Source organism: Vipera ursinii (assembly GCF_947247035.1).
Source record: "Vipera ursinii genome assembly, chromosome: 4".
Classification (NCBI taxonomy): domain Eukaryota; kingdom Metazoa; phylum Chordata; class Lepidosauria; order Squamata; family Viperidae; genus Vipera; species Vipera ursinii.
This window is the reverse complement of record NC_139514.1, coordinates 525,667-664,877: the sequence shown is the minus strand read 5'-3', so window position 1 is coordinate 664,877 and position 139,211 is coordinate 525,667. Positions and strand designations below refer to the sequence as shown.

Below are 139,211 nucleotides of genomic sequence, written 5' to 3'. Positions count from 1 at the left end.
GTTGGATGAGGAAGCTGGCGGAAAATGGCTCTGGCTCCTTGATGTGATTTTGAGTGGCTGCTAAGGAACCAGTCATAACTTGAGGACTACCTGTATTCAGGAAGAGGTGAATTCGTCTGAGTGCTGATTGGCTCTGGCTAAGTAGAATGCTGACCCTCTGCCTCTGGACCGCCCTATAGGTGGCCATTACTTCTGCCATGGCTCATGTGGCCCCGCTGTGATCCGTTGTGCCTTTGTTGCTTTCCAGATGTGATGGAAGACCTCTACAACTACGTGAATCCACACAACGGCAAGCATTCGCCCATGATCTCCAAAGAAACCCTGGACATTGTGCAAGCCAACAAAGATGTGTGTACTGACGGAATAAAGCGTATTTTGGGCAGGTGGAGAAAAAGGGGGGTCCTCGGTGGTCTCTGAGCTGGGTGGTTTTCCTGCAGACATTTCGTGACCCAACGAGGTAACATCATCACTGCTAGAAGGGAGGGAGCTGGGGGGAGGGGAGGGGGAGGACTGTGGGTGCCCTCTGAGCTGGGTGGTTTTCTTGCAGATGTTTCACGACCCAACTAGGGAACATCGTCAGTGCTAGAAGGGAGGGGGGGGCTTCCCTGTCAGGGTGGCTGGGAATGTTCTTGGTGGTTCTTGATTAGGCTGTGGAGAGACCAACCCCGGTTCCCCCCCTTCTAGCACCGATGATGTTCCCTAGTTGGGTCCTGGAAATATCTGTAAGAAAACAGCCAAGCTCAGAGAGCGCCGAGGAGCCCTCAATTCAAGAAATATTTGCTTCCGTTGGAGAAAGAGATTCTAGCGCTGGGGACGGCCTGAACCTTAGCAGGGCCGTCGGAGTTGGCACAAGGCTGACCCCCTCCCCGGGGTCGTGAGCACAGCGTGGTGCTCTTCTCACAAGGACCGGTGTCCAGGCTGGCGTAGACTTGGCCCTCACTCCTGTCTGGTGCCCCGAGAGAGCCAGCAGGCATTCTGTCGTTCAGAGACGATCAAAAGCTCTTGGCCACTCGGAAATCTCCCAGGAGTCAGACTAGATTTCCCCAACGCGGCTGTTTTGAGTTTTAGCGTATTTATGAATAAAGATTGCTGCGTATTTGAGCTCAGGCTGGCTGAGGGCCGAACAGCCTGGATGCTGAATCTGATGTCCTTCCTTTTTTCCCCCTCCCCCCAGCGACTGAACTCGGTGATAATCTACGATCGGGATTTTTCCTACAACTACTTTGGCTTTAAGGTAAAGCGGAAGTTCATCCGTTTATTTACTTGTATGCTGCCTTCTGTTACGTTTGCAAATAACTCGAGGGGGCGAACACACACAATACCCCTCCCTCCTCCACGTCTCACCCCGCCAAAACAACAGCCCTGTGAGGTGGATTGGGCTGAGAGAGAGGAGGACTGGCCTAAATTGACCCAGCTGGCTTTCAGGTGGGACTCAAACTCATGCCCCCCCCCCTTTCTAGCCTGGAAAAAGGGTGCTTGGAAGAATCACAGAGTTGTGGAGGGCAACTTGAGGACCATCTAGTGCAGGGCTGGGCAACCTTGGCTCTTTTATGACCCAGAATTCCTGAGCCAGCCATGCTGACTCAGGAATTCTGGGAGTTGAAGTCCACAGGTTTCCTGCCTGAGCAGGGGGTTGGACTAGGTGACCTCCGAGGTCCCTTACAACTTTACTAATGTTATGATTAAGTCATAAAAGAGCCAAGGTTGCCTACTCCTGGACTAGTCCAACTCTGTGCAACGTGCAGGAAAACTATTTAAACCCTTCATAACAAGCGATTAGCCTCTTCTCCACAGCCTCCAAAGCTGGAGAACCTAAAACAGGGGTCTTCAAACTTGGCCCTTTTATGACTTGTGGACTTCAACTCCTAGAATTCCTCAGCCAGCTTTGGCTGAGGAATTCTGGGAATTGAAGTCCACAAGTCATAAAAGGGCCAAGTTTGAAGACCCCTGACTTAAAACATCTCTAGGGAGACTGGTCTTTTTTCTCAGACTTTACTATCAGGAAGCTTTTCCTTGTATTTAAAGCCTTCCTTCCTTCCTTCCTTCCTTCCTTCCTTCCTTCCTTCCTTCCTTCCTTCCTTCCTTCCTTCCTTCCTATCTTTCTTCTTTGCACAGCCAAAGGGCTGATCATTCTTGACAGCTTAAGTACAGTAGAATTGAGGTTGATGATCCCAGTTACTCACTTGTCACAACTGTTGGCATAGCAGCTAACAGGGCAGTTCACATAACTACATGTGCAGCTGTCCATCCTTGCCAGAGAACAAGGATTTATGCGCTTGGTTTTACCTCTGGGATGGCTTTTTGGGGGACAGTTGAGGTAATGCACCTGGCAAGGGCTTCTTGAGGCAGAGGAGGGGGCCGGGGGGGAGAGTAAAGCTTAGGAGCCTCGTCCTGTTGTGCTTTGCTGGTTCCAGGCCATGTTGGGGAGCGGCGGGGGAGCTGGAGGATGTGGGGCAATTATAGCAAGCACATTTGGGGGCTGACAATAGATCTAAAGTGTGTTGTTGGTGATAAAAGATTGTATTATTTTATTGTCCCTTGGTGGCACTGATTTTTTTGTTTTAAATCTTCCAGACTCTGGAGCGCTCCTATCTTCTGAAAATCAATTCTAAAGGTTTGTACTGTGGGCTCAATTCTTTGTACAATGGTTCCTTTTTGAATTTTTGATAAAAAACCTGGCCCCGAAAACCCCCCCACAAAAACCAGGAGTGGGGCCGCACCTTTGGAACTGCCAGACATCAAAGTGACTCTTCCAGAAAACCATCAGGCGAGAAAGGGTTGATCTGGCGTTCCTCAGAAGGTTTCTGGCCATTCCAGAAGGTCTTAACAGGATGGGCTTTCAACAAACCAGGAATTGTTGTTTGATTAGGTCGTGGTGAACGACCTCCCGTGGGACCCTCGTAGGCCTTCCCCACTTACCCCCCCAGTTTAAATCCTGCACGAATTAACCGCAATTCATCAAACTTTCTGCCTTTTAATAACATTTGAAAAAGGGGCTCTGGAGGATCTGAAATTTTCTGAAAAAGGGGACTAACCCAGCTCTCCTCCCAGCCTGGTGGATGAATCCCTCAGGAAGGTGGTCCTTGACTTACGGCAACCGGGGCCAGGATTTCTGTTGCTAAGCAAGGCCTCGTTAAGTGAGCCACACACGAGTTCAGGACCCCTTTTTGCCCACATTTCAATCACGTGACTTGGGGGGGGAAATGCTACAGTGGTCATAAGGGTGAGGATCGGTCGTAAGTCAGTTTTGTCTGTGCTGCTGTAACTTTGAACAGTTGGTAAACAAATCCAGGACTACAAATATGGACAGTACCAGAAAGCCCAGCCTCTTCTACCGCTCCTCTGAGCAGCTCAAAAGTGCCCTTGAACTCCTGGCCACACCAGAGGCTCAGGCGACACCGTCTTTACTGATGGGGTGTGTGTGTGTTGTGTCCTTGTAGCAGTTTCGCCACTGGTTTTCTTCTCTGCGGCCTCAAAGGCACCCAAATCAGGAGATATGTAGCTAGTCCTCACCTTCCTGCCATAATGGGGCCTGCCCATCTGGGTTGTAAAGCGGGTGGGCACGTGACCAACCCGATTTCATGATCTTTTTGTGCGCAGTGGTTGCTAAACAACTCGCCGCGGTCATTAAGTGAACGCCACAGTCGTTAAGCGAGCCCCTCGTTCCCTACAGGGCATTTTTGCCCCAATCCGGGAGGGAGCTTAGCGGCTGGCAGCAGAAACCTCCTCAACGCTGGCCGGGGGATTCCGCAAAGAGCTGCCCGTTGGCTCTGGTTGTACAAGGGCCCCAAAGGTGGCATCGTTTTTTTGGGGGGGAGAGTCCTTTGGAGGCTGCGACTTTGGTCACTAAACAAGCAGTCGTGAATCGAGGACTACCCGTAAGCGTGGGGAGGGGTCTCTCCCGCTCAGCCCAAAGCGCAACTGTCCCCCAGCCGCAGCGTCTCTGTTTCCCCCATGGACGTGGCGGCTTTCTCTGCCTCCTCTGCCTCCAGTGGTCGAGCGCCCGCAGCACATGCTGATGAGGGTCTCGGTGGGCATCCACAAGGGCGACATCGAGGCGGCCATTGAGACCTACAACCTCCTGTCCGAGAGGTGGTTCACCCACGCCTCCCCCACCCTCTTCAACGCCGGCACCAACCGCCCTCAGCTCTCCAGGTAAAAAGGGGGGGGGCTGGCATTGGGGGAGGAACTGCCAGCAGGGCCTGTAAGATTATCTGGGACACCACACCCCCCCTCTTCACGACCCGTTTTCCTTGTTCCCTTCCGGGAGGAGGGGGCTCCGTGGGACCCGCAGCAGAACATCCAGAGTCAGCCACAGTTTCATTCCACACAGCGTTAGCCTTGCGAACTCGCAGGCTTCCTCTTTCCGTTATATATTCAGGATGGGACAGTATTTAATATTTTTTTCTTATGTATATGTAGGGGCGTGGGTCTATACATACGTTGTATATAGTATGGTTTAGGCGTGTGTCGTGTTTGTGTTCCACTTTGAGAGCGGGCAACTAAATTTCCTTTTTGATGGGTGTCGTGCTCACAGTAAAAAAAAAAAAAGTTATCTTATCTTACTTGGAAGGTCTTTAAGATGGAGGCCCCCAACCTTTCGGGCACCAGGGATCACCAGTTCCGTGGAGAGGGGTTTTTCCACGGACCGGAGAGCGCGTGGTTTTGTGTGCTGCCTGCATCCCACGGATGGGGCTTTGCTTCTTTGCGTGGACCGGTTGCTGGCATGCCGCTGCCCGGTACTGGTCCACAGACCAGGGGTTGGGGACCCCTGGTATAAGAAAGTGGGGGATTTATTTTATTTTATTTATTTATTTTAATCCCATTTATATCCCGCCCTTCTCCGAATTCTCAGGGCGGCTTACAAGCTTAGCAGTAGCCTTCATTCTATGGATATGCCTGCTTATTAGGGCTTTCACACACACCCCAAGCGGCATTATTACAAAGTCAGCTTAATTGCCCCCAACAATCTGGGTCCTCATTTTACCTACCTCGGAAGGATGGGAGGCTGAGTCAACCTTGGGATGCTTGCGCATAGAGTCTCCCCCCCCCCAAGCTGCTCTTCAGGTGGGTGGGGCAGTGGTGCCCTTCTTTCTGCAGCTCGGGGGGGGCGTAGCCGGGTTTGGGGACCGGTGTCTGATTCCAGCATCTTGAGGGTGGCAGCGAAGGGAGATTGAAGGACTTTTCCAGTGATTGCCTCGGATCCTCTCTGCGGTCGCCCTTAGACCTATATCCCGCTTCACAGGACTTTACAGCCCTCTCGGAGGTTTGCAGAGTCGGCCTCTTGCGCACCAAAACAATCTGGGTCCTCGTTTTACTGAGGGATGGAAGGCCGAGTCAGCCTTGAGCCAGTCAGGATAGAACTGCTGGCAGCGGGAGTGCAGAGTTAGCTTGCAATTCTGCATTGCAACCCCTGCGTCACCAGGGCTCTTGTAATCTGCAACCCCTTGTAGAGGGCAAGATAAGTTGCAATTGTGGCCTTGGGAAGTTTATCAAAGTGAGTTTAATTAGGAAAGGCCTCGACTGCCGAAATAAACATAGTGCTTTTATTGGGCCAACTGTGGTGAGATGTGCGAGGAATTGTTGGTCTCTGGTAGAGAAGCTCTCGGTGTACTTGAGAACAACAGAATAGAGTGATGATAATAGTGAAGTGCGCAGCCAATAAAGGGGGGAAGCAAAAAAATTAAGAAAAGGGATAAAAATGGTGCAGCCATGCCCAGTGGGTTAATATACCTATTAAAGCAAAAACATACAAGTCTCTGTTTTATCAGCTGTGAGATAAGGGGGTTTGGCAGAGTAAAGGCCCGAGGGAAGGCCCTGCCCCTGTGTCTGGGGGTCAGATTGGCATATAAACAAGCCAACAAACTCTGCCTAGATGACCTAAGCCAGGGGTAGGCAACCTTGGCTCTTCATGACTCGTGGACTTCAACTCCCAGAATTCCTGAGCCAGCGTGGCTCAGCTTGGAAACCTCCCCCTTTCCCCTCAGCGTGGCTGGCTCAGGAATTCTGGGAGTTGAAGTCCACCAGTCCTAAAAGAGCCAAGGTTGCCTACCCCCGAGTCCTAAGCAGTCAGATTTGGGTTTGGCAGCCAAGCCCCCTTGCTGGAAGAAAAAAAATAAATAAATCCAGGCTTGGGGCTGACCTCCACAGGGGTCTGGAGGTGACCTGGCTGTAGTGGAGGCTGCCATTCTCGCTTTTCTTCCCCTCCAGCTGCTTTCTCCTCTGCATGAAGGACGACAGCATCGAAGGCATCTATGACACGCTGAAGGACTGCGCCCTCATCTCCAAGTCTGCGGGGGGGATCGGGGTGGCCGTGAGCTGCATCCGGGCCACCGGCAGCTACATCGCCGGGGTGCGTCTGGGGCGGGCAGCCCACGTGAATCCCTGCAGGCCGCCGGTGGATTCTTGGCACTGCCCCTGGCTCTGCCTTTGAGAGGGCCCTGTCGCCCTCGACTCTGCCTCGATGGGTCCGGTTCACCGTCTCCAATCTTTTAATTTTTCAGACCAACGGCAACTCCAACGGGCTGGTCCCCATGTTGAGGGTCTACAACAACACGGCTCGCTACGTCGACCAAGGGGGAAATAAGGTAGGCGGTCTTCTGCCAAGGTTGCTGGTGGAGACTTGTGCGGTCAAGGACAAACCCGGGGCTGATTCGCCCTTTTGTGACTTGTGGACTTCAACTCCCAGAATTCCTGAGCCAGCCATGCTGAGGGGAAAGAGGTTTCCAAGCTGAACCAATTCTGGGAGTTGAAGTCCACAAGTCATGAAGGGGCCATAGTTCCCCCGTGCTGGCTCAGGAATTCTGGGAGTTGAAGTCCACCAGTCATAGTTCCCCCATGCTGGCTCAGGAATTCTGGGAGTTGAAGTCCACCAGTCATAGTTCCCCCATGCTGGCTCAGGAATTCTGGGAGTTGAAGTCCAGGAGTCATGAAGGGGCCAAAGTTTCCCCATCCTGGCTCAGGAATTCTGGGAGTTGAAGTCCACGAGTCATGGAGGGGTCATAGTTCCCCCATGCTGGCTCAGGAATTCTGGGAGTTGAAGTCCATGAGTCATGGAGGGGTCATAGTTCCCCCATGCTGGCTCAGGAATTCTGGAAGTCCACCAGTCATAAAAGAGCCCAGGTTGCCTACCCCTGGGCTTGCCTTTAGAAGTGGGTGCTCCATCCCTGGAAGTTTTTAAGAGGAGACTGGACAACCACTTGTCTCGAAGGGTAGAGGGTCTCCTGCTTGAGCAGGGGGTTGGACTAGAAGACCTCCAAGGCCCCTTCCAGCTCTATGCTGAACTGAGGGTCAGAAGGCTGGAGGGCTTGGAAAGGGCGCCCTGGAGGGGTTTTGGTGCTGGTCTCCACCGCGGCGGTGTCTTTCCGGCAGAGACCCGGGGCCTTCGCCATCTACCTGGAGCCCTGGCACTTCGACATCTTTGAGTTTCTCGACCTGAAGAAGAACACCGGGAAGGAGGAGCAGAGGGCCCGGGACCTCTTCTACGCGCTCTGGATCCCGGACCTCTTCATGAAACGGGTGGAGAGCAACCAGGTACAGGGGTGGCGGCTGAGTCTTCCCACCCTCGACGGGACCAGCTGGGGGGGGGGCTGGGGGGCTGGGCGAAGGGTGGCCCCTCCATGGCCACAGAGCAAAACCGAATCCTGGTATTTGAGGCCTGGAACGGCTCACGCTTATTCTTCTGGGCTCGTCTGGAATTGTTCGGACGCTCTGCCTTTCCCGGACTTCTGTTTAAGGTTGTAATTAACACACGAAGGCTGATTTGCAGAAGGAAAACGTACGGGCAGTCCTCGGCGTGCGACCGGTTGATTAGCGACCGTCCGAAGTTGGTCCCGCCCCAAAGCGCTCACAGTCCCGTTCTGAGGTCCTGATGGCTCCTCCCTCCTGGCCACATGACTGCGTGTCAGGTGCTGGGCAACTGCCCACGTTTGCAGTGTCCTGCGGTCACCGGACTTCGTTTTTGCACACTTGCAGCAAAAACATCCCACAGTGAACAATGGGTTCGCTTTACGACCTTGGTGTTCACAACTGCAGGACAAAAGGTGGTAAAACCGGCTGACTGCAGTCCTGCCTGGGTGACCCTGGGCTGGTCTTTTGCTCTCAGCCGACAGACAGAGAGAGAGAGACAGACAGACACACACACACACACACACACACAAACACACACACCAGGAGCAGCGGGTGGAAGCTGGAAATGAGGAATTTCCCCGACAGGGAGACAGTCAATCAGTCAGTGGAACGGACGTTGCCTCCTGGAGTTGTGGGTGTGCTCCATCAAGAAGAGACAGGACAGCAATTCGTCTCTAATTGTGTAGGGTCTCCTACTTGTGCAGGGGGTTGGACTAGAAGACCTCCAAGGTCCCTTCCGGCTCTGTGATTCTGTACCCTTTGGGGGGGGGGAAGTCAGGCCGAAGGCTCTGGGCCCCCCTCTGCGCTTCCCATCCGGTGATGCTTCTGGAGACCCAAGGCCGGAGGTGGATGCTTCGCCCTTCCTCCTTCCTGGTGGCTGCAGCAGGAAGCCCTCGCAGAGCCAGTCTCTTTCTTCTGGGTGGGGCCTCGTGACAGCCCCCCCACCCCCCCCCAGAGCTGACCCTTCCCCCTCCTTCAACAGGACTGGTCCCTGATGTGCCCAAGCGAAAGCCCGGGTCTGGACGAGGTCTGGGGAGAAGAGTTTGAGCGGCTTTACGAAAGGTAGGGGTGACCGGCAGAACTTCTGCAGGAGGTTTTGGGGTGCCTCTGCGTCAGGAGACTGACAGATTGATCGAGCGCAGCACCGGGGATTTCCTGAGGAAGCCGTGACGGCGTTGTGATGAAACGGAGCGTCAGAACCTTCCTAAAGTCCTCCGCGCTGAGAAGCCACCCAGAGGCGCTTCAGCATTTCGACGAAGGCAGCAATGAGACGCTAAGCAGCCCCTTCGGTCAGACCCCCGGTGCTGGAGGACGTGAATAGTGCTTTCTCCCTTGTGCCTGGTGGATGGGGCCCTCTCCCAGGGGGTCTCCCAGGGGCTCCGTCCAGCAGAGGGGAGGGGGCGCAGAGGGGAGCCCAGGCTGCAGGACCACCAGGAGCGAGAAGGGTTTCCTCTGCTGGGTTGGGTGGGCTTGGGAGTTGTCCACGTGCCGAAGGGTCCTGGGTGGGCTTGGGGGGCAGGTGGGTGCTTTGTGTTGGGAGCTGCTCCCCTCCACCCCGGATGGAGGAGGGTGGGGCAGGTGTGACCCCAGGGAGGGCCGTTTAGCTCTCCTGGGTTACGAATGAGCAGAAGTCGGGTAACAAGAGCCTAAAGCCAGCTAAGTCTGTCGGTAGCCAGAGCCCCGATTGGGCTGCTCTAGGCTTTCAGCTGTTCCTGCTAGAGCAGGGGGTGGACTAGAAGACCTCCAAGGTCCCTTCCAGCTGTGTTGTCCTGTATTTCTGCTTGGTTTGTGCCTGGAAGAGAGCGGTGGAGGTGACTCCCCAACTCATCGCATCTGGCCTGGGGTGTGTGTGTGTGTCAGTGTGCCCTTTCCAGTGTCCCCGCGCGGGCGACCCCTTCTGCGCCCGGTCTGTGGGCTGAGGGGGGGAGGTGCTCTAGAAGCCCCCTGCTTCCCCCCCCAGCTACGAGAAGCGAGGCCGGGTGCGCAAAGTGGTGAAGGCCCAGCAGCTGTGGTACGCCATCATCGAGTCTCAGACGGAGACGGGGACGCCCTACATGCTCTACAAGGACGCCTGCAACCGCAAGAGCAACCAGCAGAACCTGGGCACCATCAAGTGCAGCAACCTCTGCACCGAGATTGTGGAGTACACCAGCCAGGAGGAGGTGGGCCTCCCCCTCCCTTCCCCTCCCCTCCAGTTCCATGCCCTTCCCCTCTTCCTTCCCTTCCCTTCCCCATCCTTTCCTTTCCTTTCCCTCCCTCCTCTTCCTCCCTCCCTCCCTCCCTTACCCCTTCCCCCTCCTCCTTCCCCCTTCCTTCCCCTCCCCTCCAGTTCCATGCCCTTCCCCTCTCCCTTCCCTCCCCTCCCCTCCCCTTCCCCGTCCCTTCCAGCCCAACCCGGAAGGGTGTCGGAAAGGGATCTGAGGGCCCTCTAAGCTTTCCCTTGGGGCCAGGAGCCAGGAGTGGGGCAAGCCTGGCTTTGAGAAACGGAGAAGGCACCGTAGGGGGGCAAGGTGGAACCCCCCCTTCTCTCCCCACAGCCCTTTCAATTCCTTGCGTTGCTGGGCCAAGAGGAAAGGGACGGTGGGACCCCCTGCCCTGCCCGGGCCAAAGCTCGGAATCGGGGCGCTGGGCGGTCCAGGGGCTCAGCTCGCATCGGGGTGGGGGTCTCCAGGGGGGAGGGGGGCCTTCCAGAGGAAGCCCACAAGAGCACCCCCCCCCTCCGCTTGCGCCCCCAGGTGGCCGTCTGCAACCTGGCCTCCATAGCCCTGAACATGTACGTGACGCCGGAGCACAGCTACGACTTCCAGAGCCTGGCCAAGGTCACCAAGGTCATCGTCCGGAACCTGAACAAGATCATCGACATCAACCACTACCCGGTGCCGGAGGTACCTGGGGGGCTGGGAGGTGGCCGCACCCGGAAGGGAAGGGGGGCAGGAGGGCAGCTGGGGGGGCACGGAGGGAGGCTGCTCATGAGGTTCCGACTGAGCAAGCAAAACGCCTTCGAGATAGTCCGATCTCTTAATCCAAACTAATAATAGTAATAGTAATAACAACAATAATAATGACATCACAGTCGTAGATAACCGAAGCGTACAGCTGATTGATATCACTGTACCAGGAGATGCCAGAGTCGAAGAAAAAGAACAGGAAAAAATTACGAAATATTGCAACCTGGCCATCGAAACATCGATTATGGATGAGACGTGTAACAGTGACACCCATTGTCATCAGGGCTCTGGGAACTAGGTCCAAAAACTTTGCAAAATACATCAAGAAATTGCAGCTTCCTGCAATAACTCCAGCAAAGCTACAAAAAACTCCGCTACTCGGAACATCTTACATTTTAAGGAGATACCTGGTTGATACCTAGGATGCTGGCAGCAACCCGTGCCAACCATCAGCGCCAGTCAGTTTGAGTGTTCAGTTGACTGAGGTTCATGTTTAATGAATAAAAGATAATAATATAATAATAATAGTAGTAGTAGTAGTAGTAGTAGTTGGAAGGGACCTTGGAGGTCATCTAGTCCAACCCCCTGCTCTGGCAGGAAACTTCATTGAGGTCACCAGCCCCAGCCAGACCCCTCCCCCCTCCAGCCAAGGCCTTGCATTCCCCCCCCCACACGTCAAGGAGAGAGAGAGGCGGTTGTGGGGAGGCCTGCCTAGGCCCAGACAGAGCCCGGGGTGGGGAATGACCTGAGTCTCGCCGTCTGGCTCCTGGGTCTCCGGGCTCTGCATCCTAGACCTCTTTGCTCCCCCCCCGAAGGCCGTGGGCAAGCTGAGAAGCCAGCGTTGTCCCCCCCAGCGGAGGCAGCTTCCAAACGTGGCCGCTGCCTTCGGAGCCCGGCGATGCCCTGTGAGCTGCCCAGAGTCACGGGTGGCCAATAAGTTTGATAGATGAAATATAAAAAAATAACAAAATAAAATGCGAAATGAAACAGTGGAATGAAATAATAATGAGATGAGGCGTAATGAAACAAAACGAAATTAAAACGAAACGAAACAAAAATAAAATGTGGAATGAGATAATGGAATGAAATAATGAAAAGAAACAGCGAAAATAAAATATGAAGTGAAATAATGGAATGAAATAATGCAAGGAAACAAAATGAAAGAAAACAAAAATAAAATATGAAATAAAATGAAACGGAACAATGAAATGAAACAAAATGAAATGAAATAATGGAACGAAACAATAATGAAATGCGCGTCTGCCACTCCTGGCCGGGCCCCGGGAGAAGAAGCCGTCTGCCCTTCCTTCCCACGGTTGTTAAGTGAGTCACAGACAGTTGTTAAGTGAATGTGGCTTCCCCGTCGTCTGTTTCTCAGGAGGGGGTCGCAAAAGGGGGATCGCGGGACGCAGCCACCGCCAGGAATACATGCCAATTGGATCACGTGACCCTGGGAATGCTATGACGGTCGTAAGGGCGAAACACGGCCCGGTCCCCATTTTTTTTCAGTGCTGTTGCGATCTTGACCTGCCTGCACAGGTGAGTCCTGGAGTTCCTGTACCGCAATGGAGCCCTCCCATTATGGTTGCAAGTCACGACGGTCGTTAAGCGAGGCGCTCTGGGTTTAGGAGCGGGGAAGGCGGGGGCCGGTCTGCTGCCAGTTGGGGGGACACTCGCCCCAACCCCCCGCAGGCTTATTTGTCAGAAGCCTTTAGACGGCGGCCTCTCTTACCTGCGCAGGTAGGTCTCGACTTGCGTCCATTCAGAATCGCATAACAGCACTGGAAAAGGGCACATGGCCGTGTTTCGCCCTTACGGCCGTCGTAGCATTCCCAGGGTCACGTGATCAGAAATAATGTGGAATCGTTTTAAAGCTGTAAAAGGCAGCCCTGCGAAGGGGGTAAAGCCCGGGGGCCAATCCGGAGAAGCCCCCCATCCTCTCCCAGTGCTGGGGGGGAGGGGGGAGGGCTGGCCTTTGAGGCCTTACGGGAGGCCCCAGGACTGCCAGGCCTCGGGGGGGGGCAGAGGGGTCCCGGGGGGTGGCGGTCACGGAGAAGACCAGCGTCCCAGCTTCCATCAGGGGAAGGGGCTGGGGGTGGGGGGGTGAACTGGAGACCCGCCCCAGCTCTGGGAGGCCAGGCTGGCTAAGCTCCCCCCTCCCCCCTCCGTCCCCAGGCGGAGACCTCCAACCAGCGCCACCGCCCCATCGGCATCGGGGTGCAGGGCCTGGCCGACGCCTTCATCCTCATGCGCTTCCCCTTCGAGAGCGCCCAGGCGCAGCTGCTCAACCAGCAGATCTTCGAGACCATCTACTACGCGGCCCTGGAGGCCAGCTGCCAGCTGGCTGAGGAGCAGGGGCCCTACCAGACCTACCACGGCAGCCCCGTCAGCAAAGGCGTGAGTGGACGGGGGGGGGCTCGGGCTGAGGGGAGGCCTGGATCGGCCCCGGGAGGCTGCTCAGGGCTGGCGGGCTTCACCCTGCGAAGAGCCCTGCGCTTTGCACGTGGAATTCGGGTTTCTGCTTTATGGTGACTCAGTGGGGTGGTTTCCTTGCAGACCCTCGGTGGTTTCCTTGCAGACCCTTCGTGACCCGACTAGGGAACGTTCTCAGGGCTGCCACGTTTCCCCAAAATAAGCCCCAGCTTGATATTTACTTGTGACGCCGCTGCCCGAGCTCTGTGGCTGCTCACGGCTAAATGCCATGTGGCGCGTCGCTCCGGTGCCACCCCTCGTGGCTGGACGCTGTGTGGCATGTGCCATGGCACATGTGAGCGGTGGTACCGGTGCGATGCGCCACGTGGTCTGCCACAAGTGGCAGCAGAGCAACGAGCCGTGTGGCTTGCCGTGAGTGGCAGTACCAGTGCGATGCGCTGAGTGGCTGCAAGCGGCCACGGACCAACTCAGCCAGCAGTGTGGCAGGTGCCGGGGTGTGGCAGCCCTGGCTTCAGTGGTCTTAAGGCAAGTGGGTAAGGCGGCCCCCCAAAGTAAAACCCTGGGGGGGTTTGCTGGCTTCTTCTGGAATGAAGGGGGCTCCTCCCTCCCGCAGATCCTTCAGTACGACATGTGGAACGTGACCCCCACCGACCTCTGGGACTGGAGCGCCCTGAAGGCAAAGATCGCTCAGTGAGTAGGAGACCCTCGTCTCTCCCCCCCCACACCCTCCCCCCCTGCTGTGGGGGTGGGGGACACGTGCCCCTGCCCTTTTCCTGGGGTGCCACTGGAGCCTCCTGGGCCCCTGCCAGCCCCCCCTTTCTCTTTCCCATGTGTGTGTGTGTGTGTGTGTTCCAGGCACGGGGTCAGGAACAGCCTCCTGGTGGCCCCCATGCCCACGGCCTCCACGGCTCAGATCCTGGGGAACAACGAATCGGTGGAGCCCTACACCAGCAACATCTACACCCGCCGGGTGCTGTCGGGGGAGTTCCAGGTGAGGGGGGCCGTCCCTGGGAGCCCCGGGAGGAAGGGGGGGTCACGTGATGGGGGCCACCGGGAGCTTCGGGCCTCTGGACTCCTTTCCATTGCTAAGCAGTTGATACGTGCCCCCCCTGATTTCCCAACCTTTCTTGCCACGGTTGTTAAAGGAGTCGCTGCAGTCTTTAAGTGAGTCAGGTGGTTGTAAAGCGAATCTGTCTTCCCCCTCTGACTCTTTGCCTGTCGGAAGCCAGCTGGGAAGGTCGCAAAGGGGGATCGCGTGACCCCGGCAACCATCATAAATACAGGTAGTCCTCGGCCTATGGCCACAGTTGAGCCCAACATTTCCATTGCTAGGGGAGACATGGTCCCATTTTATGACCTTTCCTGCCACAGCTGCTAGGTCAGACATGTCAAACACAAGGCCCGGGGGCCAGATCCGACCCGCAAAGTGGTTTCATGTGGCCCGCGAAGTCATCCTGGAAACAGCGAGGGAACGGCCCCCTCTGCCTTGGCCCTGGCCCAGAGACCCTCCTCCTGCCAGAGACCCCCAGATCTGTCCCACTCCTGCCCAGGGCCCCCCATGGGCACCCTTGATGCGAACGATGTAGAGCTGGCCACGCCCACCCAGTAGGCCATACCGCACTCTAGCCACGCCCACCCAGTAGGCCACACCCACCCGGCCCCCTGAGGGCAACCTCAATGCTGATGCGGCCCTCAATGAAATTGAGTTTGACACCCCTGTGCTAGGTGAATCGCTACAATTAAGTTACATGGTCGTTAAGTGAATCTGGCTTTCCCCATTGACTTCGCTTGTCTGGAAGGTTGCAAAAGGGGGGTCACGTGACCCACGGGACACAGCGACCGTCGTAAATATGAAACCAGTTGCCGACTGAATTTGATCAGGTGACCCCCGGGGAGGGTGGGATGCTGCAATAGTCGTGCAATAAGTGGGAGGACCGGTTCTAAGTCGGTTTGGCGCTGTTGTAACTTTGGACGCTAAGCGAATGGCTGTATCTCGAGGACTAGTCTGGGGGAAGCTCACCGTCTCCGCCAGACGGAGGGGGGGCGGCGCTTGGAGGCAGGCAGGGGAGCGGAGGGGGGTGATTTGGGGGGGGGAAATGAGAGCTTGGGGCCTGACGTGGCCGCTGGTGTTTTGGGGTCGCAGATCGTGAACCCCCACTTGCTGAAGGACCTGACCGAGAGGGGCCTGTGGAGCGAGGAGATGAAGAACCAGATCATTGCCTTCAGCGGCTCCATCCAGGTATGTCCGGCCCATGGTGCTGGGCCCGGCCAGAGGCCCCGCCCCAGAGGCTCCGTGTGTCACGGAGGGCCCTGTGTACCTCGGGCCTAACCTGGCCTTCCTCCGTTGTGGAACAGTCCTTCTCTTAGCCTCCAGGGATGTTGCGTAGGTCCCACAACGCAGGGCTGTTGTCCAATAGACAAAAAAATGCAGACTGCCCGAGGAGTTTGTTTCCATTGTGTGGGAGAAGAATGCCGCTTTCTCCTTTTGGGAAAACCACTCGGGAGAAGTTGCCGAAACGGCAGCCAGGTAGATAAGCCGGCAAAAACGGATCTTTAGTTGGCCGCTTCAGCCTGGAAAGAGGCGGGGGAAGCGGGCAGAGGAGAGAGGGGAGCGCTAGGAAAACACGCAGGATAAGGTCTCTTCTGTGAGGTTTCCTTTCCCTCCGACGGGAACTCGGCCTCATCGCTTGAAATAATGCAGATTCAGGGGCCACACAAGGCGGCAGCGTCCACACACGCTGGAGTTAACGGGGGAATTTCCCACCGGTGGTCCTGCTGACGGCCGATTGGGGGGGTGTCTTGCGGGGTGTGTGTCTGGAGGGGGTCTTGGGGGGATCCGCCAATGTTTAGGACTGTTTTCCAGCTCCTGATTCCCAGCAGTAGTAGCAGCTCCTGGTCGCTCCTGCCTAGGTTTGTGAGTTCCCTAAACAGCTGGGTAAAGTCCGGTCTAATTGTGCTAAAGGCCTGCTCTGGCATCAGGGCTCCTCTGAGCTTCTATGCGGTGGCCCTTTAATGCAGGGCTTATATTTTTAATTTATTTCTATGTATGCTTGTAGGTTTTGACCTCTTCTGTTCTTAATCTGTGTTTTATTCACTTTATGTGATACTGTAAACTGCCCAGAGACACTTAGCCGAGATGGGCGGTGTAGAAGTTTAATCAAGAAATAAAATTTTATAAAGAAGATTAATTCTTCCTTGAAAAGGCCTTTTGCACCAGCATCCCTGCAGAGAGGATGCTGCTGGCTCTTTCGGCTCGGAGCCGAGCTTTCCGCCAGCTCTTAGCCGCCCAGAGATCCACCCGGCCGCTCTTTTGCCCCCCAGAACATCCCGGAGATTCCCGAGGACTTGAAGCAGCTCTACAAGACGGTGTGGGAGATCTCGCAGAAGACCATCCTGAAGATGGCGGCTGACCGGGGGGCCTTCATCGACCAGAGCCAGTCTCTGAACATCCACATTGCGGAGCCCAACTACGGGAAGCTGACCAGCATGCACTTCTACGGCTGGAAACAGGTCAGTGGGCGGGGGGGGGGGGTGGGAGCAGAGGAAGTGGGCAGACTTTTATTGCTGGGGAGGCCCAGGAAGCTGATTGGCTCACCCTGAAGGGACGTCTCCATTAACTGCCAAACTGAGCACTGATGATGTTGCCTAGTTGGGTTGCAAAACATCTGGAAGAAAACAACCAAGCTCAGAGGGCGGTCTCTCCTGGTGATTGGCCAGAGTCACCCAGCCAGCTTCCGTGACTAAGGTGGGACTAGAACTAGAACTCCCAGCCAATTTTTGTGCCTAAGGCGGGACTAGCACTTCTTGTCACCTAGTGATTGGCCAGAGTCACCCAGCCAGCTTCTGTGCCTAAGGCGGGACTAGAACCCGTTGCCTCCTAGCGATCGGTGAAAGGTCACCCATTTGGCGTTCAGGCCTGAGGCGGGACTGGAACTCCCAGTCTCCTGCTCTCCAGCCGTGCTGCCTGCAGCCCTGGGCCAGCCCGGCAGGGGTTGCCTTGGGGGCTTCTGAGCTGACGTGAGCGCGCCTCCTGCAGGGCCTGAAGACGGGGATGTACTACCTGCGGACCAAGCCGGCAGCCAACCCCATCCAGTTCACCCTCAACAAGGAGAAGCTGAAGGAGAAGAGCTCCAGGCAGGAGGAGGAGAAGGAGAGGAACACGGCGGCCATGCTGTGCTCCCTGGAGAACCGGGAGGAGTGCCTGATGTGCGGGTCTTAAGGGGCCCCCGGCCTCCTCGGCGCCCTTCCGCAGCCCCCAGCTAGCTTAGGTAGCTCTCGGCCCCTGTGCAGCGCAGCCAGGCGTGGGGCTGAGCCTGCAGGAGAGGAGGCCGCGTCTGCACAGGGCAGCCGTCCTGCACTTACGTGTCCTCCCTTGAGAACAGCCGGGGCAGGATTGGGGGGTTGGGTCAGGGGGGGGAAGCAGACAGAAACGGGGGGGGGGGGTAGCCAGACTGCAAGTGCCTTCGAAGAGCTGTGAGAGTCTGCTCCCGCATGGCCCCCCAGGGAGAGGGCTGAGCTCCTTCGCGGGACGCCTCTCGTGCCTGACCTTCCTTCCTTCCTTCCCGGGACCCCTTCGGGTGTTCTGCTGCCCCTTCCCCGTGTCCCCCCCCCCGGCCCGTCTTTGGGAAAAGGATTCTCGGAAGGACTTCGCCCTCTCTCCCTCCTCACGAACCCTTGAAAAACGTCGCTCCGTTAAGATCCCGACTGGACTTGGTTGCCCAGGGCTGCCGGGCCCGGTTCTTTGGACGGAACCCAAGGATGTTCCTTGACTCCACCGAAGTCCGTGGCTTCCGTTTCGACAATTTGTTGTCTTTGGCTACTCTGCAGGTAGACCTGGATGAAGCCTTGAGGCTTCTCAATAAAGGCTGAGGATACAGTTGGATGATGGAAGGACCTCTGCGTACGTCTGTTAGTAGATCCCTTTGAGTTCACTTTTGGGGCACGTCCTAAACGAACCAGCTGCCTTTCAGTATTTGAGGGGCTGCCACAAAGAAGGGGGGGGGTGTCTCCCTATTCTCCCAAGTAGGCAGGACGAGAAGCAACCGATGGAAACTTAACAAGGAGAGGAGCAACCTAGAATTCAAGAGGAATTTCCTGACAGTGAGAACAATTGATGGAACGGCTTGCCTTGTCCAGGGTGGTATAGGACACGGCCGTCCAACCTTGGCCATTCCCCGGCCAGCCATGCTGAACTCCACAAGTCTTAAAAGTTCCTGAGGATGAACAGTCTAGATCAAGGGTAGGCAACCTGGGCCCCTCCATGACTCATGGACTTCAAGTCCCAGAATTCCTGAGCCAGCATGGCTCAGCTTGGAAACCTCTCCCTTTCCCTCGCTTTAATCATCCCATCAGTGTTTTAATATTTCTGCATACCAGGGAAAATGCTAGGAGGCTTTAGTGGCCTATACCAGGAGTAGGCAACCCTGGCTCTTTTATGACTTGTGGACTTCAACTCCCAGAATTCCTGAGCTAGCCATGCTAGCCCAGGAATTCTGGAAGTTGAAGTCCACAACTCATGAAGGGGCCAAAGTTTTCCCCATGCTGGCTCAGGAATTTTGGGAGTTGAAGTCCATGAGTCATGAAGGGGCCAAAGGTTCCCCATGCTGGCTCAGGTATTCTGGGAATTGAAGTCCACGAGTCATGAAGGGGCCACAGTTCCCCCATGCTGGCTGAGGAATTCTGGGAGTTGAAGTTGGCAAATCACGAAGGGGCCATAGTTCCCCCATGCTGGCTCAGGAATCCTGGGAGTTGAAGTCCACGAGTCATAAAAGAGCCCAGGCTGCCTACCCCTGGTCTAGACTAGGGACTCCTACTTGGGCAGGGGGTTGGACTAGATGACTCCAAGGTCCCTCCCAATTCTGGTATTCTGTACTTTTGTAACTGATGCATGGGACTGAGTGGCACTTAAAAGAGTCCAATCTTGAGTTTGCTTTCAGGGGTTCAAATTCTCCGTATGACAAACCAGGTTTTAGGGCCTGATAGTAAGTAACCACAGATGTCGGAAGATTCACCCTGAAAAGCAAAGAACAGGCCAGCCCTGGGGGAAGAGGGAAACGTCTGGGAAAGGACTGCCATCCCTGGAATCCTATTTGTCCGATACAAGAGGAAACGTTCCTGAAAGAATATTCCTGAGCAGGAGAACAGACAACAAAAAGCGAGACGCTACAGAGTAGAAAAGGGCATTTGGCCAGTCAGGACAAAACGCAGGCAAAGGTGTGTCTGCGATGGGATCTAACCACCTTCCAAAGCCTGGCTGTCAAACCTTTTCACCTAGATTTTCTCTCTTGCTCATATCTTGACAATGGAATGCAAAGTTGTGTGTGTGTGTGAGAGAGAGAGAGAGAAAGAGAGAGAGAAATGTCTACTGAGAGGCAAGGCCACGGAGGAGTGGACTGTTTCCATAACAAGAAGAAATATAACTACCGTATTTTCCGGCGTATAAGACGACTGGGCGTATAAGACGACCCCCCAACTTTTGAGATGATTTTCAAGATTTTTCGTCTTATATGCCGGAAAATCAGCGAGCCCGGGAAGGCACCCCCTCCCCTCTCACTGTGGAGGAAGCAGGGCAGGCTGGCGTCTGGCGGGAGCCGACAGGGCAGTCCTGCGCACGCACGCGCTCCCCAGCTGTTAAGGAGCACTCCTTAGCAGCTGGGGAGTGCGCGCATGTGCAGGACTGTCCTGCCGGCTCCCGCCCGACGCTCTTCCCTCTTGAGGCAGCATCCCCGAGGACTCCTTAGGAGCCGGGGAGCGATGCTGCCTCAAGAGGGAAGAGCGTCGGGCGGGAGCCGGCAGGGCAGTCCTGCACACGTGCGTGCTCCCCAGCTGTTAACGAGCACTCCTTAGGACTAATTTATAATCTCTCATGTAAGAAAATGTTGGGGGGGGGGAAAGAGAATTCATAATATGGTTTGCCCTGAAAAGGGATTTTGATGGTTATCATGTGTGTTTGCAAAGGATTCACGGGTCGGGGAAAGGGAGGCATGTGGAGGAATGCTAATGACCAAACCCTCATATCAATGGTACACTGATTTTGTCGTGTCAGTGGTACAATCATTTTGACGTCATCTTGGCTTGTTAAAGTTACCGGTGCGTGCAGCATGTAGGTGTATTCAAACACAGAACCAGAGAGGTAAGAGCGTAGAAAGGCGAGGTGCCAATACGTGGAGAAAAGAAAGGATGCGACCTATTAAAAATGCCTAGCACTTACTTAAGTAACTACAAAGATTCAGCAAACGGAGTAAGCCCGGTGGAAGAAGAACTGCCGGGGCTGCCTCTTCAGAGGGAAGGAAGAATGCGCGCCTCGCCTCCCCTATCCCAACGCCGCCTGCTGCCACGGTCTAGGGTTGGGTTACCTATAGCCCACACGTACGTCGGGCGCTTTCTCCCCTTCCAATTTTTTTTTCCACGACAAATGAAACCCTCTTTTGGAGGGGGGGATGCACATTGAAGGGCGGCGGCGGTACCCGCAAGACAGCGCGAAAGAGACGAAGCCGCACTAGAAAGGCGGGCGGCGCGCAGCAGCATCCGGAGCTTGCGCGAGGGGCATCTGGGAGGCCGGCGCGCGAGCGTGGGAGAAATTCCGGCGTGGCGCGAAAGCAGGTGCTGCTCGCCCGCCTGCCTGCGTGCTCGCTCGCTGGCTGGCTCTCCCGCTCGCTCGCTCCCCGGCTCCTAAGGAATCCTCGGGGATGCTGCCTCAAGAGGGAAGAGCGTCGAGTGGGAGCCGGCAGGACAGTCCTGCACACGCGCGCACTCCCCGGCTGCTAAGGAGTGCTCCTTAACAGCTGGGGAGCGTGTGCGTGCGCAGGGCAGTCCTGCCGGCTCCCGCCCGATCGCTGATTTTTTTCCGGCGTATAAGACGACTGGGCGTATAAGACAACCCCCCCAACTTTTGAGTGATTTTCATGGGTTAAAAAGTCATCTTATACGCCGGAAAATACGGTATTGGGCAACGTCAACACCTGGTGGGTGCGGGTGAGGGAGTGTCGTTCAACTAAGCAAACCTCCAAGCGGGGAAAACGACCTGGTTTTGCTTTCTTCTGTGCCAATGTAAAATTTCAGTAAAGTGTTAAATCATGTCCTAGGACAGGGCTAGGCAACCTTGGCTCTTTTATGACTTGTGGACTTCAACTCCCAGAATTCCTGAGCTAGCTATGCTGAGGGGAAAGGGAGAGGTTTCCATGCTTAGCCATGCTGGCTCAGGAATTCTGGGAGTTGAAGTTCTCGAGTCACGAAAGGGCCATAGTTCCCTTATGCTGGCTGAGGAATTCTGGGAAGTCCACGAGTCAAAAGAGCCAAGGTTGCCTACCCGTTTCTTTTTCTGGAAATGCCAACTGGACATTTGACACTGGGGAGAGAACCGGATCTTGAAGGCTTGTCAGCAGGCCACCAATATGGAGCCATCTCGGGGCACCTAAGACGAGAGGGAAGGTGCCATGGCATGGTCTGCTTCCAATATTTGGCATTGTTTCTTTTGAGGGAAGCTGGAGTGCATCAACCTGTTCAACCAGCCAAATAAGAGCCATGGATGCTCCCTCAAAGAACCTGGGCATTGCATTGTTCCACCCCCGGCCCCTTTGTGAGATCTGGAGAGTCCCGAAACCTGCCAGGGCTTTTCTCCTGAGTGAGGGCTGGACAAGGAACCCCGGAAGGAGGTCCACCCTGGAACTAATTTCCAGGGTGGACCAGATAGTATGATTTCCAGATAGTAAGAACTACCAGTCAGTGGAACAGCTGGCCTCTTGGACTTGTGAGTGCTCCATCACCGGAGGCTTTCAGAAATAGACAGCCATTTGACTGGGAGGGCATAAGGTCTCCTGTCTGGGGCAGGAGGATCTACTAGAAGACCTCCAAGGTCCTTTTCAGCCCTAAGATTCTGTAAGATAGATATGACAGATAAGATTGATGATAGATAGACAATATATATATAGATAGATGATGGATGAATTGATAGATGATAGATAGATAGATAGATAGATAGATAGATAGATAGATAGATAGATAGATAGATAGATAGATGATGGATGGATAGATAGATGATAGATTGATCGATCAATTGATAGATCAATGGATGGATGGATAGGTAGATAGATGATAGATCACTAGGTGATAGATAATGAATGGAAGGATGGATAAATAGATAGATAGATAGATAGATGATGGAAGGAAGGATGATAATAGATGGATAGATAAATGGATGGATAGATAGATAGATAGATAGATAGATAGATAGATAGATAGATAGATAGATAGATAGATAGATGATAGGGATGATAGAGAGATAGCTAGAGCAGTTTGCTTCCCAGATTCCTCGGTTCTCCATCGTTGGAAGTTTTTAAGAAAAATGGGGTCAACCCCTTGAACAGGAGGGCAGAAGTTCTCCTGCTTAATTAAGGTGGGGCTTGGACTCGGCCTCTGGAGGATCAGCCCCAAGGTTTCCTCCATGGGATGCAGGTCAGACCTCCTCCTGCTCCTCAAGCCACACCCTGGGGGGCTTCCTCCAACAGAGAGTGGCAGGAACAGACCGGAAGCGGCAGGGAGGGAGGGGCTGGGGAATTCTGGGAGCTGAAGTCCGCAAGTCGTAAAGCTGCGGAGGTTGGACACCCTGGTGCAACGAGTCAATATCAACCAGGTTGCCTCAAGGACTTTTGCAGAATGCGAACACAGAACGCGCGTTCAGTTGTGGTTCTTGCTGAAGAGCCGCGCCTGGCAAGGAAACTCAGCCCTCTGGATTCACGGATGCTCCTTAGATGTGGTTTGTTTTCTTTAGTTTCACGACCCTTTTTCTTCATTGACCAAAATCACTTATCAGGAAATCGTGTCAAATTTCAGGGATCATAAGTCCCTCCCTCCAGCACCATGGCAACTTTGAACGGCCACTGAATGGATGGTCATAAGTCAAGGACTGAAAGAAATTTTTAAATTTATTTTCCCCTTTCATTTTGGAGGAGAAATGGACATGTTATTATAGTTTTAAACTAAGAGTTGAAAGCCAGCATTCATTATATCCTTGGAAAAAGAAGTCTAAAGTTATTTTTTGTATATTTTTGTGTTCTCCTTTCTTTTTCTTTTTACTCTTTAACGCTTCTTCTCTTTTCACTCTTTATATTCCTTTCTCCTGTTTATGTGGTTGTTTTCTCTGTACGCTCTGCAAAATGTAAAATTATTTGAGAAGGATAAGTTGAGGACTACGTGTATTACGAAAACAATGTCATTAAATGATCTTTATATCGTTTCAGAAAATTACCACTTTATTGATTTTTATGTTAATACAAATACTTTGGGAGATTTTTGAATATATTTTATATTTTATAGATGATCAATTATAAAGTCTATTGTGCTTCTTGTGATGGGTGATCACAAGTAGATTTATTTTTGTTTTTTAAACTATTTTTATTTCATTCAAAAAAAGTTAAAATACAAAACTCCAAATTTAAAAAACAAAGCAAAAAACAATGCAAATGAGACATTGAAAAAAGTTCATTAAAGATACCAACACATATACCATATTATTCTCCCTAGTTGAATATTGATCGATACTTTACTACAGTATTAGTTGCCCATCCCTTGTGAAAGAGGCCCATTTTTTTAATTACTAAATCTATTTTCCAAATTATTGACCTCACATCTATACACCATATAAATGACAAAACAATTACAGGAAGAACAATAATAATAGGGGGTTGGACTAGATGACCTCCAAGGTCCCTTCCAACTTTATTATTATTATTATTATTATTATTATTATTATTATTATTATTATTATTATTAATAATAATAATAATAATAAGAAGAAGAAGAAGAAGAAGAAGAAGAAGAAAAGAAGAAGAAGAAGAAGAAGAAAGGCAAGGCTAAAGTTTCAAAGCTCTCTGTTCACAAACTATTACTGAAATCTATTCTATTCTATTCTATTCTATTCTATTCTATTCTATTCTATTCTATTCTATTCTATTCTATTCTATTCTATTCTATTCTATTCTATTCTATTGAAGGTGGTTTCCAATTAAGTGTGATGAATCCATTCCCCAATTTCCTTCGATCCTCCTAGAGCAGGGGTGTCAAACTCGCCGTATCACGTGACGTGCTGCAATGTATCGTGGCCTTTTCCCCCCTTGTCGGGACGTGGCTTCCACGTGACGCATCCGGCCCAGGGGCCAGCAGCATGACAGCCCTGTCATAGAGAAAGCCAGATCAGCACTTCTCCATTCAATAAGGCTTCTGCTGCTAAAGAATGCAGGCTTGAATTTCGGAGAGGTGCATGCGATCAACTCAATTCGAAGTTGGTACAATCCATAGCTCTTTCCAACAGGTCTGCAATCTTCAAATCACAATCCTTTTGTGGATGTAATTTATCCAGAGCTCCATGCATCTGAATATTTTTCACAGCCATTATCGTTTCACCAAATTGTTTAAAAAAGCTTCCAACAAAAGAATTCATGCTACCAAACAGTCTCTTTCCAGATACCAGCCACTTGTCTGACTACAGATCAGCTTGTCTGTAATCTGACACGTTATTGCTTTGTGTAACTTAACCAGGAAATAAAGAATGCTGAGGCAAAGTGAAGAAATAAATAAAAGAAACCAGTGAAGATATTTTTTGAATATTTCGATCCAAAATTAACAGAAAAATTAAAAAATAAACTCCAAATGTTTTGCAAATTGATAAACTGGAAGAACCTTGTGATGAGAGCTCAATATTAATATAAATCAAGTGAAAACATTGTTACCATCCAAGGACACACTGTGTTTTCTTATATAAAAGTGAAAGTTATTCAGAACAACAACATAAATCAATAGGAAAAAGAAAAATTAAAGAACAGCTAGAGTCTAGCAGGAAATTAAAATAGATGAACATTCAACCTACCGGTCAACTTTGAAAAATAAAAAGCAGAGTAAAACAAAAGATTCAAAAAGTGAACTTAAATCCCAGGCATGCTTAAGAAAATGAACTGCCAAGAGAAAGATGGATGACCAGTGACTTCCCAATCTTTCTCACAGGGACCTGGAATATTGAAGATTGCCCTTTCCAGACGGCTCCACGGCCTTCCAAAAGTTGTCTTGGGTCATTCCTAAATGGTCCCATTTAAATCCGGGCAGCATCGCTGCCAGAGCGCCAGCTTTGGCAGCAAAAACAGCAACAGTGATCGTTCAGCAGCCATCTTGGGGAGGAATCCCAAAGAAAAACCAGTTTTACCCAATTTTGGGCAACTCACCGAGGTTTGGGAAGCTCAGGGAAAAATAGTAAATATACCCTCTCACTGGCATTGCCCCATCTCATATCAGGAGAGAAGTAACAGCAGATACTGAGAGAATTAAGCCAGGGAAATGACCCTCAACATCCTTTGAATGAACATTTGCCCCATGCATGCTGGCTGACTCAGATCTCAAAACAGCTTTACGGCAAACATTCCTGAGGGCACACGAGAACAAAATCAAACTGAAAGATGGAGGAGGGAGACTTATCGGGCAAGGATTAACAATAAAGGATGTTAGAAACGTGATTAAAACACCAACAAAATTGGATTGGCAAGAAAAGAGTTTATTCTGCAGAAAATAGAAAAAGCAGTTTGCAAAGTGCGGTGGATCTCTGAGAGAAACTTCAACAGGAAGAGTTCTAAATCACATTCAAATTCATAGCATTATATACACTTCTATCGCGATGCCCCCCCCTCCCCTCCCCTTCGGTCCCGTTTGAAAGGACTTCAGAGGGCACAATCTTGTCCAAGAAGCCTAACCAGAATACATCACCCCCTCCCCCTGGTTACATTTGTTTTAAAACTTCCCCTGGCTACCCTTTTGCCTTGTTAAGTCCATAAGAGCAGCCCGTCTCTAGCTCACATTGTAGCGGGCAGCGGACACAGAGGCAATCAACAAAGCAAAAGGTTATATGGGGCAAAAAACAAAGCAAATTGAGGAAGCAATTACCCCAAAGGCACAGCCCCTCCCTCGGGAGAGATAGAATAGGAATGGGTTCTGACAACCGTTTTATTTTTAAACTTCTGTGTTGCTCACAAGGAGGATCTGGCTTAAGAATCTGATGCTCCTTGTACTACTTGGAGGACCTGAAGAGTTGAGAGTTGGAGTGGCTACTATAAAACCAATATGCTCAAGTGGAGGCCTCTAGCAGATAATAACAAGCTGCGTGAATGTGGAGAAACACAGAGTCTGGCCCATCTGCTGATGTGTTGGCCACTAGCAGAAACGTGTATCAATAAGGACTTATTTTTGGCCAACGATAAAGCCAAGAAGGTGGCTTCTAGACCCAGAAGAAGAAGGAAGATCAGAAAGTCTTTTTTTCTGGAAAGAGTTTCAGAAGGCTTCTTCTGATCTCTTTGGTTCTCACGCCGTAGATCAAAGGGTGGACAGTACAGGGGAAGAGCAAGTAGGTTGCGCTGATGAGGTTGTGGATGTCTTGGGAGGACGATTTGACGAGTCGGAAGACGACAGACGAAGAAAGGCGAGAGGAGTAGCTGATGGCAATCACAATCCAGTGGGTGCCACAAGTGTGGAAGACTTTCTGACGGACGTTGCCAGAGCGGACCTTCAGAGCAGTGTGGACAATCTGGCTGTAGGAAGCCAGGAGGAGGCTGAGGTCAAGGATGAATTCAAAGGACCTCAAGGCCATTCCTACCCTCTTGTTCACGGAGATATCACTGCAGGACAACCTCATGAGGGCCATGTGTTCACAGGCAAAATGGCTGATTACGTTTGAACGGCAGAACCGCACCCGGGAGGCCAAGGCCACCACCGGTCCAACCATGCAAAGACCTCTCAGCAAGGAGAGGAGCATCAGGAAGGCCAGCAGCTTGGTGGTCATGACAGCTGCATAGCGCAGTGGGTGGCAAATGGCCAGGAAGCGGTCTAGAGCCATCATCAGCAGAACGTTGCAGTCTAAGAGTGTCGTGAAGTAAAGGAAGAACATTTGCACCAGACATTCGGTCAGGGAGATGTGGCTGGCAGGGAGCAGCAGGCTGAGGAGCATTCTGGGAAGGATGACAAAGGTCCCAAAGAGGTTGACCGTCAAGAGCAGGGCGATGAGCAGGCACATGGGGGAATGGAGGCTATCCTCTGTCTTCACTGTGTAGATCAGGACGGAGTTGGTGGTCACAATGAGGAGAAACAGGCAGAAGAAAGGTACGGCGAGGAAGGACCTGAACTGCTGGAGACCCGGGAATGGAACGAGGGCAAATTCCATGTAGGACACATTGGCCGTGATGTTCTGGATCTCTGCTCTCATAGCTGGCAGGTGGAAGGACTTCAGACTGCTGATGTGTCTTGACTCTGAAAAGAACAGTTGCCTTTTGGTCAATCCCAAGTTGGGTGAAGCCTTGCAGAAGAAGTTGAGGTGATCCAAAATTCCTTCTCCTCCTCTCAATATTTTTTCCTCCTCCTCCTCCTCCTCCTCATCCCCACAAACCTAACTTTCTTCTACCACTGATGATGTTTCCTAGTTGGGTCTTGACCAAAGACCCTAATAAGGATTTGATTAGTATTCCAAGATTGAATATATTTTGGAAAATATCTCCTGATTGTGAGGCTGAGTACCACTTTTCTTAAAGTTTCTATATGGGTTCGTGCTCTGAGCAGAAATTTGGACTTGGCCTGAATGACCTCATCAAACAGTTTAATATCTGGATTGGTAAGTGAGGAAGACTCCAGTAGTATGTGGATCGAGAACTACCAGAAGTACAGGCAGGATTTCGAAGAGGCAGAGGAACTAGAGATCAAATTGCCAACATACGCTGAATCATGGAGAAAGCTAGGGAGTTCCAGAAAAACATCTACTTCTGCTTCATTGACTATGCTAAAGCCTTTGATTGTCTGGATCACAACAAACTGTAGCAAGTCCTTAAAGAGATGGGCGTACCGGACCATCTTATTTGTCTCTTGAGAAACCTGTGAGAACTGGACACAGAACCACTGATTGGTTCAAAATTGGGAAAGGAGTCCAGCAGGGCTGTATACTGTCACCCTGCCTATTTAACTTATATGCAGAGCACATCATGAGAAAGGCAGGGCTAGATGAATCAAAAGTTGGAATTAAGATTGCCGGGAGAAATATCAACAACCTAAGATATGCAGATGATACCACTCTAATGGCAGAAAGTGAAGAGGAACTAAAGAGCCTCTTGTTGCGGGTGAAGAAGGAGAGTGCAAAACTTGGGTTGAAACTAAACATTAAGAAAACCAAGATCATGGCATCTGGCCCTCTCAATTCCTGGCAAAGAGATGGGGAAGAAATGGAGGTAGTGACAGATTTTATTTTCCTGGGCTCCAAGATCACCGCAGGCAGGGACTGTAGCCAAGAAATTAAAAGACGCTTGCTCCTGGGGAGGAAAGCCATGGCAAATCTAGACAGCACACTAAAAAGCAGAGACATCACCCTGTCAACAAAAGTGCGTATAGTCAAGGCTATGGTCTTCCCAGTTGCAATGTATGGCAGTGAAAGTTGGACCATAAGAAAGGCTGAGCACCAAAGAATTGAGGCCTTTCAACTCTGGTGCTGGAGAAGACTCCTGCGAGTCCCTTGGACTGCAAGGCGATCAAACCGGTCGGTCCTAGAGGAGATCAATCCTGACTGCCCTTTAGAAGGCCAGATCCTGAAGCTGAAACTCAAATACTTTGGCCACCTAATAAGAAGGAAGGACTCACTGGAGAAGAGCCTAATGCTGGGAAAGGTGGAGGGCAAGAGAAGAAGGGGACGACAGAGAAGGAGGTGGCTGGATGGAGTCACTGAAGCAGGAGGCGTGAGCTTAAATGGACTCCAGAAGATGGTAGAGACAGGAAGGCCTGGAGGAACGTTGTCCATGGGGTCGCAAGGGGTCGGACACGACTTCACAGCTAACAACTACAAAAACAACAAAGTGAGGAAGTCCATGATCTGTTAAGAAAAAAAAGGATAGCTGCGAAAGTATAATGGGGAAATGGAAGCAGATGAATATATGAATGAATGTGTCAGGGAAAATAAATTAATACTTCCCTATCAGAGGGCGATGAACCGTGGTTCATTCGACGCATGGTAAACATCAGGTAAAAATAAACAAAACCGAGGCATATTCTACTGTATATAAAACTTTAATTGGAAAGCAGAAGAAAACTCCTAACTTACTACATCCTCTCATCGGACAGAATACAAAGAGAAGAAAAAAAGTAAAGTGAGAAAACTTTTATAGATATGCGCACTTAACAGCAGTGCTAGGCATGAAACCATAACATGGCTGGACATGTGACAATCACCTTGGTTAGATTGATAAGATTACTATGCAGCTGGCAGAGAAACAAAGTGAGACGTGCGGAGCTGACAAACACCTAAAAAAAACCTGGCAGTGACAGAATGCAGGATGGAAACTGCATTGAGTCAAACTCGGTTGGGACTTCAGATGGAGAGAGAGAAACGTTGCTGAGATCCCAGAAGGCGTGCAGAGACGAGCCACAGAGATGATCAGGGATCTGGAGACTAAACTGTACAATAAACCATTGAGCAAACGGGGAATGTCTGTCCTAATGAAGAGAAAGACGTGACAGCTGTCTTTCAGTACTTGAGGGGCGGTCGCAGAGAAGAGGGGGGCAGCCTGTCCTCCAAAGCACCTGAAGGCAGGACAAAAAGCAACGGGTGGAAGCTTGTCAAGGAGAGATCCAGCCTGGAGCTAAGGAGAAACTTCCTGACATTGATAAAAATTAACCAGTGGAACAACCTGCCTCCAGAAGCTGTGAATGCTCCAACACTGGAAGTTTTTAAGAAGAGACGGGGCAGCCATTCGTCCGCAGTGGTCTAGGGTCTCCTGCTTAAACAGGGGGGGGGGGCTGGACTAGGAAACTTCAAAGGTCCCTTCCAACTCTGCTATTCTGTTACCTCTTTAGTCGCTTCATCCCAGGTTTCTTAAAAATAAAAGGCTTGGTCTGTGTGGGGAGAGGTTCATTTTAGTCTCCTGGAATTGCAGATATTCAGCATTTGCTCAGGTAACCCTGGGTCAGTTCTGGCTCAAGAAATGGACACAGGGAACACAGCTAGATAGAGAGGAACTGCTCCTCAAAGAATAAGTCTTAGAGAACCGGAGGCCTGCCAGAATGCCAGTTCAGGATTCTGGCTACGTGGCTGTCCAGTCCCTTCCTGACAGCCTCCAGGGATGGAGCACCCACAACGTCTGGAGGGGAGCCGTTCCACTGGTTAACGGTTCCCACTGTCGGGATCTGGATCCAGGGAAGGGAGCTAGATAGAGAGGATCTGCTCCTCAAAGAATGGGTCTTAGAGAACCGGAGGCCTGCCAGAATGCCAGTTCAGGATTCTGGCTACGTGGCTGTCCAGCCCCTTCCTGACAGCCTCCAGGGATGGAGCACCCACAACGTCTGGAGGGGGAGCCGTTCCACTGGTTAACGGTTCCCACTGTCGGGATCTGGATCCAGGGAAGGCAGCTAGATAGAGAGGATCTGCTCCTCAAAGAATGGGTCTTAGAGAACCGGATGCCTGCCAGAATGATCCTTCAGCAGCCAGCCTCCCCCCCTTCCCAGTTTCCCCCATTAAAAGTCCTGGAATCTCCCAGCGAACACTCAGCATCTACTCACCGAGCTCCGAGGAAGGGCGGCCGTGTCAGCTGCCCACCTTCTGCCTGAGCCCCAATGGCTGAAATCTTCTCTAAGCGATCCTTTTGGAGGACCAGCCCAAAGGCAGCTCAGACCTCTTCCTCCCCCCCAGGATCAAGGCAGCCCTGGGAGGGGCTCTTCCTCCAGCAGAGGGTGGCTGGGCAGAAGCCAAGATGGCCCCAGGGGGCGGATCTGGCTCAGCATGTGCAGGATGTGCAGCGTGCAACAGGGAGTTGCCCCCCAGGCCTGGGGGGTGCTGGGCCTGGGGAGGCCACCCTCCCAGCCCACCCGTTGCTCCTAGCACAGGTTCATGAACTAAGGAGGAATTGCCTGAGAGCGTGAAGCACTGGTCAGTGGAACAACTTGCTTCCAGAAGTTGTGGGTGCTCCATCACTGGCGCCTTTCAAAAATGGAGTGAACATCCATTTTACTGGGATTATATAGAGACTTCTGCCTTGAGCAGAGGGTTGGACTAGAAGACCTCCAAGGTCCCTTCCAGTCTTAGGGTTCTATGAAATAGACAAAAGATGCATATGATAGAGAGATAAGATAGATGATAGATAATATAGGTATGGTAGATAGATAAGGTAGAGATAGATAAATGATTGAGATAGAGAGAAATGATAGATAAGAGAGAGATGATTGATAAAGATGGTAGACAGATAGCTAGATAGCTAGACAGATAGATGGAATAGCTTGCCTCAAGAAATTATGGGTGCTCCATTATTGGAGGTCCAGAATTGTATAAGGACTCCTGCTTTGAGTAGCGGGTTGGTCTCCAGCAATGATCTTCTCAATGTTTCCAAAGGTATGAAAGCCAGACCAGGTACTTTCAACATATCCTCATTTTTGTAAGCAAATGTATAAGTTATATCAAAAGTTAGGTCACAGCATGTTTTATTAATATTAATAAATTATATTATATAATTATATAATATATTTATTATATAATTATATGAAAATTAATATTTTTTCAGAGAAAACGTGACTGGATTGAGGAGTATTCAAAGCACCCACAACTCCGGGAGAGGCAAGTTGTACTGTCTGTCTGTCTGTCTGTATACCTACCTACCTACCTACCTATCTATGTATGGGAAGATGGGCAGCCAATAAATTGGATAGATAGATAGATAGATAGATAGATAGATAGATAGATAGATAGATAGATGAGATAGATTAATGATAGATGATAGATAGATAGATAATCTATCTATCTATCTATCATTAATCTATCTCATCTATCTATCTATCTATCTATCTATCTATCATTCATCTATCTATCTATCTATCTATCTATCTATCTATCTATCTATCTATCTATCTATCTATCCAATTTATTGGCTGCCCATCTTCCCATACAGTAACTCAGGGTGGCTTACAATATTAAAATAATAAAACTATATAAATAAAATACTACAAAAGTATAAAAATACTTTTTTTATAATACTAGAAGGATTTCTACAAAAAATACTTGTAGAAATCCTTCTTACATGGTGGGATTCCAATTCCCGGAAGCTTTCCACTCCTGCCCTTGTGTCATATAGTCAAGGCATCCACACAAACGTTGCTAGGTCCACTCCTGGGGCTGGTCCAAAATGTCCTCTAGCCAGACAATTCCCCACAGTAGGGCGACCTTGATTCTTAGTGGGCTTCCAGGCTCTCTTTTAAGGGCTGGTATTATCACCTAGAAAGCCCAAAGCGGCCCCAGGATAGATCAGGAGCGGCCTTGTCAAGCGTGAGGGCCTGTCCAGTCTGAACTTCCAGACCTTTGGAGGCTTCCCCCTGGATGAGAGGTCCATGGGATGGGATGGCCAGGAGGAAGATGGTAGTCCCCATGATTCAGAGCACCCTTCCCCTAAATCAGGGGTAGGTCACCTTGGCTCTTTTATGACTCATGGACTTCAACTCCCAGAATTCCTGAGCCAGCATGGGGGAATTATGGCCCCCTTTATGACTCATGGACTTCAACTCCCAGAATTCCTGAGCCAGCATGGGGGAAACTTTGGCCCTGTCAGGACCCACCTCAATCCACATCTTAGGAAATAAGAACTCTTGGATGCAAGTTTAGTCCAAAAGGAAAATGTTTACTAGGATGGAATCGATTGTGGCAATACAAGATGGAATCTAACAAAGTTACATTTCAATCCTACATAAAGCATTCCCATTTCAGCCCCTCCCCTCATCCATTTGGTCAGGCTCTCATCATTTGCTTAGGTGTCAGGCCCTTCTGTGGGAAAGGGAACTCTCCTTGTTTTTATTGTTATTGCTTCTTCCTTTTTCAGTTGTAAATGAAGATGCGATCCAGATCTGTGTCTCCCCCTCCCTCCCCCAGTTCAACCATTTCCCTGTTGTTTGAAGATCGCCTTAAGTAACTATCCTCTCCCCCCCCCTCGGAGAGATGGCAGAACCCCCAGAATAAGCACATTGTTCTACCTATACATTTATGAAATGTGATATAAATGGATTCTGACAGGCCCCTTCATGACTGGTGGACTTCAACTCCCAGAATTCCTCAGCCGGCATGGCTCAGCTTGGAAACCTCTCCCTTTCCCCTCAGCATGGCTGGCTCAGGAATGCTGGGAGTTGAAGTCCACGAGTCATCAAAGAGCCAAGGTTGCCTACCCCTGCCCTAAATGTACATGTGGATCTGACCCCTCTTTGCCTCTTACAACCGTCAAAGAGGCCTTCCATCTGAGGTAACTGTGTGTGAATAACATGAGTTGCACGTAGAGCCATTCAAAGGAAGTGTCGCCCCGTGGGTTTCCGTCTTGCTGTGGACGTGATTTCCTGGCTGCCAAGAGCAGCTCTGGTCCAAGGAGAGTTTCCTTAAGGGTCAAAGGACGCCCTCCCTGCCTGGTCAGCCCCGGCACGCAGGATCTGGAGCGCTCTCCCTCCCGCAGGCAAAGTTTCTGAGCAGGCAACTAACTTTGTTTCCCCCCGTGGCTCTCCTCCTTTAAACTCCGATCAGTGGACAAAGCAAACAGTCTTCCTCCTCCCGGGCTGCCTTCCCAGGAGAGCCGCGCTGAGCCCAGAGGCCAATTAGCTGTAACGAGCTGGACAATCCCGCAGAGTCGCCCAGGACTGGCTGGCACCAGGATACCTGGGCTGGTGCAACAGTTGCCACCATCCCCCCTGCGGCCGGCGGGTCCAGCCTCTCCGTTGGGCCCTAATTTGGTGGAGAAAACTTTTCTGGATGTTTTTCAGGCAACGCGACTGTCTCCCTGGTGCCGGCCCTGCCAGCCTCCCGGAGGTGGCCGTTGCCCCCTCGGACTTTTGCCCGGAGTCTGCGGTAATGAGGGCTCCCTTGGCAGGACCGGTGTGGAAAGCAGGCCTTTGGAGCAGGGAGGCCTATCCTTTCTGTGTGGGTGTGGGCATGTGTGGAAAACAGAGTAGCCGAGAGTTGGCAGGGACCTTGGAGGTCTTCTAGTCTGACCCCCTGCTCAAGCAGGAGTCCCTACACCATTTCTGACAGATGGCACTCCAGTCTCTTCTTGAAAGCCTCCAGTGATGGAGCAGCCACAGCTTCTGAAGGAAACTTCTGTTCCACTGGTTTAATTGTTCTCCCTGTCAGGAAATTTTTCCTTAATTCCAGGTTGCTTCTCTCCTTGATCGGTTTCCAACCGTTGTTTTTCCTGCCTTCTTCAGGTGCTTTGGAGAATAGGTTGACACTACCCCCCCACCACTCTTCTTTGGGGCGTCCCCTTAAAAAAGCAAAGACAAAAGCAAAGACAACCTAGAATTAAGCAGAAATTTCCTGACCGTGAGAAGAACAAAAGCTGCCTTCAGATGTTGTGGGTGCTCCATCGCTGGAGGTTAACAACTGCCGGAAAAATATGTTGTAAGGTCGGGTTTGGTCCTGCTTAATGACCACAACGGCTTAGAACTGAAATTCTGGGCTCAGTCAGGTCATAGGATCCTTGGCAAATCTTGTCTGCTAACAACCCCTGATGTGGTCGGCTTTCTTGCACTTAATCCAGTCATTCATTTTCTGGGCTGTTGTTCCACATAAAATTAATCTAGGTTAAGAGTAAGACCACACATTGTGTTGGAGGAACATAGCTAATACATCTGTTTGAAAATGCTCATGTAAATATTCTACAGGTAGTCCTCGACGTACGACCACAATTGAGTCCAAAATTTTTGTTGTTAAGTGAAACATTTGTTAAGTGAGTTTTGCCCTGTTTAACGACCTTTCTTGCTGCAGTTGTTAAGTGAATCACTGCAGTTGTTAAGTTAGTTACACAATTGTTAAGTGAATCTGGCTTCCCCCATTGACGTTGCTTGCCGGAAGGTCGTAAAAGGGGACCACGTGAGCCCGGGGGATGCTGCGACCGTCATAAAAGTGAACCAAGTTGCCAAGCGTCTGAATGTAAATCAGGTGACCGTGGGGTTGCTGCAACAGTTGTGTGAAAAATGGTCACAAGTCCCTTTTTTCAGCGCCGTTGTAACTTTGAATGGTCACTAAGCGAACTGTTGTAAGTCGAGGACTACCTGTACAGGCAGGTAAATCACACAGGTATAAAATGAGAATCTCATCTGGCAAGATTTTATCCGTGGTTAAGAAACGATTTAAACAAAATCCACTAGGGGGCAGCGTGGCTTCATTTATTGAGCTTCCAGAGCAAAAGCTTTTTCCGACTTTAAACAATTGCAGGTTGGGCGCTTAATGCGCGCGGCTTTAATGCCGCCGTTGCCCACCAGATATTGACTCCCTCCCGCATTTTTTCATGACGGCTCGCAAGTCTTCATAATACATCTTAGGGATACTGCCTTCATTTAATAGTTTTTAAAAAGGAAATCTGAAAAATTCTGATTGTTATCCTGATTAATCCTGATTGTTATCAGGATTTAAATAAATTTCTCTCTTTCTGAAGTTAAAGATGGGTAGGAAATCACTCAGAGGCAGGCAGGTATATTACTACTATCATCACCAGAACTTATTTTCTCTGGCTTTCCAGCAATACAAAATGCTGGACCTTTCCCACAAGACCCGTGACACCTGTGCCAGAACTGAAGGGTGGGAGTGGGGGGGGGGGCTGGAGGATGTGGGGTGCTCCTTCCCTGAGGCAACTGCCCCATCTCTCGGCTGCACCTGCGCCCTCACCTGGCCCCCTGGCCACCTCCTCCGCCAGCTGGGTCTGGTGCATGATTGATGCCTTCCTGGCAGGCTGCCAAGGGAGTCACAGGCCAGGAGTTAGCCCCAGTTGAAGCTGGTTGGCCCTGAGGGTGGAGGAATAGCTGGGATGCTCATTGAGCAGAATAATAGAGTTGGAAGGGACCTTGGAGGTCTTCTAGTCCAGCCCCCTGCACTAACAACAACAACAATAACAGTAGTAATAGTAATTGTAATAATAGTAATAGAACTGGAAGGGACCTTGGAGGTCTTCTAGTCCAACCCCCTGCTCAGGCAGGAGACCCCCTAGAACATTTCAGCCAGGTGGCTGTCCAGTCTCTTCTCTTCCTCCAGTGATGGAGCGCCCACAACTCCTGGAGGCAACTTCCCTTCCTCTGGTTAATTGTCCTCACTGTCAGGACGTTTCTCCTTGATTCCAGGCTGGGCCCCTCTTTGATAAACTTCCACCTGTTCCTACTTCCCTTCCCTCTTTTTCAGGCCTCGCAAGGTGCAGCTCCTGTGCACGAGCCAGAGGGACAAGGCTTGCCTTATTAGTTGACTGAGTTCATATATCCTGATGTTCATGCACCTGGAATGGTCTGGGTCCCCCTGCCTGACCAGGAGGTTGGACTAGAAGACCTCCAAGGTCCCTTCCAGCTCTGGTATTCTGTATTCTGAGCCATGGCGTCCCAGGGGTTAGAACGCAGCACTGCAGGCTAATTCTGCCCACTGCCAGCAGTTTGATCCTGGCTGGCTCAGGGTGGACTCTGCCGTCCATCCTTCGGAGGACCCAGACGGTTGGGGGGCAACGTGCTGATTCTGTAGCCGCTTAGAGAGGGCTGAAAAGCAGTGTGGAGCGGTATAGAGGTCTGAGAGCTAGTGCTATTCTATATTCTGTATTCTGCTAAACCATAGTTATTTTAGCTTTCGCTCACACTGTGCTCAAGCCTGAGAGGTCACCATGGGGCTTGATAAGATAACCTTTCAGCCATTCCCGGCAGCTTCATTTCCATCGCAATACATACAAAACGAACAAACAAATGAAATTCCCTATCCAGGCAGCGGTGAGGCCAGCCGCTCATTCAGCTCTGCTATTTTGCTACCTGAGTGGGCGTGGTCTGGAGAGGTCAAAGGTGGAGCCGAGGATCAAGAGTTGTGGGAATGGCAGCCAAGTGGGGATGGCTGGTGGGCTGGGGTGGTTGATGGAGGATCAGGCCCTCAAGAGTGCCATACCGAGGCTTTTCCCCAGCTGCAGCTCCACATAGCAGCAGTTGCTGGGGAGAGATGGGGGGAGGCTCCCCACACTGTGTCAGGACTGCCCCAGTCCGACCCCTTAGGAAAGAAAGACCCCCGACCCCATTCGGTTGAAGTGGTGGCTTCTTTGACTAAAGGATGTGGGTTGCAGTAGAGTCAGGCTAGAACTGAATTTCCCGCGCTCAGAAGTTTCTCCACATGCCAGCCCCCCCTCCATGATCAGTCCGTCTTCCGCCAATGAGCCCCCCCCCGGTGCTTTGAGAAGGCTGGGATGTTCAGGGTAATCCCTGTTCTTTCTCGGGGGGGGGGGGGGCTGGCCTTCGGTGCTGGCACAAACTGGTTCCAAGCCTTCCTATTCTTCATCAAGCTGCCGTTCCCCCCCTCCTAACTTCCCATCTCGTACACAAGCAGGTCGATTTCCCTTTGTTCCCCACATGCCCCCCTCCCCCTCCTCCCTCTTAGCCTTTGGTGGCAGGATGCCGAAGACGGCAGCAGACCCGACACGTTGACCCACTGGGCTTGGGGGACCCATAAGGCTGAGCCAGATGATGGGCTGAGGGCCTGATCCAGCCTCACGGCTCTCCTAGAAGTAAACTGGTAAGGAGAGCGGTTCTTCCTTCCAGGAAAATGTTGCACGAATTTATTCACAGATCACGAATTTGTTCACAAGTCCAGCACCGTGTCCTTGGATGGACTCTGGTCCAGGTCAGACAAGGCCAGGTGGAGCCTTTGGGGATGCGGAAACAGGGACACTAGCAAAGTCCAGGCGATGCGTTGGCATTTGCAGTTGCCTCTGTGTCCCCCCCCACTTTCAAATTAGCAGGAGGAGGTGGGGGAGGGAATGGCCGCTTTGGGGGCCAATTACTCATGTCTCCTTTGGACCTGGAGAAGTTCTTCCATCGTCAGGCTAAGCGACACCGGCTGTTTTCGCACTCTGAGCCCAGGAGACCCGTTAAAAGTGTCCAAAGCTTCCTTGGTGTCTAAGGAGAGGAACCGTCCGGGGCTTAATTACTGGGCTCTCTCGCGCCACGGTCTGGCGGGGGCCCTCGGTCCAGCGGGCACTCAGGAAGGACGGGCAATTAACTGGTGCAGGAAAGCAACAAGCCCAGCGCCTCTCCTGGGGGGGCACTTCAGGGGGGGCAGGAGAACCTGCTGGCCTCAAGGGGGTCCCTCTGCCGCCAAGGCAGGTCCCTGGACACGGCCGTCCAGGAGACCAGGAGGAGAACGTAGGAAATGACCTCGTTTTCTGCGCCCGTCCAAAGGAGATGAACAACAACTAAATTAACACAGGGTCCCTCTTAGGGACAGGGGCTTCTGTCTCCCACTCCCCACCTCAGCTCTTTGCAGCCCTTTGAAGGCTCTGGACAGCTTCTCTCCAGCCAGGCCCAGCCCCCCCCCCCCCCAGGGAGCCGTTTCCACCGACAAAGCCGGCTCGGTTTTCCTTTCCTGTTGCTGCCAGGCTGAAAGCAGGGGTTTTGCCAAGGCCCCCAGTGGCTGTGCCTGGCTCCAAGGCTGTCTGTCAAGTGAGAAGGTGCAAAGACACAGCAGCAGATTGTGTTACGGATTTAAATAAGCAGATTTAGAGAATAGCATTTGGATAGGTGTGTGTTTAAATGGGCAATGCAGGGCATTTGTATACCCTTCCACACCCTATTTTATCTATGAGTCCATCTATCTCTCCACCCACCTTCCTTCCTTCCTTCCTTCCTTCCTTCCTTCCTTCCTTCCTTCCTTCCTTCCTTCCTTCCTTCCTTCCTTCCTTCCTCCCTCCCTCCCTCCCTCCCTCCCTCCCTCCCTCCCTCCCTATGTGGTTATCAGCACGTTGGATGCCATACCAAAAGCTCTTGGCTGGCACTTAGAAAACTGTCAAAAATGTCCATCTGTCACCTGCAAAAGAATTCCCCTGCTTGGATCTGCACACAGATTATGCCGCTGCATTATAACTTTCCAGTGCAAATGAAGGCCAACACAAGCTAATTTATTTAAATAAGACCAACAACAATAAAAATAAAAATAATAACCCAGGGAAAGAAAAATATATCAAAACCTACAAAAAATACACAGCTATCTATATTTTAACAAGGAACAAAACATTACAGCAGAAAAATGGAAATGGAAAAAAGGAAAACATGTCACAAATTACTGAAAAGTCAGGCAAATTGATATAAATAAAAGAATCAGACATTTATCTTTCTGTAGCGTCACAATGTATGGACTCTACGACATGAAAACAGTGCTGGACTTAAGATACAAACTAAACAAGCTAGACGAGCTTCAGGCTTTGCAGAATTTCAGATTTTCTTTTCCCAGTTTTTAGAATTTTACGTGGCTTTTTATGTGTAATCCGAGAGAGCTCCAGCAGCGAAAGGGTAAATAGGCAATCAGGAAATCATTTGAAAATAAGGTGTCATTCTACTTAATGTCTACTTTTGCTTTTAAATGTACATTTAATAATTTTTTTCCAAAAAATAAAATAAAAATAAAATACCACCTTCTTCCAAAAAAGAAAAAGAAAATAGGGAGAAAGCAGAACTATTTAACTCGTTTTTTGCATCTGTCTTTACACAAAGGGAAAAAACAGTCCAACCTACCCAAACCAGTGCCATAAAAAACAGAATAGAAACGCAAGTTAAGATAGGCAAGAAAATGGTAAGTGAGCACCTGTCCAGCCTAGACGAGTTCAAATCACCAGGACCAGATGGATTACACCCCAAGGTTCTCAAGGAACTGGCAGACGTGATCTCAGAACCACTGAACTATATTTTTCAAAGATCCTGGAGCACTGGGGAACTACCAGAGGACTGGAAGAGAGCTGATGTAGTTCCCATCTTCAAAAAAGGGAAAAAAACAGATCCAGGAAACTACAGGCCTATCAGCCTGACCTCAATACCTGGGAAGATTCTGGAAAAGATAATCAAACAACAAATCAGCGAACACCTTGATGCAAACAAAGTCATCACTAAAAGCCAACATGGGTTTGTCAAAAACAGATCATGCCAGACAAACCTTATTGCATTCTTTGACCAAGTGACAAAATTAGTAGACCAGAGGAGTGCTGTAGATATAATTTACTTGGACTTCAGTAAGGCATTTGATAAAGTAGATCACAACCTACTACTTGATAAGATAGAAAAATGTGGGTTAGATAGCATCACCACCAGATGGATTTGTAGCTGGCTGACAGGCCGTACTCAGCGTGGGGTCCTCAATGGAACTGCATCTACATGGAAGGAAGTGTGTAGTGGGGTGCCCCAGGGCTCTGTTCTGGGCCCAGTGCTCTTCAGCATCTTCATCAACGATTTGGATGAGGGGATAGATGGGGAACTCATCAAATTTGCAGACGACACCAAGCTGGCAGGAATAGCCAATACTGCAGAAAATAGGCTTAAGATACAGGAGGATCTGGACAGACTCGAACACTGGGCACTATCTAACAAAATGAAATTCAATGGTGAAAAAAGTAAGGTTCTACACTTAGGCAGGAAAAATCAAATGCACAGGTATAGTATAGGTCAGGGGTAGGCAACCTCGGCTCTTTTATGACTTTTTATTGGTAGCAGTACCAAAGCAAAACAAAACAAAAGGGGTTACCTGTACCCCCTTATATACGGTCAGGTGCACTGGCAGCCAATCCTTTATTTGGGTTCCACCCTCAGCTAGGTGGTCTTTGCGCAAAAAAAGCCCACCAAGAAAGATCTCGAAATGAGGCAAGTCTTCAGTGGATCTTACGACAGATCGGCACGCAACCACACCCGCCTGGAGCCCCTTGTTTTCTTCCTGTCTGGGATTCCTGGCCTGGAACGTGCTCACCGCTGGATCTCCATCCCCTTCTGCTCCGTGTTTGTCATCTCCCTTCTGGGCAACTGCAGCCTGCTCTACGTGATCAAGACAGACCCGAGTCTCCACAAGCCCATGTTCTTCTTTCTCTCCATGCTGTCCTCCGTTGACCTGGTGTTGTCCCTCACCACCACACCCAAAACCCTGGGCATCTTCTGGTTCAAGGCCGGGGAGATTGGGTTGGCTGGCTGCCTGGTGCAGATGTTTTTCCTGCACTCGTTTTCCATCATGGAGTCTGCAGTGCTCTTGGCCATGTCCTTCGACCGATACGTGGCCATTTGCCACCCTCTGAGGTACCACAGCATCCTGACCCATTCCCTGGTGGCCAAAGCCGGGCTGGTGGCCTTGATGAGAGCAGTTGCCCTGATGCTGCCCCTCCCCTTCCTGCTCAGGAGACTGTCCTACTGCCACTCCTTCACCATTGCCCACTGCTACTGCGAGCACATGGCCCTGGTGAGGCTGGCTTGCTCCAACACCCGCTTCAATAACCTCTACGGGATCTTGGTGGCTCTCCTGATTGTTGGCCTTGACTTGGGCTTCATCCTACTGTCCTACGCCAAGATCCTCAGAGCCGTCTTGAGCTTGGCCACCAAGGAGGAGCAGCAGAAAGCCTTCGGCACCTGCCTCTCCCACGTGTGCGCCATCTTGGTCTTCTACGTCCCTGTGGTTCTCTCCTCCGTCATACACAGGTTTGGCCACCATGTTCCCGCCTACATCCACATTCTCTTGGCTAACTTCTACCTGCTCTTCCCACCAATGATGAACCCCATTATTTATGGGGTGCAGACAAAGCAGATCCGAGAGAGAGCTCTCCATCTCTTCCATCGCCAGCAGCTCTTATGAAAGGCAACCTTGTAAAGGAACTGCCTATTCTCAAGCTGCATATATATCCAACATATAAATTAGGATGCTTTCTACTCCGCATCTTCACATTCGTGAGGAAGAGCCCCTGGCAGGCAGCCTCCAGCTTGCCTCTCTGGCAGGAGCTTTGAGAACCTCAGTCCTCGCTCCGGCCACCATCACAGCTGGCCAAAGTAAGAAAAAAGTCTCCTCTACTGAGGCATTTTTGTTTGGTTTTTTGGGGGGATGCCCCATTGACGTCCCCTCTGAGCTTGACCCCAGGGCCAATAGGAGGCAGAAAGGAAGTGAAGGGGAAAGACTTCACACAGTGCCTGGATCTGTTGCCCACTGGACCTGGGATTATTAGATGGGTCTTGTTAGGCAGGAGTCTCAGTTCTGGCCCAACACAGACAGAGAGGCAGTGTCCAGTTCTCTCCGAGTCCATGTTTATTCAGATCTGGTCAAAGGTGGGTCCTCTTGGTAAGGCTGGAAGAATGGAACTCCCAAGGATTTATTCAGCATCCTAGATACTATATTTCAGACATGTCAAACACAAGGCCTGGGGGCCGGATCCGGCCCACGAAGTGGTTTCATGCGGCTCGCGAAGCCATCCTGGAAACAGTGAGCGAATGGCCCCCACTGCCTTGGCCCTGGCCCAGAGACCCTCCTCCTGCCAGAGACCCTCAGATCTGTCCCACTCCTGTCCAGGCCCCCATAGGCACCCTTAATGCAAACAATGTAGAGCTGGCCATGCCCACCCAGTAGGCCATATGCACTCTAGCCACGCCCACCCAGTAGGCCATGCCCACCCTGGCCATACCCACCCAGCCCCTTGAGGGCAACCGCAATGCTGATGCGGCCATCAATGAAATTGAGTTTGACACCCCTGCTATATTTGTTTACATAAGCAGGAAATACAGCCGTTTTTACAGCCAAAAGTAGATAAGAAGCAAAATGTCATGGTTCCGACAGATGAAACTCTTCAAAGAACTTCGAGGCATTGTTTACCTTAAAGAATCTTTATTTGAGTAGCACAGCATCAGCACTAACACAGTCGAAGCCAAAAACTGAGTTCCTGTCGCCTGAGCATGTAGTGTCAAAGCACAATTCCCTCCTCCAATTCACAGTCATAAATCACATTCCCCAATTAGTTTGAAATGCAGGCTTCCCCTCCAGTTCTCCAGTCCGCCAATTCTTATCATCTCTTATTTCAATAACCTTAGTTCTCACACTTGGTTCAGTACTGTTATGTCTAGCTAGACTCTCATGCATATTCCTACCCCCAGCATCATATAACTCTAACTCTAAGAGTAAAACATAAGAAGAAAATGGTTGCATCTCCATCTGTTGTCAAAGCAAAAACATTCAACATTAGCAGCGTTGACACAGAAGTTGTTACAATGTCGTTGCTCATCAAGTATATTTAGAAGCATATTTGGAAAGAAGCCTATTTAGCAAACCCATTGCAACCTATTTCTGGTTTCCTGTGACACCTCTCCTGAAATGTGGACAGTGACATTACAACTCATTCTCTTTCAGTGCAGGAATCTTGACCAGGGGTCTTTAAACTTGGCCCTTTTATGACTTGTGGACTTCAACCCCCAGAATTCCTCAGCCAGCATTGCTGAGCATTGCTGGCTGAGGAATTCTGAAAGTTGAAGTCCACAAGTCATAAAAGGGCCAAGTTTGAAGACCCCTGATCTTGACCATCCTAATCCTGATCAACAGTTTCTGTGGCCTGTGTAAATGGAAGGGAAGCTTTTCTATCTCTGTGTAATTCCAATATAAATTTGATTTTTCACTTTCAATAATGTCTGCTAACGTTCCTTGATCGCTATTCAATTCCACCCCATTTTATCTTTTTAGTGGGATGAATGGATACTTAAGTAAGGGCTCGAAGGCCTCTCTGGGCATGGAAGGGATTTGATTTTGAGTTAGCTTGATCCATGTTCCCCATTCCAGATGGAGGGTAAAATTTGTTTTCTTTTTTACTGGATTGCTTTTAATCTGTTTTAAAGTTTAACAAGATGCCTGGAGGATGATTCAAAGCGAGTCTGACTGGGCATAATTAAGACCTTGTGGCATTGTGGGTGATGAAACACAAATGCTTCTCTGCCCTTATTGTGTCTGCTGATAGCTGTCAAGTGCAACCGCAGGCACTTCTGAACAGCACAACTCAGCAACTGTGATGCCTGTATTACAACGATCTACATAGGCTGCTTGCCTTCCGCTGGGAATGACCACATCCATAATTCATGGATCTTGAGGGAAGTCAAGCTTCTGCCTCTTATGTTCGTGCAAGGACTCCAGGCTAGGCCCTCACTTGATCCCTCCTTCCAGCCTAGCTGGTGGTTTCCTGACGTCCTGTTTAGAGGTCCCTTATTGTAGAGGCCCCCAACCTTTTGGGCACCAGGGACCAGTTTTGTGGAGAGAGGTTTTTTTCACAGACCAGAGAGTGTGTGGTTTTGTGTGCTGCCTGCTTCCCACAGATGGGACTTTGCTTGTTTGTGTGGACTGGTTGCTGACATGCTGCCACCCGGTACCACTCCACAGACCGGGGGTTGGGGACCCCTGCCTTATTGGGTAGGAAGTTCTCCCGGAATATCTGCTGGGGTATTGTGAAGATTATCTGGTGGATACCTTTGCTCGTATCCACTCTACCTTTGTTGTGTTGTGTGTTCATGGCCGCATGGTCAGACAACAGACAATGGACTCAGCATGGCAGCTTTTTATTGGTAGCAGTACCGAAGCAAAACAAAAGGGGTTACCTGTACCCCCTTATATACTTGGTCAGGTGCACCGGCAGCCAATCCCTTGGGTTTTCCCGCCGAGTTTTCCCGCCGAGCGCTAACCTGCCAATTCAAATGCAGTACAGCACCACCTGGTGGTCACAATGAGCTGCTGCTATATTTTATTATCCCCATACATAACAACCTTGGGGTCTGATACAACAGAGCAGACCGAGGTTCTTGGGGCTACAGTCTGGTGGTGTGATCTGGGATGAGTTGTCCAGCCTTGTTATGCAGGATCAGAGGTGTGGCTTGGTAAAACAAATGCAAGAAAATCGAAGTTGCCTTTTAGCTCTACGTGCTTATTCAGCTGAACAAAAATGGGCCCCTCTAAAAAAGAGGAATCCCCGAATGACAAGAAATCCTTGCATTTATACTTTTCGATTTCATAAGCAATCCTCCCAGCAAAGCTGGCACACATAAGATGAAGAATTCACCCAGAAAGGCTGGCACAGTATAGATAAAGGTAAAGGTAAAGGTTCCCCCGCACATGCGTGCTAGTCGTTTCCGACTCTAGGGGCCGGTGCTCGTCTCCGTTTCAAAGCCGAAGAGCCAGCGCTTGTCCGAGGACGTCTCCGTGGTCATGTGGCCGGCATGACTAGACGCCAAAGGTGCATGGGACGCTGTTACCTTCCCACCGGAGTGGTCCCTATTTTTCTACTTGCATTTTTACGTGCTTTCGAACTGCTAGGTTGGCAGAAGCTGGGACGAGTAACAGGCGCTCACTGCTACGCGGTATAGATAAGACAAGAGGAAACAGAAATAGCGAAAGATGTTCTTTTGGGGTGTTTCCCTAAGGACACTGGGTGTTCCCAGGTGTCTCAGGAGATTGGGTGTGCCTCTGGGTGACCTTCTATGACTCTGCAAGTACCCAGAGATAGTGGGGCCATCCGCACGTATTCGCAATCCATGCTTTCTCCTGATTCCTGGTCAAAATCTCTAGTGATGGAGCACCCATAACTTCTGGAGGCAACCTGTTCCACTGATTAATTGTCCTACCCTGTCAGCTGTGCCTTGGCCTACAATTTGTTATTTCTCAAGCCATCAGCACCATGGACCTCTCGGGGTTGGGCATGGGAGGGACCAGCAACTAAACCTTGGCGAGGAAGATATGGACACACAAACGGGAAGGGGCAGCCCACTTCCCTTCTGCTTGGGGACAGGCTGAGTTGGACCAACATGAGAGGGGATGGAGGCCTGGCCTGGGAGGGGAGATTGGAGCAAATCAGAGGGAGGGTCTTCCCAGCCTACAGGAGAAATGTTGACCCCTTGTTTACCCCTGGTCAAGCTATCACTGCTGCCAGAGAAGGAGCTGTTGGTGGCTCCCGAGGGGAAAAGAGGAACCTCTCAACAAGGAGACTTCTTGAAAGGTCAAGGAGAACATCCAAGCAAACCCTACATCATGACGTTTGGTTTCACACGGAAACGGTTCATGTGGTGAAGGGGATCTGGTGAAACCTCAAGGCATTTCTGGAGCCCAGGAAGTGCTGCTGACAGAACAGGAAGTGAAGTAGCTATTTTGCTATCTGGTAAAGTGTTGGTACGAGGAACAGAGGCTCCATGACTGTCTGGCGCAAGAAATCAGGAACCAAATGAGGACAAGTTTAATCCATGCTGCCTCGCTACAGGAATCTGAACTGCTGGTGGTTAAAGCAAATACTCAGTAGACAAGAATCAACAAAATTCAAGGTGGGCTGGAATTAGATTTCTTGCGAGTGCAAGGGGATTCATGGCCGATGACATGTCTGATCCCTCCGTCCCTCAGGCTTATCCTGGCCATCTCCTATAATGGGCTAATTAAACTACTATCCATTAAGGGATGTTCTGAACATAGAACAACAGAACATTCCACCCACAACAATTCCTTCAAAACATTTTGGGAGAAAAGAATTTATTTGCATCCACATTGAACAGAAAGATCAAAATACACAATATTTGTTAATTTCACACAGCACTATAATAGGTTGGCCAGTCTGCCTTGGACCTACAATTTCCTGCTTTGCATGCCCATAGCCATCAGCACCCGCACACGGATCTCCTTGGTCTTGGCCCCATAAACCATGGGGTTGAGCATGGAAGGGACCAGCAAGTAGAAGTTGGCCAGGAAGATGTGGACACTGTGGGGGATGCTGTGCCCAAAGCGGTGAGAAAGGAAGGAGAAAAGTGCAGGGGTATACAGAATGAAGATGACTCCCACATGGGCCCCACAAGTGCCCAGGGCTTTGTGGCGGGCCTCCAGTGAGGGCAGGCGGAACACGGTCCACAGGATCCGTCCGTAGGAGATGAAGATGAAGGTCAGGTCTCCACCGGTAATGAGGAGGGACACAACCAACCCGTAGAGGTTGTTGGGAGTGGTGTTCCCACAAGCTAGTTTTACTAGAGCCATATGCTCACAGTAAGTATGAGAGATATTTCGGGAGTGACAAAATATCAGCCTCAGCAAAAGTAAAGGAATGGGTAAGATGACTACCAAGGCCCGGATAGCAATGGCTGCTCCGAGTTTGACCACTGTCCTTGGGGTCAACAGGGTTGTGTAGCTGAGTGGGTAGCAGATGGCCACATACCGGTCATAGGCCATGGCGGTGAGCGTCCCAGATTCCACAACACAGAGGGCGTGGACCGTGAACATCTGCACCAGGCAGGCAGCGAAGGTGATCTCTTGGGCCTTGGTCCAGAAGATGCCCAGCATCTTGGGCAGGATAGAGGTGGGCATGGCCATGTCAGTGAGGGCCAGGATGGAGAGGAAGAGGTACATGGGCTGGTGCAGGCTGGCTTCTGTCCAGATGAGCCAGAGCAGGGTGGCGTTGCCCAAGAGGGACACGGCGTAGATGAAGCAGAAGGGAATGGAGAGCCAGGCCTGGACACTCTCCAGTCCCAGGAGACCCAGGAGGAAGAAGGAGGTGGACGGAGCGTGGCCAGTGAGGTTGGTAGCTCCTGCCATAGTATTAAATGAATCAGATGCCTATCTCTCCAAGCTGCCCGGTCTTCTTACTTCTGAAACGTTTTGATACAATCTGCTGAATCTAAAAGTTGGCTTGCTTACCCCCATCAGCTGATCTGCAATTCCTTTGGACAATGCCTTCTCCTAAGCCACGGGACCTTCTGCTGCCAGTTGGAGAGTCAGTTTCCTGCCTCTGGATGACGAAGTGGGTGTTCCTCTCAGAGAAATGAAGAACGTGAGAAACCCCACTCCAGGCTTTGTGGCGCAGAACCTAAGAATAGCCCCCAACACAATTTCCAGAGCCCAGTTCCTCCTTAGGAACAATGAGGGGATTTCCTTGCTGCATCCAGCTGAGGCTCCAATTTTAGAATACGGGTTTTCCCAAGCCTCGCTATTCCCTTCTCACAATGAAGAATTTGAGAGCAGCGAAAGAGTCACCCTGGCGAGAGAAGATCTGCGGAGAAAGGAAACAGGGACGGAGCAGAGCTCAGCTGCTATAGTTGGAGTCAAGTGACCCCAGCTATCGGTGCTCCCACCGTCGGATGCTCCTATCTGCGCTTCCAGTCAGCCACTGTGCAATTTCTATTCCAGAGCCTTCCGTATTTTTAAAGGTTTTTAGGAAGAGATTGGAAGCCATTTGTCTGAAATTGTACATGCTCTCTTCCTTAGGGGGTGGGGTGGAGGGTTGGACTTGAGGACCCCCAGGGTCCCTTCCCACTCTATTATTCTGCAGTGTTATTCAGCTGTTCTTTCTATGATCCCATGTATCCATCCCATCAAGCCCAAAGAAAGTCTGGAATGATGTAGGGGGTTGGGCTAGAAGACCTCCAAGGTCCCTTCCAACGGTGTTCTTCTACGTTGTACATTAGCTCTCTCCCCTCATTTCATCCCTTTTCATCCTGTTGGTTTGTAAAAATCAGAAGCCTGCATGTTATGGAGTTACTTCAAGGTTAACTATGTGGGGTCCTTTGTGCCCTCTGAGTTTGGTAATTTTTTTGCAGACGTTTAACCACCCAAACTAGGTAACATCGCTAGTCAAGTGCTAGTCCAGCTATGGTTAACTACGGTTTCCCAGTCCGGTTTGCACTCACTGGATTCATCTGGCATCCTTTGCTAAAGAGCTACACACCAGGCATTTTAAGGTGGTCATTTGCACACCTTGGTTAAGCAAGCGGTTTAGCTTATAATCATAGACAAAGAGGGCCTCAAACTTAAAGTTACTTGCCCCCACCCTGGGTATGCATTGGTTGCTTTTATCCATTTTAACATGGATTTTAATCTTAATATTTCACATTTGATGCTTTAATGTTCTAATCCTGCAATTGTTTTGTTCTGTTATTTATAGTGTTGCAAGGCAGCCAGAGACACTTAGTAGAGAGATATGGGCAAATTTAAAAAAATAAACATCCGCATACTTTTTGCCGTGCTTAAAGAGGCAACACTGAGACTTCACATTCATGCACACATAGACACGCTCACACTGAACCTTTCCAAGCCACAACATGGACCCACCTGTGAGACTGCTAAGGTCCGGGTGACCTGGCCAGCAATGGGCCCCTCCATCTCCTCTGAAGAAGCAGCATACCAGGCGCAGAAACTTCCAGGGATATATAGCTCAGGTGCTGTCAGGTAGCAAAGGGACTGGATGAAGATGCCGGCCAGGCAAGGCCCCTCGGGGGCATTCTGGCTGCACCTGAGGCCCGGGGGTACAACGGCGTCACTGAAGTCCCACTGCTACTTGTGCCCCCCCCGCCCGAGGGGGTGAGGTCAGCTCTCCTCCTCCTTCCCTTCTGCAAGGGGTGGAAGACCTGGCTCTGCCAGCTGGCTTGGGGGGTTTCTGAATGGAGGGCTTTCCCGTGGGGGGTGGCTGATAGATTAACAACAGATCCCATCTCCCCGCTTCTCACCATGCTCCCCACTCCCCATCTTTTTTTAGCTAGCTTGATATTTTTATAGTATTCCGTTTATATGACTAGGTTTGGGGCAATTTTATCTTTGACTTTGTAAGTTGCCCAGAGTTACCGCACGGTAAGGTGGGTGGCTAATATGTTTTACAAATAAATAAAATAAATAAAACGGGGTGGGTGGGTGGGTGTAAGAACTTCTCCAGGGTTTGGTGCCTCTGGGACAGAGGGTAGGAGACCCATGTGTGCTCGAGAGGTCTTCATGGGAGTCACGTGCTCATGGACCCCCTAATTCTCCCCCTCGAAAGAGCCCAGAGCCCTGGCGGTGCAGGGGTTAGAATGCGGCGTTGCAGCTGACTGCCCACTGCCAGCAGTTCAGTGCTGACCAGCTCAAGGCGGACGCAGCCTTCCACCCTTCCCAGGTTGGTAAAATGAGGACCCAGATGGTTGGCAGTCAATATGCTGACTCTGTGAACCACTCAGAGAGGGCTGAAGCGGTATATACGTCTAAGTGCTGTTGCTATTGCTTGCATTTCCCTCTCACGACCGTGATCCTCTTGGGTCATCTGAACCTATTTCCCCCTTGGAGCGAAGGCCAAGGCAAATAGGACTTGAGCCGTGCTGCCTTCTCTCCAGCCGCCCAGCAGTGGGTGTCCACTTCCTTTCTCTACTGATGGAGTAGCATCACTTAAAGATGTGATTTTGCCCTTCGTTAAGTGCATAATCCGCACAGTTGGTACATTGTGAAGAAGCAACAGATGGAAAATGACCAAGGAGAGATCCAATCTAGAATTAAGGAGGAATTTCCTGACAATGAGAACAATTAACCAGTGGAACGGAAGTTGCCTCCAGAAGTTGTGGGTGCTCCATCACTAGAGGCTTTCAAGAAGAGACTGGACAGTCATTGGTCCAGAAAGGTACAGGATTTCCTGCTCGAGCAAGGGGTTAGACTAGAAGACCTCCAAGGTCCCTTTGAACTATGTTATCCTGTTATGTCTTGTGATTTACATTCAGATGCTTGGCAACTGATCCATATTTATGACGGTCACAGTGTCCCAGGGTCATGTGAAGTGACCAAAACCTGCTGCAACCACCCAGCAGACGGGGGGAATAAAAACCAAACACCCCCACCCCACCCCCGCTGCAAATCCTCAACAGAAATGCTCACAACAATGAAAACCTCGGACAGGAGGAAGAGTGCCGCCGGGTGGGCAGGCAGGTGTCTTGCTCGGCTGTGGCTTGGGGGTCACTTTTTTCAGTGCCATTGTAACTTCGAACAGTCACTAAGCAAACCGTTGTAAGTCGAGGACTGCCTGTACTTCATCACTTTTTTCCTTTTTTTTTGGTCATCAGGTTTTTGACACCTTGCTAGGCGACTGGTGGTCCTCGGATGTTGCCATATCCTAAAAGTGGTACGATGGGTGAAAAGGTTGAAAAGCCCTGCTTCAGATAACCCAGACTGATTGTGCAAAAGTGCAGAGTTGCAGGCCGTCAGTTATAACAACACAACCCTCTATTGTTTAAATCTCACTTTCATAACTTGAAACAAACCCTTCCAGGGGGGAAGAGTTCCTGGTGTGTCTCTTCATAATGAAGGGCAGAAATCTTGTTTTGTAAGTTTCAGATTCAAAAGAGTGAAGACACCTGATCTAATTGGTCATTAAGATCTGAACTGTCCACACGGGTAATAATCATAAATCCTAGGGCTGGAAGGGACCTCTTCTGGAATAATGGAAGCTGCCTCGTGGTTGGGGTTAGCCCTAGGACATTCTTCCCCAAACTATCAAGTTTACTTTTGAGAGCAGGTCTAGCTCCCATTCTTACATCTGGAGGGTCTTTTTCCAAGAGGCAAAAGTCCACTGCAGCCGGCCATGGATCTCCTTTCAGGGACAGCTATTTTTTATAGTGGTCGATAGCCACTCTAAATGGCTGGAAGTTATTCCAATCACAAGTATGACTACTGCTAGGACCATCCAGGTGCTTAGGAAACTTTTTTGCAACACACGGGCTGCCGGATGTCATATTGTCCGATAACGGGGCCCAGTTCACAGCAGCAGAGTTTCAAGCCTTCTTGAGGATTAACCTCATTAGGTATGCTACATTGGCTCCCTTTCACCCTTCAAGTAATGGGCAGGCCGAATGGATGGTGCACACTACAAAGGAGTCACTGAAGCGCATAGTGACTGGGGATTGGCACCACAGACTGGCTGATTTTTTGCTTTGCCAGCATACTACGCCTTGTACAGCAAGAGGCAAGAGCCCAGCAGAGCTTCGCTGGGGAAGAAGGCTCATCACTAAACTGGACAGGCTGCACCCACACCAGGTGGTAGCAGACGCCTCTCGCCCAAGGCCTCCAAGGGGGTTGCAAGTGGGTGATGGGGTGTGGGCCCGGAACTATGGGGATGGGAACTTGTGGGTGCCAGGCAAAATCGCTAAAATCTTGGGCCTTCTCTCATACGAAGTGACTCTGGATGGCGGGTGAGTCATTCACCCCCATATTGATCAGCTATGGAAGCGGTTCCCAGACCTCGTCACAGGTCTACTCCGAGAGCCAGAAACCGGCAGCCAAGCAGGGCAATTCACATGCTCTGAGGACCCTAGCAGTCAGAGCAATGGGGAGATGATTGTAAATGGGCAAAGCCCGGGAGTGCAACATGGGTCCCCCGATGGGGAAAGTCAACCTGACCAATACAGCCGCTATGCTAACTCTGCTCGAACAATGGACCTTGGCTTGGGCCGACCTGGAATGTCCAGGCAGAGGGACTCGAGTCAGCCTGACTCTCATGGACTAAAGAGTCCTGGTCTACCCAGCTCGGTGGGCAAGCTGGTAGTCCCCTGGGACCCCCAGGTGATCTGCGAGGGTTCGGAAGCCTCCAGCTTATTTACAGGATTTTGTCCTTAAATAATTGTACGTGTAATGTTGTGTGATTACTGTAATTGCTGCCTGCTCAGGAAAAGTCTCTGTATTATTGAATACACTTGTACACTACTGTACTTATGCCTACTGCTATTTTGAACTATTGCAAATTCTGTAATTTGCTGTGTTTTATTTTTCTACTTTTGTTATTATAATGTGTGTACATTCTAGGGAGAGGGGTGTAATGTATTGGGCCCTGTTTAACTGAGTGTGGGTTTTGAATGCTGGAAGGTTGCTTAAGCAAGAAGCTGGCTAACAGCTCCCAACTCCTCAGACAGCCTATCTCCAGGTCTGCCATTGGCTGCCTCTAGGGCAGCAATAGGTTGCTTTAAACCTATTGGCTGCCACCTAGAGGCCAGAGTATAAATAGCTGCATTGCAGCCCTGTTTCCCAGTTCATTTCCTGCACTTCAATAAAAGCGTGTTCCTGCCTGAACTCACTCGCCTCGTCTCTTCCTTCAAGAAAAGAACCCAGTACACAACACTGTTCATCTCCTATAATGGCCTAATTAAACTACTATCCATTAAGGGATTTTCTGAATATAAAACAACAGAACATTCCACCCACAACAATTCCGGGAGAAAAGAATTTATTTGCATCCATGTTGAATAGAAAGATCAAAATACACAATATTTGTTAATTTCACACAGCACTATAATAGGTGAGCCAGTCTACCTTGGACCTACAATTTCCTGCTTTGCATGCCCATAGCCATCAGCACCCGCACACGGATCTCCTTGGTCTTGGCCCCATAAACTATGGGGTTGAGCATGGAAGGGACCAGCAAGTAAAAGTTGGCCAGGAAGATGTGGACACTGTGGGGGATGTTGTGCCCAAAGCGATGAGAAAGGAAGGAGAAAATTCCAGGGGTATACAGAATGAAGATGACTCCCACATGGGCCCCACAAGTGCCCAGGGCTTTGTGGCGGGCCTCCAGTGAGGGCAGGCGGAACACGGTCCACAGGATCCGTCCGTAGGAGATGAAGATGAAGGTCAGGTCTCCACTGGTAATGAGGAGGGACACAACCAACCCGTAGAGGTTGTTGGGAGTGGTGTTCCCACAAGCTAGTTTTACTAGAGCCATATGCTCACAGTAAGTATGAGAGATATTTCGGGAGTGACAAAATATCAGCCTCAGCAAAAGTAAAGGAATGGGTAAGATGACTACCAAGGCCCGGATAGCAATGGCTGCTCCGAGTTTGACCACCGTCCTTGGGGTCAACAGGGTTGTGTAGCTGAGTGGGTAGCAGATGGCCACATACCGGTCATAGGCCATGGCGGTGAGTGTCCCAGATTCCACAACACAGAGGGCGTGGACCGTGAACATCTGCACCAGGCAGGCAGCGAAGGTGATCTCTTGGGCCTTGGTCCAGAAGATGCCCAGCATCTTGGGCAGGATAGAGGTGGGCATGGCCATGTCAGTGAGGGCCAGGATGGAGAGGAAGAGGTACATGGGCTGGTGCAGGCTGGCTTCTGTCCAGATGAGCCAGAGCAGGGTGGCGTTGCCCAAGAGGGACACGGCGTAGATGAAGCAGAAGGGAATGGAGAGCCAGGCCTGGACACTCTCCAGTCCCAGGAGACCCAGGAGGAAGAAGGAGGTGGACGGAGCGTGGCCAGTGAGGTTGGAAGGACCTAAGAGGGGAGGAAGAAAAAGCAATTCTCAGAGAGAGTTTGTCAGCCTCGCTCACAGCCTTTGTCTCTCTCTCAGTTGTGCAGCGAAGAGGGGCGGACGAAGCCACCGGAGAACAAGGGAATGGAAGCAGAGGAGCAGCGACTCTTTTCAGGGCCTGTTTCAGTAACATCTTTGATCAATTCGGCTTCCCCCCCCCCTGGACTTTTCTCCTTGGAAGGTTGCAAAAAAGGGGATCACGTGACACCCCCCCGTGACGCTGCGACCGTCATAACTACGAGTCAGTTGCCCAGTGTCTGAATTTTCATCACGTGACCACGGGGGGGGGGAGGGAAGCTGCAACGGTCCTAAGTGTGAAAAAGGGTCACATGTCACTTTTTTCCAGGGAAAATATGATCCTCACTTTTGGCTCCTTCGCCAAATCGGGGTTCTGCTTATTTAATTGTAAAATTCATTGGCCTGAGCATCTTACCAGAAGGTAACTCTGTGGTCCTCCGTGGTTACTACTCACCCTGCATTTTCCCCCGCTCTTGCACTAGTCTGTGAATAAGAAAGGGGAAAGGCTCAGTGCCTGCGGAGAGAGAAGAGAGAGAAAAAGAACAAGGGGTTTCAGGTGGAAGTTCAGGGACCTCGACTCAGAAATGGGGCTTTCCAAGAGGGCAGCAACCGCTTTCGGGTGACGGACCAAAAAATCTGAGCTGCTCACCAATTCGTCGGAGGAAGAAAAGTTACATAGCTCAGGGATGAAGGGTGGAGTTCCTGGTCCTCTCTCGGCTCTGCTTTTGTGCTTACTATTAGGAGAGTCAGGAATTGGATCCCTACCGTGGGTGTCCGTTGATAACAAACATTGTTTTCTCCTTGATTGTTTGTCTGGTGTTTCATTTGGTCACCACGGTGTAAAAAAGACGTTGAGACTCTAGAAAAAGGGCAGAGAAGATGATCAGGGGACTGGAGGCTAAAACTTACAAGGAACGGCGGCTGGAATTGGGGACGTCTAGTTTAATGAAGAGAAGGACGAGGGGTGACTGGATAGCATCCTTCCAGTATCTCAGGGGCTGCCCCAAAGAAGAGGGAGTCAAGCTCTTCTCCAAAGGACCTGAAGGCAGGAGAAGAAGCAATGGATGGAAACTAATCAAGGAGAGAAGCAACCTGGAACTAAGGAGAAACTTCCTGACAGTTAGAACAATTAACCAGTGGAACCACCTGCCTCCAGAGGTGGTGAATGCTCCAACACTGGAGGTTTATAAGAAGAGACTAGATAGCTATTTGTCTGAAATGACATAGGATTTGGGGGTTGGACTAGATGACCTCCAAGGTACCTCCCAACTATTATTATTATTATTATTATTATTATTATTATTATTATTATTATTATTATCATCATCATCATCATCATCATCATTATCATCATTATTATCATTATTATCATTATTATCATTATTGTTATTATCTGATCAGGTAGCATAATTGGTGCTAATGAGTTTGGGGTTTGCTCCCTGCTTATGTACCATAGTCTGCCCTGCCAGCGATGGGATGGGTGCGGGTTTCACTTTGGCAGTTGCATAATTGGGTATTGTTTCCTGCTTGGTTGTTTGTCTAGTGTTAATCCCTGCTTTTCTGGCTGCTTGTTGCTTTTACTTTTTCCTTGTTAGCTTTTGCTTTGTCTCTTTTAAATGGTGAGCAAATGTGGTTTACGTGTCTATTTATGGTTTTGTTTGAATGCCAACCTCATACCCATGAACACAAAATGGCAGTCAGAAGGCACGATAAAAACTCCCTAATCTCAGAGCATATGGAGACCCTCAAGCATAATTTCAACAGGAAACCCGTAAGCATCCGAGACCAAGCTCAATCCAAAAATGCCAGGGAATTCCTGGAAGGTTGGCATTCAGCCAAATCAGCCATCTACGGGCACAAAGAGATAAACCCACATTTACACACCACTGAAACGAGAATAAAAAGCTAAAAAGCAAACCAAAAGGCAATTTCTTCAGTCAGCAAAACCCAGTGAAGCAGGGATTAACACCGGACAATCATACAAAAAGCATATTTGACATCAATAGACGCTAACAGTATTAATTTAATCCCTAATTCTTCTAATAAGGAGAAAACCACACCCCCACCACCATCCCCACACGGTGTAAGTTGTGATATATATACAAACAGGGAGAAAACCCCACACTCTTTAACCCTGACGATGCTACTTGGTTGGGTAATGAAATGTCTGCAAGAAAACCACCAAGGTCAGAGAGCACCCAGGGCTCCACACTTCATCCCCGAACCCCTGAAATTCCCTTCTGTTGCGTGTCCCTCCTTAGCATCCTCAAGAAGGGGCTGAAAACGTTTCTCCTCTAACTTCTACGTCAGGTTTTTCCAGGGGAAACACACCTGCCCCGCTATCTTTTCTCACAGTCCTTTGCCTCCACATCCATCACTGCTTCTGTGGCCCTCTAGATATCTCCTGGTTTGCCAATATCCTTCGGAAACTGGCAGCTGTGTAAATCAGGGCATCCCTGGTGACACTCTGGTCGGCAAGGGGAGAAATAAAACCTACGTGGTTTCTTCCACAATATATGGCTTTGTCCTCTGGGTCCCTCGTCTAGATCTTCTGACTTACCTTTTGGGGCCTCTTACCTGCCTTGTCTTTTTCTACACCCTTCCCAGCCCCAGTGGGTTGGATGAGGCTGAGTTTGCTAGTTAAAAATAAACCTGGTCAAAAACATGCTCACCTTTTTCTCTTGGAAAGTCCCAAAGTGTATCTCTTTTCAGCATCTGCAAACAAGGCGAATTTAAGGTGAAGAGAGTTTAAGCCCCATGGCGGCTTGGCTGGCTGCAAAAGCCCTTCCCTTCCCTCCCCTCCCCCTTCCAAGCGCAGGGCAGAAGGGAGGTGACCAGGATGGGGGGGGCAGGCCAGACCCACAGACCAGCCTCCTTCTATCCCTGGCCAGGACTGGCTCAGCCGGAGGGCGCTGCCCATTAGTGGGGAGCCAGGTGGGGAGGAGGGGACCCCCTCCTTTGCTCTTATTGCCTCGTCTGAGGAGGGGCTCCCATCAGGGCCAGGCCAAGGGGGAGGTGGGCTCCCCGGAGGCTTCCAGGTGCCCCCTTGCCCGCAGGTGGACGGCGGAGGCACAGGCGGGGCTGCCCAGCCATTTCCCTCCGGCGGACTCAGCGTCCAGCTCCAGCTGGTTCAGCGGAAAGGAGCAATTTTAACTGGGGAAATAAAACATATCTCGATGATACCAGTGGCTCTTCTGAGTTGTCCTGGGCGGTGTTTCCTTTCTATTCTATTCCAGCAGAAGATGAATTTGGAGGGGGCTTTGGGGGGGAGTGGGAGTTGGGGACCCCCTCTTGCCTCTCAGGGTTGGGGACTAACTTCCTCTGAGTGGCCACGGCTGGTCTTTCTCAGCAAGGATGGGAAAAGAGGGCGACACATTTAGTAAAGAAAGAATTTCTCCTCCACCTTGTGGCCTTTGCCAGATTGGTCCGCCAAGTAGCAGTAGACTATGAAATGGGCAGCCTATAACTTTAAAAGAAAGAAAGAAAGAAAGAAAGAAAGAAAGAAAGAAAGAAAGAAAGAAAGAAAGAAAGAAAGAAAGAAAGAAGGAAGGAAGGAAGGAAGGAAGGACAAATAAGAGGGGGTGTCTGAGAGCCCCCCCCCAAAGAAGGCTCCTCTGTTCCAAAGAGCAGCCCACCTGTGGCTTTCTAGAGCTGGGGCACCATCAGGTGGCAGGGCGACCCCCCCTCCCCTGGAGGGTCAGTGTAATGTATTGGGCTTAATTGATACACCAGGTGGTAAGCTGGAGCTAGCTAATGGCTTCCAGCACCTCAGACACCCCGTCTCCAGTGCTGCTATTGGCTGCCCCTAGGCGGCAATGGGTTGCTTTAAACCTATTGCCTGCCGCCTAGGGGCCAGGCTATAAATTGCTGCAAGCTGCAGCCTAGTTCCTCAGTTCAGATCCTGCAAGCAAATAAGCATGTTCATTGCTGAACTCACTCGCCTCGTCTTCCTTCCTGCGCAACGAACTCACTACACAACAGTCAGGGTGAGAGCTGGACTCTCTTCCGGCCTTGCCACCCTCTTCTCTGGGCCCCTGCAAGGTGGGCTGAATTGTAGAGCTGGCCCTGAGGGGTTCCGGGCAGGGTCATCCGGGCGCCTTGATTGGTTCGCCACTGACCATGGGGGGCTCCTTCCTGATTTCAACCCTCTGGATGCAGGACCCTCCCGGCCTGGGGACCATCTCTGCTACGGGGCTGGGTGGCTTTTTCGCAAGCCAGGCCGGGATAGGAGAAGCTCCCGTGGGCCTGGCAGGGCGTAGCAGGCGGCAGCAGTTATGGCCAGCTGGAGTGTGCGTTATCCAGATGAGGGTCTGGCGGAATGTCCCCCCCCATCTTTCCAGAGAGCCCCCAGTATCTAGTGCCCCCTCCAAGCGCTGGGAGAGGGGGAGGTCAGGGGGAGATGAGAAGGGGGTTGCCTTGGGAAGCGTGGGGGGGGGATGGGGGGGAAGAGAAGGAGGCCTCTTTGAGTAATTATTCTCAGTAACAACCTTTGATTAATGTTTTTTATTTGTTTTTATTCATTTTCTAGTCTATAATGTTACTTATGCATAAATAAAGACGAATTATTCTACTTTTCTGGCTCAGATCCTAGTTTGACTGAAGGCACACCAGGCTAAGAACCTGGAATTTTAGGCTCCTTTATTTTTTTTAAAAAAAAGGTGATATGAACACTTCTAACCTGTCAGCCTTGGCCTCTGTTCTCACTTCAGGGGAAAGTGTTAATTTCCTTCTTGGCCAAGCCAATTTCCTTTGACTCTGCCTCCTTAATAAACGCTTTTTGCATTGCCTGAATTACTTGGTGGTTCATATTTTTGCACGGGGAGAGATTGCTATACATTAAACAAATAGCGCTGTTCCAATATTCGAGGGGCGCCTACGTGAGGGGGTCAAACTACTTTGCAAACTACCACCAGGCGAGGCAAGAAAGAATGGGTGGAAACCAACGAAGGACAGAAGCAACCTAGAACTAAGGAGAAATTAACCAGGGGAACTACTTGCCTCCAGAAGTTGTGGGTGCTCCAACGCCAGAGGCCTTTAAGGAGAGACTGGACAGCCTCTTGTCTGAGATGCTACCGGGTCTCCTGCTTGAGAAGCGGGTTGGACTAGAAGACCTCCAAGGTCCCTCCCAACTCTATTATTCTATGCTTCATTGGATGCAAGCCGCCCAGAGTTGGTTTTAAAATAGCCAGTTATACTCTTGCTACGAACTAGAGGTCTCCAAACTTGGCAACTTTTAAGACTTGTGGACTTCAGCTTCTAGTGTCATCCCCTTTGAGGAGACCCCTTTAAGTCCACAAGCCTTAAAAGTTGCCAAGTTTGGAGACCCCTGATACATGCAGGCAGGCGGACAAGTCCGTAAGGAAAATGTGTAGACTTTTCCTCTGGAGGCCTCCCCAGTCCTTCCCTCCATAGGGGTCTTATGGGTCATACGGCTTATGGGTCCCCCTGGGTTGCAGCGCTCCAGACAAGCTGCATCTGCCCCACTCAGCACTGCATGGACGGGGAGAGGGGCTTAGGACAGACCACGGAGCTGCTGCCCAATTGCCTCTCCCCTGTGCCTGGGCAATGCCTGAGGGCGGCAGGGGGAGGAATTCTTTACCTTGGTGGCCCCCAGCCCACTAAAACCCAGTTCTTTCTTTAGCCAGCATCTCCTGCCACAAAAATTGGTCCTGTTTGCTCAGGTTATCCTAATGGACAGATGGGAAGATGGACGGGTCAACTTTATATTATTCACTTCTCAATAATCAGAAATGGGAATTGGAAAGGAGAAAAGCACCCCATTTGAGGAATTGGAGTGCACGGAGGCCGGTGATGCGATGACACCAGCCCTGGGAACCCCACTCTGAGAGGATAGAAGGGTGGGACTGGGACAGAACACCGGCGTTGGAATGGACCTCAGAGCTCATCTAGTCCAGCCCCCTGTTCAAGCAGGACCCTATACCATTTCAGACAAATGGCTGTCCAGTCTCTTCTTAAAAGCCTCCAGTGATGGAGCACCCACCACTTCTGGAGGCAACTTCTGTTCCACTAGTCAATAGTTCTAACCACAGACACACGAGTGTGATCTTCCTGGGAGCTGTGGGGTACCTCCATCCTCCACTGTGCTCGACGGGATAGACACACTTCTAAGCAGAGCCAAAGAGAGGCCAGCTGCAAGGAGCAGGTTTATTCTCAGGTGGACATAAAACGTTTCTGTAGGGCCTTCACTTTGTTAAATGTCATCACAAAAAGGAGCCCTCAGTTTAGGAAGTTCTGGAATTAAGTTCTGGAAATCCTGCAGCCTTCGAGATATTGTCCAGTCCGGGAGGAAGCGATACTTAGAAAAGAGGCAGAGGAGGCTGCTCCCTGCCAGCCCCTCAAGGAGGTCTCTTTTTGGCCAACATCTTTCCCTGACCACCATATCTCAATCCTTCATGGTGCATGGACCTCAAGCGAGAGACAGAAGCTCCAGTAGAGGCCAATGGATCTCTCAGGTTTCATAAGTTCTGAAGCCCTCCTCCTCCTCCTCCTCCTCCTTTTTATCATCATCATCATCATCATCATCATCATCATCATCTCATGATTAATTTTATAGAGAAGCTGGTTGATCCCCTGGAGAGTTTCTTCTGGGGTGGGGACAGGGACATACAGGCATCCCAGAAGAAGCTGTGGATCCAGCTGTGGTGAGCAAAGGTGCAGAAGAAGGCTTAGCAATGTCTATCCTGGGGTTAGTTTGCGCAGTCCAGGGATCGGGCAGGCAGGGGAGTTTCAGCCTCCGCAAGTAGGTCAAAAGTTAGGATTTTGGCCACCGCAACCGGAAGGCTGCAGGGACCGGTGGAAGACGGCAGTTGACTTTGGGGCCCAATGGACTTCAGACGTGGTCTGTCTCCCTCTGCCTCCCCCTGGGAATAAGAAAGCCACTACCCACTTGGTTCTCTACACACCAGCGGCTTCAGTGAGGCTCCCTGTTCCTGCTGAGTCTCATGTACTTCAAGACCCGTTTTCGGATGTCCTTAGTCCTGGCCCCATAGACGATGGGGTTGAGCACGGGTGGAACCAGGAGGTAGATGTTGCTCATGAGGGCCTGGAGCAGGGGAGGCGCATCCTTCCTGTACCGGTGGATGACAGAGAGGCCGATCAGGGGCACGTAGAAGGCCAGCACCATGCAGAGGTGGGCCACGCAGGTGCCGGAGGCTCGGAGGCGCTGCTCCCAGGACCTCAGCCCCAGGACGGCCTTCAGGATCAACAGGTAGGAGACCACGATGAGCAGGAAGTCCAGGCCCATCACCAGGCTGATGGCCACCAGACCGTAGACGTTGTTCAGGGTGTGTTCGTCACAGGCCAGGTTCATCATGTCTTGGTGGAGGCAGTAGGAGTGCCGGAGACCCTGGCTTCTGCAGAAGGACAGCCGGTTGATGAGGAAGGGCAGAGGAAGGAAGAAGACCACCCCTCTCACCAAAGCCACGATGCCCACTTTGACCGTCACAGAGTTGGTGAGGATGGTCGAGTACTGGAGCGGGCGGCAGATGGCCACGTAGCGATCCACGGCCATGGCCAGGAGGATGGTGGACTCCATGCCCGAGAGGGAGTGGATGAAGAACATCTGGAGGAGGCAGGTCCTGTAGGCGATCTCCTTGGCATCGAGCCAGAAGAGAGAAAGGAGCCTGGGCATGGTGCAGGAGGCCAGCGCCAAGTCCACCCCTGCCAGCATGCCCAGGAAGAAGTACATGGGCGTGTGGAGGGCCGGCTCCGCTTTTATCACCAGCACCACCATGGAGTTGCCCACCAGGGCCACCACGTACATGGCACACAGGGGGAACGCCAGCCAGAAGTGGGCAGCTTCCAGGCCGGGCAAGCCCCGCAGGGTGAAGCAGGAGGGGCTGACGAGGCTTTCATTCCTGGAGGGCATTGCCAGGGTGACATCCGGGGCTCCAGGGCTCAAGTCTGCGGAAAGGAAAGAAGGCAGAGTTGGGAAGGATGCCACCTGCTCCTCGCTCACTCCCCCCAGAAAGAGTGCCAGCCCTGGCAGGGGAGCCCAGTGGAGGGCCCCGGGCCCCGTGGCTCGATGGACAGCAGCCAGGAGGGGGCCAGGAAGAGGGAGGCAGGTCCCTGGGCCCATAGAGACGTCTGTGCAACCAATTGACTGGCTAAGCCAGGGATAGGCAACCGTGGCTCTTTTATGACTGGTGGACTTCAACTCCCACAATTCAGGAGCCAGCATGGGGGAACTATGGCCCCCTTTATGACTCGAGGACTTCAACTCCCAGAATTCCTGAGCCAGCCATGCTGAGGGGAAAAGGAGAGGTTTCCAAGCTGAGCCATGCTGGCTGAGGAATTCTGGGAGTTGAAGTCCACGAGTCATAAAAGAGCCCAGGTTGCCTACCCCTGCCTGGGCTAAGCCATGGCTTGAATTGCTAAGCCACCATGGGCTGGAGCCACACGTTACAAGTAGTCCTTGACTTACAACCACAGATTAACCCAAAATCTCTGTTGCTAAGCAAGACAGTTGTTAAGTGAGTTTTGTCCCATTTTACGGCCTTTCTTGCCACAGCTTTTAAATGAATCACTGCAGTTCTTAAGTTAGCATCTGGGTTGTTAAGTGAATCTGGCTACCCCCCCCCCTTGACTTTGCTCATCAGGTGGTCACAAAAGGGGATCACGTAAAAAAAGGAAGGGATCACGTGACCTTTGGACACAGCAACGGTTATAAATAAGAGTCAGTCGCCAAGCACCTGAATTCTGATCACCAGGCTGGGGGGAGGCTGCAGCGGTCATAAATGTGAAAAGCAATCTTAAGTCCCCTTTTTCAGTGCGGTTGTAACTTTGAACGGTCACTGAATGAAGTGTTGCAAGTAGAGGCAGTGTGTGGTGGTGGGGCGGGGGCAGGATCCAAGAGACCACCATTCGGTTCCAGCCTCGGCCCTGGAAACTCTCTGGGTCACACTCACCCACCCCACAGGGCTGTCGGGGAAGGAAAAAGTGGGGAAGGAAGAGGTAGCCGTGAGAGGCGCCTCACTAAGCCACAATCACACCACAACAGCCCTCCCCCTCCCCCACCCGGCACTGAGAGTTGTGCAGTTCCAGCCACCGTTTCCTTTCTGTTATCAATCCGCAGGTGACAAGTTGCGAGTAAACATGAATGACTGCAAAAATGTAAAATAAAGGGAACACTTAAACAACACAATGTACTGTATTTAATAGTAGGATGTCTTATCTTGTGTTCCCTTTATTTTTTTGAGCAGTGTCTGTCTATCTATCTATCTATCTATCTATCTATCTATCTATCTATCTATCTATCTATCTATCTATCTATCTAAAGGGAACTAAGGAGAAACTTCCTGACAGTGAACAGTGGAACACCTTGCCACCAGAAATCGTGGGCGCTCCACTGCTGGAGGTTTTCAAGAAGGGACTAGACAGCCATTTGGAATGGCACAGGGTCTCCTGCCTGAGCAGGGGGTTGGACTAGAAGACCTCCAAGGGACCTTCCATTATTCTGTGATTATGTCTCTCTTTCTCTCTCTCTGTCTCTCTCTCGCACACACATACAGACACCAACCCAGCAAATGTGCAGAACTGAAATTGTTATTAAAAGCTTGCATCTTACCTTGCAGGATCATTTCCCCCGTCTCCAACCGTGCACGGCTGGTAATTTAAATTCCCCAAGTAAATTCTTCCTTCTTTCTTCCTTCCTTCTCGGGTGCCTTTAACACACATCCTCCATGAAGGCCCTCCGAGTCTCCAAGTCCGGCTTCACAAGCCCCTCAGCTCCCAGCTAAGACCCCCGTCCTGGCCCCACCCAGATCTTCTCCCTGAGGAGGACCCTCCCCTGCTCCCCTGCAGGAGGCCCGTTGTGTGGCTGCAGAAGCCGAGGGCTCTGGCGGCTGTGAAGGATGCCTCGATGGAGCCTTCTCAAGGTCAGCTCCCCCCTCCCTGGGGACCAATTTGTCACTGCTGGGAAGGTCCCACCCAAGAAGGGCAGGGTCCAGGGGAGGAGACGAACGTCCAGGGCTACTTTAGGCATCACATCTGGAACTCTGAGTCCACCTCAAGAAGAACAAACCTCTCAGACACAAGCAGCCATTTCCCAGGCAGCCTCGAAAGAGAATTTAGAATAGAATAAGAGTAGAGTAGAACAGAACAGAACAGAACAGAACAGAACAGAACAGAATAGAATAGAATAAAAATTAGAACAGAATGCAGATTTTATTTTCCTGGGCCCCAAGATCACTGCAGATGGGGACTGTAGCCAAGAAATTAAAAGACGCTTGCTCCTGGGGAGGAAAGCCATGGCAAATCTAGACAGCAGACTAAAAAGCAGTGACATCACCCTGCCAACAAAAGTGCGTATAGTCAAGGCTATGGTCTTCCCAGTTGCAATGTATGGCAGTGAAAGTTGGACCATAAGAAAGGCCGAGCGCCAAAGAATTGAGGCCTTTGAACTCTGGTGCTGGAGAAGACTCCTGCGAGTCCCTTGGACTGCAAGGCGATCAAACCGGTCGGTCCTAGAGGAGATCCATCCTGACTGCTCTTTAGAAGGCCAGATCCTGAAGCTAAAACTCAAATACTTTGGCCACCTAATGAGAAAGAAGGACTCACTGGAGAAGAGCCTCATGCTGGGAAAGGTGGAGGGCAAGAGAAGAAGGGGACGACAGAGAATGAGGTGGCTGGATGGAGTCCCTGAAGCAGGAGGCCTGAGCTTAAATGGACTCCAGAAGATGGTAGAGGACAGGAAGGCCTGGAGGAACGTTGTCCATGGGGTCGCGATGGGTCGGACACGACTTCGCAGCTAACAACAACAAGAATAGAATAGAATAGAATAGAATAGAATAGAATAGAATAGAATAGAATAGAATAGAATAGAATAGAATAGAATAGAATAGAATAGAATAGAATAGAATAGAATAGAATAGAATAGAATAGAATAGAATAGAATAGAATAGAATAGAATAGAATAGAGTAGAGTAGAGTAGAGTAGAGTAGAATAGAATAGAATAGAATAGAATAGGAGCTGGAAGGGACCTTGGAGGTCTTCTAGTCCAGCCCCCCTCTCAAGTAGGAGACCCTATAGCATTTCAGACAAGTGACTGTCCAGTCTCTTCTTGAAAACCTCCAGTGATGGAGTGCCCATGATTTCTGGAGGTTCCCCTGGTTAATTGTCCTCACTGATAGGAAATTTCTCCTTAATTCCAGGTTGCTTCTGTCCTTGGTCAGTTTCTAACCCTTGTTTCTCGTCCTTCCCTCTGGATTCTTCCAAGGGCATCTGCTGTTTGGGGGTTCCAGAGCAGAGACTGTCTTGAGGAAGCCTCTGAGGCTTAGTGGTGGCCCCACCGCGGACGTTGGCCTGGTGCAACTGTTCTCCACCTTTTCTCCCATCTCCAACACAGACTTTCCTGGAGACCCTCCGAAGGCCTGGGAGCCCAAGCGCCATTTTTCCAAAGTACAACTCTCTTCTTGCAAGATTGTACTTCCTTGCTCTCTCTCTCCCTCTGCTTCACTGCATCCCACACCTACCAGCACGGAGGTTTGGAAAGGACAAAGCAAGACCTCCGAGGCTGGTTAGGGAGGCCAAAAGCAGATGTTACCAAGAAAACACAGCCAGCTGTGTAAGTTGCAGTTAGAGAAGACCCTGGAAGCTTATTGCCAGAAGACCGGTTGCTGGAAAGTAAAGCAGTGTAATATTTGGTTTGGGCGGTGATGCAAGCAGAGGCCTGGGTGGCGTCGGTCAACACCTCCACAAGGCGACTGCTGCCAATCCAAGCTGAACGGCTTCACTTGTAGGCTAAGAAATGTGTAACCAATCATAATATTACTCCTTAGAACTTCCTGTATCCTGAGGTCCTGGCACTCCGTTGCTGGAGGTTTCTGAGACAAAACTGGGCAGCCCCTGGTCTGAAGTGGTGTAGGGTCTCCTACCTTGAGCAGGCGGTTGGGCTAGATGACCTTCAAGGTCCCTTCCGGCTCTGTTACTCTGTTCTGTTTTCCTCCCCTCTCCCCGAGGACAGAGTAGGCCCTTCTCAGCCTCCCAGCTGGAAGAGGGCGTGGGACCCTCTGGGTGGCTGAGCACACAGACCCCCACCCCCAGTTGGCATTCACAACTTGTGAATGATCAACATGGAAGGGACCCCCGATATCCCTTCCGGGCCTTGGATTCTGTTTCATGCTCATTTGATGCAGCCCCCACCCCTTGTTTTTCTACAGAGATACAAATCCCCAAATCCGCTCCCGAGATAGGCTGGAGGCTGGAAAAGCTGCGAACTGAGGCTTATTCACCCAGGAGGGTTCACGGCTAATGCTTGAACTTCTTGCTCTGGGAATTCCATGAGGACGTTTCTGGGTGTCCTAGAAGAAAAGCCGGGTCAGCCACTGGCCGGCTAGACTTTCTTCCCAGAAGTGACTAAGGTTCCTCCCTAAAGGCAGGAAGGCACTGACTGGGACTTCCCCTGGCTTCCCCTTGGGGCAGGGGGAGGAATCTGGTGGGGAATAGGGGCTGGGGGACAACCCCACTTTGGCCGTGCAGCCCTGAGGGAACCTCTGGGTGAGCCATCCCCGTTCCTGGGAACGTAAAGCGGATCTTGTAGCTTCCTGATCCAGCTAATCCTCCACTGTTTATTTAGCTCCGACATTTGAGTTGGATTTATTGGAAGACAAAACACACCCCCCCCATTGTCTTGGAGGAAATGCTCGGAAATGGCCTGGGATCTGGCAGTTGTCACCCAGCTGCCAACCTCCTCAGCCCCTCCCCCTTAGCAAACGCAGGAGACGACCAGCTCTGTCCCTTGGCCAGGAGCCCCTAGGACAGGGCTAGGCAACCTTGGCTCTTTTATTTTATTTATTTATTTATTTATTTTATTACATTTCTATACCGCCCTTTCCCGAAGGACTCAGGGCGGTTTACAGGGTAATTAAAAACCAAAAATACAAAAGTTAAAAACCAAGTTTAAAAAAGATTAAATTTATCCCTGTATAAATAAAACCCCAATTAAAATTAAAATTAAAATTCTCAGCCTGGGCCAGAGAGCTCAAAGAGCCAGGTCTTCAGGCCCCGGCGGAATGAACGGAAGTCGGGGGCAGTCCTCAGTTCCACCGGCAGCTGGTTCCAAAGGGCAGGCGCCCCCACTGAGAAGGCCCTCCCCCTGGGTGTTACCCGCCGGCAATCTCTTACCGGTGGCACCCTGAGAAGACCCTCCCTGTGGGAGCGCACTGGACGAAGGGAACTTGATGCCGGCAGCAGGTGTTCCCTCAGATATCCCAGACCCAAGCCATGTAGGGCTTTATAGGTCATCACCAGCACCTTGAATTTCACCCGGAGGGCAACCGGAAGCCAATGCAGCTCGCGGAGTAGAGGTGTTACATGGAAGTATTGGGAGATCTCCATCACAACTCGCGTGGCCGCATTCTGCACCAGTTGAAGCCTCCGAGTGGTCCTCAAGGGCAGCCCCATGTAGAGAGCATTGCAGTAGTCCAAACGGGAGGTCACGAGCGCATGAGTGACTGTGCGTAGGGCATCTCGGTCCAGATAGGGTCGCAACTGGCGCACCAGGCGAACCTGGGCAAAAGCCCCCCTGGTCACGGCTCCTATGTGGTCTTCAAAATTGAGTCGTGAATCCAGGAGGACGCCCAAGTTGCGAGCCCTATCAACGGGGGGTAACACCTCACCCCCCATCATTAGAGATGGGATAGTCTGGTTGACCCGAGATGCCGATATGCACAGTCACTCAGTCTTGGCGGGATTGAGATTATGACTGGTGGACTTCAACTCCCAGAATTCCTGAGCCAGCATGGGGGAACTATGGCCCCTTCATGACTTGTGGACTTCAACTCCCAGAATTCCTGAGCCAGCATGGGGGAACTTTGGCCCCTTCATGACTTGTGGACTTCAACTCCCAGAATTGGCTCAGCTTGGAAACCTCTCTTTCCCCTCAGCGTGGCTGGCTCAGGAATTCTGGGAGTTGAAGTCCACCAGTCATAAAAGAGCCAAGGTTGCCTACCCCTGAGCTAGGATGACCTTTCGGCAGCAGGATGTAGTAGGACAACAGGCAGAGCTGGGGGTGGGTGGAGTTAAACAGGTCACCAGCTTAGAGTCCTTAGGTGGCCACAAAGGATCCAAGTCCACTCTCCCACCCTTGAACTCCATTGACCCTCATCTCCCACCAGTTCAGTATTGGACATTAATTGGCCAGATTTTCGTGTATCAGCTTGAATACAGGTAGTCCTTGTCTTATGACCACAATTGAGCCCAAAATTTACATTGTTAAGTGAGACATTTGTTAAGTGAGTTTTGGCCCATTTAACGACATTTCTTGCCACAGTTTTTAAATGAACCACTGCAGTTGTTAAGTTAGTATCACAGTCGTTAAGTGAATCCAGCTTCCCCTTTGCATTGGCTTGTCAGAAGGTCACAAAAGGGGGATCACATGATCCCAGGACACGGCAACGGTCATAAGTATGAACCAGTTGCCAAGCGGCCAAATTCTGATCACGTGACCATGGGAATGCAGCAGTGGTCGTTAAGTGACTCAGAAGTCACTTTTTTCAGTGCAGTCATAATTTTGAACAGTCACTAAATGAAACATTGTACGTTGAGAACTATGGATAAATTTTCTGTACTGCAATTTGACTAGTGGTCCCAATCCTTTGCAGCTGACATAGGACCGCCCCCTGCCCACCAGTTCTAGGGGGTCGGGATCCCCGTCTTCTTCTGCCTTGGTCACCTGCAGCCCCTCTCCTCTGCCTTGAGCAAATCCCTGCAATGGCCTGCGGGGGTCTCTCTCTCTCTCTCTCTCTCTCTCTCTCTCTCTCTCTCTCTCTCACACACACACACACACACACACACACACACACACACACACACACGCACACACACCGTCTCCCACAGTCCCATGGAGGGCAGGAAGCTGACGGGAAGTTACTTGAGGAGGAGAGGAAGGAAGGAAGGAAGGAAAGGCCAGCTGGCCAGCCTGGCCTTTCCCTTCAATTTTGATCTATCTCACAGGTGAAGGGCAGCTGGTGTGTGTGTGTGTGTGTGTGTGTGTGTGTGTGTGTGTGTGTGTATCAGTGTGCTCAGCCACCCGGAGGGTCCCAACTGGGAGGCTCGGCAGAGAAGAGCTTAGTCAGTCCTGAGGGTGGCGGAACCAGAACAGAACAAGAGTTGGAGGGGACCTTGGAGGTCTTCTAGTCCAACCCCCTGCTCAAGCAGGGGACTTGGTACTGTTCTGAAGAAACAGCTGTCCAATCTCTTCTAAAAAACCTCCCGTGATGGAGCACCCACAACTTCTGGAGGCCAGCTGTTCCAGGGGCCAATTATTCTCCCTGTCAGAAAGTTTCTCCTTGGGTCTCGGTTGGAACACAACTGCCCGACTGTCTATGGGGATTCTTAGCCCTCCAGATCATGGTTGCCTCAAAGGTCTTTTTCCAAAAAGCAACTGGAAATGTTTCTCCAAAGAAGCAGCTTTTCAGGGAAAAACACCCCCCCCCATTAAAGTCCAGTTGCCTTTTGAAAAGCCTCTTTGGGACCCCAGGTAGGAAGGCTGTGGCGGCCCAACGCCCCACCGGGCACCCGGAGGCGCTGGGCTTCCCCTGTGCGAAGGGGAGCGTGGAAGACGGGTGTGAAAAAAGTGCGTGTGGGTGGCACAGAGGGTGGCCAGGCCACAACCTCATCAGCACCACGGAAGGCGCAGACATTTCTTGCCCTTCTTCCTCCTTTGGAGACCTCCCTGTCCGAGCGGTCCCGTTGCGATGGCCGTTTTCTCCCATCCCTTGGAGGACTTCCAGGCTGGCTGACGAGGAGGAGGAGCGTTCCCAGGAGAAAGACGCAACGCAACGGAGTAATTTTGTTTGTGGCACAGAAGAGCCACGACTTCCCTGGAAATAGGAGGATAGAGGCACGAGGGAGAGGAGGGGGGGTCCCTTTGACCTCTCAGTCCTGGGGGTGAATGCAGAACTCAGCCTTTCTATCCAAAGTAGGGGTGCTCTGGACAGACCCCCCCATCATGGCCTGCCCTTCCCTGCCCACCGCCACTGCCGGGTGCCTGTGGAGGTGGGAACATTTGTGGCTGCTATCTTGACTCCCCCCCACACTCCTGGGGACCCCCCCCCACCAGCTGCCTTTGGCCCCTGGAGGCTGCTAATGTCCAGCATTAGAGGCCGCCCTGCAGGGTCCCTGCCCTCCCTTCCCGCCCCTGGACGGGTCCTCGGCCGGCAGCTCCGGAGAGAGCCTGTCTTGCAGTCAGCAAAGGCCGGAGTGCTGCTGCTGCTGCTGCTATTTTTAAAGCGGAGGGTGGATCGCCCAAAGTCCTTGTAAGGGAGAAGGAAGAGCAGGGATTTTTCTATAAATAAATGAAAATAATGTGAACCGGAAGGGTGTCTGGGCTCCAGTTGGTAAAGCTCTGCTCCACTTGGGGCTTTCTTGGGAACTAAGCTTGTAAGCCGCCCTGAGTCTTCGGAGAAGGGCGGGATATAAATGGAATTAAAATAAAAAATAAATAAATAACTCAAAAGCTGGTTCAGGGAAAGAGCCTGGGGGTGGGCTGCCGGCTTCCTCCAGCCCCTGAGCCCCCCTGGAGGGGGGAGTTTTGGAGAAGAGAGGGGCAGAAGAGAAGGTGCAGAGGTAGCCGGAAGATCCCTGGGGGTCCCGCTTAGGAGGGGCAGCAGCTCTTGGGAGGGGGGGATGGAGTGTAAGACCTCCTCCACCCCCAGGTACGGAGGGCTCCCTTGCCTGGAGGCTTTAATTTGCCCCCCTCCCCCCAGGAGGGAGTGGGCTCCATGGCTGCCCTTCAGAGCCCCTTCCCAGTCTAGGGTTCATGGCCTCTGCAGCTGAGGAAGTCAAAGTATTCTTCATCACGTTATCATAAAATGAATAAACAGGACAACAAAGTTGGAAGGGACCATAGAGGTCATCTATTCCACCCCCCTGCTCAGGCAGGAAACCCTATACCATTTCAGACAGATGGCTGTCCAGTCTCCTCTTGAGAACCTCCAGTGTTGGAACACCCACAACTTCTGGAGGCAAGGAGTTCCACTGGTTAATTGTTCTCACTGTCAGGAAATTTCTCCTTAGTTCCAGGCTGCTTCTCTCCTTGATGGGTTTCCATCCGCTCCTCCTTGTCTTGCCTTCAGGGGCTTTGGAGAACAGCTTGACCCCCAACTCTTCTTTGGGGCAGCCCCTGAGATACTGGAAGGCTGCTATCCTGTCCCCCCTCGTCCTTCTCTTCATTAAACTAGACGTACCCAATTCCAGCAACTGTTCCTTATATGTTTTAGTCTCCAGGCATTTAATCATCTTAGTTGCTCTTCTCTGCACTTTTTCCAAAGTTATAGCGCGGCGACTGAAACCTTAAGTCAGCCTCAAAGGGGCTACAAGACCCAATTGAATCCCACAGCAAACCAGAGGAATATTTTCAAGGCTAGCCTGGCTCCCCAAAAGCTGGGATGGGGGGACACCGAGTTTCAGGAGGGCCTTCTCAAACGTGGTGGGCTAAGTTCTCCATCAGTCTGTCATGTAGGAAAGTTATGACGGACGAGTTTCTATAGACTTTTCTAGAAACCCTTCGTTTGGTATTCTGTTCTTCCTTAAAGTTTCAGCGTCAGGGCAATCCAGACCCTCAGAATTTCCGACCGTGAAATCCTGCTTTTCTTCCTTGTAAAAATGTTGGACATTCTCTGCCGAATCTGCTGGGTCTTCAGGCCGTAGACGATGGGATTAAGGAGAGGTGGGACCACAATGCAGATATTGGCCGTCGGCAGGTGGACCAGAGAGTGCTGGTGCTTCCCGTACCGATGGAGCAAACTGACGCAGACCATGGGGATGTAAAAAATGAGGATGGCACAAACGTGGGAGACACGGGTGTTCAGGACCTTGAGACGCCCTTGGCGGGATGCCATGCCTAGAACCGTCTTCAAAATCACAACGTACGAGGCAAGGATGATGACCACATCAAACCCCAACGTAAAAATGGTAACAACCAAACCATACAAGATATTGACCTTAATGTCTGCACAGGCCAGCTTCATTACGTCAGGATGGAGACAGTAGGTGTGAGAAAGTCTCCTGGATTTGCAGAAATGTAGACGCTTAATCAGAAAGGGAACCGGGAAGCAGACAGAGATACATCTAACTGCAGCGGCCACTCCTATTTTTGCCACAACGGTGTTCGGGAAGAGAGTTCGGTATCTCAGTGGCTCACGTATTGCAACCACGCGGTCAAAGGCCATGGCCACCAGAATGCCAGACTCCAGCCAGTGAAAGGCATGGATGAAGAACATTTGGGTGATGCAAGCATTAAATGTGATGTCCTTGGAGTCAAACCAGTAAACGCTCAGCGTGGTTGGGAAGGTGGACATGGAGAGTCCCAAATCTGAGCAGGCCAGGATGGAAAGAAAGATGTACATGGGTTCATGAAGGCTTCGGTCGGTCTTGCTGACAAAGAGAATGAGGCTGTTTCCAAGCAGTGTGGAGACGGAGAGCACCAACAGAAGGAAGGCCATCCAAGCATTCTTCTCCACCCCAGGAATTCCAGTCAGGACAAAGCTTGGCCGGTTCAGGCTGCTGTCGTTGAACATTGTGGCAGCTGGCGCGCTTCCTACAGGAACACCTGATACAGCCACGTTAGGAAGCCACAGAGGTGAATAAAGACCGTTATGTACTTTGGAAAATATCTGCAGTCATTTGAAGTAGGTGAATGTTTGAGTTTACTCAGGCAGGCTGGAACACGAGAACTTACAAACCAATTTAAAGAATGGAGCTCAGCCTGATCCTTTGTTCCGTTGTGTCCTCCCATGTCATCAGTGTGTCCTCTTCTTACTCTAAAATGTACTCCCGTTCCTTTTTTTACTTCTCGGCATCATGAGGAACCTCGAGACCTCAACATTTTGGGACTCCTGGTGGCTTTGAGTTTGGACTCAGAGTTTAAAGACTTCCTCTTTTAGCTAGGAATCAATCGGGGGTCTGTAGACTGCCATCCCATAGCTCTCCTCTGTAGAGAAAACATACCAGATCCATTAGCTGCTCCTCATAAGGACTTGGTTTCCAGACCCTCATTTAGGTCAGAACAACCAGGTTGGAAGGCACCTTGGGAGGGTCTTCTAGTCCAACCCGCTGCTCAGCAGGAGACCGTATCAGTTGTCCAATCTTTTATTGAAAACCTCCAGGGATGGAGCACCCACAACTTATGCAGGCAAGGTGTTCCACTGGTGAATTGTTCTCTTCTTGCTGGCTGGCCTGGCTCTAAACGTGATCTGTCCTGGATGCCACCATTCAAAAAGGGCAGCCAAGCAGGACTGCAAGTGTGGTCTGACCCACACAGAGTAGAGAACGACAATTACTTCCTATGGTCTGGTGAAATGGTCTCACGATGTCGATGGATCGTTAAGATGCTTCCAAGTGAAAGGCAGAACGCAGAGATGCTATCATATGAAGCTTTATTCATCGATAGATTAGAGAGAAAGAATTACTTGGCATGGAGGCATCCATGCCTGCGTGAGAGAGAGAACAAAAGAACAGAACTAGAGAGAGAGCAGCCCCTTGAGCAGAGGCATTTATGGGGGGTCTCAGCCCCTCCCCAACCATAAAACTCTCTCGCCAATGGGGCTGCAGGGGCCGGGGACCCCTGACCCATCAGTGGAAGCAAAGAAGCCTCTTTGCTCCCATCAGATGACCTTTTTGGGGAACTGCCAATGGCTGGCACAAAACATCTAACAGGTCTGAACTTTATGTCCTATTAATGTACCCAAAGGCAGCATTAGACTGTTTAGCAGCTGCGTCATGCTGGCGGGTTATGTTTAACTTTGGCTAAACGCACCGAGATCTCTCTCACATGGACCAGTGCCCAGACAGGGACCTTCCCCCCACCCCCAGACTCCTGCTTCCATTTTTCCTATCCAAATGCAAAAGCCCAGGCTCTACACAAGGCTGCCCATTAAGAGAATTTGGAAGTCCCAAAGGTGGGACGTGCTTCATTTTTCTCCTTGAAGACGTTTCGCTTCTCACCCAGGAATCTTCCCGGATAAGAAGGAATATATGTCTTCAAGGAAAAAAATAAAGTCCGGTTGCCTTTTGGAAAAAACTCCTTTGGGACAACCACGACCCGGATGATTGAGAATCTCCGTAGACATATAGCCTTGAGAAGCTTCACCTGGTCCACAACACAGTCTCCTGTACAGTTTTGGGCACACCACGGTATCCCTACGTTAACTCACTGCTCTGTGGCTGCGCTGGCTCCCGGGGGGCTTCTGGATGCAGTTCAAGGTGCTGGTGTCCCTTTTACAGCCCCACAAGGCTCGGGGCCAGGCGGCCTCTGGTCTCTGCCCACCCCACCAGATCTGTAGGCAGGGCAGGCGTGCTCTGGGTTCCTTTGGCGAAGCTGAAGCATCCAGCAGGAGCTTCTTTTCTTTTGTGGCGCCCTCTGAACAGCGGACAGCCCTGACCCTCTTGGCCCTTCATATGTTGGTGGATCCGGAATGCGAGCACTTGCTTTATTTTGCTAAGGAAAGGTTTAAGGGGCTTTTAGAATTGGTCCTATTGTGTTTTTATCATTTTGGTTGCCATCCAGAATTAAATTCATTATGAGGCGTATTTTTTCTTTCCCTTTTTCTTTCTTCTTTCTTTCTTTCTTTCTTTCTTTCTTTCTTTCTTTCTTTCTTTCTTTCTTTCTTTCTTTCTCTCTCTCTTTCTTTCTCTTTCTCTTTCTTTCTTTTTCTCTCTCTTTCTTTCTTTCTTTCTTTCTTTCTTTCTTTCTTTCTTTCTTTCTTTCTTTCTTTCTCTTCCCCCTCTCTCTTTCTCTCTCCTTTTTTTTCTCTCTCTCTCCCTACTACCTATCATAAATGAATTCCACCTTATATATTTCAGCCCACAACCTGAGCTGATCTAGACATTTTCAATTTTCCACTTCTCATCCTGTCCCCTCTAATGTCTAGAGGCCTCTCTGGGTCACCTGCAAATTGGCTTTGTTCATTGGCTGCATTTAATGCAGCCTCCGTTCGCGAGATTGAGATAATGCGTGGCAATAACTCCCACTCCTGGGTGAAAAACAGACATTAAAACCTTAAAAAACTGCTCAGATTTTACCCTCAAACTTTAAGATGTGTGGACCAATTCCCAGATCTGCTCAGTCCGCCAGTAGGTTGAGGAGGGCAGGTCAAAAACTTAAATTAAGTGGATATCACGAAATAATCCATGATTGAGGATATGAATTCTACTGATGATTTGCAGAGATATTCTAATCCAGGGGTCCTCAAACCTGACCCTTTTATGACTTGTGGACTTCAAGAATTCCTGGCTGAGGAATTCTGGGAGTTGAAGTTCACAAGTCATAAAAGGGCCAGGTTTGAACACCCCTCTTCTAATCTATCTTGGCCAACCATGTGACCTGCCACGCGCAGCAGCGCAGTCCTACACATGGGTGTTTCTTTGGTGAAACTTGCTTGGATTCTGCTTGGCGGGCAGGAGAGCAGCAGCCACAACCGGAGGACCTCTGGTGCCCCCTGCTGGCCACAGAAGGGACCCGCTCTCAGGGAGGACTTCTCAGTGAGGGGGGGAGTCATCCTGGACCTGCCCTGGCAAGAGAGATGGAGGGTTTGTTGGGGAGGGGGAGAGACCAGAGGATCCTGACGAGGCCTCCAGGCTGGCCAGCAGGGCTTCTTCTCCTTGGCACACCACCTCCTCCTCCTCCTCCTCCTCCTCCTCCTCCTCCTCCTCCTCCTCCTCCTCCTCCTCCTCCTCCTCCGCTCTTTGGCCCACAAGCAGAGCAAGACTTACCCATGTGGGGGGTGGGGGTGGGCAGGAGATGGGGCCTTCAAACACCTGGAGCGCAGAGGAGTCGGGGCCTTCAGGGGACTGACAGAGAGCAATTCCAGGTTTGTTCTCCCATCCCATGAAAGTGTAGGCCGGGAGGGAGCAGCAGAGGCCACCATCAGAGGCCTATTTGCATGTCAGCAAGAACAGAAGATCCAGGGGGAAAAATAGCTTACAGGAGTCTCCGGAAGAGTAAAGGCGTCAAGCCCAAGGAGTCAAGAATGGCAGAAGGAGCTACTTCTGAGCAGATTCTTAATTGTTGCTCTCCCGGAGACGGACTCTTGCCAGGCTAAAGCACTTATCCGCACAACTACTAGACATGCCCTGTGGACTGGTAGGGAGGCTCCATCTGCGCCCCCTTTCTGCACACCAAAGACCCCAAGCTTCTTGGTCTCTCTGCTCGCTGGGAAAGAACCCCTCCCTCTTGCAACTCTGCCCCCTGCCCACCCCATCGGGGCAGCTTGGGTGGGAAGTCCCGATTCCTGGATCCCATTTTGGAAAGAGAGATTGTGGCCTCTGCCTAAAGGTGCAACGACTCCCAAACTGAATGGGAAGCAGAGGACGGCAAGTCCTTATCCACAGAGTAACTTTGTGGAGACCTGGATTAGTTAACACAGGGGTCCTCAACTCCTCTTTGAGTCCACAAGTCTCAAAGCTGCCAAGGTTGAGGACCCCCGAGTTAACATACGATTCCTATATAATATTATTTACATACATTTATAAATTCTTCCCACAAAAGATTAGCGAGCGGGGGCAGTTTCAGTGTCCCTGAGGTCAGTTGCAAGGACAGGTAGATTGCAAAGCCAATCTGAATTGCGACCACATGACTGTGTGTGTGTGGGGGGGGGGTGCTGCAGGGACCCTAATCTTGAATACAGGTTGTATTTTCTTTCGTTCGGCACTGCTGTAATTTCTGCACTCTTATCTGCCGCCCACTGAAGTCTTCACTCGATGCTATGAACAGAAATCAACAGGAAGAGAGTCCAGGTAACCAAGCAGACACTTTGCTCTGCCTGTCTGAAGAGGGAGGGGGCTGGCAAGGTTGCCAACGCTAGTGCCTTTCTCTGGCACTCGCTTTGGGGCACCCCCACACCCCCTCACCCTGCCAGATTAGTGAGTGGAGGCATGCTTTTCTGCCTCTTTAAGATGCTTTGAGGAAATATATTTTTCTGCCCTTTTAATATTTTCTCCTCTGGGGGCTGGTGGTGACTTCCCACAGCAGCCCTGGAGGACCCAAGGGAGGAGACGGCTCTGACCTCACCCATCCTGACGGGGGAGGGCAAAGTGAGCCCCGTTCCCTGTGGTGCCAGGCTGCCCTTGCCAGGAGACCTGCCTTCCGTGTCTGGGCGGTGAGATCCCGGAGGGCAAGGAGGCCCCAGGGAGCAGGAGAGGCTCATAAAGGCAGCCGAATCCACCCAGCCAGCCTCTCTCCCAGCTAGAACCCAAGGAACCGGGAAAGCTGTCCGGGACACGTCAAGCATCAGCCTGTGAGAAGGAGGATCACTCCCCCAGCTGGCCTGGTGGGGGTCTCGGGGGGGGGAGAATGCCAAGGACTGACGGAGAGCCACCGGGTTCGTTTCACTGAAGGGAAGCTGCATACAAGGAAGGGCCCCGGTGTGGGGCCAGGAGCTGTGGGGGAGTCCGGGCAGCCACTGAGTCTGGGGCTGAGCCAGCAGTGCAAGCAGCCCCCCTGTGAATGGCTGGGGGAGATGCGCAGAGCCCTTTGCTGAGGGCTGAGCCAAGCGTGGGGGGAGCGCTTTCTCTCAGCTTCTGAGGTGCTTGGGAGGAAGGACTGCTGAGCACCCTCAGCCAGCACCAGGGAAGGGGAGCCGCCCTTTCTAAGCCAAGGTCTGTGTGCAGGTCAGCCAAAGCACCCATGCGACACACCCAGCCGGTCGGGGACAACCTGGCTCAGCTCCTTCCTGACTCTGCGTGTTCTCTGCACGGAGCCCTTTGGATCGGCTGAGGATTCTCTCTCTGGAGCTCAGCCAGCACCTGGAGGATCGGTTCAACCTGCTGTTTAACCTCAGATGGGGAAAAATTAAAGAAGGAACCACAAACCCCTCAGCAGATCCTACAGAGAGGGCTGGGCTTTCCCCAGCAGCTGATTTTTAGCTTCTGGGTGAAGTTGGTGCACCGAATCCGCATATTCAGGTCAGACGGAGGGGGCTTTGTTATTTCCAGGGATGCATCCCAACTAACATCCATCTTTCTGGATTTTCTCAGGGTCAAAATCCATCCAGAAATGAAAGGCAGCATGTCAGGAGGAAGCCCAAATGTTTCTGTGGGTCCTTCCCAACCTCAATTGTCCGTGCTCAGAGTCAAAAAGGCGCCATCCATCATCTGAAGGAACATGCCAGGTGCTCCTGAGACAGCCCTCAACTCCTTGGCACTCCTCAACAATTCCAGATCGAATCCATCGGTGGTCTGGCTGACGGGGATTCCTGGTCTGGAATCCAACCTCGCCTGGATCTCCATCCCCTTCTGTGCCATATATCTCATTTCCCTTTTGGGGAACTCCATTATTCTTTTTGTGATCACAACAGACCGAAGCTTCCACAAGCCCATGTACATCTTCCTCTCCATGCTGGCTATCACAGATCTTGGTCTCCACCATGCCAACCATCCTAGGCGTCTTTTGGTTCAACGCCAGAAGGATCAGCTTCATTGCTTGCTTCACCCAACTCTTCTTCATCCACTCCTTCTCTTTGATGGAGTCCTCTGTGCTCTTGGCCATGGCCTTTGATCGCGTTGTGGCCATCCGCAACCCACTCAGGTATGCCGCCATCATGACCATGCCAAGAATAAAAAAGATGGGGCTGGCATTTGTAGCCAGAGGGGTGTTCTTGGTCTTGCCATTTCCCCTCCTTCTCAGAAGACATCGCTACTGTTGTGTCAATCTCCTCTTCCACTCCTACTGCCTTCATCAGGAGGTGATGAAGCTGGCCTGCTCGGACATCACCGTCAACACCATTTATGGCATGTTTGTCATTTTCTCCACAGTGGGGGTGGACTCTGTCCTTATCCTCTTCTCTTACATGGTGATCCTCAAGACTGTGTTGGGCATGGCGTCACGGGCAGACCGCCACAAGACCCTCGGCACTTGTGGCTCGCATATCTCTGCAGTGTTGCTCTTCTACACACCAATGATTGGCTTAACTGTGATACACAGGTTTGGGAAGGATTCCCCGCTCTTTGTCCGTATTTTTATGGGCTACGTGTACCTGCTGGTGCCACCCCTCATGAACCCCATTGTGTACAGTGTAAAAACCAAGCAAATTCGAGACAAGATAATCCAAATTTTCCTCAAGTGGTGCACAAAAACGAGAAGCTTCTGTTCTTAGTACTAAATATGATTGTCTAAAATTCCATGAAAGGCAGGTCAGGTCTTCCAAAAGATTCAGAGAGCCTTTCTCTGTGGATCAGGTCACATTCACACGCGTAGGGAACATAAGCTTCAGGATTGAACTGTGAGGTCCCTGGTGCTCTCTGAACTTGGTTGGTTTCTTGCATAGGTTCACCTCATTTTGCACCTCATCATCTGACTAGATAACATCATCCGTAGTAAGGACACCAACATCTAGCACTGATGATGTTACCTAATTTAGTAATGAAATATCTGCCAGAAAGCAACCAAGCTCAGAGAGCACCAAGGACCCCATAAAAGGTCATGGAGAACTATGGAGTTGGAAGTGATCATGAGAGTCTACCATGTTGTGTGCTAGAAATCCAATTTAACTTCCACAAGAGGTGTCTGTCCAACCTCTTCTCAAAGAGGTCCCACAACGTGGCTAGGTCATATCTGCATGCAATCGTCTTTTTCTTAAGACTCAGCATTGTCTATTATTCCTTCGTTTTGTTCCCACAGGGCATATCTGCGTGATCCTTCTAGTATCTTTGCTGCCCTTCCCTAAACGTCTTCTAATCACTCAACATCCCTCTGGAAACAAGATGCCCAGAACTACACAGGGTACTTCCCTGGTGGTCTCTCCCATACAGAAAAGGGGCTTTGAGGGTCTCTGATCTGAGGCTTCTTCTGACAGACCTCAGAACTACAGTGGCTGACGTGGCCGGCTCAAGTTCAGTTTGTTGTCAACCACCGTATCCATGTCATTCTTTAATGCGAGGTTACCAAGCTATAACACCTCATTTGTTTGTTATCCCTGCTATATCTTTCTTCCCCAAATCTAATGCTTTATTTTCCTCGCTGTTGAAAGACATCTGGTTCCTCTTGGCCACCCTCTGCAGTTTCAACCGTCCAGGTTAAATTCAGTCATCCTCAACCTTTTCCCCAACCTCACTATTTTACATCATCCACAAATCTGACGAGAAGCCCCTCAACCCCATCATCCTGGTCACTAATAAAAATGTTAAATAATGCGGCTTCCAAGAGGCATCACCATGGTATCCCACGAGCTGCTGCCACCGATCACCGTGTACCGTCTCAGGTTTAGTCACCATTTCCACAAAAAAGGCCCGAGGGAGGAAGGCGGGAGGTTTCCCCCTGAGGGGGGAGGAGGGAATGGATGTCTCCCTCCTGATCTGAGTGCAATCTGGGGCTCCTGAAGTCCCTCTTGCTCAAAGCCTTCCATGGACTCAGAAGAGGTGGGGGCATCAACAGATCTCCAGATGCTGGGCCAAGGCCCCTCTCTCTCCTCTGGCTGGGACTCTCCAAAAGACTTTGCCACTTGGGCTTGAGGCTGCCCTACTGGACTCCCCCATCGCTCCTTGTCCTCCCTCAAGGAGTCTCCGCTTTCTTCCTCCTGAAGCAGAACTTCTGGGGAGACCCCCCCCCGCCTGGCCCACCCTCCTCCCTCCCTGGACTCAGCCCCTCCCACTTTTACCCAGCCCTCCATGATTTTTGTAGCACCTCATAAGTTATTGATCCCAAGTGGGATCTGGTGGGTCAAAGGGGATCTTCTCTAAGCTATTGTCCTCCAGGTGTCTTCTCTCCAATAAACATTCTTTGAAAAAATGATTCCCTGAGTTTTGCTTTGGATTGTACTCAGAGCTGTTGGCATCCTTGTTTAATACCATTGAATCTGTGAATCTTGTGAACATTAAAGCAGTGAGACCTTGAAGATCAACCCCATTTTAAGTCGTTTATTATTCATTTAGCGTACGGTGGTGTTACATTAGCCAGGAGACAACCATGCTAATGCAGAGTAATATCTTGACTGCCTGCTATTCAAGCATGTGCATTTCCCAATGTGCACCACAGGGGGCGAGCTAGCTCCACACCAGAGAAAAACTGTCGTCTGGGGTCTTCTCCCTCCACTGAGGTTGCCTTGTCAATGGGCATTTCACCCGGGAACGTCCAGCGCCGGCCAGCTGGGTTCTGACCACCTGCACGGAGGCAGCTGGCTCGTCTTCCCACCGAAGTATTTATTTATTTATTTATTTTATTGCATTTATATACCGCCCTTTCCCTGAGGACTCAGGGCGGTTTACAGGGAGTTAAAAATCAACCATACAAAAGTTAAAACCCAATTTAAAAAATATTAAATCAACCCTGTACTATTAAAACCCCAATTAAAATACACTCCCGTGTATCATGCTTTCGAACTGCTAGGTGGGCAGAAGGGGAGGCAAGGGGTGGCAAACTCATTCCATCATGCGATGTAGGACTCAAACAGCCGGAGCAAAGATCATCTCCAGCTCCATTAAGCCACAGAGTACCAGGCCTCTCATTCTAAAGGGCACCTGCATTTGACACACAGCAGTTACACACCCCTCCCCTAGCAGCTTCTTAGCTTTTCTGCAATAAACTTGCTTATAAAAATCTGTTGGATTCTGTCTGCTGGTTTAAGTGTTTCTAGTCAACTGATAGCCTGATAACTAGTTGGGCTCTCCAGAATTCTAGCTAGCACTGACGTTGTTAGCTGTTTGGGTGATGAAACATCTTCAGGAAAACAACCAAGCTCTGAGAGCACCAAGGACCCCACAGGTCAACTCTGAGCTGCAGAGATTCCCCACAATGGGTCCCCAGGGATCCTTAGAGGCCACGTTGAGGTTGACTTGAGCAACTCTCAGAGGATTTTTCTCTGGTGAAAGCAGCCGGTGCCGTCCTAAGACATATACATCTCTTGTCTGGTGGAAATTGCAGGGTCTTTTCCACCAACTGTGGTGAGGGTGACAAGATAAAAACGAGAGGGCGCACCAGAAAAGATGTGATAAAAGGATCTTCTTGCTAATTTGAGTGCCTTGAAGTCACCAGCTTCTCCAGATGAGGCTCCTTCCTGCAGAATATTTAAGGAACTGGCTGAATAGACGTTGGGAACTTCCAAGAGCCTTGGAGAATGAAGGAGGTACTTTTTCTTCCACTGAATTATGACCAATCTTGAGAAGTCCCTGGAAGTTTTCTTGGCAAGAAGAAAGTGGTTTGCCTCTTTGCTGGGACCGAGAGAGGGGGACTGGCCAAGGCCAGCCAGCTGGTCTCCAAGTACCCAGCCTGGTTCCTCAACCACAACCCCAAACTGCCTCTCCGGATGAGGAAAAACAGGTGATCCCAACCTTGATACCATAATATCTTTTGATCTTAAGATGCAGTTAGCAAAAGTCGTCCACTTTCTATTTATTATGTAAAGCTCAAGGCACTTTTTAATTGTCCCATTTGCATTTTAAATTGCCATCGGATAGTTGTGATGGGCAATACATCCATTCATAAAATGGATTTGAGAGGTTTGAGAAAATGAGTTTGGGGTTTAGCTCTCCCTGCTTTAGAAACCTCTCAGAGCCATTAGGGGACACGTCAGTGTAATAAATCAAGTGATTTTGTGCTATCGTGGCGGTGTCCAAATATTAGTGACCTCCGTAGATTGATACTGTAGAGTCACTATCTATCATAGAATACCTTTTTCTTTTCATATTTTTCCTTGACATCCAAGGCTGCAGGCGACACGTCTTGGGACAGCATTATGACAACTTCTAATAAGACTGCCAGCCTCCCAATTTTCCTCCTGACAGGCTTTCCTGGGCTAGAGAAACTCCACTTCTGGATTTCCCTCCCCATCTGCTCCGCGTACTTGGTGGCCCTCACAGGGAACTGCACCATCCTCTTCATCATCAGGACGGGTCAAAGCTTCCAAGAGCCCATGTACTATTTCCTTTCCATGCTGGCCTTCTCAGACCTGGGCTTGTCCTTGGCCACCTTGCCCACCGTGCTGAGTGTCCTGTGGTTCAACCACCGTGAGATCCACTTCGATGCCTGCTTGGTCCAGATGTTTTTCATCCACACTTTCTCCATTCTTGAGTCGGGTATTCTACTCTCTATGGCCTTCGACCGCTTGGTGGCCATCTGGAACCCTCTGAGGTACGCCAGTGTCTTGACCTATGAGGCGGTCATCAAGATTGGGGCAGGGGTAGCCCTTCGAGCTGCCTTCCTTGTCTTCCCAGCCTCCTTCCTCCTGAAGCGTCTGGCGTACGGGAGGATCAATGTCCTCTCCTATTCCTTCTGTCTGCACCAGGACATTCTGAAGGTGGCCCTCTCAGACCGGAGGATCAGCAGCGTCTACGGCTTGATGGTGGTAGTGTCTTCGATGGTTCTCGACTCTACGTTGCTTGTATTGTCATACATTACGATCCTCAAAACTGTGCCAAGCAAAGCCTCTAAGGCAGAACGTCTCCGAGCCTTGAATACCTGCATCTCCCACATCTGTGCTGTCCTGACCTTCTATACGCCAATGATTGGGCTCTCCATGATCCACCGTTATGGGAAAAATGCCTCTCCCGTGGTTCACATCCTCATGGCCAATGTCTACCTTTTAGTGCCACCCCTTGTGAACCCCATTGTCTACAGTATAAAAACCAAACCGATCCGGACGAAGATCTTTAAGGGCCTCCTGGGAAGGAAAGAGTCTGTCATGGCCACTTAGAATTAGCCCGGAGAACCTGGCAAGGTATCTTCAAGCAGAGAGTTGCCCCGAGAGCAAATTGACTGATGTACCATCCGTTGGGCGACGGCACGAACTGAAGGCAAACCTGGGCTGGCTGGCTGGCAATGCTTCCAATGGGTCAGCAGAGGCAGGAGAAGCAGGCTGGCAGGGGTGGTGGTGGCGGTGCCCCGAAGCGAGTGCCAGAGAAAGGCACTAGCGTTGGCAACCTCGCCAGCCCCCTCCCTCTTCAGACAGGCAGAGCAAAGTGTCTGCTTGGTTACCTGGACTCTCTTCCTGTTGATTTCTGTTCATAGCATCGAGTGAAGACTTCAGTGGGCGGCAGATAAGAGTGCAGAAATTACAGCAGTGCCGCACGAAAGAAAATACAACCTGTATTCAAGATTAGGGTCCCTGCAGCACCCCCACACACACACAGTCATGTGGTCACAATTCAGATTGGCTTTGCAATCTACCCGTCCTTGCAACTGACCTCAGGGACACTGCAACTGCCCCCGCTGGCTAATCTGTTGTGGGAAGAATGTATAAATTTATGTAAATAATATTATATAGGAATCGTATGTTAACTCGGGGGTCCTCAACCTTGGCAGCTTTGAGACTTGTGGACTCCCAGAGGAGTTGAGGACCCCTGTGTTAACTAATCCAGGTCTCCACAAAGTTACTCTGTGGATAAGGACTTGCCGTCCTCTGCTTCCCATTCAGTTTGGGAGTCGTGGCACCTTTAGGCAGAGGCCACAATCTCTCTTTCCAAAATGGGATCCAGGAATCGGGACTTCCCACCCAAGCTGCCCCGATGGGGTGGGCAGGGGGCAGAGTTGCAAGAGGGAGGGGTTCTTTCCCAGCGAGCAGAGAGACCAAGAAGCTTGGGGTCTTTGGTGTGCAGAAAGGGGGCGCAGATGGAGCCACCCTACCAGTCCACAGGGCATGTCTAGTAGTTGTGCGGATAAGTGCTTTAGCCTGGCAAGAGTCCGTCTCCGGGAGAGCAACAATTAAGAATCTGCTCAGAAGTAGCTCCTTCTGCTATTCTTGACTCCTTGGTGCTCCCTCCCGGCCTACACTTTCATGGGATGGGAGAACAAACCTGGAATTGCTCCCTGTCAGTCCCCTGAAGGCCCCGACTCCTCTGCGCTCCAGGTGTTTGAAGGCCCCATCTCCTGCCCACCCCCACCCCCCACATGGGTAAGTCTTGCTCTGCTTGGGGGCCAAATAGCGGAGGAGGAGGAGGAGGAGGAGGAGGAGGAGGAGGAGGAGGAGGAGGAGGAGGAGGAGGTGTGCCAAGGAGAAGAAGCCCTGCTGGCCAGTCTGGAGGCCTCGTCAGGATCCTCTGGTCTCTCCCCCTCCCCAACAAACCCCTCCATCTCTCTTGCCAGGGCAGGTCCAGGATGACTCCCCCCCTCGCTGAGTGGTGCTCCCTGAGAGCGAGTCCCTTCGGTTGCCAGCAGGGGGCACCATGCTGCTGCTCTCCTGCCCGCCAAGCAGAATCCAAGCAAGTTTCACCAAAGAAACACCCATGTGTAGGACTGCGCTGCTGCGCGTGGCAGGTCACATGGTCTCCCTCGCCCCGTAACTTTGGTTCTGCTTTGGTTCTCATCAAGTCACAGCTTGGCCTCAAAATAATCCACTCATTATTTGAGAAGAATGTTTGTTTGTCTGTTTGTCTGTCTGTTTGTCTGTCTGTCTGTCTGTTTGTTTGTCTGTTTAATTGGTTTCCTGACCATCTCGTCTAGAGATGACTCTGGATTCCTGAAAAAGCCCAAACCTTGTAGACCCCCTCCGTATCATTCCCAGCCAATTCACCTTCTCCGGTACAGGGAGGGACCCCCCGACCCACCCACCGTTCACCAGGCAGGTGGCAACTTCAGGGAGAAAAATGGTGTGAAGGTCTTCCTCGTCCTGGATCCCATTTCCTCGCAGGAAGAGTCTGGTGCCAGAGCCAGATTGAGGAGCCGGGATCAAGCCAGGAAGTGGGAAGAGTTGGGGTGGGGGTCTGGTGCCCCTTGCAGCCTTGGGGGCAGGTTCAGAGGGATGCCGTTTCCAGGGTGCTTTTCAACAGCAGCCTCCTTGGAAGGACCACGGCGCAAGTGGGCAGTGGGTGGGTTGCGGGAAACTCAGCTCCCTTCCTGCTGTCAGAGCCGGGTCCTCAGGCAAGGCCAGGAGAAGGCTGAATTCTTCGGGCAGGGCAGACTGGGGGAACTCAGCAAGTGCGTTCTCTTAACCCGAGTCCACTGTGTTGTGTGAACACCAGCCAGGAAGTTGGAAAAAGAGCTGGGAGTTGGGGGGATTCACCCCAGAGCACCTTCTCAGCCATCTCTCCCATCTGCAAGAAACCCACCAAGCTCAGAGAGCACCACAGTGTGCTGCAGACACCACAAAAGCCAACACAATCCTTGGTTGAATAAGCAGAGGCACAGAGTCAAGATCACATGAAGTGTTAGTAGCGCTTTATAAGGCCTTAGTAAGACCACACTTGGAATACTGAATCCAGCTTTGATTGCCACAATATAAAAAAGACATTGAGACTCTAGAAAGAGGGCAGAGAAGAGCAACAAAGATGATCGGGGGGACCGAAGGCTAAAACACACCAGGAACGGCTGCTGGAATTGGGTATGTGTAGTTTAATGAAGAGAAGGACTGGGGGGGGGGGAACATGAGAGCAGTCTTCCAATATCTCAGGGGCTGCCATAAAGAAGGGGGGGTCAAGCTATTCTCCAAAGCACCTGAAGAAGGCAGGACAGGAAGCAACGGATGGAAACTCATCAAGGAGAGAAGCAACCTGGAACTAAGGAGGAACTTCCTGTCAGTGAGAAACATTAACCAGTGGAATGGAAGTTGCCTCCAGAGGTTGTCAGTGCTTCATCACTGCAGGCTTTTAAGAAGATTCTGGACACTCACCTGTCTGAAATGGTATAGAGCAGTGATGACGAAACCTTTAGAGATGGAGTGCCCAAACTGCAACCCAAAACCCACTTACGTATTGTCAGGTGTTGGGTGGGCGTGGTCCCTTGGGTGGGTGTGGCCCATTGGGTGTGCGTGGCTGCGGTGGTAACAGCAGATTGGGTGGGACTAAAAAGTTCAATTAATCAATTCCAACTTTGCAAGATCTTTTTTTCCCCATGAAAGTTGAAACTGATTGATTGAACTTTTTTTTTTTGCACACGGTGGAGGCCTAAAGTAAAAAGGTTTTATAAAACCCAGCTGAAGGCCTAGGACTGGGACGACAACGCACGTGCCCACAGAGAGGGCTCTGCGTGCCAACTGTGGCACATGTGCCATAGGTTTGCCACCCCTTGCCTCCGCTTCTGCCCACCTAGAAGTTCGAAAGCATGATACACGGGAGTAGACAAATAGGTATCACTTCGGTGGGAAGACGAGCCAGCTGCCTCCGTGCAGGTGGTCAGAACCCAGCTGGCTGGCGCTGGACGTTCCTGGGTTAAATGCCCATTGACAAGGCAACTTCAGTGGAGGGAGAAGACCCCAGACGACAGTCTTTTTCTCTGGTGTGGAGCTAGCTCGCCCCCTGTGGTGCAGATTGGGAAATGCACATGCTTGAATAGCAGGCAGTCAAGATATTACTCTGCATTAGCATGGTTGTCTCCTGGCTAATGTAACACCACCGTACGCTAAATGAATAATAAACGACTTAAAATGGGGTTGATCTTCAAGGTCTCACTGCTTTAATGTTCACAAGATTCACAGATTCAATGGTATTAAACAAGGATGCCAACAGCTCTGAGTACAATCCAAAGCAAAACTCAGGGAATCATTTTTTCAAAGAATGTTTATTGGAGAGAAGACACCTGGAGGACAATAGCTTAGAGAAGATCCCCTTTGACCCACCAGATCCCACTTGGGATCAATAACTTATGAGGTGCTACAAAAAGCATGGAGGGCTGGGTAAAAGTGGGAGGGGCTGAGTCCAGGGAGGGAGGAGGGTGGGCCAGGCGGGGGGGGGGTCTCCCCAGAAGTTCTGCTTCAGGAGGAAGAAAGCGGAGACTCCTTGAGGGAGGACAAGGAGCGATGGGGGAGTCCAGTAGGGCAGCCTCAAGCCCAAGTGGCAAAGTCTTTTGGAGAGTCCCAGCCAGAGGAGAGAGAGGGGCCTTGGCCCAGCATCTGGAGATCTGTTGATGCCCCCACCTCTTCTGAGTCCATGGAAGGCTTTGAGCAAGAGGGACTTCAGGAGCCCCAGATTGCACTCAGATCAGGAGGGAGACATCCATTCCCTCCTCCCCCCTCAGGGGGAAACCTCCCGCCTTCCTCCCTCGGGCCTTTTTTGTGGAAATGGTGACTAAACCTGAGACGGTACACGGTGATCGGTGGCAGCAGCTCGTGGGATACCATGGTGATGCCTCTTGGAAGCCGCATTATTTAACATTTTTATTAGTGACCAGGATGATGGGGTTGAGGGGCTTCTCGTCAGATTTGTGGATGATGTAAAATAGTGAGGTTGGGGAAAAGGTTGAGGATGACTGAATTTAACCTGGACGGTTGAAACTGCAGAGGGTGGCCAAGAGGAACCAGATGTCTTTCAACAGCGAGGAAAATAAAGCATTAGATTTGGGGAAGAAAGATATAGCAGGGATAACAAACAAATGAGCTGTTATAGCTTGGTAACCTCGCATTAAAGAATGACATGGATACGGTGGTTGACAACAAACTGAACTTGAGCCGGCCACGTCAGCCACTGTAGTTCTGAGGTCTGTCAGAAGAAGCCTCAGATCAGAGACCCTCAAAGCCCCTTTTCTGTATGGGAGAGACCACCAGGGAAGTACCCTGTGTAGTTCTGGGCATCTTGTTTCCAGAGGGATGTTGAGTGATTAGAAGACGTTTAGGGAAGGGCAGCAAAGATACTAGAAGGATCACGCAGATATGCCCTGTGGGAACAAAACGAAGGAATAATAGACAATGCTGAGTCTTAAGAAAAGACGATTGCAGGCAGATATGACCTAGCCACGTTGTGGGACCTCTTTGAGAAGAGGTTGGACAGACACCTCTTGTGGAAGTTAAATTGGATTTCTAGCACACAACATGGTAGACGATTCTCATGATCACTTCCAACTCCATAGTTCTCCATGACCTTTTATGGGGTCCTTGGTGCTCTCTGAGCTTGGTTGCTTTCTGGCAGATATTTCATTACTAAATTAGGTAACATCATCAGTGCTAGATGTTGGTGTCCTTACTACGGATGATGTTATCTAGTCAGATGATGAGGTGCAAAATGAGGTGAACCTATGCAAGAAACCAACCAAGTTCAGAGAGCACCAGGGACCTCACAGTTCAATCCTGAAGCTTATGTTCCCTACGCGTGTGAATGTGACCTGATCCACAGAGAAAGGCTCTCTGAATCTTTTGGAAGACCTGACCTGCCTTTCATGGAATTTTAGACAATCATGTTTAGTACTAAGAACAGAAGCTTCTTGTTTTCGTGCACCACTTGAGGAAAATTTGGATTATCTTGTCTCGAATTTGCTTGGTTTTTACACTGTACACAATGGGGTTCATGAGGGGTGGCACCAGCAGGTATACGTAGCCCATAAAAATACGGACAAAGAGCGGGGAATCCTTCCCAAACCTGTGTATCACAGTTAAGCCAATCATTGGTGTGTAGAAGAGCAACACTGCAGAGATATGCGAGCCACAAGTGCCGAGGGTCTTGTGGCGGTCTGCCCGTGACGCCATGCCCAACACAGTCTTGAGGATCACCATGTAAGAGAAGAGGATAAGGACAGAGTCCACCCCCACTGTGGAGAAAATGACAAACATGCCATAAATGGTGTTGACGGTGATGTCCGAGCAGGCCAGCTTCATCACCTCCTGATGAAGGCAGTAGGAGTGGAAGAGGAGATTGACACAACAGTAGCGATGTCTTCTGAGAAGGAGGGGAAATGGCAAGACCAAGAACACCCCTCTGGCCACAAATGCCAGCCCCATCTTCCTTATTCTTGGCATGGTCATGATTGCGGCATACCTGAGTGGGTTGCGGATGGCCACAACGCGATCAAAGGCCATGGCCAAGAGCACAGAGGACTCCATCAAAGAGAAGGAGTGGATGAAGAAGAGTTGGGTGAAGCAAGCAGTGAAGCTGATCCTTCTGGCATTGAACCAAAAGACGCCTAGTATGGTTGGCATGGTGGAGATGGATAGACCAAGATCTGTGATAGCCAGCATGGAGAGGAAGATGTACATGGGCTTGTGGAAGCTTCGGTCTGTTTTGATCACAAAAAGAATAATGGAGTTCCCCAAAAGGGAAATGAGATATATGGCACAGAAGGGGATGGAGATCCAGGCGAGGTTGGATTCCAGACCAGGAATCCCCGTCAGCCAGACCACCGATGGATTCGATCTGGAATTGTTGAGGAGTGCCAAGGAGTTGAGGGCTGTCTCAGGAGCACCTGGCATGTTCCTTCAGATGATGGATGGCGCCTTTTTGACTCTGAGCACGGACAGTTGAGGTTGGGAAGGACCCACAGAAACATTTGGGCTTCCTCCTGACATGCTGCCTTTCATTTCTGGTTGGATTTTGACCCTGAGAAAATCCAGAAAGATGGATGTTAGTTGGGATGCATCCCTGGAAATAACAAAGCCCCCTCCGTCTGACCTGAATATGCGGATTCGTTGCACCAACTTCACCCAGAAGCTAAAAATCAGCTGCTGGGGAAAGCCCAGCCCTCTCTGTAGGATCTGCTGAGGGGTTTGTGGTTCCTTCTTTAATTTTTCCCCATCTGAGGTTAAACAGCAGGTTGAACCGATCCTCCAGGTGCTGGCTGAGCTCCAGAGAGAGAATCCTCAGCCGATCCAAAGGGCTCCGTGCAGAGAACACGCAGAGTCAGGAAGGAGCTGAGCCAGGTTGTCCCCGACCGGCTGGGTGTGTCGCATGGGTGCTTTGGCTGACCTGCACACAGACCTTGGCTTAGAAAGGGCGGCTCCCCTTACCTGGTGCTGGCTGAGGGTGCTCAGCAGTCCTTCCTCCCAAGCACCTCAGAAGCTGAGAGAAAGCGCTCCCCCCACGCTTGGCTCAGCCCTCAGCAAAGGGCTCTGCGCATCTCCCCCAGCCATTCACAGGGGGGCTGCTTGCACTGCTGGCTCAGCCCCAGACTCAGTGGCTGCCCGGACTCCCCCACAGCTCCTGGCCCCACACCGGGGCCCTTCCTTGTATGCAGCTTCCCTTCAGTGAAACGAACCCGGTGGCTCTCCGTCAGTCCTTGGCATTCTCCCCCCCAGAGACCCCCACCAGGCCAGCTGCGGGAGTGATCCGAGCCTCCTCCTTCTCACAGGCTGATGCTTGACGTGTCCCGGACAGCTTTCCCGGTTCCTTGGGTTCTAGCTGGGAGAGAGGCTGGCTGGCTGGATTCGGCTGCCTTTATGAGCCTCTCCTGCTGACTGGGGCCTCCTTGCCCTCCGGGATCTCACCGCCCAGACACGGAAGGCAGGTCTCCTGGCAAGGGCAGCCTGGCACCACAGGGAACGGGGCTCACTTTGCCCTCCCCCGTCAGGATGGGTGAGGTCAGAGCCGTCTCCTCCCTTGGGCCCTCCAGGGCTTCCCATGGTTCCCCCAGCACCCCCAGGAGAAGAGAAGGCCCAGGCAGCCTCAGTCCCGGTGGAGCCGGCCTCTCTTCCTCCTGAAGGCGGAAGGACAGACGGGCTGTCTGGCCTGGGCCCTTTTGTCCCTCGCCCCCTCCCTTAGCAGCCTCTGGAGCAGTTTGTGGTTCCTAGACAATAGCACAAACAGATGCAACAACTGGGCCGCGACAATCTCTGTCTCCTGAAAGATATGTAGGTCCTGCTGCTCACCCCAGAGGAGACCGGCCCGGGAGCTGCTCAAGGCAGCGTCCTTTGTCCACGTGGTCAGTCAGGAATTCTGGGGAGCAGGAAAGAGGAATATTTGTGGCTCAGGGTTCAACTACGAGGAGTCCTGGCTGCCCTGGGACTTTCCTGAAGATGTTTCCTGCACGTCAGCTGCCACCTCAGGCTGGCTGTGCTTGGCTCCTCTTCAGTGACAGACTGCCACGGACTAGTGGGAGGGAGAAGGCAGGTCCTGTGTCTCTGCCAGACGCTGCTTCGGGGTCACCCAGGATACCCGCCGCGTGCCATCCTGCGCTTGAAACATCCTGCCTGAACCTGGCTGGCTGCACGGGGTGGGTGGTCAGCGGGAGGCAGCCTGAGGGAGCGGAGAGTTGAACTTGGGGATCTGGGCACGTGATTCTCCGTTCCGGTTATGCAATGTGCTGCAACTTCTATTAAGAAAAACTGGGCATGCTTTTCTGCCTCTCGAAGATCCTTTTAGGAAATATACTTTCCTGGCCTTTTAATATTTCCTTCTCTGGTGGGCTGACTTCTCACAAAGCGTTTCTGTGGGGAGGTTTATGTGGCGGCAGGTCTGACAATGAACCAGCCAGGTAACATCCTCAGTGGCAGCTATAATCCTGGGGAGCCCGGCCGTTGTTGGGCTTCCTGACTGAATAGGAAGCACTGGAACCAGCAGGCAGAACCCAACAGTTTCTGATCAGTAACTTCGTTGCAGAGAAGCAGGGGGTTGGACTAGATGACCTCCAAGGTCCCTTCCAAATTATCATTATCATCATCACCATCACCATCACCATCACCATCACCATCACCATCACCATCACCATCACCATCACCATCATCATCATCATATCATCTTGACACCTGCATTTGCTTTGGATGTCTAGTTCCTCCTCAGGCGTCACGCCTTTGGGTCAGTCCTTCCCTTTCAGCCCAGGAAGGAGGAAATGGCCAACCCCTCCTGAAAGAGTTGCTCAGAAAACTGCAGGGACTCCTCTAGGTGGCCTCCAGAACCAAGAATGATGCAAAGGCATACAAAGACACACACACAGACACACACACACACACACACACACACACACAAACACACTGTCTGGGTCTTGGCACTTTTATCCACCAGGTCTTTGCACATGGTTGTGTTTGTCCATGCTCTCCTGCCACTCTAACTCCATGCACTGACCGGTGGGTTCAGATGGACACCACACACTGGGCATGAATCTTCAAGGTCTGGTTCATTAAACTCCCTCTCCAGGACACCAGAAAGGTGGTTTGCTGGGCAAGACATAAGGAAGTTCCCTTCCATTCAGACCTAGATTCTCTTTTCTGAGTCGTTTGGAGTTCTTGGCTGGAGATATTAGAGACCATGCAGCCAGAAGGAGACCCTGACTGAGCAAGAGTTGGGATCAGAATAGACTGGAGACCCTGTGCCATTTCAGACAGGTCCTGCCGTAATCCCAGATGTTGCTGCCTTCACAAGCGCAAAGGCGAGATAAGCCATGACAGATCATGAGGAATGTCAAAGGAGCAGCTTCAGAGCTCACTTCATGAGACGTGGGAAAGAACCAGAGTTATTTTATTTTATTTTTATTTATTTATTTGGATTTTATTGACTAAACAGATGGGACAGATGCCAAGAGAAGAAAAAACATACTGTCAGCAAAGCTCAGAGAGATACAGGTAGTCCTCGACTTACAACTGGTTCAAAGTTATGACGGACCTCCCTGGGGGGGGGGGTACTTACGACCTGGTCCCAAACCACTGATGACTGGAATGTAGGAAGAAGAGGATCATTTGCCGTGTTTTAAGCAAAGGTGAGAGGTTACCAAAATGGCTTATATTGCTCATATATATTAAAATTGCAACAAAGAAGGAAATCATTTTTCTTTTTTTTAAAGAAATGGTATTCTTTCTTTCATATTTTTATTTCTTTCCTGCACTTTCTATTCTTGGCTTTTATTCTTTTTTTTTAAGTTTGTATCTTTTTAAAGGTAATGTTTAAAAAATTTCAATAAAAATAAGAACCGCAGACGTGCTCCGGTTTTAAGCAAGGCATCCTCTGTACCACAGAGGCCCTGCAGAGAGCTGAGATCAGGGCAGGGGCTGGGGGGGGGAAGGGAGGGGGGCGTTTCATGATTGGCAGCTTTGCCATTTCCAACTTCTTCCTACTTCTCCATGGCCCAGAGCCCAGAGCTCTGCGGTCAGAGGGAGACCCAGAACCCCAGCACAGAGCCCCCAGGACCCCAGAGGCCCCGGGCTGCAGGTTGCCCATCCCAGACTAGGGAGGGAGGGGGCAGACAGCGGCACAGGGAGCCGTGCCCGTCCCTCCTCCCTGCCCAGTCCGGTGCCCGAGGGAAGGAGAGAGGAAACGTTGGCTCAGCGGTTGTTCCAGAGAGGAGCCTCTCGGGAGGCGCCCAGATGCCAGGTGCTCTCAGCGCCCGGCCCAGCAGTGCCAGAGAGGGGGCAACACGGGTGAATAAATGCTCCCATCTCTGCTTCCCGCCCTCCAGCCTTGAGGGGAGGCCAAAGGCGCCACCTCCAGGCAGAGCAAGGGGTCCTTCCGTTCACTGCTTGTGGCAGGGCTTGCTGCCAGGACCGGCCGCTTGGGATCTGGGGTGAGTGAGGTGGAGGGTCTAGTTACATGTCCCTGAGTGCCAGTCTAGCTGGCGCCTCGCTCTGGCGACCACCAGTGTGCTGGGGGCAGAGCAACAGGCGGACCAGGCTTCAGTGAGCTGGTTGGTTAGTTGAAGGAAACAGAGAAGCTGGTGGGCATCTCTGTCGCCTTCCTCCCCCTGAAGCTGGTTGTTCCAAGGCTAGTTGTTCAGACGTCATGATGAGGATGAAGTTGGAAGGGACCTTGGAGGTCATCTAGTCCAACCCCCCTGCTCAGGCAGGAAACCCTACGGTACCATTTCAGACAAATAGCTGTCCAGTCTCTTCTTAAAAACTTCCCGCGTTGGAGCGTTCACCGCTTCTGGAGGCAGGTGGTTCCACTGGTTAATTGTTCTCACTGCCAGGAAGTTTCTCCTTAGTTCTTGCTTCTCTCTTTCTCTCTCTTACTTTCCCCCCTCGAACTGACACCTGTGGATGCTACCAAGCTACACGCTTTAAAGCAGCCCCAGGAAAACTCAGCATTAGCTACTGCCAACCACCTTTTTGATTTATTTTATCCTGTGGCTATTTCATGGGCATTAAATAAGGAATATGTAAAGACTGGAGTTGCTGCTTGCAAAGCAGGGCAGTGGGCAAACATCGGAGGTTCAGCCTCCGCCTATCAATTCTCCTTGACATTCTGCCACTCCCCGACACGTGCCATGGGGGAGGGGGCCTTCTTCATTGCCAGCGGGCTAAAAAGACCCCTCCCACTTTGTGCAGAGCCTCCTGAACCCCAGGTGTGGTGTTCCTCCCCGGGAACCCAAAAAGCCCATTCCGCCCCTTGCGTTTGGGGTCAGCGGATAAAGAAAGACAACTTCAAATATGGGGTGGGGAAACCCTTAGCGAGAAGGGGAACCTCTGATTCTGTAGCCAAAGACGCAGCCTCTTGAGATTGTGGCTTGTTTTGAGGGGTGGGGGACAGTCCAGAATAATATAGGGCAGGGGTCTTCCAACTTGGCCCTTTGATGACTTGTGGACTTCAGCTGCCAGAATTCTGAAACATCCTCCACCCATTGTAAGGCATTATAATCCACGAAAAGGTGTGAATCCCTCTGAAAGGGATTCATGTGGAGATCCAACTATCAAAGGCACGCCTGAGGGATAACCAGCCGTGGGGAGCAACAGTGACGATTAGGGGACTGGAGGCTAACATATTGGATCTTTAAACGGAGTGGTTTTCCTCCTCAAATTGTGGCTGCTCCATCACTGGAGGTTTTCAAGAAGAGACTGGAGAGCCACCTGGACAGTCTAGAATAATATAGGGCAGGGGTCATCCAGCTTGGCCCTTTGATGACTTGTGGACTTCAACTGCCAGAATTCCTCAGCCAGGCACGCCCTCATTGAAGGGCCAAGTTGGAAGACCCCTGATATAGGGTCTCCTGTTCAAGCAGGGGGTTGGACTAGAAGACCTCCAAGGCCCCTTCCAACTCTGTTATTCTCTATTCTGTATTCTGATGTGGCGGGAGGGCAAAATTCACCCCTTTCTTCTCCCTTCCTCCGGCAGAGGGCAGAGGTACTTGTGGATCCTGCGTGCACCATGCCTACAAGGTGCAATGTTTGCGCTTAATGGGAGCCACGACTCTCCCTCTTCCTTCATCCAGTTGGGGATTCCTGGCCTCGAAGCCTTTTACTACTGGATCTCCATCCCGCTCTCATCTATGTACATTGTGACACTGCTGGGGAACAGCACCATGTTGTACGTGATCGCCACGGAGCAGAGGCTCCACAAGCCCATGTACCTCTTCCTCTGCATGCTGGCAAGCATAGACCTGATCCTGTCCACCTCCACCCTACCCAAGATGCTTTGCATCGTCTGGTTCCGAGCTGGAGAAATCAGTTCCCAGGCCTGCCTGGCCCAGATGTTCTTCATCCATGCCTTCTCGGTCATGGAGTCCAGTGTGCTGGTGGCCATGGCCTTTGACCGTTACGTGGCCATTTGCAACCCCCTGAGGTATGACACCATCTTAACCAGCCCTCTGCTGACCAAGATTGGCATCGTGGTGATCCTGAGAGGCACCATCTTCATTGCCCCAATCGCCATCTTAGCGGCACGTCTTTCTTACTGCAAAACCAACATCATTGCTCACACCTATTGTGAGCATATGGCGGTGGTGAAACTGGCTTGCTCAAGCATCCTGACCAACGTGGTCTATGGGCTTCTGGTGGCACTCCTGGTGGTCGGGGCTGATCTGCTGTTTATCACCTTTTCCTACTGCATGATTACCAGGGCGGTCCTGGCCCTGCCCTCGCGAGATGCCCGCTACAAAGCCTTCAGCACCTGCGCAGCTCACGTGGTGGTCATCCTGGTGTCCTACACCCCAGCTCTCTTCACCATCCTGACGCACAGATTTGGCCATCACGTGTTGCCTCATGTGCACATTCTCCTGGCCAACTTCTACCTCCTCTTTCCTCCCATGCTGAACCCCATTGTCTACGGAGTGAAGACCAAGGAGATCCGAGACCAAGTGGTCACCATTGTCCTTAGGAGGAAGGGCCTTTCATGAAGGACTTCACAAAGACGTTCGACACGACTCTTTATACGAGTCACTTGTTGAGATGGGCAGTTATAGAAATCAAATCAAGAAATAGGATGTCGTCTTCTGAAGAGATCTGAGGAGTTGGGTACGAGAATTGATGGAAGGGGGAGGATGATTGTGCTCTTCCAATAACAGAAAGAGGTCACACAGCGGGACAAGACCTCCACTCTACCATTCCAGATTTAAATTAAAGGAAGACAGACTGAGGGGGCAAGAAAGAGAATATACCACTTGATTAAGGTCTAGAATTCAAGGCGCTGGCCTGTAGATGAACACAAAACCTGAGGCTAAGAGAACTTTTGAGATTTGTGGAATGTGCTACTTCGTGTTTGGTTAGCTTTATCCACACTTAGACCATTCCTTGATCAAAGAGACCACCTTGTACTTAAAAGCTTTTAGGATTTGTAGCATGAGAGAAATAAATATTTGTACTTGTCTGTGGACATGGTGCTCTTGGAAGAATGACTACGGGGAAGGGCAGATCGATGCCCAGAACCAGCAGGGATCCTGAGGCCCAAGCATGATGGGATCCAGGGCTATGCTAGGATACACCAAGCTCAGAACATACAGGAATACAAATGCCCTACAAAACATTCTGAGATTTTTTTTTCTGGGCAAATGTTGTAGCAGAAAAAAAAATGGTAAGTCAGGCTTTGGAAAGAACATAAACTTCTCATTTATCTTATCAAATGAGACTTACCAATGGTATTTTCAGAGAAATGACATGGCTTTATTTGCAGGAGATGTATGAGTTTGGGCTGAGGGTGGACCATATTGTAAGGTTAGGACTCCATAAATCATCTAAACGTGTATTTATACATAAAATTTAGAGACCACCCATCTCCCTCCTGCAGCAAATAGACATCAAAAGCCAAGATATGTGTGAATATTATAAAAAAAGTTAAAAACAAGAATATATTTTGTTTGCTTAGCGTGGACTTAACCAACACAGCGAGTGCAACTGATGCATTATTGCTTTTGAAATGAGAGATATCAGAAAAATGACCACTTTGAAGACAGTAGCTTAGCAAAAGATCTCGCCTCCGCCCAGCAGTTTATGCATCAGTCCCTTCTTGCCTAGTTCTTGGGCAGTTTTAACATTTTAAGGCCTGACGTCGGATGCTTTTAAATCTTTTAAAGACCACTACATCCTTACATTGCTGAGAGCCGCTCAAAGGAGCTCCACAGAGAGAGGGGCGCCATATAAATTTTAACAAATAAATAAAATGGCACTCTTTTAAGGCAGGGCTTGTGAGATGGTCTCACGAGGTCGATGGTTCGTTAAGGTGCTTCGAAGTAAAAGGCATCATGAGGAATGCAATCATTCAAAGCTTTATTTAACGATAAAGTAAATAGAATGAGTTCCCTGACGTGGAGGCATCCATGCCTGGGTTGAGAGCTATGGATGAGCAAGCAAGCAAGCAGAAGAGAGAACAAAGAGAGCAGAGAGAGAGCAGCCCCTGATCAGAGGTTTTTATGGGGGGGGGTCTCGGCCCCTCCCTAACCATAAAACTCTCTCTCCAATGGGGCTGCAGGGGCCGGGGACCCCTGACCCACTTTGCTCCCATCTGATGACCTTTTGGGGGAACTGCCATGGCTGGCACAAAAACGTCTAACAGGGCTGTCCACCCTGGTCAACTTTTTCGAAAGACCCGTGGACTTAAAACTCCCAGAATTCCCCAGGGAGAATGGATCGCCTGGGGAATTCTGGGAGTTGAAGTCCAAGGGGCCCGTCTCCTCCTCCTCCTCCTCCTCCCTTGGCGCAGGCGCAGACCAGGGACTCCGGGACTTGCCTCTCCCCTTTCCCTGGTGGGGAAACCCCGCCCTGCGCCTTCCTCTCCCCCCCCCGCCCCCTGCAAAGCTGGCGGAGGAATTCTGGGAGTTGAAGTCCGCGTGCCCTTCCCGGCGAAGGCGGTTCTCCTTTTCCCCCAGGCACGCCTCCCGCTCCCGTCTCCGGGCCAATGGAGGGCCGAACGGGCGGCGGAAGAGGCGGGGCGCACGCGTCACTTCCCCCTCCCAGCCAGGATAAACCTCCCGGCGTGCCGCGCGCGGGCTCCCTTTTCGCTCCGCGCGGCCAAGATGGCGGACACGCAGGTGGGTCCCCCTCGGGCCGGGGCTCGGGCGGCGGGCGGCGGCGGGGCGGCGGCGGCGGTGCCCGGCTGAGCGCGCTGTGCTTCCCCCGCAGACGGAGCGGGCCTACCAGAAGCAGCCGACCATCTTCCAGAACAAGAAGCGGGTCCTGCTGGGCGACGCCGGCAAGGAGAAGCTGCCCCGCTACTACAAGAACATCGGCCTGGGCTTCAAGACCCCCAAGGAGGTGCCCGCGGGCGCCGGGAGGCGGGAGGGGCGGCGCTGGGCGGGGGTCCCGGGGGGGGGGTCGTCACGCCCGTCTCTCTCTCTCTCTCTCCCTCCCCGTTTCTCCCTGCCAGGCCATCGAGGGCAGCTACATCGACAAGAAGTGCCCCTTCACCGGCAACGTCTCCATCCGCGGCCGCATCCTCTCCGGTAGGCAGGGAGGGAGGGAGGGGCCGCCCCCCCACAGCCCTCTCCCCCTTTGGTTCCCTTCTGTGTGGGGGGTGGGGGTGGGCTAAGTGCCTATGGAAACTCTCGTGGTTTCCGACTGGAGTCCCCCCCCCTTGGAAAACGTTTCCCCTCTCCTCCAAGGAGCTTCCTCCGTTCTGACCGACTGGTGGGCGATGGCTGTGGAAAAGCCCCTGTGGGGCAGCCCTGAGAGTTTCCATGGACGTTTACACCCCACCCCACCCACACACACACACACACACAGAGGAGGAGAAAGAGCGATGTGTGTGTGTGTGTGTGTGTCCGGTCTGATTGATGCACTTTAGGTTTTTGAACTGCTATATTGCAGTACTGTTACTATGATTTCTTTTGCCTTGCAGCTCCAGCCTAGCAGCGTCTTTCTTTTTGCTGACAAAGACTTAAAAGAGTTAAATGGGAGACTAGAATAGCAATTTCCAGCATCTTTGGTCTCATCAGCTAGCCGCAAAGCGTATGGCTAGCTGATGAGAGCAAAGAAGCTCGAAATAGCTATTCTAGTCTCCCATTTAACTCTTTGTCAGCAAAAAAAAATTGAATGGGGGGTGGGGGGTCAGTTGTTAGCTCTCTTTAGAGTCCTTGAAGCCACTTGGAGGCTTATCTGTATTTTTAAAATCCCCTGAATTGGGGTGCAAATGAGTGCCAACCCACTCAGCAGCCCATCTGCATCCGAAAGTCAAAGGCCACCCTTTGGAATGTCCACATTCTGGACAGAGAGGACCCTTGGGTTTGAAGGAGGGGGTCAAAGAGGTCATCTGTGTCAAAGTTGAACAGCCCTCTCTCAAGGGGGGGGGGCGGGAAGAGGATGTGTACGACACCACCCATCTCCTGTTTACAACACAGACCTTTCAGCAGTTCCACACCCATTTGCACTTTGGTTCAGGTCACCCTGAGCTTACAAATGACCCCCAGGTGGCGTCAGCTGCTCAGAGTGCTAATGACCAGGTGACTGCAAGGCCCATAGATCCTTCCATTCCCCACCAGTCATGTAGAACCAAAGAAGCTGCTTGAATAAGAAGTGAAGCTTTTTTTTAAAGCTAAGAAAGTCCAATTGTCTTTTGGAAAAAGTATCTGGGATATCCTGGTGGGCCACTGGCCTCTGCTTCTGCCCTGCTCTCTCCCCCCCCCTTTCTGGTGAGGTCGCTGTGGCAAGGGATGTTTTTCTCACGATGGTCTGCGGAGCCCCTGAGAGTGGGTGCTGTCGACGCTGCCCTTTGGCACAACTGATGCCCAGCCTGGCCTCGGGCCCTTCCTGTCTCTCCCTGAAGCCCCAGATGGGCCCCCCAAGGGGTTCTTGGCCTTCATCAGAATTCCCTCCCTCTCCCAGGGGTGGTCACCAAGATGAAGATGCAGCGCACCATCGTCATCCGCAGGGACTACCTGCACTACATCCGCAAGTACAACCGCTTTGAGAAGCGGCACAAGAACATGTCTGTGCACCTCTCTCCCTGCTTCAGGTGAGGAAACGCCGGGAGAGGCTCCCTGAAGGCCTGCGGGGGGAGGGCTGCTGAGCTGGTTGCCTTGGGGGGGGGGGTCCTTGCAAACCTCCCTGTTTTCCATTGCGCAAAGGCCCGGGGGAGAGGTCCTCCTGTGTTGGGTGGTATAATTAACACACACCTTTTGTCCTGCACGCAGGAAGACAGAAATGGTTACGCTTTACATGTGTTAATTATAAAAAAAAATGGACCATTAATCTCTGACAGAACAATTCTGTGCAGTGTAGCCCTCCCCCCACCGGCCTCTTCCCATGAAAGCTGGGGCAATGGCAGCCTGTATTTTTATGGCCTAAGGCAGGAGTGTCCAACCTTGTAACTTGAAGCCTTGTGGACTTCAACTCCCAGAGTTCCCTAGCCAGCTGTGCTGGCTGGGGAATTCTGGCAGTTGGGAGTCTTCGGGTTGCCAAAGATGGACTCCTGTGGCCTACAGCAAGCCTTTTGGTGATGATGTATGATCTCACGATGGTCTGCAGAGCCCTCGTGTGAATGGGGCGTTGCTGAAGGTGCCAGTCTGGCATTCGCTGAACCAAAGAGCTTGCTTTACTTTAGCTTATCTTGGCCCCCAAATCACTGGCAACTGGGCAAGCCTTGGATAAGGCACCATGGGGTTGGCCTGTCCACTGTGGTCCTGGAGTTGCACCCCCACCTTTCAGCTCATCCTTTTTTGTGCCCCTGGTGGGGCTATTGGTGCTGTCAAGGATGCTCGGGGGATCCTCTCGTATCGGCAGCTCCTTTTCTTCCACGCGTGTGTTGGCCTGCAGAGAAGAAGGTGGCTCGTGTTGCGTGATTCCGTACCAGATTCCCTTCTCGCTTCCCAAGCGCCAATAACGAGGAGCATTTGGTTGAATTCAAACCACAGAAGAGTTGTATTATTGCTACCTCTAATACAAGAATCTAATCAACTAAGGATTAGTTGAGCTAAATTGGTGGTAGATAGAGTTCAAATAAAGTTCATTGAGAAAAGCAGTTCGGTTGGGAAGAGTTAGCGGTAAGAGGAAACCCAGCCGCCAAAGGACACTGTGGCTGGGCACCATCAAAGCTGACCCTGGCCAGAGCACAGAAGGGCTCAAGTAGTGCAAGATCGGAAGACGTGGAGAGAGCCCCTGGCCCGGAGAATCGCCAAGAGTCAGACACGACTGAAGGGGTAACATCAAGGGTGAACAGAATTCAAGGGAGGCTGGACTTTTTTGTGACAATGCAATGAGTCTAAACTGCTGACACCTTTAACCCCACCTTCCAGCCCAGCCTCTTCCACACCGTGGTCTGCATTTGACTTGCAGGAAGCTACTTTCAGATTTTTGTTGGCCAGTCTAAAGCTCTTTCCTCCTCTTCTCCCCCCCCCCTTCCAGGGATGTACAGATTGGGGATATTGTGACGGTGGGAGAGTGCCGCCCCCTGAGCAAGACTGTCCGGTTCAACGTCCTCAAGGTGACCAAGGCTGCCGGCACCAAAAAACAGTTCCAGAAGTTTTAAAGGCTATTTGTACTCTGCTTTGTATCAATAAACAAGTGGGTGTGATTTGGATGCTGTCTTTTCGTTAATGGCAGGTGCATTTCTCAACATTGGGAAGGGCTGGGAAATGGGTGCAAAAACACCCCTTGGCAGGCCTGATCTGGCCGCCTCGGGAAGAAGCAGAAGTGGGTGTTGCACATTTCCCTGCGTTTTCTGTGCACGAGAGGTGGTGAAGTTCTTGGGAAGAAGGACTGGAAGGCCTAAGAATAACAACAGAGTGGGAAGGGACCTCGGAGAGGTCTTCTAGTCCAGGGCTTTTCAACCAGTGGTACGGGTACCACCTGTGGTACATTGGCACCTGGCAGGTGGTACGCGACCATCCTAGAGAAGTGTTAGCGGGGGAGGGGAATGAGCTGAACCGGTGGCAGCACCACACAAGCCTGAGCAAGAGAGAGCTGGAACTGCAGGGCTGTCGGCTCAGCGGAAGCACCAGGATCAGTGCCAGGATCCAGATGGAGCTTGGCGCCGATCCTGCCGCTTCTGAGCCCAGAAGAAGCACCAATCAGCTGGAACGTTGCAGCATCTCCAGGGTCTTGTGATTTACATTCAGATGCTTGGCAACTGATTCATATTTATGACGGTCACAGTGTCCCAGGGTCATGTGAAGTGAGCAAAACCTGCAACCACCCAGCAGATAGGGGGGGGAATAAAAACCAAACACCCCACCCCACCCCACCCCCGCTGCCAATCCTCAACAGAAATGCTCACAACCATGAAAACCTCGGACAGGAGGAAGAGCGCTGCCAGGTGGGCAGGCAGGTTTCTTGTTCGGCTGTGGCTCGGGGGGGGCACTTTTTTCAGGGCCATTGTAACCTCGAACAGTCACTAAGCGAACTGTTGTAAGTCGAGGACTACTTGTACTTGATCACTTTTTTTCCTTTTTTTTGGTCATCAAGTTTTTGACACCTTGCTAGGCGACTGGTGGTACTCGGATGTCGCCATATCCTAAAAGTGGTACAGTGGCTGAAGAGGTTGAAAATCCCTCTTTCTAGTCCAACCCCCTGCACAAAAAGGGCATCTTGTACTATTCCAGATAGATGTCTGTCCAATCTCTTAAAAGCCTCCAGCGATGGAGCACCCACCACTTCCGTTCCGTTCCAGTGATGAATTACTCCCACTGTCAGGCTCTTTCTCCTTAATTCCAGTTTTCTTCTCTCTGTTGTTTTTTGCCTTCTGGTGCTTTGGAAAATAAGTGGACCCCCCCTTCTTTGGGGCAGCCCCTCAAATACTGGAATACAGCTGTCATGTCACTCCTGGTCCAGTTCACTCTCGTCTATGGTTAGGAGACTTCCTAGGTATGCTTGAACCAGAGACTGGGGGCCATTGCACTGAAGCACAAGTCATAATTAGGGGAGCCCCATAGGATTAGGGTGAGCTAAAGAGGGCTGAGCCTCTTAGAATAGGCAGGTGGTTAGGACTTAGCAGCCAGACGCTTGTGGATATAATGCATCAGGGAGGCCCTTAGGATGTAACTGCAGAAATGGAGCAGGACTACAAAGACAGTACAGGAAGTCCCCAGGCACAGGGAAATCCATGGTTAAGCGATGCAGACAGACACTTAAGTGGGGTAAACTCCCAATTTACAACATTTCATGAAAGGATACAAACTAATGAGAGCCTCAGCTGTGCTGGCTGGGAAATCCTGGGAATTGAAGTCCACAAATCTTAGAAAATTGCCAAGATTGGACACCCCTGATACACAGTATCTCGCACCCCTCTCGAGGGAAATGCCATAAAACAGGTGTCAAACTTGCAACGTCACGTGACGGGCCGTGACATTGTGACTTTTTTGCCATTGCCGGCAACGGGGTAGGCGCGGTTTTTCTATGATGTATGCGGCCCGTGGGCCGGCAGTTTGACACCCCTGCCAAAAAATGTTTCTGGTGTTTGTGCTGTACAGTTCAGTGTGGGCAGCTTTCAAGGCAGGTGTGGTTCTGGAGATCTCCCTGATTTTTTAAGACCTTTGCCAGCCAAGGCAGCGAAGGCATTAGGAGCTCTGCCATGGTTGAAGACGTGGAGGAAACGGGTAACCTGTTACAAATTCCTCCATTTGGAATCGCACCCTTTCAGTGGAGATGAGAGATTTCAGGATCCGAAGCAAGGATGAGGTGTCCAGGGAACACACGGCGAGTCTCTTGTTAACCTACACAAGCGTTATTATTTACAATTGCTTCAGTACCATGTGAGCAAATGTGCCTAAACAGGCATACTATCCTGTCCCAGTCCACACACAAACACACAGGGTTTCATGTGCTTATTCCATTTCACCAAGCCCCTTTTTTCCATTCCCCAGGGTTCGTCTGCAAGGGCAGCTTTTCAAGGATCTGTTCCCAACAAAGTCAATAACTAGTTCAAGTCACAGGGAAGTCAACATGGCACAACAATGTCCATACGAGTCCAAAGCACGAGGAGGTCCGCGTGGAGTCCAAAGGGGCACAATAGAGCAAAATCAATACAAGTCCATGGGTCAAAAGTGCAAAGAAATCAGCACGAAGTCCAGGAAGCCAAGGCATGAAGAAGTCAATGAGTTCAAGGAAATCCAGAGCACGTATAAGAACGGAATTGTGAACGGTTGTCTCTGAAACCCCTCAGACTACAGAGGCTGAGCTAAATAGCTGCCAACTGATGCGCCTCGTTAGGAGGGGTGAGGCTGCCTCCTTGCGAGTAGCCTCGTCGACCTCTGTTGTGCCTTCATCTGCTTGGTTCTGCACGTCCTAGGATCCGGCAGGGGAGGCAACTCCTGCTGACCATCCGCAGCTGCCTTTCTTCTCTGGCCAGCTGGTCATCCACACTGACTGCAGTTGGACCCCTCCTGCCTGTGCAGCGGGCTTTTCATCGAGGCGCCCCTGATACTCCTGGCATAGCCTCGCCTTGACGGCCCACTCCTGCCATGGAGCTTCCAGGTCCCCCTGATGCTCCTCCACATCCTTCTCAGATGTCGCTGGAGCCAGCTCTTCTCTCTTGCTTTCTCCATCCCAGATGCTGCCGGCAGAGTTGAGGCCTTTGAGCCTGACAAACGTGAAAAGGAAGCAAGACCCTCTCAGATTGTCTTTATTGTTAACAGGATAAGAGAATCTCGAAAGCCTGGCAAATTAATTCTTCAGATCTACTTATACCAAGCATAATAATGGTAAAAGGTAAAGGTAAAGGTAAAGGTTGCCCCGCACATGCGTGCTAGTCGTTTCCGACTCTAGGGGCCGGTGCTCATCTCCGTTTCAAAGCCGAAGAGCCAGCGCTTGTCCGAGGACGTCTCCGTGGTGATGTGGCCGGCATGACTAGACGCCAAAGGCGCACGGAATGCTGTTCCCTTCCCACCAGAGTGGTCCCTGTTTTTCTACTTGCATTTTTACGTGCTTTCGAACTGCTAGGTTGGCAGAAGCTGGGACGAGTAACAGGCGCTCACTCTGTTACGCGGCACTCGGGATTCGACCCGCCAAACTGCCGACCTTCTGATCGACAAGCTCAGCGTCCTAACCCACTGAGCCACCGCATCCCTATAATAATGGTAGTTACTCCAAATCTTTTTCTCACATTTTGTCCATTTTCTGAACTAAGGAATCTTTTTCAGCAATGCTCCTGCTCCTTCCTTCGCTTCTCCAGGAACGGTTACAGGCAGTTATAGGCAGCAGCAACAGCATAAATTCCTAACCTGCCACATTTTAAGAGTTCCCTCATGCTGTCTTTTCTTGGAGTTGAACGGAAGAACAGAAAGCTAAGAGAGCTGCAAATCACGGGTAAGATACATATAGTATATCTCACCCTCGGATTGGAAAGATGAAATACAGATTCCTTTCTCCTTGGCCAGCGCATAACTAAGGACACTTAAATCTTAATTTAATGAGCTCCCATTCAGCAGAATTCATACGCAACAGATCAAATGTCTATTCACATGTTCCCCCCCCCCCCAAATAATAGTGATTTGCATCCAAGATAGTCTGAACAAGGCACTGGAACCCACACTGACTTTATGCCGTTCTTTGCAAGCTGCATCATTTGCATGATTTAAATTGCCATAGATTACAAACGGTGGTGACATAACAGGCTTTCAGAAGGAAAGGATAACCACCTCCACACAAAACTGAGGTTTGTTGCAGGTGGGGGGTGGGGTGGAATATCCCACTTTCTCTCCCACACTCCAGGATCTAAATCTCACTTCTTTTTTTAAAAGAAAATTGAAAGCAATTTTTTTCCCATGGAATTGGACCAGTAGGGAAAAAAAAGAGTAGGAATTTTTTTGGTGCCCGATAGATAGATAGATAGATAGATAGATAGATAGATAGATAGATAGATAGATAGATAGATAGATAGATAGATAGATAGATAAGATAGATAGATAGACAGACACAGACATAGACATAGACATAGACATAGATCAGCACACTAAAAAGCAGAGACATCACCCTGCCAACAAAAGTGCGTATAGTCAAGGCTACGGTCTTCCCAGTTGCAATGTATGGCAGTGAAAGTTGGACCATAAGAAAGGCCGAGCACCCAAAAATTGAGGCCTTTGAACTCTGGTGCTGGAGAAGACTCCTGCGAGTCCCTTGGACTGCAAGGCAATCAAACCGGTCGGTCCTAGAGGAGATCCACCCTGACTGCTCTTTAGAAGGCCAGATCCTGAAGCAGAAACTCAAATACTTTGGCCACCTAATGAGAAGGAAGGACTCACTGGAGAAGAGCCTAATGCTGGGAAAGGTTGAGGGCAAGAGAAGAAGGGGACGACAGAGAATGAGGTGGCTGCTTCACTGAAGCAGAAGAAGGCGTGAGCTTAGATGGACTCCAGAAGATGGTAGAGCACAGGAAGGGCACCAGCATCTCTGTCTGCCCTCCTGCTGCCCAGCCCCCTGGGGCCTGCAGCGTCCTGCCAGGAGAGAAGCAGCCTGGAATTAAGGAGAAACTTCCTAACAGTGACAACAATTAGCCATTGGAAGGGAAGTGCTAAGCTTGTAAGCCGCCCTGAGTCTTCGGAGAAGGGCGGGAGATAAATGGAATTAAAATAAAAAAAATAAAAATAAAAAAAGTTGCCTTCAGGGTTTGTGGGTGCTCCCTGCTGCTGGAGGTTTTCAAAAATAAACCAGACAAACATTTGACCAGAATGGTATAATGTATAATGAGAAGTGTGTGTGTGTGTTTGAGCTAGATGACTTCTAAGGTCCCTTCCAAGTCTCTTGTTCTGTTCTGTTCTCCAAAGCACCTGAGGGCAGGACAAGAAGTAACAGGTGGAAACTTATCAAAGAACTTATCAAGACCAAGCTAGAACTAAGGAGAAATTTCCTGACAGTGAGGAGCATTAACCAGTGGAACAGTGAGCCTTCAGAAGCTGTAGGCGCTCTATCACCGGAGGTTTTTAAGAAGAGACTAGACAGCCATTTGTCTGACATGATCTAGGGTCTCCACCTCTATTCCAAATTGAATTCCCCACTGACTTTGGTTGTGGGAAGCTGGTAGAAAGTTGCTTGGTGTGAGTGCCATGGATTTGATTAAGAGAAAAGGATCTGCTTGTGTTTCCTGGTTGCCAGGGGTATTTTAACATTTTGTATTAATTTATTTAATTGGGCTACTGTATTTAATATTTCTTTTAATTTTTATATATTGTATTTTATTGTATTGCCCTGTACACCGCCCTGAGTCCTTCGGGAGAAGGGTGGTATAAAAATTATATTATTATTATTATTATTATTATTATTATTATTATTATTATTATTATTATTATTATTATTATTATTATTATTATTATTATCATAATCATAATAACAAAGTTGGAAGAGACCTTGGAGGTCATCTAGTCCAACCCCCTACTCAGGCAGGAAACCCTATACCATTTTGGACAAATGGCTGTCCAGTCTCTTCCAGTGTTGGAGCATTCACAGCTTCTGGAGGCAGGTAGTTCCATTGGTTAATTGTTCTCACTCTCAGGAAATTTCTCCTTAGTTCTAGGTTGCTTCTCGCCCTTTGAGAAATACTTGCAGGATGGACTAGGGCTATTCTTATCTTGCTAATTGTATTGAGTTTTTCTTAGCAATGATAAAAACTAAATACGACTAATCTACGCTATTGCAAATAAAACGTGAAAGTAAGAACAGGGACATTTCCTCCATCATATTATGAAGCCTACCTTACTCTTCAACCAAGAATTCCATTTTTTGGGATGGGGGGGCGGGATAGCACAGAGGGATGTGAAGCTTTGAGCAACTTGGGTACCAGAGCAACTCTGAAGGGCCAGTTTGCATAAAAAAACACACAAGTGAATGTTACTGGCTTCCTGCTAACTTTATATGTAGATCAGGGATCTCCAAGCTTGGCAACTTTAAGACTTGTGGAGTTCAACTCCCAGAACCCCTCAGCCAGCATGGTCTTAAAGTTGCCAAGTTTGGAGACCTGGATACATGAATACAAGAAGCTGGGTCTTTGTGCTGTAGTGTACCAGGGTGATGGTAGAAAGAGAGAGAGTTACCTTGCCTAGTGGCCATTTCACTTTTGTACACAAGACAATTTGTGCCATGTGCACCAAATCCCCTTGTCCCTTTGACGTGCAAGTGATAGGTGAGAAATTTGATTACTGGCCCTGATTTTTCTGGGGGAAAATTTCACAAAACAAGAAATCAGAGCCTGACAGCCTAGATTTTGCTTAATGTGAAGGCCAAATTCTTTCCATTGTCCAGTTGCACAACCCCAGTTTTTGCTGCAAAGCTCAACAAAGAACAAATTCATTTATTTTATTTTTTTGCATTTAGTGGCCAGAATGCTCAACAGCAAGCTATATTTTCTGAAATACACATGCATAGGGCTCTGTATAATCTTATATTATAATTCAGGGACTCTAATGTCAAGAAGGAGATTATATTCAGTTCAGAGAAATTTGATTGCAACTTTAGTACATTGCAGTCTTTTCCAAATTGACGCCCTCCCCGTAGGGAAACTGATGGTGCATTTATGGAAATATGACAAGCAACCAAAGAATAATCTGTGCAGGTTCCATCCAAAGCATGGCAGCACATCTGGAGAATGACGCAGTGGTTGACATAGCATCAATACTAAAGGGAGGAGGCTTAACAGAGTGTGCATATTATCATTCAATATCTTTAATTTCACACACTAACAAAGCAATGCTTAGGATCATCTAATGCAGATTAGAGCCTGACATGAGAAAAGAGATGTGTAGGATGGTTTTAGAAAAGGCTAAAAACATGAAACGTGACTTCAGAGGCAGGTAGGCTAACTGAGAAAGGAAAAAACATAAAAAAGAAATTAATATGCTACATTCAGAATAACAGAATAGCAGAGCTGGAAGGGACCTTGGAGATCTCCTAGTGACTGTTCAAGCAGGAGACCCTGCCCCATTGCAAATAAATGATTATTCAACTTAAAAACCTCCAGTGACGGAGCACCCACAACCTCTGGAGGCGAGTCATTCCACTGGTTGTTTTCACTGTCAGGAAATTCCTCCTTAGCTCCAGGTTGCTTCTCTCCTTGACTAGTTTCCATCTGTTGCTTCTTGCCCTGCCTTCGGGTGCTTTGGTGAATAGGTTGACCCCCTCATCTCTGTGGCGGCCCCTCAAATATTAGAACATTGCTATCATGTCTCCCCCGGGCAGTATTCCAATATTTGAGGGGACGCCACAAAGGAGAGGGGGCAAAAAGGCCCCCGATTTTGTTGAACATCTCAAGCTGTGGAAGATACTTAAAAATGGGGATCCTAGAATACCTCGCTGTCCTTGTGCAAAACCTATTCAAAGATCAGAAATGTCATGGTGGTGGCACTGACCTGCCTAGAAGGTTGGTGAGACAAGGTCCTTCTACTGTAGTTATTGCCTGGCCATCTAGCATTGAAAGGATTTCCTTGCGGGAGGCAAACAAAAGGATTGTGACGTTGTCTTTCTGTGCAGAGATTAAGTCCTCCTGCCTTCCCTTTGGCTACATCTTCCAGAGGTTCCTGAGCATCTGGAGGAGACGGCCAGAGATCTCCTTGGTTTTCATGCTATAAATTATGGGATTCATAAATGGTGGGAACAGGATGTAGACGTTGCCCATGAGCACATAGACAAAGGGAGGCGCATGTTGCCCAAAGCGGTGTATAATGGACAGTCCGAGCGCAGGAACGCAGAAGGCCAGGACAGCACAGAGGTGGGAGACACAGGTGCTCAGGGCCTTGAGAGGGCTGCGGCCGCTGGAGACCATGCCCAGGGCTGCCTTCAGGATTAGGCTGTAGGAAAGGAGAATGAAGAGGAGGTCAGAGCCCATGCTGAGGAAGATCAGGACCAGGACGTAGTAGTTGTTGAAAGTGGTGTCACTGCAAGCCCGGCGAATCAGGTCCTGGTGCAGACAGTAGGAGTGGGACAATGTAGGGTCTCTGCAGTAGGGGAACTTTGCCAGGAAGTAAAAGGCAGGCAAAAAGCCAAGGGTGCTCCTCAGAAAGAGGGCAAGTCCAATTTGTATGACTCTGGTGGTGGTCAGCAGCTCGGAGTATCTCAGAGGGTACCTGATAGCCATGAAGCGGTCCATCGCCATGGCAAAGAGCACGGCGGACTCCATGAGGGAAAAGGAGTGGAGGAAGTAGGCCTGAGCAATGCAGGCTTGACTGCCAATCTGCCTTAGGCGGAACCACAGGACACCCAGCACGGTGGGCATCGTGATGACACAGAGGCCCACGTCGGTGGCAGCCAGCATGGCCAGGAACTGATACACGGGCCGATGCAAGCTTGGCTCAACCCAGATGATGTAGAGAATGGAGCAGTTGCCCAGCAGGGCAACCAAGTAGACACAGAAGATGGCGATGCCAATCCAGCCGTAAGCCGTCTCCAGCCCAGGAAAGCCTCCCAGGGCAAACGCTGCCATGCTGGCATTGGCGAGGGTAGCCGACGCCATGGCGAGTCACAGCGAGCGCCTGCCAGTGGCGTAAAATGCTGAATTGTCACACAACCTTCTCGAGATGGTCCTTCACACAAGAACCAAGCCAGCCTGGCGCTCTCGAATATCACGCTGATGATCTCTCCTGACTCCTTCTTGGGCCAGGAGGTTGACCCAGAAGCATCTTCCTGACTTTTAATAGGTGGGAACCTGTCTAGTTCAGTGCATCGAGGCAAGGCTTCCTCTTCAAGAGCGCCTTGTCTCTGCTCCAAGCCGGGCAATCGAGAGATTCTTTGTGAGAGACAAATTCAGTTTTTCCTCTCTTCTTGTTTGGATGGGATTCATTCCTAGCTATGGTCATAGCCCGGGTTGCTAACAGTCCTTATAAAGGGAGAGGGTGGCTGAGGTGAGGCATCTGGGAGTCTTCAGCCAAGAGTAGAGGGGAATCCATGGAGACGGACGTTGCTGTGTCTTGGTGCTCTGCCTCGCAAGCAGCTCCCAGCCCTTAGCCTCAGCTGAGGTGCCTTCGGCAGTCTCTCGGGGGAGGGAAGGACCAAACAGGGCTGCAGTCCCACAATGGGAGTCTTCTAAGCGTACAGTGGGTTGGGTACCGTATGTGTACACTTGGAGAGTAAGCAACTGAATTTCATTTTCAATGTGTGCCATTGTGCCCACAGTAAAAAATGACAATGAAGGTTATCTAATAATATCTGCTGTTGGCCTCACTAAGCTGTTGCTGGAGCATCTTCCTCCCTCTCTCCCTCCTGTGGTCATATATAATTTTGGGGTGTCTGTTATAACTTTGAACAATTGTTAAGTGGCCTTACAGGCGGGAGATTCCCTGCCCTTGGGATGACCTTCCCCTCGGGTGTGTGTGTGTGTGTGGTCACTCTGTGCCCATCTTACGGACCGTCCATAAACAATTAAAATGTAGTTGTTGACCTTGCCTTGGCATAGGAAGGGTGGGGTGGGGTTGAGTCCCCTGCTTTAGTGTGTGTGTGTGTGTGGGGGGACAGGAATGCCATGTGAAGTTGGTCTTCTGGTCATCTGTATTATTCTTTTATTTTTATTATGTTCTCTTTCCAGGTAAGCCCCCCAGTTGAACGGTTCTGAAATTGCCATTCATAAATTAGAGGCAGCACATTGATTATGGGGGTGTGTGCCCATAACCCCTTAACCTCTTAACCCTTCTCCTTCTCTTCCAGAGCGGAGGGGAGGTAGACTCATCTCACATATGACAAAAATAATCAAGCCTTTTTTAAAAAACACAAGGGAAGATATAACCATTCCTTTTTTATTTTAAATAGTTACATGTGTGGAATAAGAGTGGAACAAAGTAGAACAGAACAGAACAGAATAGAGTAGAGTTGGAAGGGACCTTGGAGGTCTTCTAGTCCAGCCCCCTGCTCAAGCATGAGAACCTTTACCATCTCAGACAGGTGATTGTCCAGTCTCTTCTTGAAAACCTCCAGTGATGGAGTGCCCACAACATCTGGAGCTCAGCTGTTCTACTGGTTAATTGTCTTCACTATCAGGAAGTTTCTCCTTAATTCCAGGTTGCTTCTCTCTTTGATAAATTTCCAACCGTTGTTTCTCGTCCTTCCCTCTGGTGCCTTGGTGAATAACGTGACCCCCTAATAAAATAATAATAATAATAATAATAATAATAATAATAATAATAATAATAATAATAATAATAATGATGATGATGATGATGATGATGATGATGATGATGATGATGATGATGATGATGGAAGGGACCTTGGAGGTCATCTAATCCAATCTTCTGCTCAAATAGGAAACCTTATACTTCTTTGTGGCAGCCCCTCAGATACTGGAAGGCTGCTATCATGTCACCCCTGTTTCTTCTTTTCTTTAGCCAAATCCAAGTCCTGCAGCTGTTTGTCATATGTTTTAGTCTCCAGGCCTTGGATCATCTTAATTGCTCTTCTTCTCTGAACTTTTTCCCAAAGTCTCAACATCTTTTTTTGTAGTATGGTGACCAAAACTGGCTGCAGTATTCCAGGTGCGGTCTTACTAGGGTTTTATACAGTGGTACTAATACTTTGTGTGATCTTGAGTCTATGCTTCTGTTTATTCAACCCAGGATTGTGTTAGCTTTTTTGGCTGCTGCTGCACACGGCTGGCTCACGGTCAAGTGATCGTCTACTAGGACTCCAAAGTCCCTCTCACACTTGCTGTTTTTGAGCCGGGCCTCGCCCAATCTGTACTTATACCTTTGATTTTTCCTGCCTAGGTGTAAAACTTTGCTTTTCTCCACATTAAAACTCATTTTGCTGGATAGGCAAAATTCTTCAAGTTTGTCAAGATCTTTTTGGATCCTGGGTTTGTCTTCTCAGGTGTAAAACATTGTTTGGAAATGGAAGCGATAGCGCTGTTAACCCGGACAGCATCTGATTTTATTTTATTTTATTTTTGGGAGCAGGAGGATACCACTGGATGATGTGAAGCCTTGAGCAAACTGGAAAATATTAGCAGAACAACTGTAATGAAAAACATATTTATGCATATTTTATGGAGACATTAATCACCACAGGAAATAAATAAGAGTTCAAAACATATAAACTGTTGAAGTAATCTGGCATAATATCTCTAGTTAAAATTTGCTCCTTATTCCTTACGATGACTTAACATGGTCACTGTCAGCCATTCAGTTATGTCCGACCCTTGGCCACTCTGTGGATCAACAATCTCCATGCCCCTCTCTCTTGCACTGCCTCCTTCAGACCCTCCATGGTCATCCTGGTGCCATCCTTTTAGGGTTACGGTTAGGTCACCATGAGCTCACAGAGCAAAATGGACATCACCAGCAAATTCGGAATTCTTGGGTATGGTTAGGAGGGCACTTACTTTTCTAGGCTGCCCTATCTATGTTTCCTGGTAAAATACATGAGAAAATCCCATTGGAGGAAAATTCCACTTAGGGTTAGGTCACCATGAACTCGGAGAGGAAAATGGCCATTGCCAACAAATTCAGAGTGCTTGGGTATGGTTAGGAGGGCACTTACTTTTCTAGGCTGCCCTATGTATGTTTCCTTGTAAAATACATGGGAAAATCCCGTTGGAGGAAAATTCCACTAAACTAGTGTGCTGCTAATGAGTACTAGGCAGACCTTTCTCCTCTCTCTTTCCCAAGTGTCTGAGTTGGGATAGACCTGACACCCACACCTGCGCAGCAGTTGCCCTACCGCTTTAAGCTCTCTCCCCAGCCAGCACTGCCACATTGGTTGCAAAAGCTGTGTTGAGAGACAGCTGGGGTGTTGGTGATTTGTGAGAGAGAAGGTGTGCATCACTCTGCCATAGTGCTTTACTATGGCAGAGTGATGCACACCTTCTCTCTCACAAAAATGAGAGAGAAAATGATACTATCCTCCACTAGTAGAACTCACAAGAGGTAGTAGTTGGTGGTGCAGTAGCAGTGGGGAACGATGGCAAGAGAGGTGAGCAGTAGCCTGTAAATAGCCTGCTAAGCTTGTAAGCTGCCCTGAATCTTTGGAGAAGGGCGGGATATAAATGGAATTTTTTTAAAAAAATGCTTGGGTTGCCTACAGACCCGTGTTGTTGTTTTGGCTCGGCTCTCTTATGTTTTGGAGCCCACTGACTTAAAAAACTCATGACCACAGGGTGGCAACAGTGGGATATCCACAAAAGAGGTGGGCTATCCAACACAAGGTGGCAATCGCATAAGTTACATGAATCACTCAATGAAAAGAATACAAGCTTTGGGTGAAAAACATGTTGCAAAAGGGAATCTTGGCCAACGGGCTACCACAGACCTCATACCAGTACCTACATCTGGGGTGGGAAATTAATTTCCTAAGGGGCTACATGAGAAACTGGGACTGTTGTGGGGACCACTGCCCCTCCTCTCTAGCATGGGCTGGACAAGGACAGCTAAAGGGCCAGCTATGACCCATGGGCAGCAGGCCTGGCCCACATTGAACAAACATGGAAACATGGAAAGGTAGAGGGGACAGATCCTGCCTTAGAAGAGACCATTTTAATAGGGACAGGAATCTGCTTTTGGGTTATTTGACAATTTGACTAATTAACACTCCCATGAAGGCAGTTCCATATACTAATAATACAGAGATGTTAAAGCAACATGTCAGAGCATGCACAGTCTGATTGCGTTGAGGTAACCCAGGAGTAAATACAGTAAACCAGCTGCCGGTTGAGCTCCAGATGACACCAGATCTCCGCTCCTTCCGGCGCGGGTTAAAGACCCATTTATTTGAACAAGCTGGCCTGGCCTGATGGGGAATCACTTAGGGTTTTAATATTTATATATATATATTATTGTTTTTATTGCGGGCAATAATTTAATTCTTTTTTAACTTTTGTACTTTTGTAGTTTTAAGATATGCCCTGTTCACTGCCCTGAGTCCTTCGGGAGAAGGGCGGTATAAAAATTTAATTAAATAAATAAATAAATAAATAAATAAACAGTGGTTTGTAATTAAATGGTGGTTTATATTACAATATACAATTATACAGTATACAATTATATTATTATATTACAGTATACAATTATACACTAGAAAGAAAATACGTACACGTGGTGATTCAGCAAACTCCAATATAAAGCAGTTACAGCAGTCAAACGGAGGAGAAAGACTCCAGCAAGGCCTTCCCTTTTATACTCAAGATCTTAAAGGGATACACACGCCTGCTGAGTCATGCCTAACATTGCATCATTCATCTCACATTACACAAGCCGGTTAGCTTCTAAATCATTACCTTGACACAACATCAAGAAGAAAGGCTTCAATTAATTAAAAGTAAGAGCAGCAAACTTGGAGGGGGACCGAAAGGAGCTTCCAGAAGATCCTCCTAGGGATCTAGTGCCTCACACAGAACTATAAATCTCTAGGAGTGATCTGAAAAGGTTAACAACGTAAATGACAGTGGCCAGAGTAGAGGCCTCCTTCCACCAATCAAGGTTTGTCCTATACTGTGACAGTAATTGCCGAGATTTGTTTTGTTCCCTGCCACGGTTAGATGAAAATGAGGGAGCATCTATTGTCCTCAAAGGGAGCACCAGAAAGAAACCAAAACAAAACTTCTGCCTAAGGACACAGGACACTAAGCAGACAAGTCCTCATGAATGACCAGCATCCACCAAAGACCTCAATCAACTGGAGACCACTTGATGGCCAGAGAAAAAGGAAGGCCACAGAAAACCTGGTGCCAAACATTTCAGGATCCCCAACCGATCACAGTGTCTAGCGGCAGCTAAGATGAGAAGAGGGAGAAGGAGATTTGGGGAGCAGATTCAGACAGATCTGGGTTTGACAATGACCTTGTTTGGGAGGAACACTCTAATGACCTGTTCCCGAATCTCCTTGGTTCTCACTCCATATACAATGGGATTCAACATAGGAGGAACGAGAAGGTAAAGGTTAGCCAGAAGGATATGAACATGGGGAGCCACGTGGTGACCAAAGCGGTAGGTGAAAAATGAGAAGAGTGCTGGGCTGTAAGATATTGTGATGACACAGAGGTGGGAACCACAAGTGCCAAAGGCCTTGAACCTGGCCTCACTGGAGGAAAGCCGTAGCACTGCACGGACAATGAAGAAGTAGGAGAGGCCAATGCCTAGAAGGTCCCCTCCAATGACAATCAAGGCCACACTTAGCCCGTAAGCACTGTTGATTCTGGTGTCTCCACAGGCCAGCTGCACCACGGCCATGTGCTCACAGTAAGTATGATGGATAACATTTGTCTGACAGAAGGAGAGTCTTTTGATCAGGAAAGGGCAGGGGCACATCAGCAGGGTTCCCCTGACAACCGCTGCTATCTCCATCTTAGCAACCAGTGAGCCATTGAAGAAAGAATTGTACCTGAGAGGGAAGCAGATGGCCACATAACGATCTACAGCCATGGCCAGCAGCACTGCTGACTCCATCATACACAAAGCATGAATGAAGAACATCTGGGTCAAACAGGTATTAAACTGGATCTCCCTAGCCTGGAGCCAGAAGATGGAAAGCACCTTGGGCAATGTAGAGGTGGTGGCTGCTAAGTCAATAGTAGACAGCATGCAGAGGAAGTAGTACATGGGCCTGTGGAGGGCTGGTACTGATACTATGACTAGTAAAATGATAGAATTCCCAGCAATAATGATGACATAGCCAGTGCAAACTGCCACTGAGAACCACATGTGGTATGCCTCCAGGCCTGGGATGCCTTGCAACACAAAGATAAAGGACCAGGAGTATGTCAAATTGCCCATCATTCAGGTCATCCAAGATGAACCAATCACTTTGGCCACCAGCTTCACTGAAGATCGTAGCACCTGTCAATCAAAGCAGAGAAAGAGATAGGTGATGAGGTTGGTTGTTGGGACCAGAGGCTTAGTCTTCCAAGCTTTCAGACTTGCCTTGGAGCCCATTCTCAGGGAACGTCTCTCCCTCTCTCTCTCTCCAGGATGTCTGCACTGGGCCCTGCGCAGTATTTACGCGGTGCCTGGTTGTGTTGTGTGGAGCTTTTAGTTGAGAAAGTGAGCTTGTCGGCGAGAAAGTGCTCAGAGCTGCAGGAAACCAAGAATCTTTGTAGCTCAGGGTTGAACTTGGCTGCTTTCTTGCAGACGTTTCATTATCAAACTAGGTGACACCAGTGCGAGAAAGGAGTGGGATTTGCAGAGTGGAGGAGGAGGAGAGGGGGACAAAAAGGAGGAGGAGGACTGGGAGGTCCTTGATGTTCTCTGAGCTTAGCTGTTTCCTTGAGGGCGTTTCATCCCTTCTGATCTGTCCCTGGAAACGACCAGTGCCTACAACCGAGCTCAGAGAGGGCCAAGGACTCTTCTGCAGGAAACCTTCTCATTCTCAGCCTCCTGTGATACTACTGTGCAGGTCTTGCTCTCAGCTAAACTATGGACAAATCCTCCTTGGCAGAAACCTGGAAGAGCTTCAAAAGAGGGTAAGGAAATAGCAAGTACTAAGAAATGATCTGGCATTTCTCTTTTTCTTTTTGAGCTACGAAAGAAAAATGCATTTCTAGTGACAATAGCAAAGCCGGTTCAGAGCATATTCCCAGACTTTTTATCTTCTGAGACGTAGTGTTACATCTTCTTCTCGATCTTCTCCAGAATCAAGGCTGATCTTCATCAGCATTAGGGGGACATGGAGATGTCATTGAACTATCTAATGGTCTTGATGGGACTCTGAACCTCAGAGATTCATCATATTTTCTTCTCATCTGAAGTAACCATTCCCACATGACCTGAATAACCCATTATCTTGAAATTCACCACCACATCGAAAAGTGCTTTTCATTTTTTAGAGGCAGAAAGTAAACGGAATGTTTAGTGTGAGGTTCTGTTTTTTTTAAATAAAACTTTAAATAAATGTGGGGGGAAAAGAGGTGGCAGCTCTGGGCTCTCAGTGATAGCAACGTGCTTTGGTAGGGGTGGGGATTAAAGGGGCAACTGTACAAATAAAATATAAATAAGAGAATAGCAGAGTTGGAAGAGGCCTTGGAGGTGTCCTAGTCTAACCCCTGCTCAAGCAGGAAAGCCCTGTATCATTCCAGACAAAGGGCTGTTCAATCTCTCCTTAAAAGCCTCCAGTGGTGGAGCACCCACAACTTCTGGAGGGAAACCGTTCCACCATTTGATTGCTCTCACTGTCAGGAAATTCCTCCTTAATTCCAGGTTGTTTCTCTGCGTGATTAGTTTCCATCTGTTTCTCCTTCTCCTGCCTTCAGGTGTTTTGGAGAATAGGTGGACCCCTTCTTCTTTGTGGCAGCCCCTCAAATATTGGAACAGTGCTATCATGTCTCCCCTAACCCTTCTTTTCATTAAATCAGACATACCCAATTCCTGCAACCGTTCTCATCTGTTTTTGCCTTCAGTCCCCTGAAAAAGCAGAGAAATGTTGGCTACCAATTTAGGAATTGAACTAGGAAGCCAACTAGGCTAGCAAACAGGATGCATCTCTTGGGCTTGAACACTCACCAGGCAGAGACAGCTTTGTGGGGTCCTTTACAGTGGGGTGTTGTGCATCCTCCGGGCCCCGCTCTTGTGTAGCACAAGTGTTGCACCTTCCATGAGAAAGGAATCTTTATGGTCTTGAACAGACCAAGTGAAATCCTTGCCTGGAATTCAAACTCAGCCCTTCTCTGGTTCCTTCTTGCTTTTTTATGCCTCGAAGAGCTCTCCCTGCAGTATTGCCGGCCCTGGAGACAGCCTAGTGCGGGCAGGAGCCTCTGCAGAGCAGCCCGGCCCATCGGGGCACACGGATGGACTGGAAGCCATCGCATCAGGCGCCATGTGGATCCAGCTTTTCCTGCTAGTCCCTGGAAGTGTTACTGCAAAACCCTGGCAAACGAGCGTTGCTTTGGCTCCGTGGAATTTTTAAAGGAAAGGAAATAGTGGAAGAGAAAATAGGATCTTGGTCAGGACAAGCAAACCATCCCTGTGTTACCTTCTCAGGTATTGGAAACCCAACAGAAAAGAATAGAATTTAGAATAGAATAGAATTAAGAATAGAATAGAATAGAATAGAAAATAGGATAAAGAATAGAATAGAATTTAGAATAGAATAGAATTAAGAATAGAATAGAATGGAATAGAATTAAGAATAGAATAGAATAGAATAGAATAGAATAGAATAGAATAGAATAGAATAGAATAGAATAGAATAGAATAGAATAGAATAATAGAATAGAAAATAGAATAGAATAGAATTAAGAATAGAATAGAATTAAGAATAGAATAGAATAGAATTAAGAATAGAATAGAATAGAATAGAATAGAAAATAGGATAAAGAATAGAATAGAATTAAGAATAGAATAGAATTAAGAATAGAATAGAATAGAATAGAATTAAGAATAGAATAGAATTAAGAATAGAATAGAATAGAATAGAATAGAATAGAAAATAGGATAAAGAATAGAATAGAATTTAGAATAGAATAGAATTAAGAATAGAATAGAATGGAATAGAATTAAGAATAGAATAGAATAGAATAGAATAGAATAGAATAGAATAGAATAGAAAATAGGATAAAGAATAGAATAGAATTAAGAATAGAATAGAATTAAGAATAGAATAGAATGGAATAGAAAATAGGATAAAGAATAGAATAGAATTTAGAATAGAATAGAATTAAGAATAGAATAGAATGGAATAGAATTAAGAATAGAATAGAATAGAATAGAATAGAATAGAATAGAATAATAGAATAGAAAATAGAATAGAATAGAATTAAGAATAGAATAGAATTAAGAATAGAATAGAATAGAATTAAGAATAGAATAGAATAGAATAGAATAGAATAGAATAGAATAGAATAGAAAATAGGATAAAGAATAGAATAGAATTAAGAATAGAATAGAATTAAGAATAGAATAGAATAGAATAGAATTAAGAATAGAATAGAATTAAGAATAGAATAGAATAGAATAGAATAGAATAGAATAGAAAATAGGATAAAGAATAGAATAGAATTTAGAATAGAATAGAATTAAGAATAGAATAGAATGGAATAGAATTAAGAATAGAATAGAATAGAATAGAATAGAATAGAATAGAATAGAATAATAGAATAGAAAATAGAATAGAATAGAATTAAGAATAGAATAGAATTAAGAATAGAATAGAATAGAATTAAGAATACAATAGAATAGAATAGAATAGAATAGAATAGAATAGAATAGAATAGAATAGAATAGAATAGAATAGAAAATAGGATAAAGAATAGAATAGAATTAAGAATAGAATAGAATTAAGAATAGAATAGAATTAAGAATAGAATAGAATAGAATAGAATAGAATTAAGAATAGAAAAGAATTAAGAATAGAAGAGAATAGAAAATAGGATAAAGAATAGAATAGAATTAAGAATAGAATAGAATTAAGAATAGAATAGTAGAATAGAATAGAATAGAATTAAGAATAGAATAGAATTAAGAATAGAATAGAATAGAATAGAATTAAGAATAGAATAGAATAGAATAGAAAATAGGATAAAGAATAGAATAGAATTTAGAATAGAATAGAATTAAGAATAGAATAGAATGGAATAGAATTAAGAATAGAATAGAATAGAATAGAATAGAATAGAATAATAGAATAGAAAATAGAATAGAATTAAGAATAGAATAGAATTAAGAATAGAATAGAATTAAGAATAGAATAGAATAGAATAGAATTAAGAATAGAAAAGAATTAAGAATAGAATAGAATAGAAAATAGGATAAAGAATAGAATAGAATTAAGAATAGAATAGAATTAAGAATAGAATAGTAGAATAGAATAGAATAGAATTAAGAATAGAATAGAATTAAGAATAGAATAGAATAGAATTAAGAATAGAATAGAATAGAATTAAGAATAGAATTAAGAATGAAATAGAATAGAATAGAATAGAATAGAATAGAATAGAATAGAATAGAATAGAATAGAATAGAATAGAATAGAATAGAGACTAGAACAGATTTCTTTGTTGGCCAAGTGTGAATGGACACCCAAGGAATTTCCCTCCGTTGCAGAAGCTCTCAGTGTACATATAAACAGCAAGTGATAAATCCTGATCATAATCATCACAAAATACAGTCATCATAAACCATAAGATACAGCACTCAGTGATCGTCTTAGGATACTAAATAATCAATCAACATCAATTGTAATAGGATACTAAGTAGAGGCAGTCAGCATAAATCATGAGCTACAAACAACAAAATTATAGTCATAAGAAGCTAAGGAAATAGGTAATAGGCAAGATGAAAAGATGAGAAGGATAATAATTCTGGGAGTTGAAGTCCACAATAGAATAACAGACTTGGAAGGGACCTTGGAGGTCCTCTAATCCAACCCCCTGCTCAGGCAGGAGACCCTATACAATTTCAGACAGGTAGCTGTCCACTCTCTTCTTAAAAGCCTCCAGTGAAGGAGCACCCACAACTTCTGGAGGCAGATCGTTCCACTGGTTGATTGTTCTCACTCTTAGACAATTTCTTCTTAGTCCTAGGTTAGTTCTCTCCTTGGTTAGTTTCCATCTGTTGCTTCTTCTCTTGCCTTCAGGTGCTTTGAAGAACAGGTTGACCCCCATCCTTTTTTTGTGGCAACCCCTCAATTACTGGAACCCTGCTATCATGTCACCCCTGGTCCTTCTTTTCATTAAACTAGACATACCCAATTCCTGCAACTGTTCTTCACATGTTTTAGCCTTCGGTCTTAAAGTTGCCAAGTTTGGAGACCGCTGGACTAGAAGATCTCCAAGGTCCATCCCGGCACGTGGACCCTGTATTCTATGCTCTGTGAAGCTGGAGGGTGATGGGAGTGTGTCAATTGACCGGCCATGTGAATTGTTTAAATAAATAAAACCATATTGCTAGATGTTTATATATAGATTGGCATCTCCTGCAACTTTGCATGCTTGCAATTTTAATATTTAAAATTCAGTCGTAAGATGGATGGACGTTTCTCTGCTGTGCCTTAAGTTGCATTCCTGACTTGAGGAAGGGATTGATGACCTCAGATGAATAGTTTCTGCGCCTTCTTTAACACGCTTTAGAGTGACACAATTTTCAACCTTTTCAATGGATTCAAATAATGACTGGATTTGTTTTTTTGCAAAACAAAAACCGGACCGAATTTGTAAAGAAGAGACTGAACAGCCATTTGTTCAGAATGGCATAAGATCTCCTGCTTGAAAAAGGGGTTGGACTAGAAGACCTCCAAGGCCCCTTCCAACTCTGTTATTCTGTTAACCCAATTGCTTTGCTTGTTGAATATGAACTTGATAACTTTAGAGAGATCAGAGTTTTGTCAGATTATTATCCCAGGAGTCCTGAATCAAAGAATGAATATTTTCAGAGGATGGAAGCCTTAAAGTCACATTAAAAGTGCTGTCCAGTAACTGAGATGCAATAGACAGCATCACCACCAGATGGAGCTGTAGCTGGCTGACAAACCGCACTCAACGAGTGCTCCCCAAGGGCACCACATCCACACGGAGAGAAGCAAGCAGTGGGGTACCACAAGGCTCCCTCTTAGGCCCAGGACTCTTCAATATCTTCATCAATGACTTAGATGAGAGAATAGAAGGGGAACTCATCAATTTTGTAGATGACACCAAACTGGCAGGAGTAGCCAACACCCCAGGAGACAAGCTCAGGATTCAAAAAGATCTTGGCAAACTTGAAGAATGGGCCCTATCCAACAAAATGAGTTTTAAAAGCAAAGTTTTACATTTAGGCAGGAAAAATCAAAGATATAAATACAGATTAGGTGAGACCTGGCTCAAAAACAGCCACTGTGAGAGGGACCTCGGAGTCCTAGTGGACGATCGCTTGACTGTGAGCCAGCCGTGTGCAGCAGCAATGAAAAAAGCTAATACAATCCTGGGCTGTATAAACAGAGGCATAGAATCAAGATCACACGAAGTATTAGTACCTCTTTATAAAACCCTAGTGACCAATTCTGATCACCACACTACAAAAAAGACGTTGAGAGCTTGAAAAAAGTTCAGAGAAGAGCAACTAAGAGGATCCAAGGCCTGGAGACTAAAACATACGAAGAACGGCTGCGGGACTGGGGTTTGGCTAAAGAAAAGAAGAAACATGATAGCAACGTTCCAGTATCTGAGGGGCTGCCACAAAGAAGAGGGTGTAAAATTATTCTCTAAAGCACCAGAGGGAAGGACAAGAAACAATGGTTGGACACTGATCAAAGGGAGAAGCAACCTGGAATTAAGGAGAAACTTCCTGACAGTGAGGACGATTAACCAGTGGAACAGCTTGCCACCAGAAGCGGTGGATGCTCCATCACTGGAGGCTTTTAAGAAGAGACTAGACAGTCACTTGTCTGAGACAGTATAGGTTCTCCTGCTCAAGTGGAGGGCTGGACTAGAAGACCTCCAAGGCCCCTTCCAGCTCTGTTCTATTCTAATTAGATCCTATCTTAATTTTTTGTTCTAAGGAGTGCAGCCTGCAATTTCCAGCTGCCGTACAATGGAAATTAGCACCAGATGCTCCCTGTTTGCTTCCGGATGTGAGTCCTTGGTGCTTTGGGGGAGGGGCATGCACCTCCTTTCTGCTGGGGTGTTCAGAAGGAATTCTTCCTCCTGCAGACCTGGCGGAGCACCCTCTGGCGGATCTCCCTGGTCTTCATGCCGTAAGTGATGGGGCTGAGAGTGGGAGGGAGCAGCAGGTAGAGGTTAGCCAGGAGGACGCGGACGTGGGGGGCCGCCCTGTTTCCGAAGCGGTGGGTCAGAATGGAGAAGAGGCCTGGCACAAAAGGGATGAGGATGACGCAGATATGAGAGCCACAGGTGTAGAAGGCCTTGAGTAGAGCCAGGGGGTTGGACTAGAAGACCTCCAAGGTCCCTTCCAATTCTGCTGTTGTATGATTCTAACATTTCTAATATTTATTTTTTATTTATTTGATTTCTGTGTGCAAAACCACCGGATTGCTATCAAATTCTTTAATCCAGGTTTGATATAGTCTGCGTCTGTTTTAAAAATGTTCTTCAGCTTTTGATATAGGTATGCTGTGAGTTTTTTATTATTATTGGTTCGTTGCACAGTCAGCCTGATGTTCAGACTGGATTTGGCCTTTTTTTTTAACCACCTAGCGAGTCCTTTCCAAGGACCTGGGATGAGCAGATGTGTTGTTTGATGGCGTTGAAGGTATATTTGCAGGATGAAAAGTGTTTTGAGTAAAGCTGCCTTTTGCAATGGACCGGTGGGGATTTTGTCAATGCCGATGGTATTCAGATGCTTCGGGATTGCACCCAATCACGGCTGCTTCAGTATTTTTATTAATTTATCAAAATGTAAAATACAGAAATAAAAAAATTAAAATAATGGGAAAATAAGGGAGAAAAGGGGAAGAGAGAAAAATATAAAGGGGAAAAAGGAACTATGGATTTAGGACTCCTTTTGATGCAGTAGAGTAAGGCAGTAACATAAAACATATAACACAAACGGTACAGGGTTTCCTGCCTGAGCAGGGGGATGGACTAGAAGACCTCCAAGGTCCCTTCCGACACTGTTATTCTATGACTTTCTGAACATCAACTCTTTTTAGGGTAATATATACTTTCTAGAACAACAAACCCGTCTAATTAGTAAAACCCAAAATCAAAGTTTCATTTTTCCCCCACCTAGAGCACAATGTCCAAAAGTGGTTTCCAAGTAGAAATAAAATGTCTTCTTTTGTTTAATCAAAGCAGTCAGCTTAGTCATCTCTGCTAACTCCATCAACTTTTGCAGCTGTTTGTCCACTGTGGGAATCAAAGTGTCCTTCCATTTTTCTGCAGAATATTCCTGCAGCTGTCGACATATGTAACATCAAAGTTCCAGATTCTTTTTTCAGGTTCTTTATCCATTAAACCCAAAAGAAAAGTCTTTTTTTCAGAGACTTTTCCAAGGCGCCTATTACTCTTGGCACCACCCTTGCTTGCCTTTGCCACAGTCGTTCTATTTCTATCTGCCGGTCTTTATATTTTGTTATCTTCTCCAGTTCTTTCTCTTCTGTTCTGCTGTCTCCAGGCACTGCCACGTCCACTATCCAGACTGTTTTGTCTTTCTTATCGACAATTAATAAAAGAGCCTTGGTGGAGCAGTGGGCTAATGCCTCCTTAAGTAACACCAGCTGCCTGCAATCAGTGCAGGTTCGCGTCCCACCAGGCTCAAGGTTGACTCAGCCTTCCATCCTTCCCAGGTAGGTAAAATGAGGACCCAGATTGTTGGGGGCAATTAAGCTGACTTTGTAATAATGCCGCTTGGGGTGTGTGTGTGTGAAAGCCCTAATAAGCAGGCATATACATAGAATGAAGGCTACTGCTAAGCTTGTAAGCCGCCCTGAGTCTTCGGAGAAGGGCGGGATATAAATGGAATTAAAATTTTTAAAAAATTGTTACCTCTGGGGTGTTATGTGGGCAGGTGCCTGTATTATTATTATCAAGTTTATTTGCCATTCATCTTGCGGTTTGAGCGACTCTTTGAGTTTAACTTCTGACATGAATTCCATCGAATAAGAAAAAGGTGCTTTTGAAGTGGCCAAAGCTATTTTTCCCCCGTTTTGTAGCTGAACCAGCTACATCTTCATCCTCACCGTCATTCTATCCTCAGCATCCTGTTTGATGTCTCCATCTTTGCCTGCAAATGTGGCGCAGACGGCATCCTTCATTTTATAGAAGTGAGTATTTGCAGCTGAGGGTTGGAACGAGGGGTCCTTGGTGCTCTGTGAGTCTGGTGGTTTTCTTGCAGAGGTTTCATGACCAGCTAGGTGACCTAATCAGTGCTGAGGATAGTTGAGTAATAAAACATCTGCACGAAAACCACCAAACTCAGAAAGCATCAAGGACTCCACTGTCTTACGGCTTATTGGTTGGGATATCCCACGTTAGGCGAATAGTTTGTTAATTTATTTATAGATATGCCACCCACCTCACTGTCAAGTGATACTGTAGGTGAGCAGTTTGATTAATTGATTGATATACTATCAATCGACTCTGTTGAGTTATGTAATGTTAACCTGGGCTTAGAGTTTGGCGTGTTCGGTGAGCGCAGTTTCTTAGTCTTTTCCAGGTCCAGCACAGATACAACTCAACAGAATACTTTGTGATCTGCGATGGGTGGGGGGGGGGCGTTGTTTCCTTGTCTCTGCTTTGGACCCCCTGCACCCATTGATGACGCTCTCTGCCACGAGGGCCTCGAAGCCCCCGTTTCCGGTCCCCTCGGCTAGGAGCTCTCCGTTCACCCGGGCTGGGTTTTCTGCCTGCAGCATTCAGCGACTCTCCCTCCGCAAGGCAGCCGGGAAGCAGCGCGGCAGCCCAGTTAATGGTTAACGGTCCCTGCGGGCCCTGGGCGGACGCGGGCTGGATTCCCAGGCGGGGAGGCGGCGGGCACTAATAGCGGCGCCCCTCCCGAGCTGGCCGGAGCCTTCCCGAGCAGCTGCCCCGAGCGCCGACGCGGCCCGGAGGCGCCTCCCAGCCACCGGTGAGCCCGCCGCGCCGGGACCCCGCCCGCCTCTCCTGGCCGCCGGCCGGGGCCGGGATGGCCGAGGCAGCTCCGGGGGCCACGCCCGAGCCTGGAGAGGGCCCGCCGAGGGCTCCTTTTGCCCGGGTGCGCTGGGGGTGGAAGCCCCGCGGGGCCCGGCGGCGCCCTCTGGCCGCGTCGCGGCTGGAAGCCGGGAAGAGCCCGGACGGCTCCGGGCGGCGGAGCTCTGCGCAGACGGGGCGGGCGCGGGACTCGGGTCCCGAGCCTGGCCGGCGGGTCGGGGGAGGCGCCGCCGAGGACTCCGCGCGATCCTTCCGCCGGGCAGAGATCCTCGCCGGCTGCGCGGTCAGCGGACGGCTCGTCCGCCGCGTCGGACGGGACTCTGGGCGAGAAGGGCGTGGGAGGGGAATCGGGGGTCTTGGAGGGAAGGGAAAGGCGCTTTGGGCTGCCCTTGAAGGACCCTTTACTCGCTAGCCGGGACACAGAGTCGGCTGGCATCCCGAGTGAGTCTCCAGCCGCTGGGAAAGGTTGCAGGCGTCGGGTCTCCGCCCTGGCTCCCTTTCCCGCTTCGGCTAAGGCTGCGTCCCCACCATCTGCTGAAGGAAGCCAAGGACGCGTCTTAAAGCGGGAGTCACGGGGAAGATGGAGCCAGTTTACTTTGGCAGCGCCTCTTAATCCTGGGCGGGAGGGGGGCGGGGGGGGCTGTCCCTGGACGCGTTTCCCAAATGGGCCTGGAACAGCCCGGGGCGCCCCCCTAACGACCCGGTTAATCATTTCTGAAGCTTGCAGAGTGAAATTCCTACCCGCTCAGCCTTCCTGCCTCCCGGCCAGTCGGACGGGCTTCCCTCCCTTGGCACAGTGCCTGATGCCAGCCGACTCCGCTCCTGAGCAGGCTGAGGGGGGTCCTGGGTTGGCTGCCTTGCAAGGTGCGGAGAGCAGGAGGGTCCGAACGTGCATTTTTAGAGATGCCTCCTGTCCACAGGGTGACTTTGGCGCAAGGAAGCAACAGCAAAAACGGAGAGACTCAGCCGGATGTCCAACTGCTGCCGCGAGGGAGGAGAGAAGGAAGGCGGCACCCAGGCGCTTCGGGAAAGACAGTGCCGGCAGCCCAGAGGGAGCCCGGGCCAGCGAGCGGAGTCCTCCAGTGTGCGCTGAAGGTGGTGGAGCCGGCCAGGAAGGGTGGAGCAAGAGTCGTGCGCAGGTAGGAGAGAGCAGTGCAGTATGGGTCCTGAGGCTGGGTGGGCTGGGAGGCAAAGAGGTGGGTGCAGCCCAGGCGCTGAGCCAGAGGTCTCATTGGTGAGTCCACCGGGCCTCTGAGGCTCGGCTGTGGTCAAAGGGGGTTGACGCTCCCAGCAGTGGGGGTCCAGGAGGGGGACCAGGACTGGGCCCTTGCAGGAGAGGAGCTCCGTTCCAGAGCCCTGAGAAAGAAAAGCAGCTGAAAGGGGAACCCAGACTAAAACTCAACACTGGTGGAGAACTTGGAGACACTTCTTCCTTCTGCTGTAGACCATGAGAGGAGGGCATCCCCTCCTCCTCCTCCTCCTCCTCCTCCTCCTCCTCCTCCTCCTCCTCCTCCTCCTCCTCCTCCTCCTCCTCCTCCTCGTTCTTCTCACCAGTCCTGCCCTGGGTCCTCTCATTCAGAACTTCTTGAGATGGGCTGATGCTTGGATTCTCGCTTTGTCTTCTCTGTCCAGGAGCCAGGATCCCACTGGACGAAGCTGCTCCCCCATGGCCGCCCTTAACGACAGCCGCTTTGACCCCATAACCTTCGTCCTGACGGGAATCCCTGGCATGGAGGCATCTCACATCTGGATCTCTGTCCCCTTCTGCCTGATGTACGTGGTGGCCCTCACGGGAAACGTGTTTCTCCTCTTTCTCATCGCCACAGAGCGCAGCCTCCACCAGCCCATGTACTTCTTCCTGGCCATGCTGGCAGTAACTGACCTCATGCTGTCCACCTCCACGGTGCCAGAGATGCTGGCCATCTTCTGGTTCGGGTCCAGGAAGATCTCATTTGATGCGTGCATCGCCCAGATGTTCTTCACCCACTTCAGCTTCATTGCAGAGTCCACCATCCTGCTGGCCATGGCCTTCGACCGTTACGTGGCTGTTTGTGACCCACTGCGCTACATGACCATCCTCACGCCTTCCGCGATAGGGAAGGTGGCCATCGCCGCCATCGTCAGGGGGCTCGCCATCATGTTCCCCCCCATCTTCCTCCTGAAGAGGCTGCCTTACTGTGGCCACAGCACAATGCCGCACACCTATTGCGAGCACATGGGCATCGCCCGTCTGGCTTGCGGGGACATCACCGCCAACATCTGGTACGGCTTCACCACGACCCTGCTGTCCTCTGGCGTCGACGTGGTGCTCATTGCTGCCTCGTACGCCTTGATCCTCCGGGCCGTCTTCCAGCTGGCCTGCAAGGAAGCCCGGCGCAAAGCTCTGCGCACCTGCGGCTCCCACATCTCGGTCATCCTCTTGTTCTACACGCCGGCCTTCTTCTCCTTCCTCACCCATCGCTTCGGCCACAACATTCCTAGCTGGATCCACATCTTGCTGGCCGACCTCTACGTGATTGTGCCGCCCATGCTCAACCCCATTGTTTACGGGGTCCGAACGAAGCAGATCCGGGAGCTGGTCATTCGTGTGCTCTTCCAGAGGGGGGGGACCTGCTTCTGAACCCCGGACCACCTCGGCCAAACTCTGAGGGAGGACCTGGGTTGAAGGCGGCTACAGGGGGAGAACTGCCTCCCTCTCCGGGGAAGGAGATGGACTCCCGGGTCAGAAGCCGCGAGAACTCTTGTGGCGCAGTTGCACTTCCAGCTCTTCCTCCTTGTTGCAGTGGTCACTGTGGCTGCAGATCTATTAAAGCTGCCTGCTCCTTGCCCGTCCCTGCCTGGTGTGGTGCCTCTTCCCTGGAGTCAGCTGCCCGGGTGGGCGGGAGAGCGGTCAGCTGCCCTTCTCGTCTTGCTGGTGGGCCCTCAGGATCTCTCTGGCTGGCCTCTCTCAGACCGAGAGCATTGGACAGTTCCCCCCCCCCATTCAGTCCAGGCTCTTCTGTCTCAGCCACCGATGCTTCTTTGCGAGGGGGGAGGGTGGCTGGGTACCTCCTCTGCCTCCCCCCTTCAGTCCGGGGCTGTCTCTGGCTGTGAGGGGGGAGAGTGACTGAGTATCTCCTCTGCCCTCCTCCTGGAAGTTGTTCCTGGAAAGGGTTTGGATGGGATGGGCCTTTTTGTCCCCCCTCCCCCAATGGGGTGGTCTTTTCTGAGAATCGCTTGAAAGCATTGGGGGAGGGGGCTGTGCACATCCCAAACTCCTGTGACGGGCTCCTGCCCTTTTGCCTTGCAATGCTGTGGATGAAGGTTGGGGCCGCTGGACAGATGTGAGCACGAAAACCCGAGGGGACACACACACACACACCTGCAGAATCACAAGGGGGAACTAGGTGAATTGGGGCCCAGCAGAAGAATGCCAGAGACACCCCCTTCCTTTCCTTCTTTTGCCCCAGGCCAACTTCTGTGCCCCACTGGCGCTCCCTCCCTCCCTCCTCCCTCCCTCCCTCTTACACACACACACACACACACACACACACACACACACACACGTCCTGCTTCAGATGCCGCTGTGAGTCCCTTATACGCCGGAAAATACGGTAGATTCTAATAGTTTAGTTCCTAAAGAAGTAATCCTTTAAATAATTTTAATGTCCTCCTCTAGTGCAGGCTCTTTCATGACTCGTGGACTTCAACTCCCAGAATTCCTGAGGCAGCATGGCTCAGCTTGGAAACCTCTCCCTTTCCCCTCAGCATGGCTGGCTCAGCATTTCTGGGAGTTGAAGTCCACTAGTCATAAAAAAGAGCCAAGATTGCTAGGCCTGCAATAGGCTTAGGAAAGCCAATAAGGGAGCTGGGTTTTTGGTTTTTTTTGCAAAAAAAAGTGCCGGAAAACCGTTCTGAGTGTTCTATGAGAAAAAAAGCCCTGCCTATACCATCCATTGGTCCTCAATGGAACCGCATCTACATGGAAGGAAGTGTGTAGTGGGGTGCCCCAGGGCTCTGTTCTGGGCCCAGTGCTCTTCAATATCTTCATTAATGATTTGGATGAGGGGATAGATGGGGAACTCATCAAATTTGCAGATGACACCAAGCTGGCAGGAATAGCCAATAGTCCAGAAGATACAGGAGGATCTGGACAGACTCAAACACTGGGCGCTATCTAACAAAATGAAATTCAATGGTGAAAAAAAGTAAGGTTCTACATTTAGGCAGGAAAAATCAAATGCATAGGTATAGTATAGGTGGTACCTTGCTCAATAGTAGTAACTGTGAGAAGGATCTCGGAGTCTTAGTAGACAATCACTTCAATATGAGCCAGCCGTGTGCTGCAGCTGCCAAAAAAGCCAACACAGTGCTAGGCTGCATTAACAGAGGGATAGAATCAAGATCAAGTGAAGTACTAATACCACTTTACAATGCTTTGGTAAGTCCACACCTGGAATACTGCATCCAGTTTTGGTCACCATGATGTAAAAAAGATGTCGAGACTCTAGAAAGGGTACAGAGAAGAGCAACCAAGATGATTAGGGGGCTGAAGGCTAAAACATATAGGGAACGGTTGCTGGAATTGGGTATGTGTAGTTTAATGAAGAGAAGGGTGAGGGGTGACATGATAGCAGTGTTCCAATCTCTCAGGGGCTGCCACAAAGAAGAGGGAGTCAAGCTATTCTCCAAAGCACCTGAAAGCAGGACAAGAAGCAACAGATGGAAACTAGTCAAGGAGAGAAGCAACCTAGAACTAAGGAGAAACTTCCTGACAGTTAGAACAATTAACCATTGGAACAGCCTGCCTCCAGAGGTGGTGAATGCTCCAACACTGGAGGTTTTTAAGAAGAGACTGGACAGCCATTTGCCTGAAATGGTATAGGGTTTCCTGCCTGAGCAGGGGGTTGGACTAGATGACCTCCAAGGTCCCTTCTAACTTTACATTATTATTATTATTATCTCAGTGCAAAACCTGGGTTGAAACTTAACATTAAGAAAACCAAGATCATGGCATCTGGCCCTCTCAATTCCTGGCAAATAGATGGGGAAGAAATGGAGGTAGTGACAGATTTTATTTTCCTGGGCTCCAAGATCACCGCAGATGGGGACTGTAGCCAAGAAATTAAAAGACGCTTGCTCCTGGGGAGGAAAGCCATGGCAAATCTAGACAGCACACCAAAAAGCAGAGACATCACCCTGCCAACAAAAGTGCGTATAGTCAAGGCTATGGTCTTCCCAGTTGCAATGTATGGCAGTGAAAGTTGGACCATAAGAAAGGCTGAGCGCCAAAGAATTGAGGCCTTTGAACTCTGGTGCTGGAGAAGACTCCTGCGAGTCTCTTGGACTGCAAGGCGATCAAACCGGTCAATCCTAGAGGAGATCAACCCTGACTGCTCTTTAGAAGGCCAGATCCTGAAGCTAAAACTCAAATCCTTTGGCCACCTAATGAGAAGGAAGGACTCACTGCAGAAGAGCCTAATGCTGGGAAAGGTGGAGGGCAAGAGAAGAAGGGGACGACAGAGAATGAGGTGGCTGGATGGAGTCACTGAAGCAGGAGGCGTGAGCTTAAATGGACTCCAGAAGATGGTAGAGGACAGGAAGGCCTGGAGGAATGTTGTCCATAGGGTCGCGATGGGTCGGACACGACTTCGCAGCTAACAACAACAACATACCATCTCAGACAAGTGACTGTCTAGCCCAGGGTTAGGTAACCTTGGCTCTTTTATCACTCGTGGACTTCAACTCCCAGAATTCCTGAGCTAGCATGGCTCAGCTTTCCCCCCGGCATGGCTGGTTCAGGAATTCTGGGAGTTGAAGTCCACGAGTCGTAAAAGAGCCCAGGCTGCCTACCCCTCCAGTAATGGAGCGCCCACGATTTCCTGAGGCAAGCTGTTCCACTGGTTAATTGTCCTCGCTGTCAGGAAGTTTCTCCTTAATTCCAGGTTGCTTCTCTCTCTGCTCAGTTTCCAACCATTGTTTCTTGTCCTTCCCTCTGGTGCTTTGGAGAATAAGATGACCCCCGCCTCTTCTTTGTGGCAGCCCCTCAAATACTGAAACGCTGCTATCATGTCACCCGTTTCTTCTTTTCTTTAGACGAGCCAAAGCCAAGTCCTGCAGCCGTCCTTCGTATCTCCAGGCCTTTGATCATCTTAGTTGCTCTTCTCTCAACTCTTCCAAGGTCTCAACGTCTTTTTTGTAGTATGGTGACCAAAATTGGCTGCAGTATTCCAGATGTGGTCTTACTAGGGTTTTATAAAGCGGTACTAATACTTTGTGTGAACTTGATTCTATGCCTCTGTTTTACCACCCAGGATTGTGTTAGCTTTTTTGGCTGCTGCTGCACACGGCCGGCTCACGGTCAAGCGATCGTCCACTAGGACTCCGGGGTCCCTCTCACAGTGGCTGTTTCTGAGCCGGGCCTCGCCCAATCCGTACATGTAGCTTTGGGGTTTTCCTGCCTAGGTGTAAAACTTTGCTTTTCTCCACATTAAAACTCATCTTGTTAGGTAAGGCCCATTCTTCCAGTTTGTCAAGATCTTTGTCAAGGGTGGGCTTCCCTTGCTGGCTAACTCACAGCTCACTCCGATCCTGACCGGCTCAAGGTTGACTCAGCCTTCCATCCTTTGGAGGTGGGTAAAATGGGGACCTGGATTGTTGGGGGACAACAGGCTGACTCCGTACACTGCTTAGAGAAGGCTGTGAAGCCCTGTGTCTAAGAGCTACTGTTATTGGGGAGGTCCTGCCTTCTTGCAGACCTTTCTAAGCATGCAACCAGAATGATGTGCAGTGTTCCAGGGGCACCAGAGATTGGCATATCACAATATTGGTGGCTTGGTTTTCATTCCTTTTTCCAGTACTTCCTGCAAGTAATCTGAATCCGTATCATTCTATAGCCTCCCAGAGTCACTTGGTTGAGTTGGGCAGCTATAAAAAATGAATGAATGAATGAATGAATGAATGAATGAATGAATGAATGAACAAACAAACAAAAAACAAACTGCTCTTTGATACATACATCACTTTGCTGAGCCCAACCATATTATGACTTCACACGATGTCCTGACTCACACAGCAGACAAAGAGAAAGGCTGGGTCCCTCACAACACACTGGACATTAAATCTTAAATCTAGTGTGTTGTTATGTGGGCTTAGCCACCAGCTTTACACAACCTCAAGATTGCTGTGTTCAGCTATCTAAAAAGAAGAGGAGGTGAGCTGCTGTGGATGGACTTGCTCAGCTGTGGAGAGCAGGACCGGGCCCAGCCAGGGGTCCTCAGCGGCTTTGCAAAATGGGGTCTGTACAAATCCTTCCTTTTCATCTCTCCACAGCCAAATGGGAGAGACAGGATGAAATAAAGCAGCAAAGAAAAAACCTCCTCTTTGGCAGTGGTCCAACCCCACTCGTGCCCCTGTGGGTTTTTACTTGGAGTTATGGGCACTTGCTTCTGCAGCTCTGTGTGTGTGTGTGTGTGTGTGTGTGTGTGTGTGTGTGTGTGTGTGTGTGTGATTGACCAGCAGGAACCATCTGGGGACTGCAAGGTCCTGTTGCCAGCCTCAGGTAGACGTCTCCCTCTCGCTCTTCCTCCTCCGGGGTCTCCCAATTATGAGCTAGTTGAGCCCCCCACCCACCCCGGGCCAGATAGGCATGTGGGCCCTGGGCAGGAGGTCTGCCATGACAGTGGCCTCCTGTGGGTGGGTGCAGTTATCATCCTCCCCCACCTCTGTGGCCACTGTGTTTTTAGAATAACAGACTTGGAAGGGACCTTGCGGGCACCTCGCCCAGCCCCCTGCCCAAGCAGGAGACCCTACCCCATTTCTGACAGATGTACGTCCAGTTTCTTCTTGAAAGCTTCCACTGATGAAGCTCCCACAACTTCTGAAGGCAACTCCTGTTACGTTGGTTGCTTGTTCTGTCAGAAAATTTCTCCTTATTTGCAGGGATTCGTTGCAAGAAAAGGGAGCAGGGGGGAAAATGAGGTGGCTGCATTCCCGGTGAAAGGTTGCAAGACCAGCCCAGGTTTCCCTTCCTTCTTAGAAAAAAGGGCCAAACTCCCCGCATTCGGTCAGGAGTTTTGACCCCTTTGCCGAGAAGCGGATTCAACCTTCAGGCCCAGAAGCCCGGCGCAGGGCCCAGCCAGAGGCAACAGGAGACGTGGTGAAAGATTTAAAGCTTTTAATCAGAAACCATGAAATCCATTCCTTTATGAAGCTCTCGCGTCTGCACAGAAGCTGCCCCGGAAGGGCCCCATCCACTCCGCCGAAGGCTCAGCCCCGCGGCTTCAGAGCTTGTATGCCTGCTGCTTCGGAGAGGGTTGCCCCGAGCAGCCCCGCAGGCGGGCACGGAGGGGGGGGGCTGCAGAAGAAATCGTCGGCTGCCAAACTCTGCCAGATCTCGGGGGCAGAGAAGTCCTCCTCCTCCCCTGCCCCAGACGGGGGGACCATTTCGCAGAGGGACGTGATGGAAGACGACCTCCGGGCGGGGCGCTCTGATCGGCCGCGCCTCTCCAGCACCGTCTCGTCGGTCGCCAGCGCCTGCAGCCTCTGCTGGATTTCCAGCAGCCCCTGGATCTCTTTAGGGCTCCAGCTTGCCAGAAGGACGTCTGTGTTTTGGATCTGCTGCAAGAGCGTGGGAATCTGCTCCCGGGAGTTTCTGGATCCAGCCACGCACTTCTGGGCAGCCTTGCCCACCCCCTCTGAGCCGAGACCCTGACCGGTGGGGTGCCTGGAGGGGCTGCTGGCCATGCTCTGCACGAGGTGCTTGATGATCTGATGGAGCAGGTTCTTCACCGCTGCTGAGGCCAGCTGACCCGTCTCCCCTCGCACGTTGCCACTTTCCCCTTTGCTGTGGTCATTGGCAGCAGCTGCGCCAACGTTCTGGCCGCCAGACCTCGGGGGCCACAGTTTGGGAAAAGGCAGCTGCTGACTTCCCGCTCTGCTCAAAGGTGGGCTGGTGGCCCCTAAGCCAGTCTTTGGAATCTTATGTTTAAGTGTCTTTCCAAGAACATAAAATAATCTTCATGGCACCATATCTGGACCTTACACTGGCACATATTATTCATATTGATATTATCCGTTTAGTCGTGTCCAACTCTTGGCGATTCTGAGGCCTAGGTCTCCCCACCTCTTCCGCCCCTTCCCTCAAAGGCTGCCCCCTGGTTGAGCCAGGCAGAATGGTGGCTTCCTTGCAACTCTCACCCTGCCCTTAAGATGCAACAGCCCCCCAACCCCCTGAAGATGGGGCTCTTCCCACAAGCCTCAGGGGAGGGCGAGAGCGGCGGCCCCAAAGGCTGTTCTCTGGCCGGGTGGAGGTTGGGGTCACCGGAGTTCTCTGTGTGGTGTTTATGTGGTTGTTGTTAAGGGTTGTTATTGTGGCTATTGCTGCATTGTTGTTTGGGAGCTCCCAAATAAATAAACAAACGCTTCTGGAACGCAAGACTGCAGCACCTGGGCTCAGCCGTGGGGAAACCACAGGGGGTCGCTCCCTTGGGGGGGGGGCTCCTCAACCTGGTTCTCTGCCCTCCTGCCTCCGAGCCCCACAAGAGGGCTTGAGAAGGGCGGGCTTTGAGCAGTGCCTCTGTCTGGTGCGGCACCTTGCTCAGTTCCCCACTGGACATGGGGCAGGTTAGGCCAGCTGATCTCCCCCCTTGCCCCCCCAGCCTCCCCATTAGCTCTCTTGCCGGCATCTTCTGCCCTTTTCCCAAAGGGCCCCCAGGCCCACATGAGCTAAATTTGGAGAATATTGGGGGGGGGGGGCAGTGAGAACTTAGCAAGTTGTGTCAATTTATTGTGCGCTCTCCCCACCCCATGTAAGAAATAATTAAGGTTTGCTTCCCCAGTTTCTGGGTTGAAGAGCAGTCCTATTTCCTTTCTTAACCTGCAGAGCTTGGGATGGAGGAGGACGGGGGCTCTAGAGAGACAGACCCCTCCCCCTGCAAAGGAAGAATGCCCCCCCCAGAACCTGCATGGTTCAGTGAGCTCAGCAAATGGCAAGACTGTTGCTTCTCCTACTCCTTTCCCTCGACCCCCAACTGGGCCTCACTGGGGTGGCGTGAGGGGCTTTGGGTGACCCTCCCAGGACCACAAAAGCACAACATTCTGCTGGTTCCGAAGAGGACTTTTATTGCGTCATCCGTGGGCTGGGAGGGGCTTCAGAGCTGGCGAGGGGGGGCAGGCGGCGGTTATGCCTACTGGGGGGCCTAGTGGTACCGGAGGGCCAAGGAGTGGGCCACCACACGGGTCAGCTTCTGTCAGGGCCGGAAAATGATGAGGATGTTGCCCAGGAGCTGGAAAAGAGGAGGGGGATGCTGACGCCTGCTGCCAGAGGAGCTTTGCTGGCGCCTTTGCCCCTTCCCCCCCACCACCACCCTGACACCAATCACCGAAGGAACAGTGGGGATGCTCCTTCTGCCTCCTGGTCAGCGCCAAAAGGCCAGGATGGAGGCTGAATTGTCCCTCTGCTCCGGCTCTGCCCTGTGACCGGACGCCCGTCCCTCTGCTGGCAGATGGGAGGCTTTCCGAGGGGGCCGCTCAGAACGGAGCCCACTGCCCTCATTTCAGCATTGGCGAAGTTGAGGGCAGGGCCCAGCTGGCAAATGCTGCCCCGCAGGGAGACTTCCGGTGCCAAGGAGATGAGGGTCCCAGCCACGCAGGGAGGGGGGAGGGGGGGTCCCCCTCACCCTGAAGTTCCCGGTGTCCACGTCCAGCTCGTAGTTGGCGCTGGGGCCGGAGAGGTTCCTGAACCGCTGGGTCCAGGGGTCCACGTCCAGCTCGTAGTTGGCGCTGGGGCCGGAGAGGTTCCCGAAGCGCTCGAAGAACCGCTGGGTCCAGGGGTACACGACCAGCAGCCTGCCAGGGGAGAGGGAGAGAGAAAGGGGAGGAGGAGGAGATGGGGGGGGTCCCCGCGGGGCCTGCCCTGCCCTTCCCCGGCCCGGCCGGAGCTCTTACCTCTCCAGGACGGCCTCGCCGACTGCGGACACGTCCACCTGGGTCCTGGAGGTGATGAGCTGCTGCTCTTCGGCCGACCAGCGCGACATGCTGGCTGATGGAGGACGGAGCGCTCGAGAGGCTGTTGGCGAGAAGGAGGGAGGGAGCTGAGCCCGGACCTCGGGGCCGACTTTTATACCCTGCGCCCGGCAGCCCCGCCTCGCCCTCGGTCGCTCTTCCCCGTCCTGCTCCGGCTTCCTGGGCGCAGAAGCGCTCCGGCGGCCCCGTTGCCTGGAGAGCCCCCCCCCTCCCGGTGCGGTTCAGCGCTGGGCTCGTCTCCGGGACGCCGCTGCGCCTCTACTGGGCCGGCAGCTCCAGGTGCGTCTGAGCCCAGCTCCGCCCGACCCGACCCGACCCGACCCGCTCAAGTGGCCGAGCAGCCGGCTGCCCCTCCGCCCGCCGTCCCGGTCCGCTCCTGGGAGGCCGTCGGCAAGGGGACTCCGCAGCTGTCGGCGTTGCCAAGTTTGAGAAACACGGATGGAGACCCTGGAGAGGGGAGCGTGTGAATCGCCAGCCTCGTTTCTGCCCCATCGTAATCGGGGAGGGGGGACACGGAGAGAATCTTTAGCTGTCCTGTAGAGATGGAGGTCAAGGATATGAAGGGACGTGCGCAGAAGACTGCCTGCCCCGGTATCTTGTTATTCCCGTGTCTATGAGCCGATTCCAAGTAGCCTTGCCAAGGACTGCCAAGAACCAGCTAGATAAGAGAGGCTCTGCCCTGGCACGGGATCGTCGGATGTTCTCTAAGATTGACTGGGGAGTACACCAATAAACAATGCTTTTGCTATACCTATTTCCCGCTCGTTAAAACTGTATAAATACAATAAACTCTGCGTAGGCAGACAGACATATTTGGGACACCCTGCGTTGACTGGTCTCTGAATGCCACATATGGCCCGAACGGGGACAAAATAAATCTTTAAAAACAAACAAAAAGAGATTTGGAAGAGGGGCAATAGATCTTTAAAAACAAATTAATAGGGATCATAAATCTTTAAAGACAAACAAAGGGAACCTCCGGGGGGGGGGAGCAACTTTCAACATATTTACCTTTGTCTGGAATAGACCCCACGAAGCCCCTGCCGGACGCCTCAGCTGTGCTTTCTTCCGTATGACCAAGCAGGAACTTCGGACTTGTTAACCAAGAGGAACCTGCGAAGGAAGGCACTTGCCGATAGTGGCCTTGTAGCGTGATCTGCAGGATTAAGTTCTGATGGAATGGAATGCCGTTGTTCATTGAGGATTTCCTGATCCTTTCTACACGATTGCTGACGTAGA

At 50.2% G+C, this 139,211-nt stretch overlaps 15 protein-coding genes across 15 annotated transcripts in view; 7 read left to right on the top strand and 8 right to left on the bottom strand.

Annotated features, from left to right (window-relative positions):
- The window catches only part of RRM1 (ribonucleotide reductase catalytic subunit M1), a 22,205-nt gene extending 4,249 nt beyond the window's left edge, over nt 1–17,956 (top strand). The window contains exons 4-19 of the mRNA XM_083362385.1: nt 248–348; nt 1,175–1,234; nt 2,575–2,614; nt 3,993–4,155; nt 6,211–6,352; nt 6,504–6,587; nt 7,372–7,533; nt 8,612–8,691; nt 9,590–9,791; nt 10,365–10,514; nt 12,753–12,974; nt 13,624–13,700; nt 13,866–14,001; nt 15,154–15,249; nt 16,332–16,520; nt 17,047–17,956. Of these exons, the coding sequence (XP_083218511.1) occupies nt 248–348; nt 1,175–1,234; nt 2,575–2,614; nt 3,993–4,155; nt 6,211–6,352; nt 6,504–6,587; nt 7,372–7,533; nt 8,612–8,691; nt 9,590–9,791; nt 10,365–10,514; nt 12,753–12,974; nt 13,624–13,700; nt 13,866–14,001; nt 15,154–15,249; nt 16,332–16,520; nt 17,047–17,229 (2,087 nt within the window). The 3' untranslated portion in view covers nt 17,230–17,956. The remainder of the gene's footprint in view (nt 1–247; nt 349–1,174; nt 1,235–2,574; nt 2,615–3,992; nt 4,156–6,210; nt 6,353–6,503; nt 6,588–7,371; nt 7,534–8,611; nt 8,692–9,589; nt 9,792–10,364; nt 10,515–12,752; nt 12,975–13,623; nt 13,701–13,865; nt 14,002–15,153; nt 15,250–16,331; nt 16,521–17,046) is intronic.
- Nucleotides 17,957–26,289: 8,333 nt separating this feature from the next.
- LOC310640301 (olfactory receptor 52K1-like) lies at nt 26,290–27,246 on the bottom strand (the record flags this gene model as incomplete). The annotated part of the gene is made up of 1 exon (XM_083362516.1): nt 26,290–27,246. One exon carries the CDS (start codon nt 27,244–27,246, stop codon nt 26,290–26,292), a length of 957 nt encoding a protein of 318 aa, XP_083218642.1.
- Nucleotides 27,247–40,659: 13,413 nt separating this feature from the next.
- On the top strand, nt 40,660–41,637 carry LOC310640300 (olfactory receptor 52K1-like; the record flags this gene model as incomplete). Its single annotated transcript, XM_083362515.1, has 1 exon — nt 40,660–41,637. One exon carries the CDS (start codon nt 40,660–40,662, stop codon nt 41,635–41,637), a length of 978 nt encoding a protein of 325 aa, XP_083218641.1.
- Nucleotides 41,638–46,407: 4,770 nt separating this feature from the next.
- On the bottom strand, nt 46,408–47,364 carry LOC310640299 (olfactory receptor 52D1-like; the record flags this gene model as incomplete). Its single annotated transcript, XM_083362514.1, has 1 exon — nt 46,408–47,364. The coding sequence occupies one exon, from the start codon at nt 47,362–47,364 to the stop codon at nt 46,408–46,410; it is 957 nt and encodes a 318-aa protein (XP_083218640.1).
- A 391-nt stretch (nt 47,365–47,755) lies between these two features.
- Nucleotides 47,756–59,965, bottom strand: LOC310640298 (olfactory receptor 52K1-like; the record flags this gene model as incomplete). Its single annotated transcript, XM_083362513.1, has 8 exons — nt 47,756–47,818; nt 48,877–49,057; nt 52,872–53,817; nt 54,327–54,386; nt 56,545–56,587; nt 56,923–56,997; nt 57,991–58,245; nt 59,960–59,965. The coding sequence occupies 8 exons, from the start codon at nt 59,963–59,965 to the stop codon at nt 47,756–47,758; spliced, it is 1,629 nt and encodes a 542-aa protein (XP_083218639.1).
- An 838-nt stretch (nt 59,966–60,803) lies between these two features.
- LOC310640228 (olfactory receptor 51E2-like) lies at nt 60,804–61,790 on the bottom strand (the record flags this gene model as incomplete). The annotated part of the gene is made up of 1 exon (XM_083362402.1): nt 60,804–61,790. The coding sequence occupies exon 1, from the start codon at nt 61,758–61,760 to the stop codon at nt 60,804–60,806; it is 957 nt and encodes a 318-aa protein (XP_083218528.1). The 5' UTR covers nt 61,761–61,790.
- A 9,664-nt stretch (nt 61,791–71,454) lies between these two features.
- Nucleotides 71,455–77,849, bottom strand: LOC310640297 (olfactory receptor 51H1-like; the record flags this gene model as incomplete). The annotated part of the gene is given in 5 exon segments (XM_083362512.1): nt 71,455–71,478; nt 71,480–72,508; nt 75,606–75,767; nt 76,898–77,076; nt 77,720–77,849. Coding segments are annotated over 5 exon segments (1,524 nt in total).
- Nucleotides 77,850–77,994: 145 nt separating this feature from the next.
- Nucleotides 77,995–78,985, top strand: LOC310640296 (olfactory receptor 51G2-like; the record flags this gene model as incomplete). Its single annotated transcript, XM_083362511.1, is given in 2 exon segments — nt 77,995–78,242; nt 78,244–78,985. Coding segments are annotated over 2 exon segments (990 nt in total).
- A 3,573-nt stretch (nt 78,986–82,558) lies between these two features.
- LOC310640294 (olfactory receptor 51G2-like) lies at nt 82,559–83,515 on the top strand (the record flags this gene model as incomplete). Its single annotated transcript, XM_083362508.1, has 1 exon — nt 82,559–83,515. The coding sequence occupies one exon, from the start codon at nt 82,559–82,561 to the stop codon at nt 83,513–83,515; it is 957 nt and encodes a 318-aa protein (XP_083218634.1).
- Nucleotides 83,516–88,930: 5,415 nt separating this feature from the next.
- On the bottom strand, nt 88,931–89,929 carry LOC310640293 (olfactory receptor 51G2-like; the record flags this gene model as incomplete). Its single annotated transcript, XM_083362507.1, has 1 exon — nt 88,931–89,929. One exon carries the CDS (start codon nt 89,927–89,929, stop codon nt 88,931–88,933), a length of 999 nt encoding a protein of 332 aa, XP_083218633.1.
- A 5,609-nt stretch (nt 89,930–95,538) lies between these two features.
- Nucleotides 95,539–96,489, top strand: LOC310640292 (olfactory receptor 52P1-like; the record flags this gene model as incomplete). The annotated part of the gene is made up of 1 exon (XM_083362506.1): nt 95,539–96,489. The coding sequence occupies one exon, from the start codon at nt 95,539–95,541 to the stop codon at nt 96,487–96,489; it is 951 nt and encodes a 316-aa protein (XP_083218632.1).
- Nucleotides 96,490–98,507: 2,018 nt separating this feature from the next.
- RPS11 (ribosomal protein S11) lies at nt 98,508–102,096 on the top strand. Its single transcript, XM_083362399.1, has 5 exons — nt 98,508–98,616; nt 98,708–98,839; nt 98,952–99,027; nt 100,406–100,535; nt 101,924–102,096. Exons 1-5 carry the CDS (start codon nt 98,602–98,604, stop codon nt 102,045–102,047), a joined length of 477 nt encoding a protein of 158 aa, XP_083218525.1. The 5' UTR covers nt 98,508–98,601; the 3' UTR covers nt 102,048–102,096.
- Nucleotides 102,097–110,000: 7,904 nt separating this feature from the next.
- Nucleotides 110,001–110,951, bottom strand: LOC310640291 (olfactory receptor 51V1-like; the record flags this gene model as incomplete). Its single annotated transcript, XM_083362505.1, has 1 exon — nt 110,001–110,951. One exon carries the CDS (start codon nt 110,949–110,951, stop codon nt 110,001–110,003), a length of 951 nt encoding a protein of 316 aa, XP_083218631.1.
- A 5,278-nt stretch (nt 110,952–116,229) lies between these two features.
- LOC310640290 (olfactory receptor 52P1-like) lies at nt 116,230–117,189 on the bottom strand (the record flags this gene model as incomplete). The annotated part of the gene is made up of 1 exon (XM_083362504.1): nt 116,230–117,189. One exon carries the CDS (start codon nt 117,187–117,189, stop codon nt 116,230–116,232), a length of 960 nt encoding a protein of 319 aa, XP_083218630.1.
- Nucleotides 117,190–128,634: 11,445 nt separating this feature from the next.
- Nucleotides 128,635–129,588, top strand: LOC310640222 (olfactory receptor 52B2-like; the record flags this gene model as incomplete). Its single annotated transcript, XM_083362395.1, has 1 exon — nt 128,635–129,588. The coding sequence occupies one exon, from the start codon at nt 128,635–128,637 to the stop codon at nt 129,586–129,588; it is 954 nt and encodes a 317-aa protein (XP_083218521.1).
- Between the last annotated feature and the right edge of the window lie 9,623 nt (nt 129,589–139,211).

What these genes read in the sequence shown, in the direction of transcription:
- RPS11 (XM_083362399.1), top strand. An exon ending in CCGCGGCCGCATCCTCTCCG is followed by an intron (nt 99,028 to 100,405) that starts GTAGGCAGGGAG and finishes TCCCTCTCCCAG; the next exon opens with GGGTGGTCACCAAGATGAAG. An exon ending in CACCTCTCTCCCTGCTTCAG is followed by an intron (nt 100,536 to 101,923) that starts GTGAGGAAACGC and finishes CCCCCCTTCCAG; the next exon opens with GGATGTACAGATTGGGGATA.